The 144,179-nt window shown below is 45.9% G+C and overlaps 2 pseudogenes; both read left to right on the top strand.

Moving 5' to 3' along the window:
• The first annotated feature begins 22,260 nt into the window (after window positions 1–22,260).
• On the top strand, window positions 22,261–46,496 carry LOC149356506 (uncharacterized; annotated as a pseudogene).
• Window positions 46,497–75,753: 29,257 nt separating this feature from the next.
• On the top strand, window positions 75,754–127,108 carry LOC149356505 (uncharacterized; annotated as a pseudogene).
• The last annotated feature ends 17,071 nt before the right edge of the window (window positions 127,109–144,179 follow it).

The raw sequence follows: 144,179 nt of genomic DNA, 5'->3' as shown, positions 1-144,179 counted from the left end.
AATCTAACACTGAAGATGAGTGCTCAGTTTCTCGTGTAGGTTCAGTGACGTACTGATATAGGTCATTAGTAGTAATTAATTCATAAAAGGATGAAGATAATGAAGAATGATTCGTACGAAGAGGTTTGTAGTCTACCCATTTGAAATCAGGCATGTTGAAGTTCCCACCAAAAAGAAAGTCATTTTTTTAAGCTGAGTAGAAATTCAGACAGCGAACTGAAAGCGTCAGGGCTGGTAGCGGAAGCAGGACGGTAGACTGAGCCAATAGCCGAATTCTTTCCATTGTTTAGGCGAAGATTGCACCATACTGACTCATCGTGAAAGAGGGAACTGCCACCGCTGAGAGAAATATTATATAAGGGGGCGTTTATTTTAGAAAAATCACACTGTTACACTTATACACTTCTATACAACACGACAGTGTATGAGAATCTTTCCGGACTGGCTTCGTTGAAAAAAACTGTAGGTTATGTACCCAAGCACAAATTAAGTTTTCAAAGTATTAATCTTGCTCAGCAATCCACTCAGATCATCATCTCTGTCACTGCTAGAGCGCAGACTGGAAGTCATTTTGCGTAAGCACGTCCATAATCTTCAGGCATTCTCGGTGAATCGCATAAACAATGTGAAAACATCTGCCTCTGAGTTGCACCTTTATCCACACGGAAAACAAGAAGTAGCCAGGAACTAAATGAGGAGAGTAAGGCAGGTTTGGGAACAATAAAGTGTTGTGGTTGATCATAAACTTACGAACAGTGCGCTCACTGACAGGGCACACACTCTAAGACGTTGGTCCTTCAGGCATGGTTTCGCATTTTGGTAAACTTAGCAGTAACACGCCGCAGGTTGAATTCCGATTTCAGGAGTGCCTGCGCTGACCCGCACGACACACCAACAATATCTGCAATCTTCATGATAGCCCTGAGGCTGTCATAAAGCACAAGTCCCAGGCACGTTCTTCGATTTCTGGGGAGTTGCTAATAAGATGTTTTCCAGATCGATAGTGGTCTCAAAGGATGCTCTTCCACATCAGAAATGTTTGTCGGTTTGAACAATGCATACGACGTATTGCCGCTTCACCATGCGGTACTTCAAGGATATTTACCTTATCTGTGGCAGATTTGCCTATTTAACAGAAAATTTTATGTTGGCTCATTACCGAACTTTACCTCCCTCATGCAGTCCGAAAGTGCCAAAAAGAGGTATACTTACGAAATTGCCACCAGAACGACTACCTATCGAAGTTACCGCAGCGAACTGCGTTGAGCACTCCCTTATAAAGTTTTCCTGCGACTATCCCTGTGAATGGACCGCTGTGCTGGCATTTGTTGGCGCATTAATGGAAACTTTTGAAGCGAAATCTTCACTACCGGACCTCGGGCTTCTATCACGGGCTGTGCAAATTTGACCTTCAAATGACCTTGAGCTTCGAAAGCAAAGGAAAGGCGCAAAACTGGCCCCCTGGAACAGTCGACACCTTAGTCACGCTTTAGGCTGCGAAACCAATGGAATGGGAGCTTGGAAAGGAAAGCAAACGCGAATAACTGCCCTCTTTGAACGTTGGACACCTCAGTCAGGCTCTAAGCCGCCTAGTGGTAGAAGCGCGCTGCATGCGTTGAGAAAGTTTTACACTCCGATGATTTTAAGGAAAGGAAGTGCGCATAACTGGCTCATTGGGTCAGTGTATGCCTGAATGGCGCTTATAGGCACGTGGGGCGATGAGAGAGAGACGTGGACTGCTGAAAACATTGTCGCAGGCACGCGACACTTCTGCAATAGGCCGCAGCGTTCACTGGGTGAGCAAACTTTTCGCGATTAAACATGAATTGCCGCCTGTCACGGTGGAATGGTGGGTGCGTTGCATATGCAGAGTCCGGAACGCTGTCAACGTTACAGACGCCAAGCCGTTGATAGTTGCTCGATACGCCATAGATTTCGCGCTCTAAACAGGTTCAGCAGTAGTTGAACCCCACCATTTTTTGATATCCCCATTCCTTCGTTCTATTTCGAATCCATTCGCCATGAGACACTCCCGCCTGTGAGGGCGTTTCGACGACGCTGTATAGTTACCAACTACTCGCTTATCACATGACTACACTAAGCAGTGCGCTGCCAACTTAGACTACGAAGCAGTGGCAAGATTAGTGGAGCAAATAGCGCAGGTAGGTAGCCCGTGCCCCAGTCTTCGTGTGCGTTCTTTCTCTGCACGAAATACTAGGAAAGCAACGAAGAGCGATCTTTCAGTCGCCGCTGACTTCACAAATAACAGCGCTTTTTTCTACTAAATGTGAGTAAAGCTGCAGGTAAACATCTGCAGATGACCCAGGCAAAATTCAGCTGGACTCTCAATTTACTGCGATAAACCTTTGTGGAACAAAATATTGTAAATATGTGAAAATAATGGAAGATATATATCCTCCTGAGACCCGAAGTGAATTTGAGTTCACAAAAACTTTGTAGGGTTTCAGAATAAGCTGGTAGGAGTACAAAGGTGAAAAGTGAGAGATATTTTCTCAACAGAACTAATAGTTTCAGCTCAGCACGATGTCCAATATATTGGACACTAGGACTCTAGCCGTATTATCCCACCCAGTGGGCGTGCCACAAAATACTTCAGATAAAGCTGTGAAAGTTGTGCGAAAAAAATACTTTATTATGACAAAAGTCAAAGTAGCAAAATATACGTCAACTGAATAAAAAAGTTTCGCTGTGCTCACTTGCTGTGTGCCTTTTTGAAGCATCTTCTGTCTTTTGTTATGCAGAACTGCCGACATTTTGTGCAAAAAAACTTTGTTTTCATGGCGCACCCCTCAAACCTGCAGCACGCAGCGTTAGCTGCGTCAGACAGCCTTGGGAAGTGGTAGGCACTTTTGTTGGTCTCTCCTCGTCAAGCTTGCTTTGATGGTGGGCACCACTCAACTTCACTGTCACTCTCTGTTTCTTGTTGTTTTTTTTCCTTGACGTTTCTTGCTTCTTGACATTTCTTGGGTTTCTTGCTGTTTTTGGATCGACAATAGTGTCGTCGTCGCTGTCCGATAGGTCAATGTCTGATGTGTTGGAGGTCGCCGCGGTGGCTCAGTGGTTAAGGTGCTCGGCTGCTGACCCAAAAGACGCGGGTTCGATCCCGGCCGCGGCGGCTGGAATTTCTTTGGAGGAGAAATTCTAGAGGCCTGTGTACTGTGCGATGTCAGTGCACGTTAAAGAACCCCAGGTGGTCGAAATTTCCGGAGCTCTTCACTACGGCGTCTCTCATAGCCTTAGTTGCTTTGGGACGTTAAACCCCATAAACCAACCAACTGATGTGTTGACTTGTGCAATTCTTTGTAAAACTGCTTCGGCCGTCTCATCAGGAACGCGAGCCCTGTCCCCTACAACAAAAAAGACGTTATTTCGTCCCCAGCCGTTAAATACCAGCAGTATTCGTTTACAGTTATTGCGAAAGCCATCTCAAAAGCGCGGTCGAAATAACCGGGCTGAGTCCCAGCGTCCAACGTATTGGACACGTGAAATCAAATTGAAAGCACAGAAAAGTTAGGTCATGTAGAGTTACAATTATGATATCTACATGTTTTCTCTTCTATTTTTGTTGATATCCAACAAAATTTACGCGTTCAAAGTAGGTAAAAATATCAGAAACAACACTTACTTCTCCGGCAGGTGCCATAGAACGCCGCGCCGCTGAACGCCGCCGTTTTCAAAGTGTTTTGGCGGGAAAGTGAGCAGTTTAATTTCAAAAAAGGTGCACAGATGGCGCCACCAGTTGTCCAATGTATTGGACAAGTGGGTTTTATGAAGATGAATCTTTCGGCGCGGGAGTACTGGCTTAAAAGCTAATGTCCAATATATTGGACAAATTGCCATACACGGGTCTCAGGAGGATATAATGTTTGCACAGCTACCATAGGCAGGGAGACACGATCTCGCCTATTCTATTCACCGCCTGTTTACAGGAGGTAGTCCGGGGCTAGCACTGTAAACAGTTGGGGATAAGAGTTAATGGCGAATACCTAAGGAATCTGCGATTCGCTGATAACATTGTTTTGCTGAGTCACTGAGGACATCAACTGCAAAGCATAATCAATGAGTTAGACAGGCAGAGCAGAACGGTGGGGCTAAAACTTAACATGCAGAAAAACAAAGTAATATTCAACACTCTAGCTAGAGAACAGCAGTTCGCAATTGATGGCGAGGTGCCGGAAATAGTTAGAGAATATTTCTACCTAGGGCAGGTAGTGACCGCTGATCAGGATCATGAGAGGAAAATAACTAGAAGAATAAGAATGGGGTGGCAGGTTCTCAGATCATGAATGGCAGTTTGCCAATATCCCTCAAGAGAAAAGTATTCAACAGTTTTATCTTACCGGTACTCACCTATGCTACAGAAATGTGGAGGCTAACGAAGAGGGTTCAGCTTAAGGACTGCGCAGCGAGCTATGAAAAGAAAAATGATAAGTGTAACGTTAAGAGATCGGAAGCGGGCGGAGTGGGTGAGATAATAAACGTGGGCTAATGACATCCTAGTCGAAAGCAAGAGGAAGAAATGGGCTTGGGCAGGACATGTAATGCGAAGGCAAGATAACCGCTTGTTCTCAAGGGTAACGGAGTGGATTACAAGAGAAGGCAAGCGTAGCAGGGGGCGGCAGAAGGTTAGATGGGCGGATGAGATTAAGAAGTTGGCGGGGTTACGGTGGTCGCAACTGACGAAGGACAGGGTCAGTTGAAGAGACATGGGAGAGTCCTTTGCGTCGCAGTGGCCGTAGTCAGGCTGGTGATGATGATGATGTCGGAAGAAGAGCGGTAAGAAAAAGGCAAAATAAAATCGTTAAAATGGGAGAAGATGATATGCGTTCATTAAATGCGTAATAAGGTGCATAGGCGAGCAGTGACGAAACATATGAAATCTCGAAGTGCATAGTCTGACAGACGGGCTAACAAAGTTCATTGCGTGACGAAGGCATGAGGGTAACATGCGATGTGAAATTAAGCTTGTCAAGATATCCAATGTCATTTAAATATCGAAACAAAAAGTTCATTGCATGTCTCTGTTGGCAGGCTAAGGGGTTTAAAACACCGTTCATTATTAAAGGCAGTGGAGAGAGCTTCTCCATGCAATCTTCATAGTGCGCACGCTCGTCAACATACACAGGACACCAGCATGATATGCTCCACAGTTTCGATCGCGCCGCAGCGGAAAGAATCAACTGCTGGACCTTATAACTGTCTCAATATTTACACAAACTTAATGTTAACAGAACAAGATTTGTATACACTGCGTCATCTTGTTATGCCTTGTGGTCTTTGAACCGATGGAGCAGGCTCGCTTTATGACGCTAGATGGGGACGCTCAGCGTCGAGAACAATGATGCTTCGAGATACCGTCTTTGGCGTACGGCAGATTCCGGCAGCTAGCTCCTGAATGAACGGTTATTGCGTTTTCGATCTTTAGCTACCACGTGCTCCTTTCCACTTTGTTCCAAAAAGAAGTAGTGATCCCACCTCTTCCTTCGATGATTTCCTCATGAAACTTCTTTGATTCCACTGCAGTTAACCCTTTCGGCCCTGGCGGCGTCAATTGACACCACAACACAAATATTACGCTCACGCCTCAGTAACAGAAGAAAATACTATTAATTTTTAATACAGTAGTTCCTTAGGGATCCCTGCTGCTATCGACATCGCTGTTCACGAACTTTCATAGAGCTGTGTGGTCTGAGGAAGAAGAAGTAGCAGCATGAGAGGCATGGAGTGAAGAAGCCGAGGTGTAGCAAATTTGTGCATTTTTATCTCGCTAACCATTCGTTCTTCTGCGCTCAGATTTTTATATGTTGTGTGAAACGCCTATCCAAGCTCACATCCCCGTCGTAGATATTACTGAATGCGTAGACACTGCGTATGAGCGCATTTTTGACATGTGCGATTTTGACACCATCAGGGCTCAACGGTTGCCAGCGGTGGCCATTGAGTGATGATAGGTCATCTTTGTAGAATAGAGTCTGCTAGTATTTTACCAGATGAACCTATAATAACAGACTTTTTGGACTGCTGATATGAATGTTCATTATAGAAAATGGACAAAATCTTAAAATTTGCTTTTTGATGAATTGGAAAATAGAAATTTTCGCTATCATACATGGTGAATATTCCGATCGAGCCTGGAAATGATCATGTGGATGTAGGCGAACAGCAACCGGACCAAGCGAATAGCGAGAAGAAATGCACGCCTGACCTTGCGCTTTTATACCTTTTTTTTACCTCTCTCCTCCTCCTGTGAGCTGTGAGCATCGACACTGAGCTGCAAGAAACGACCGGGGTATTTACACTGAAACTCGCGCACCGCCGCTCGTGCAGCACGTGTCGCGCACCCTCGACGCTCGGATCAATGCAGCGTGTTTGGCTGTGTTTTCTTGAGGAAGCGTACTTGGTGTGCTGATAATCAGCTTCTGCTTTCTCCCCGACCGAGAGATATGCCGAACTCATAAGCCTATGGATGAGAGGGAATTTCCTGTCACCTGTAGGGAAGAGCATTCGGTCAGGACACAGACACGACAAGATTATGTTCCACTTTATGAATTCTTCTATAGCAAACAGCTGGTTTGAAAAGAACCGCAAGTGAGATGCAGTGTGCCGCGCGCCAGCTTAGAGATTTGCCGACCTTCGCGCTGGGCGTTACGGAAGTGCTTCGTGAAGCTCGATAGAGGAGGGCGTTACAGATTCGAGGAATGCCTTTATCTTCACCACAGACGCCTTCCAGGAAGGCTACGCAAGTTTTGAACATGTGAGCTGTTGACGTGACGTACACAAGCTAGAACACAAACCTGGCAGGAACAAGAACGCGGAGGTATGATACAAAACGCAAGGTAAACAGGAGCGAGCGGCGTCTTTTGTGGAAACTGCAAGTTTATCTATCCCTTACGAAGTAAAAAAGGCTTCTTTAGAGGTCTCCACACTGCAAAATAAGAAATTTTTTCGTTAATTTCTTTCTTGTCGGTTGCGGTTACCAAAACTGTCCCACTAGCATTTTACATCCATTGAGCCCTGATGTCCGATTTTGACACCATACCTGTAAATCGATTAATACTCGCACCACAAGCTTTAAAGTTTTACTGCGTTGTTATGGGGCCGTAGGCATTGTAAAAACGCGGAGCAAAAAAATCTACGGCCGAAATAAAAAATCCAGGGCCGAAAGGGTTAATTCAACCGTCTTCTCCCAGCTCCCACCTCCCCCTCCAATATCTTCTCTTCACAGCGTGAAACACCTCTTTCTTTTGCGCAGGGTGCACGGCGGATTTTACCCGACCACCCGCGGCGCTTGAGGTGGTCCCTTGCGGCCGCAGCGCGCTGCCAGTGTCGGCATCAATGATTTCCTTTGAGAAATTTTCAGTCAATTTTTATACGCTGATTAATAGAGCTTGCAGCAAACAAGACGCCTTTTGCCTTTTCACGACTTGATACTGCAATAAGCGGCCGTCGGTGCTTTTCGACATACGTCTCAGCGCCGCTAGAATTCATCGGACCCTTGAAGCTGCACAGAAGTTCACGTCTTCATCAACGGCGCTCAGGCAAGCCGTTCTCCAGTGCAGAGTAGGACGCCAGATATTCACTTTTCAGGCCAACCTCTCTGCCTTTCCCGTCAATAAACCCTCTTTCTTTCTCCACGTCTTGCTTTGGCTACCTTGCTAGTATGCCGTCTCGAGTGATGTTAATACTTCTGCAATAGCTCTCTGTTTCAGAAATTTGCAAATCCTAACGGCACCAACCTAATTAACTATCCATCTAAACTGACTTAAGCTGTCTTCTTTATCCGTACACGAAGAGCACCGCGACGGCTTCTTGAAAACAGGTTTCCACTGATCCAAAATTTCAAAGGTATTAAGTGACGAACAACTGTAAAGCTTGTTTTGAAAAGACACCTTGAAGAACCCTCCTTAGGTTAGGACTGTATTTGCGACTCGTAAAAGGCATTCGTAATGCTTTAGAGTGCAGCTAAGGCAAAGTGTACGCAAATCCCGAGGCTTATTTCAAGCAGCGTTATTTCATTACAAAGGAGGCCATCATTTCGTAGACGGCCCTTTGGCCAGATGATTTCAGCTGCGCAAAAAAATCGAGGCTTAATAGAGTAGCCTGAAAGCCCATCCAGCATATACTACGCAAGGAAGAAAAACTACAGGTAATGTTTACTACACTCGGATCAGAGCGAAAGAACGGATTCGTGCCACGTAGAAGACGACGGTGAGCAGGCCCTGCCGCGGTACAGAGCAGATGGAATTTGATGATGACTACGCTTTGCAATGCACAGCGCCAAAAGTGTGGTGCCATTTAACACGAGGAGTGTTGGCTGCGGCGATAATCTAGTGGTCTCGCTGAGCGGCACTTGAAGATTTGTTCGCGCCGCCGCGGGTACGACTACCAGTCATGGATATTGTTTTCCCCTTTTCCTTGGTTAGACCTCTAACTCAGCTGAAGCTGAAATTTACGAGGTCTGCAATTGAAGCCAGAGGTCCCGTCGTGAAAATTTTGCTTCAAAAACAAAGACGGAAATGATGGACAGGCGGGGAGCACCGCGACAAAGTGTTCTTCCCATGCCGCACACGCTCGATCGTCTTGAAGGGCACGAGCTCGCTTTGAGCTACATACATTTATTTGCCCGTTTTTCAACTGCGGCCGGGTTATTGCAGGGCGAGGCGTTCCCCTAACAAACCCAAAAGGCTTGTGAGATCAGAAACCGCTCATGCGGGTATTGAATGCACTCGTATATCGCAGCCAAAGGCGCAGAAAGAGACGGCGATACACTGTCTTCAACCTGTTGTTGGTGGACGTGAGTTCTGCGGAGTTGTTCTTCTAGACGGTGCGCAAAAGTCTCGCGACATTGAATTTGGCGAAGATGTCTCGCGAATTCAACGACTTCGGTGCGCCGACTTCTGGGTGGTATAGTTAATACCCTCCTTCTGTAGTGTCGCGTGTGTGATTGCTCAGCTTTTCTGATGTCACCGTCAAAGAAAACCAGCGGCACTACGAAGCAATCTTTTATAACGTGTTAAAGCCCTTATCCTAAGCGATAATATCACGCAGCACTGTCGAAACGGTGGACTGCTCCTTGTAGCAAGATCCGCCGGCCTGAATCGATCACCAGAGAGCAGCATAAAGCCTGCATTTAAAATGTTCTGTTTGACATTACAGCTCTTTGCAGCCAAGTGGCCCGTCTTAAATAGCACTGAAGTGCTTGTGCACTTTAAAGAAGTCTCCTGAAAATCGCCGTATTTCCTTCTCTGCTGTCGTTCTCTTCTTGTTTTAAAACTGCTTTCTTCGAAATGATTATGAATGCAATGTAGACGAGTAGCTATGTGTATGTGGCGCTACCCAAACAACTGCACAAATAGTAATGCTATAGTGACGAAAACTTAACACTGTACAAAATGTATATTTCCATACAAGGGTGTGGCGATCGCCTGTAGAGCGACAATCAAATCGGCAATTTGGTGTATACCGCCAAGTTAATTTTGTAATGTCCAATTTCGCCAGGATAACTGAGCTGGCTTTTCTCAGTTACCAGAAAATTAAACTGCTTTCTTTCGTTTTGCTGCTTGTTTGAGAGAAAAGAAGCAAATAAAAGCGTGAGCGCATTTTAATTCAAACATGTTTTTTATATGTTCATAAAATGACCTTATGTTACCAATTAAAAGCCTTCAGACGTCCCATAGCCAGATACGTCACTTTTAATCAAGTAGATTTCCATTTAAAACACGGCATTTTTAACAGAACACGAAAGCTTGCGAAAAATAAATACTCCAAAGTACAGCCTTCACCATACAGGCGGTACTCGGTGGCCCGGAATCCGGCGCGACCTGCGTAAAAAAAAAATAGAGAACTGCATGAGACGAAATCAAATGGTTTACAACCACTGCAAAATCTCTTTCTTGGAATTTGACTTTAAGACTTTCAGTTGTTTCACGGCTGTAGCTCCTTGGTTAACACGTTTCTGGCCTCCAGTGATAGTACAGCGATGATTGGTGGCCGCACATTTATACACATTCTGTAATGCGCCTCCCGTTGTCGTTCTGGGTCAGTGACTATGGTGCTCGGCTACTGACCCGAATGACGCGGGCGCAATCCTGGCCGCGGCGCTCGCATTCGACGGAGGCGAACTGCTACAGGCTCATGTACCATGGGATGTCAGGGCATGTTAAATAATCCCAGGGGGGCCAACTACCTGCAGCCCTGCACTATTCTGTCTCTCATAGCCTAAGTCGCACTGGGAGGCTAAATCCGATAAAGCTCAAACCGCGCCCAGGATATGTTACACCTACGTGTCTGTGTACTCGTCTCGTCCTTCCCCTTTGCGCTGTAACGATAATAATTGAGCGACAAGGGGAAACAAAGGCTCTTAACCCTTTCGACCTTGGATTTTTTATTTCGGCCGTAGATTTTTTTTCTCCGCGTCTTTACAATGCCTAAGGCCCCATAACCACGCAGTAAAAATTTAAAGCTTGTGGTGTGAGTATTAATCGATTTACAGGTATGGTGTCAAAATCGGACATCAAGGCTCAATGGGTGTGAAATGCGAAAGGGACCGTTTTGGTAACCGCAACCGACAAGAAAGAAATTAACGAAAAAATTTCTTATTTTGCAGTGTGGAGACCTCTAAAGAAGCTTTTTTTTACTTTGTAAGGAATAGATAATCTTGCAGTTTCCACAAAAGACGCTGCTCGCTCCTGTTTGCCTTGCGCTTTGTATCATACCTCCGCGTTCTTGTTGCTGCGAGGTTTGTGTCAACAGCTCGCATGTTCAAAACTTGCGTGGCCTTCCTGAAAGGCGACTGCGGTCAAGCTGAAGACTTTCCTCGAATCTGTAACGCCCTCCTCTATCGAGCTTCACGAAGCACTTCCGTAACGCCCAGCGCGAAGGTCGGAGAATCTAAGTTCTAAGCTTGCGCAGGGCACAGTGCATCTCACTTGCGCTTGTTTTCAAACCAGCTGTTTGCTATAGACCTTATGCAAAATTGCTGCCATCTATCGGAGAAAAGAAGAACCAGTGGAAATCCGCCATGTTGGAGGATGACAGAAGCTCGTTCCGCCTCTGCTGTCTGAATTTAGGCGTGCCCTGCGTTTGCTTCCTTACTGCTGTGCTGGCTCGAAAATCTTATTTACTATCACTTGAGCCTGTAAACATGACTGAATGGTCACTCGACGTGTTTCTGCTGCCCAAGCTTCTAAGTGACTTCGCAGACACTTACTACGCGTCCAAAACCACTTTCCGAACGCCACCGAGTACGGAGCTACAAGTTTTTCACGGAGTCCTACGTATGTTTGCCGACGCTGAACACCAAGAAATGTACGAAGCAAGTGTAATTTTCGTTTACGGCTAAAAATGTGCGCATTTCGGTCTAGTTTGAGTCAGTTTTTATTTGGTTCGATACTTTTTGCGGACGGGCGTGCTGCTTGAATTGCTGTTGTTGTGGTTGCGTTTTCTGTGCGTTGTGTCGGCGCCGAAAGCAAACGATAGTAAACTTCACGCTCATGTTGGTAGTGTCGAAATAAGTGGACTCTCAACATGCGACGCTTTTCATTTTCCTTGCAAAGTTCATACAGCATTTGTTTGTTTGCCTATATAGTGCTCTAGAGCCCCTAGTTTGCCCTAGTGCCCTAGACCGAGAGAGAAAACATTTTATTATTATTACCGGGCACATAGACCCCTGGGTCGCCGCACGACCCCACTACACAAGTGCTTACCATTCTTGGACTATCGCCGTTAAAAACACGTAGCCCGTGAATGCAGCACTGTCTATGGTTTTACCACGACGAGCAAACAGTTGTGCACTGATATTTTTGGAGGATTCTACGCGCGTTATGCATTCACGCTACTAGTTGGAAATATGGTACCGCTTGAGCGGCTGCCCTTACGGTCCTTTCTTTTTTTTTTTACACAACACACGGTTTCGTGGAAACCGGCCGGTTCAGTGAAATCGCTACACGCATACAAGCCGTCGCTCCACAAAATAGGCACCTTTCCCTGGTCCAACAGAAACGATTCACTGACTTGCAGAGCGCAAACGTTCTGTGCCACGGGCACTTGACCCTTGCTAGTGTTTCCGTCGAAACAAATATTCGCACTAAAAACTAACGCGTGCGACCGCTGCAGCGGATAACGCTAGGAGCGACGGTTCTCACAAAGCGCGACCCGTAGCACTGAACAGCTGATCACGATCACTCTCTTGCGAGGCCGATAATCGCAGCACTTCACGGGCAATCGCAGCAGAAAAACAAATTTTTTGTGATATTTTCTTCGTGCCTACAAAGCTTATTTCTAATTTCATTTGCTACATGGCGATAACGACATGTGTTGCGCGATGTCTCGACATGTAGGGACGGTTCTGCAACATGCATTTGTGCCGCGGATGTCGGGGATCGCAGTCCAAAAATAGAAATGCGCTCAAATCAAGCGCTCTTGAATTTTTTTCCTGGGCGTCTTTGTGACCCTTCTGCGTACAACAAGGCACTAAGCAATATGTGGGCACACTGAGGACGGTGACACTCGAGCGCGCGCGACGAGCGTGTACCAGTACGTGCTGTGAATCCGGCGGCTATCCTCCAACATGGCGGATCGCGCGCGGCGACCGCTAGATGGCAGTGCATTTCGCATAAGGTCTATAGAAGAATTCATAAAGTGGAACTTAATCTCGTCGTGTCTGTGTCTTGACCGAATGCTGTTCCCTACAGTTGACAGGAAATTCCCTCCCATCTATTGGCTTATGAGTTCGGGATATGTCTCGGCCGGGGAGAAAGCAGAAGCTAATTATGAGCAGACCAAATACGCTTTCTCAAGAAAACAAAGCCAAACCCGCTGCATTTAACGAGCGTCGAGGGCGCGCCACACGTGCTGCACGAGCGGCGGTGCGCGAGTTTCAGTGTAAATACGTCCCCGGTAGCTTCTTGCAGCTCAGTGTCGATGCTCAAAGCTCACAGGAGGAGGAAAGAGGTAAAAAAAGGAATAAAAGCGCAAGGTCAGGCGTGCATTTGTTCTCGCTATTCCTTTGGTCCGGTTGCTGTTCGCTAACATCCGCACGGTCATTTCCAGGCTCGATCCTAATATTCACCTTGTATGATAGCGAAAATTTCCATTTTCCAATTCATCAGAAAGCAACTTTTAAGATTTTGTCCATTTTCTGTAATGAACATTCATGTCAGCAGTCCAAAAAGGCCGTTAGTATAGGTGCATCGGCTAAAATACTAGCAGATTCTATACTACAAAGATGACCTATCATCACTCAAAGGCCACCGCTGGCAACCGTTGAGCCCTGATGGTGTCAAAATCGCAAGTGTAAAAAATGTGTTCAAACGCAGTGTCTACGCATTCAGTAATATTTACAACGGGGATGTGAGCTTGGATAGGCGTTTCACACAACATATAAAAATCTGAGCGCAGAAGAACGAAGTGTTAGTGAGATAAAAATGCACAAATCTGCTACACCTCAGCTTCTTCACTCCATACCTCCCATGCTGCTACTTCTTCCTTAGACCGTACAGCTGAATGGAAGTGCGTGAACAGCAATGTCGATAGAGGCAGGGATCCCTAAGGAACTATTGTATTAAAAATTAATAGTATTTTCTTCTGTTACTGAGGCGTGAGCGTAAAATTTGTGTTCTGGTGTCAATTGACACCGCCAGGGCCGAAACGGTTAAGCGGAAGAAAGTGCCATGACACAGATGTTCGTGAAGTCTTCTGCTCGTGAAGCTCTCATCAAGCCGCAGATAAATTCTCCCGTTACTTGGTGAAAACCACTACGTGTTCCGCCTAGATACGTACTCCTTTGTACTTCATCGAAAGTGCTGTAGTTTGCAAATGACACAGCTTTCTTTCAGACTTCAAGATTGTCACTACCGGAGGCATTGTACAAATCATCCGTAAACAACAAATTAATTCTGAATGATATAACTACAGCGGGTCTTTGGTCTAGGTCTTCATGTTTGAAGTTCTTGATGAATAGGACACGAGCAATTTCGAAATTCTGTGCTGTACTGAATACTAAAGATTGCATCTTTCTGCGCATGCAGTTCATGGAGGAACTTGCGAGTGGTTGCGGTTAAACTGAGAAACAAAAATTACAGTTAGAGCTGTGCCTGAATTAAGCTGCATAAAATTGGAGGGGACACTTAGGCTCCGCCTTAAGGGTATGACGCGGTAGCTTTAGTGGACCCATAAATGCTGAATTTCTCATTCGCTACTTAATATTGATAGATCCCCAGGAGTCTTCATGCCATTCCTGGCGCCCCTTCCCTATGATGGCAGGTGCTGCTTTGTGGTTGCGCTTCCCGAGCGACCTCTCAAGACCAACCATAAAACCCCCACTGGCCATGGTGCGCACTTTTCTCCCAATCCGGTGGGCAGAATGTATGGCGTCCCAAGGTTTCGTAACCTAGATGGCCCACCTGCCTCCTTGGTTGCTTCTCTTTGGTTGGTTGGTTTATGGGGTTTAACGTCCCAAAGCGACTAAGGCTATGAGAGACGCCGTAGTGAAGGGCTCCGGAAATTTCGACCACCTGGGGTTCTTTAACGTGTTTCTCTTTCGCGACGCCGACCACGCCGACGGCGACGCGGCATTTTCTGCGACACGAGGACCTTAAACACCACAGCGTTCAAACGTTTCCAGTGGGTCGTTAGTGCTTCTCAGTGTGGAGTTGTAGCCTGAATGTGATCTCCGCGGTTTCTGACTCAAGCATCCACCGTTTCTTTCTCCTTCTGGAGTTCTGATTTGCCAAAAGAGCTACTACTAATACATACATAGAGAGCTAATACATGCTTGAAGGAATTGGTGAGCGCTATAAAAACAGGGAAAAGGGACGAACACACAGGACGAAGAACTTCCTGTACGAAGGAGCCCCGCGACAGATGACAGGGTATTTGATCCAACACGCCAAAGCATGCGGTGACCAGCTATGGGAAACTAACTTTGCTAGTCTCCCAAAAAAATCGAAGAAATTTATGTGTAGTGATCACGGAGCAATCAATCTTTCGGGACGCGCGCTGCCTGAGGAAGTTAGCGACATGCTAGAGAAAGGACCAAAATTTGCACTTCATTATCGCTTCGCCGTGTGTGTTCGTCCCTTTTCCGTGTTCTTATAGCGCTTACCAATTCCTTCAAGTATGTATTTCCAACTAGTCCCAGTAGTAGCTCTTTTGACTTTAATTTCTAGTACATCGGGCCTGAATGTTCTTCATCTTCCTCCTCTACTAAATGTGCACTATTTCGCCAGAACCATCGCAGAAGAAATGTTTTGCACCCGTGCTCTGTCATACGCCCTCAGCCATGGAATTTCCAACCTAGTTTTGACAGCGATGCTTGGAAGCATGGCTCCTCCAGAAAACACTTCCAGACGGCTCTCCAAGATTCTTCAAGCAGAAAGCTGGAGAAAAATGAGGCCCTTAAGGATACACTTCAACGTGATATGCACTTCTTTCCTGGACGGAGGAGCCCCGCGACAGATGACAAGGTATTTCATCCAACACGCCGAAGCATGCGGCGAACAGCTATCGAAAACTAATTTTGCTAGTCTCCCAAAAAAATCAAAGAAATTTATGTCTAATGATCACGGAGCAATCAATCTTTCGGGACGTACGCTGCCTGAGAAAGTTAGCATCATGCGAGACAACGGACCAAAATTTGCACTTCAAGCGCTTCGTCCTGTGTGTTCGTCCCTTTCCGTGTTTTTATAGCGCTCACCAATTCTTTCAAGTATTCTGATTTGCACATGCTTGCGAATAGTGCGGATTACCGCCTGTATCGCAGAGTGTTGGGTATTAATAGATGCACCAGCCTTACACCTAACTATAAGGGGGCTCCGGAAGGAATATTCAACATTTGCTTGCGCTCGAACAACGTAATAATGTCGATATGCCAATGTGGTGATATGAGTTTTCGCAGGTTTTTGTTTTCAGTCACCTAAGCGAAGCGATAGTTCACTATAGGACCGTGTATGGTGCCCAATGATGTGTGTGAGCCAGGGGAACGAGTAGAGCGTAATATGAAATTGTCTTCATATCTTTTCCCCTCGTCATTCTTCTGCTATGCGCCTAACCTGAGCACGCAAAGTCCCAGTTACAAAAGCAACCAAACTGGACAGCTATGTGGCCAGTAGTAGTTAGCCTGCCTGCTATTTGTTGGCTGCAACTCTCCTGCGTCAGCATATCAACTGGCTTTCTATGTGCAACACAACGAGCACAGCACCAAAATAAGCATCGCCTAATTCAGTACTGAGAATTAATGGAACAGAAGCCGCGAACACTTTAAATCGAATCAACAATCTGCTTGCATAGTAAGTAACGTTTGCAGCTAAATCGCAGAAATTATTTCTTTACCACAGCCTAGATTTTGAGTAAGCCTCAGAGGCAGCCCAAATGCTCACCGCCAATCGGCAATTTTATTCGGCTTCAGGAGTAACCGGAATGCAAAATACCCAATCCCTTCGGTCCTGCAGCTTGTTTATCTTCACTTTATAACCTGGGCACCATCAACTCTCAGTTAATGTTAACTGTTGATTGCAGACCCGCTCACCTAGAAAACGGTGTCTGTGAGGATGACGCTACATAATGCTGTGATCCCCACATACTGATGCAGCAAACTTGGAGGATGCCCTCATCCCACAAAATCAAACGCCGTCTTGTTAATATGTTTACGTTAATTGCATTCGCCATAGCACATTTAATTTTTGAAAAGTAGCGCGAGCGATGACGTTCTGGCTGTTTACACACTGTTTGAGTAGTTAAACAACGCACTACCATACCCCCCCCACCCTCTTCAGGCCATTACAGGGACACATGTGACTCGGGTGTGAATGTAAACACTGCCGCATAGCTGAGATCATAAGACGGAATGTAACCGAGGATAGGACAAAAATGTGTTCCACATGGTTCATGTTATTCGCACTTCCTAACGTGTGAGATGGAAATACCTGCTTCATACTTGCTCTGCCCCTTTCCCGCATAGCTTCTGAAAAAATTTCCAGCCAGTGGTACTAAAGGGGCCGCTGGGATGAAAAGCGAGGAGCGCTCGCCAGAAAGCCACAAGCAGGACGAAGTACAAATAACACCCGCTACTGGAGACAAGGAACCAAGACAACCGCATCCTACGGAGACCCAGAGGTTCAAATATAAGTTAGTGTGTTTTACTTGTGCTAATTCTAATGATGTGAATAAAAACACCATCTTCAAGGTGGTTAACATCTTTGCTAAATTACGTACTAGTGTGCTAAATGTACTATAGCTCCTATAGCCAGAGAAAATGAACTCGGAAGCTTCGTCATCGGCTATTCAGTCGAAGAGAATACTAATAGGATGCACGAATCTGAGGGACACTACGTATCCGTGGAGCCGCCCAATGAAATCTTAGGTGCAATGTAGCAGAAGTGTTTCGCGCTCCTGAACCTGTTACCAAAATGTTAGGAAGTGACTGGCTCTCGTAGGCGGCCAGAATGCCAGGAGTGAAAGGGTTGTCATGTGTTCCTTGTCGCAATTTTGGGACAGCAAGTTTAAGGTCATTATCAGAAGTGTACAGGCGCCTGCGAGATGCCACTCACGCAAGTTGGCGGGGAAAAGCAGCCGAGATCACAGTGCGCCGAGTCCCGCGGGACCTCTCCACTGCGTTGTGCTCGTTGAAACACTGCCAGCACCTTGGCTGTGGTGGTGGTGGTGAGAGCGGCGGTGCACGGCCTTGCTGATAACGCCTTCCGCGTAGGGGAATACGCGGGAAGCCCAATACAGACGACGCTGTCCAAGTATGCTGCGAAGCCCAGCCCGGGCCGTTGACTGCGACAGACAAGTTCATAGACGGCGTCCATTAAGGCATTTCCGAAGAGAAATGCAAAGCAAGGCCAGTTTACCCAGCGCTCTTGTGCCAATCAGAGATTTGCCAGTAATTACGCACCGATAGAAAAACGAATCATGGAGTCATACTTTTATTCGTGAGGAATGTCCTGGTAAACATATATTAAAACTGGTTTTCTAGAGGCAAGTATAGCGATTAAAAGTTGTACAATACCCTAACCGTGCTAGCCGGATTCTCCTAAGCACGAACTCTTAATGATGGGTGTAGAAAAAAAAGGCGCTAATAACCTGTTGCTTTGGCCGTAACGAACGCAGCGGAGTGCCTAGGTTTAACACAGTTGCAACAAGAATCAGGACCCTACACGTACTGATCAGATTTTTGTTCTGAACCCAGCACCAGGAACCGAAAATTATTATTGCCAGTACACAGCAGTGCAGTTTTATCATCACTTTTAAATCATCGTTCTCCACTCGGAGCCATCGCTTTGTGCATTTGTGGCGACACATTCTGCGCATATTTCCGCGCAGCCTCCGATTTATTATCATCCGGCCCAGCGTAACACGGGTACACGCTGGACTGCATTACCGACAAAACACAGCGCCACTGCTGCTTCACACGAGGCATGCGTCGCCGAAAGTGCCTACAAAAACGGGCTGCCCGGCTGGGAAGGGCGCCCTTTTCCTTCCGCTACCAAGACGAGCGTAGCGCTGCTATGCTCGGCCGCTGCCACCACTTCGAATAAACAGTTGTTACGTTCTTACGTTGCAATTCGTACTTCAGCAGAAACGACATCCCGGACATCATTTGCAGTTGAACTCTCATCGGCTGTTGCTTATCACTTATTGGTTCTTGATTATCACTGATCGATTTTCATTGTCATCTTTTTTCTTCCAGATTCGAAAGTACTCCTCCTCGTGAATACTGCTGGACCATGTCAAGGTGTCCATACGCAAAATTTAGAACGTCAGGGTGGTCGGCGCTGTAGAAATGTTTTTCTGCTACTTTTAATTGGTACTTCTGACTTTCCTCTGCTCCACGCATTCCTAGTCCTTTTCTCTGACGGCATGCGCAGCGCTGGCTATATTTCTCCACCTTTTCAAACGCCAACGGCACCTCAGTGCGTTTCCTCTAATCTGTCCACAACTCATTGCTGCTGTCCCGGATCGGTTATTCATCGGGATGCATGTCGGCGGCATCCAGCATCACATTAGACTGGACAGAAGAAAATATGCATCTGCTAAAGTGCGTCGCATCCTGCGCCTTCAAGCATTCCGAGGTAGGCGATCAGAGCGCTCGTTGATGGGCACAAATAGAAGTGCGGGAGTTGTCTCGCGGTGAGGAAAGTATTGCAGCGCAGACTACGCGCACAAGCGGAAATTCACGGTTAAAAACACTGCCCATCAAACCGTCACGCAATTTCGAGTAGGCTGACTTGGATATTCCGTGCTCCAGGCAAGCCTTTAACGGGCGAAACGCCGTAACATCGGTTGTAGTGGCTATTCCATGTCCAGGGTCAGTCACCCTTAGAGGAAACACGGCTCCGCGTGGCTGCGCGCACGCGGAGCACTATTGCGACCAAGCCGGTGATAAACCCATGCAAAGGTTCAGATGACACGAAGCACCACGTCGAGGTCCCTCTTCTCGCGTGTCACTCTGCATTGATTCATGAACGGGTTAAATGCAATGGCACTCCGCAGGTACGTGGCCACACGGAGCCGTGTTACCTCTAAGTGTGATTGACCCTGTTCATTAGAGATTTTGGTTCCCGATACCAAGACGTGTACTTTCTCCGAGCTTGGCTAATCCAGCAAGTTGGTAATTTATGACAGCTAGGAATAAAACATGCCGCAAATTGAAGACACGGAGGTAGGAAAGACGTAACACCACCGCGCTAAGGGTGACTTCTGATTTACACGAGGAAGATTCATAATCCTATGCTAGCAGCGTCCTTCCGCCATGAGCCCACACAACTACTTTCACGAGTCATTGATCGTGCGCACAGCTCATGACTGGAATGGCTTTCCCAACCGTCTGGCGCTCACCGTTGATCCTTCCTAACTTTTACTGTGGAGATTAAGTGAATATTGATTTTAATATCTTGCACAACTCAAAATGCCAAACTGGCCGCGTCGACGGCGTGGTAGATGAGAGGAAACTTTTGACGTGCTGCTGAAGATGGTGTCAGGTGTTTCATTTCCCTTTCACGGAAGAATAATTTCAACCCATTAAAATACAGAAAACCCTTCTGTTCAGACTTGTCAAGTGTGGTAGACTTGAGACTTTCACTTGCACACTCCCCAAGTGTTATGGAACGCCCAGCTATAGTTCGCGATATTCACTGTGGCGTGCCTCGATACGTCAGGTATGTCAGAACCCTACGCCCACACTCTCTAGGGGCGCCTGCGAGCGCACTCGACAAGTGGCACAGTGGTGGCACTCGTGCACACCCGTGTGAATGCACAGGAGTTTTTAGTACTGTATAAGGTTGTCATAAGAGCAGAGATCGTACGAGTAATTCCAAAATTCCTGAATTAATTAAACCGAAAAGGAAGTATAGCCAACCAATTTCTCGACCTGATCTAAGCGAATACCTTCACTGCAAACACAGCACACCTTCTACGAGCACGCACACTCATTCCCACTTTCACCTGGGTAATATTCATTTTGGAGATCTGCTTGTTTTGGAAAAGCACAGGTGAAATAACAACTGAAGATACTCTGCGGCATTAGCACCCTCCGAATAGAGCAGGAGACAGGAACAAACCGAATATGTTACTTTTGAAACTATCGGTATACACCGAAAGACAAGATACGAATTCTGAAATTTGGGCAAGCGGGGGATTCAGCAAGAGTGTTGGCTGGGCGAGTTGAACTGCCAACGTTTTACAAATGAAGACAGTGCGAAGAAAATAGAGAAATAAGAAAAAGAACAAAAAACTATGTTTTGCGGAGATTTTCCTTTCTCCGGCAGGCTATTTTATCATCCAATAAGTCCTGGATGCAAGCGAAAGGGCATGTCTGAAGTGGAAATTTAGCGACATAGTCAAGGCTACTGAAACGTGTGTTCACTTCCAAGTGCCCCTCAATCCCGGACGTGGTACTGGAGCTCATTAGTGCAAGGCACGCCTTAGGCGACGCGGTGCAAGATGCTTACCGCATGATGGCGCAGGTGCCAGATCCGGATAATCAACCTAGTAGAAGGGCTGTGTCGTGGGGCCGCCGAGCAAGTACAACCCTCCCCGCATTCATGGTAGCCATGCCAGCGATGGCTGGGCCAGGCACTGCTCGCATCAGAAGAGCTATGGTTGCAGTCGCAGCGACGGGTGCAGCGCATGATAGACAGTTAGAATGGCACACGCCGATTGAGGCTTGGTCAGTACCTGCGCAAAGGGATAAAGCAGAACATAGCAGTACTTTATGAAGACAAAGACAAAAGTCACAACCTCATAAAGCCATTAACCTGACTCGAGGGGCTACGTATGTGACAAAGTATACGTCTTTTGACCACTAGAATTGAAAAGCATGCACTGGCAATGCACACTTGGCAACACATTGTTGGGGTGTTTAAGTTCGTAACTCATGATAGAAAAATTGGAGAGCACTGCAGTCTGCTGCACTGGAGAAATGTGAAAGCATTTGCGTTTGAACATCAGCCCCTTTTTATAAGTCATCGTTGTCACGTGACACTTATCACATGGCCCTTGGATGACGTCAGAAAATTTTTGGCAAGTCATCTTTGTCTAACATCAGTACATATCACCGGCACACTTTACCGTCGTACACAGCATAACGGGTTCACTTCGTGTCCCTCTAATAGGCTGGAACCAACGACCCTTTCTGGCATACACGTTGCGTGCCCGCCACGGACACAGTGGAGATTGGTTCACACCCTAATGCCATTGAATATCGTTTTTCGAATGAGTTCACTTGAGGCGACAAGCTCTGATGACAGACTCTGATGACATGTCCTGTACACGGCAATCATGAGGCAAGAAATGCTTCCGCATTAATAAATGTTGCAACTTCAACACTACCCACCCTGAGAGATAAAATGGAAATATTGGCGTCGAATGCTCCGAAGCGACATATATGCAGTTATGGAGGACGCTCCTGTAAAGGATCTGGATTAATTTCCTCTAGCTTGGGGCTCTTTAATTTCCCCCCTAATCGCAGAGCGCGCGAGCATTTTTACATTTACTCCCATCGATCCGGGATTGCTGGCGGAGTCGCTCCCAAAACCTTAACATCTGCATTTGAACGCTAAAATCGCTGGACCGCCACGGCGGCGTAAATCTCGTTAATTCTCGATGCTGTTGTTTGTTCTGAAAACTGACCACAGTGGCCTTCGATATCAACGCCCCATGGTAGTGGCTGGGAGGACGGGTGACGGCTCAGCCAGGCTTGATGCTCTCCGGTGCATGCAACCTTGTTGGCACGGAGCGCGAATGCAATGGCTTCCTTACCCGGCGTCACAGAAAGATGTAGAGGCCCTGGCTGCGCTGGATGGTGAGTAGCTGCCCAAGTGAGAACATCGGAGAGGCTGCATTGTGGCCCCAGTTCCCGCGGCTGGAGCCCAGTCCTTGTTCGGCAGTGCACTGGAGTCACGAGCTGCGGCGTTGCGGCAGACGTAGCGAGCGAAGGTAGATTCTGAGCGTCCTTGACAGACGAAGAGTCCATGGCCGCTCTTCGCAAAAGAAATAATCTTCCCCGAAGTGCGCCCTTTCGAATAATCAGTCGTTCTAGGAGGATGATGATGATGATGATGTCCTCAGGCTGAATGGAACATACCCACGGCGGGGGATTGGCCAGGGTGCATAGTGGATACAAAAAAGCAGAACGCAAGCGCACGAGCAATTCGTTTTCTTGTTCTTCCTCCTCGTCATCGTTTCGCTTGTGCTAAGAATGGTACTGAAATTATTTAGGAACCACCGCCACACGCAAACAGTTTTAAATTTCGACACGGCTGAGAAAATTGTGCCGAAAGGGAAATAATTTTCAGCAGTTGCACAGGACATCAGAAAATGAATTACAGCATGATACCCTCAGCATAGGACGTGTGATCAGCGCTGGCTGGTGGGCAAGTTCATCAACATAATGATGTCGCCACGCATGACTATCGCTGCCAAAGAATTCATTTGCCACTGCCACTGAACTGCACTTATTTCATCAAATAAATTATCCAGATGGCCTATGAATCCCTGATCGGTTTGCCGGTTTAGGGAAACTGATGGAAACGCGTGTAAGATTGCGGCGATTCGATTAGAGAAGACGAGTCGGCGTTAAGTTTGTGTAAGAGGGCACGAGGCACGAAACAGAGCAACTAGGTGTTACATTAGAGAGCTGGGCTAAAGGCGGGAACCCAGGAAGGCCGAACTGCGTTACGTTTCCTTAATTAAGGAAAAGAAGAGAGAAGATGCTAGATGAGGGCAGCTATGTTTGTCATATTCAAGAACTGCACTAGGTATTGAAGTGAACGATGTGCACTCCGCAGTTGCAATATGGAGATCGAGCTCTCCGCAGCATCGGCCGAGCGTAATACACTCACTGGACACACTGGAGAGGTATCGACAGGAGGACATCAAGTGTTGTGTAGTTTGTAAACCCTCCAGTGACTGCACAGACCATTGCTTTGGCCGCGAAGGCGGAGGCGACGTTCTGCTGTTCACCCCCATGCGAACTCACGGATGGCAGTCGAACGAGGCTATTTAGATTTTTGCGTCACGCGAGAGTATTGATGTCGGAGAGCGAGATTCAAGCCAAGACTTTATCGGTCGACGTCGTAGGCGGTCACTGCATTTATAACATACCCAGACGGTTTTTCTGTATCCTTGGCTGGTTCGTCTGAAGCCTCTTTACATGAGGGAAAATGTAAGAGACGACAAAGATAGCCTCGATACTCATCCAGAGAAAGGGTCCGAAAAACGGCCGGGAAGGCATAGGCCGCGATCATGGGTGTCTGTTACAGCTAAACTAAAAAAAGGTAATCGCCATAGATTGAAGGCACTTGAACGGGTCGTCTCTCTTGAATACAGATAGTCGGTTTTGTTAATGCACGACGCTTTGAACTCTCTCCCTTTGTGGAGGATACGACGAGGGGAAATGCTCGGTAGCACACCTTCACTACACCTCTGTCACTTTTACAGTTGCGAGCAGAAGGAAGTTAGGAAGCACAGTCTAGGTAGTATCGTCACTTGTTCTTAAAGGATAACCAATGACCTATGCATACAACTATTATTTTCATAAGTTCTTCTAAAACAATCGCCGAGGTCGACACAAAAGCGTCTTCACAGGCAGGTTATACAGCCCGGCAAGTGGGAATGGAGTGGAAAGTCGTCGCCGTCAATGTGGTAAATAAAAAAACAAAACTCAACTGCGCTGACACAGTACTTAATAGATAAAATACTTACCTTGAGCGCTCGATAATATGAAATTACACAGATGTCATCGTGCTTAGTGTTACCAGCTTCCTTAAGGGTAACGGAGTGGATTCCAAGAGAAGGCAAACATAGCAGGGGGCGGCAGAAAGTTAGTTGGGCGGATGAGAATAAGGAGTCTGCGCGGATACGGTGGCCGCAACTAGCAAAGAACAGGGTTAATTGGAGAGACATGGGAGAGGCCTTTGCTGTGCAGTGGGAGTAGTCAGGCCGATGATGATGATGATGATATATATAAATAAATTTACTGCTGTATTTTGTGTTCCACCTTCCGTATTGTAACCCATTATCCTCTGCAATGCCCTCGGGCCGTGAGGGCAATGAAATAAATGAATAAATAAATAAACAAACAAATAAATGTGAACACTGTGAACAGTGATCTCGTGGTGCCAGAAAACAAAATGTTACATTCTAACCGCTGATCATATTCACTTTCTGGAACTTACATATGTAAACTCAAGAACCACTTGACAGCCCTCCAGATTTAGGTGTACATGTAGCAACCTCTTGTGGTCAGGACGTGCCAGAATGTGCCAGCGTTTCTTTTTTACTTTTCTCCAGCAGTGGAATGGCCGTTTAAATTCTGGCAGGGCACTGAGATTGGAGGTACTGGAGCTGCCGTTTTTGTTATATGTTGCTTTTTATTATCATCATGATCATCATCATCATTTATTTTCCCTTAAAGGCTTCATTGGGGCATTACGTAAGGGGGGACGGGGGGGAACTAATGGTCGTAACGGGTCACAAAAGTATAACACAGATATAAATCGCAAGCACAAACAAATACAGTAAACACATTGAAATTAGCGAGGCAATAAATTTATTCAAGTTACCCCTAAAGGCCCTCCAGAAGAAGGTATTACATAGAGGGGCGTACAATCATAAGTAATCGCGATACATTTTGACAAATAAGTGTAACAAAAAATGTTAATTAAAACATAAGGCATCACAAAAAGAAAAAATGAACACTAACAAAAACAGCAAACATTTACACATTTCCGTCACAGCGAAGAAGCTCTTTGAATTTTTTATTGCCAGTTTCTGTGGCGATTACTGCTGGCAAACTATTCCATTCAGTGATAGTACGGGGAATGAATGAATTGGCCTAAGATGATGAATGACAGTTTATGCGTTTAACTTTGAAAGAATGATCACGGCGTTGAAAGATAGTATCAGGTGACTGATACAAATCACTGCGAAGGGATGGGTGGTGTAAATAATGTAAATAAGGATTTCTAGAGGGCGTGCAACAAGTGTTGGAAGGTATACATACAGGTGGAGTATAAGCACATGCACTAATTGCATCGTTAGGCTAATCATATGTTGTCATGCTGGTTTAGCAATAAGGCTTTGAGGCCTATAAACACTGTGACTACGGAGCACTAATTTCATTGAGCTGTTGTTGCTGATATGCTGTCGAGCATCAAAACATCATAAAATCAAATCCTTAATTGTGAGAATGAACCCACTAATTTGTGTGGGTTAGGCTTTCATTGATGAAACTGTCACCACAGCAGAGATCAAAGATGCATCAAGGTACAGGAAGTTGAGACTTTGGTGTGAAAAAAACTAAGCAAATTTGGCTACATTGCACCACAATGTAAGCGCTTTCGAAAAGCTTGCAGGCAAAGCAACTGCAGAGTTAACTGTTACTGTTAGCCTCCTCAATTATTCAGAGGCATGTAGCCCATCATAAGTAATTTCCATATCAGTTTTTCGAATTTTGAAAATGCGCTTCACCTCGGCGCTGTGGCCCAATAAATTTGGCTATGTCGCGCCAAAATATGTGTGCTCTAGAGATGCTTGCAGGTAAAGGAGCCTCTCCAGTGCACTTAACTCATCGAAATAGCCAAAATTTGTTGGGCCACAATGCGTGTTTTCGAAATTATAAAAATTGAAATGGATATTAATTACGGTGGGCTACACGCCTCTCAATAATTAAGGAGCCTAACGGCAATAGTTAAAAGTTAACTATTCAGTATTAGTTCACCAGCCTGCTAGTAAGCACGTCTTAACTGTATTCTGATGTACTACACTGCTGACATTACTATGCCGCAAAAGTGCTCTAACTCAAAAAGCCTATTTTTAATAATTGTGTATAGTCCTAGGCATAGTTGTATAGTTGGCAGACGAAACATCCTCAGTGTTAGTAGCCTTTTTAATTATTCGGTACAATAGCCTGATGAGAAATTCTGGAACAGTTTTTAGAAAAGCTTGATGTTTTCCGAGTTATCGAATAAAAAGGTTGTACTTCATTTTCATTACCACTGTTTTGAAAAATACAAAGCACAAAACAAAGGACCTTTGCTCTTTGCATAGATTTAATCACTTATCTACCCAAATAGCTGGAATACTCTTTCAGATGCTATGAAAGATTGCATAGTAGACGTAGCAATTAAATGAAAATACTTGCAGAATTTTGGCGTACAGTCTGAGAAATGCGTAGCAAAGCAAGCTTAAAGGAAAATTTAAATTGCAACTTGTTAAAAGTTGTTTAGAAAAAGATTCAAATTACTTGTAAATGCGTCACGATCATGTATGATTCAAATGCCGGCTGGTAGCTTATTATGGGATAGAATGCACAAAAAACTCTGAATGTAAAACATGGTGCTTTTACGAATGTATGAGAAAGGCGCAAAATCTGTGGGGGACACTTAATTACGTTATGCGTGGGGAGTGTGGTACCATTTGAATTGGTGAATTTTATGACCACAACACCGTTTTCTTTTATGATGGGGCTGTTTGCAGCGATGCGGGTAAAGAGAGGGGGAAGGCGGCGAAGGGGCGGGGGACAGGCTAGGACGCGTCGTATATGGTGCGTCATGTGACCTGATGTTGTCATAACTAGTTTAGTTTAGTTTAGTTTAGTTTATGGGGTTTAACGTCCCAAAGCGACTGAGGCTATGAGAGACGCCGTAGTGAAGGGCTCCGGAAATTTCGACCACCTGCGGTTCTTTAACGTGCACTGACATCGCACAGTACACGGGCCTCTAGAATTTCTCCTCCAAAGAAATTCCAGCCGCCGCGGCCGGGATCGAACCCGCGTCTTTCGGGTCAGCAGCCGAGCACCATAGCCACTGAGCCACCGCGGTTGCGCTCTTTTTTCACCCTATTCTTCTCCCTTCTCTCTTCACCCTTTTCACCCTATTGTTCTTTTTTCACCCTGGCGTGACCAATCAGTAAATTTTATGACGGACCACAATGCTGGGTTTTTTCCGTGCTGTGGCCTCTAAAGCTTTTGCATTAAAAACTGTGAACAGGGAAGAGTTGTGGAATATGTGGCAGGTCCGGATTAATTACTTCCCTATCTTTTGTTTTCTCCCAGTGGCTTGTCCATTCTTTGCGGCAAATGTCTAGTTACCCAGGCCTCGTTAGTCATCGGCATGGAAAGCTACACAAACTTCCGCTTTGGTATTTGAAGGTGACAGGTCTGAAAGGCTACTTATAGATAGTCGCCATTTGTGTTTATCGCACCCTTCCTCTGCTCTCTTTCCTTTCTCTAAACTGGACCTGAATAGGGTGAACATTCCTGTGCTTCCCTTAGCCACACTCATTATTTGTTCTTCATAGGAAGTATTGTTTGCAATCATTCTCCGTTAGTGTAGGGGCTATCGAGGGAACACCTTAGTGTCTAATTGGAGATGGTTTCAAGGGTTGGAGCCAGGGGTGGTTCATGCAAAATACATTTTTTTCTTTTTGAGGAACCATGTACCGGATTGCGTACTCAGCAAACCCGCCGCCTTTTCTAAGAGTGCCCTATAACTTGCTGTGATTCCTTTGTTTCAGATGAATTTGTTACTCATTGAATGATCTGTTGGGGTGCTTTTTTATGCCAGCTACCAAAACCTGTAAATAAAGTTTTTGAAATGGTCAGCTTGGTAAAACGTCTCTTGATACATTCATGTGGACATTTATTGGTAGCCCGTAATAATGTCATTGTATTCTGGGTTTCTTACATCATGTCCACCATCATCATAAACAAGATCTTACTATTCCTCAAGTGCTTGGTCGATAAGTTGACTGGAAACAGTGCAGCGCACTAGAATGAAGACAAAGAAGAGACGCAGAAAGGTGGTGACTTTAGAATGATGTTTAATGAAGACTCTGGTATCATCGCACAACAGCCGCACAGTCACTATACACCACACCATTACATCATTTTTGCATGTAATGGTGTTTCACTATTGCAACTTCTAACCATTTGGGGCTTTGTATAAATGTTTGCGCATGCTTTTGGAAAATTAAGATTTGGTGTCTTATATTGCAAGAGTAGGTAAACAGATCCTCTGAAGCATGCACAGACTGTCTAAATGTAAAAAAAAAATGTTTGCTCTTAGTAGGTAACCAGCATCTGAAAGAGACTTGTATGTGTGCTCTTTTGCTCAGGAGAGCCCCTCTTCGGTCTCCTCCCAAACCCCATCGAGGACGGAGCGGACTAACGCAGTGAGCTGCTGCAGTGTGTTGATGCTGCCCTGCGTCGAGTTCAGCAGGACATCGCTCAGGTGTCCTCGTATGGGTGAGTGCACTACAGCCACAGTATCCACCTCCCACCCATGGGTGTCAGTTCAGGTTTGTATCACGGTAGCCCGTCCAGTTATCCTTTTACGGGCACTCCTCAAGTAACCTTGTTCCATCGGACGTCGAGGAAGACTTGATGGAATTTTGTTATTGGAAAAAAATTGATTGTTGGGCTGTTTGTAGCCATTGCCACAATTGAATGGCAACTATGCAATAGTTAGTGCAGAAAATAAGCATTAGCTGACATGCGATGGTCATGACGAACAGAATGATGCAGCCCATGTGGGATGCCTGTGTGGGATGCCTGTGTGGGCCCTCCTTCCTATGGTGACGCTCATCTGCGTAGATGCGAAATGACTACGAACACAGACATTCCTTTTCAGGGAACCTTCGCTCTGTTTCTTTCGGGAAAGTTTGTGCTAGACGCGAGGCTTAGGTTATATAGACGGGGCGGTCGCATCATCACTCACGCCCCACCCCCCTTTCCAGTGACACATGGCTGCATGGGTGTTTTCTGACTACGACTACGATGGCAAATGTGCTTTGCCCAGGAATCTTCATCTTAATGGCTGACGCTGTAACAAGCTTGAGAGTTTCCCTTTTGTTTGTTGTGCTATCATTGCCTCTTCAGCGTAGTTGACATTTAATCATGTTGCATGGTGCAGGTATATGCCGACGCCCGTGGCACCACGGCCACCGGAGCCCCGGCCCAGGCGCTACATCCCGGCACAGAGCGTTCCCCAGTACCGGCCCACACCTCTGTCTGAGCTGCGGAAACGGCGGCCTCTTCCCGTGCGTGTGGCACCCCAGTTGAACCAGGCGAACACCGTGCCGAAAGGTGAGGCCAGACGTGTCTGTTATCTCTGTCCCCTGCAGCTAAGCCCGTTGTTTCAACCGACAGTGCGGGCAGGGCACGTTTCTTCTTTCTTTTTCTCGCCAATATATGTCCTGTGTAGCATAGGGGCTTTGGCATTCGACTGCGGAGCCGAAGGCCATGGGATCGAGTCCTGGTCGCAGCAGTGGCTTGTTTGCATATCACCTCAGTGTCAGAATTCAAATATGCTTGTGTGCTGTCTGGTGTATCTGCATGTTAAAAAAAGACCACGTGGTCAAACTTAGTGTGGAGCCCTTCGCTGTGCCGTCCGTCGCAGCGTACGTGCAGCTTTGAGATATACCACTTGTGTACTTTCCGCGTCAGGCACCTTCTTTGGCTTGCATTTTTTTTTGTTTCTGCTGCAGTTTGAACACTATTTTTTCAGAAGACTCTTGACCTTGCTAACTTTCGCTTCGTTTACCCCTTGCCTTTGTTCTGAATGCGGTTGCTAAGTCTTGATGCAATCACAATTTTCTGCATGCGCTTCGTTTTTGGAGTTACCAGTTATGACTTTTCAGTTAGCTGGTCAGATTTCTCGTGATAATCATTGGAGAATTTTTCACCATTCATACAGCGAAGCAGGCGACGACTCTTTGGCACTAAAGGGGTATGTGGAGCAAAAAATACCATTCTGAACAACCCCCCCCCCCCAAATTCATTTTTGGGTTTTGATTGTACAAAGTTCATAAGTTAATAAAGAACGCATCTGCCTGGTTTGGTTGTGATCTCAGCAGTGGAAGTGTTCAAAATGAAGTTCTTTAGATAAAGGTTTTGCGCTAAGTGTCTGCGGCAGTGCCCAGAAATGGCGCTGGCAGTGTGCAGCGTAGTGGCGAACAGGCATGTTGTAGTTTGTTTTGGAGCGCAGGTGTTAGGCGCCCGTTTCTGCATTCCGCGTCGGCATTGTTGGCGTAACCGGTTGTCCTAGTAATAGAGTGAAGCGCCACCTGGAAGGTGGCTGTCACGGCAAGATCCCGGAGGGGAGCTAGCGGCATAACACGCCACCTTCCAGTGGTGGCAGGTGACGTGTGAAAAGCTGCGCTCAAATCTTGCATTACTGGCTATCGTAATCGTTTGTCAAATATTTGCCCTTTCTGGCCTGTTCAGGCATTTTGTCAAGGCTGCAGGAGAACCGAATTGAAAATGCAAGTAACAATGGTAGACTCTTGGCCTTGCATGCAGTAATTGGGGGGCAAAAATGAATCTGAGTTGTTAGCATAAATGCCTCGGGCGACTTTTGACGCCAATTATGGGTTTTCAGTCTTCATAAAAAGTTGGTTTTATTGCAGCCTTCACCGCTCCTTTATATGTTAGGCTTACTTCCTGAGCACCCTCAGGTTCACTGCTCAATTCAAAAACAGAAAAATAACGGACAAATACTGCAAGGAGCTGCTAGTCAATGGTGTTGCATCAACGAAGAAACTCCTACTTGTGCAGCAAGGACTTTTGATTTGGAAGAAATGCCCGAGATGCAAAATTACAGCTTCCCAAATCTCTGAAGTCATTTTCCTCAAGTCGCGTAGTGGGTATAATGCACATCGAGGAAAGCTGTCGCTTTTGGGCTGCAGAGCCAGAGCTTATTTCCCAGTGTGCTTTCTGAGTAAAATATTACGGGGAACAAGATAAAGCACCTATCATGCTGAAATGTGTGAAGAAAGTTATGTTTAGAAAAGTCACATTTTAAAATGCAGTGACAGCAAGAAAATCAAAGTTGCTTTTGAGTGGCGTGATTTTCAGAAAACGTGGACACAGATTAACATTCCCTTCCCTTTACCCTGTACGAGGAGCTTTTTTGGGGCTATCTATGGAAAAAAGGTGAACAAATTACAAGTTTTCCGAAGCTTACGCACTCACTGCCTTGTTATGATGTGAACAGCTTTTTTCTCATTTTGGGATACAATATTGAAATGTTGGTTTTATTTTCTGATGACAAAAGTGTACATCATCCCTTAAAGTTGCATCAAAATCGGTGCAGCGGTTCAAAAAGTTTACCCTCTAGCCCCGCATCCCCCGTTAATGCTTATCATACAGCAGTGTACTGAACACAGTTTCTTGTTGGCATTGTTATTTCTCTGCGAATAGTGCTGGAATGACAGCATAGCTAGGCTGGTATGTTCTAGAAGAATGCAGCAAAAGCAAGAAGTGTAACAATGCAAACATAGTATATTTTCATTCTCGAAGTTGGCTGTGTGAAACAAAATTCATGGAAATACCAATGACAGGGTCCTTTAGCAAGAAATTTTCATTTGTATATATTTCTTCAAAACCTCTTCAGTCCCTGTTAAATGAGAGCGAGAATCAATCTTTTGTCCAAAAGATAGGAGACTTGGACTGGGAGGTCGGGCTGTCATTTAAAGTGTTTTTTTGGGGAGAACTAGCTGCACCTCATAGTGATATATGACCATAATTTTATTTTGAAACTTGGTACCTAATCGTTTCATAGCGAATGCAGTGCATTGCGAGATGATGATTTTGTTCAGTGCCCCCAGTTGAATAGTGTTATTACGTGTTTGTGGTGCTTTCGTGTTTCATATGTTTCCTTTATTTTCCAGCTGAGCCGGTCAAGCCAGCGGAGCCAGTCGAGCCGGATAGCAAATCGCCAGACGATGGGGGCAGCGTGGCAAATGGCAGCGCCGAAGCTGATGATGAGAACACAGACATGGTACAAGAAGAAGTTGATGCCATTGACGGCCCCAAGGACAGGCGTCCCGTCGCTCGGACGCAGCCGCGGCGAAGCCTGCCTCCGAAGCGGAAGCGGCTGCTCCTGCTACCAAGCGCGTAGAAGACAAGGCACCAGCAGAGCCTGTCGAGGAGGAGAAGGAAAACCAGGAAAAGGCAAGCGTTGCGGAAGAAGTAGATGAGAAGGTGGCTAATGGTGATAATGAACAGCCACCGAAAAAGAAGGAGCTCTGCGAACAGAATCTCTCAGGGGCATCAACCGACAAGGGGCTATCGTCAAGTAAGCACTAATCCTCCAAGCGTTCATCGTCGAAGAGCTCATCCAGCAAAACCTCATCATCTAAGCATTCATCATCGAAGCACTCGTCCAAGGTAGCTTCCTCTAAAGAGTCATCATCATCAAAGGAGTCCTCTGCCAAGAAATCGTCCAAGGGAACTTCCAAGGAGTCGTCGTCCAAAGGGTCATCAAAGGAATCCTCCTAGGTGTCCTCCAAGGAATCCTCCAAGGAGTCCTCTGAGGAACACTCATCTAAAGGATCTCTTAAGGATTCCTCTTCCAAGGACTCCTTGTCCAAAGATACCTCATCTAAGGACTCTCCATCTAAAGAGTGCCCATGTGAAAGGTTACCTGAGGATTCCTCAACCAAGGAGTCTTCTTCTGATGAGCCTTCATCAAAGGTGTCTTCATCTATAGGTTCATCTAAAGAGTCTCCTACAAAGGATTCCTTGTCTAAGGATTCCTCACCTAAGGATTCTCCAGAAAATTCCTTGCCCAAGGAAGCATCAAAGCCGTCGTCTAAGGAGTCGTCTACAACAAAGCATACATCATCGAAGCACTCGTCGTCAAAGCATTCTTCATCAAGGCATTCCTCATCAGAACGGTTACCCTCTCGGCATTCTTCATCGAAACACTCGTCAAATCACTCTTCTTATAAACACTCGTCTTCTAATCACTCTTCTTCAAAGCACTCTTCATCGAAGCACTCATCTTCAAATCACTCTTCTTCAAAGCCCTCATCTTCTACACATTCATCTTCCAACCACTCATCCTCAAAGCAGTCATCTTCAAAGCATTCACCCTCAAAGCACTGATCTTCGAAACACTCATCATCAAAACACACATCAGAGGTTTCATCATCGAGCCGTTCATCAAAGAAGACCTCGTCCGAGCGTTCGTGCTCCGAGAAGAAAAAAAGAGTCCGGTTCCGAATCTAGTCACACAGATCTACCAAACGGTCATCTGGCCGGAGGAACAGCAGCAGTTCGCCGCACAAGAAGGAAGCCAAAGTGGAGGAGGCCGACGGAGCGAAGCGCACAGCCAGCGAGTCGGAATCCTCGTCAGATGGCTCCTCCAGCCAGGGCAGGGCTCGGACGGAGGTAAAAAGAGCAACGGCCAGAAAGGGGAGGCCGGGAGGGAGGCACCCTCGTTTGAGCTCGAGTGGGAGCTCGACTCGGAGGATGAGGAATAAGAGGACCCGGTGGCGGAGTGCCTGCGGATATTCAACGAGGCTGCCCAGCCCAGCGTTGCTCCAGTGTTGCCAACTCAGGTATGCTATTGTGGAACAAACGCGGGTTAATGACATCCTGGTCGAAATCAAGAGGAAAAAATAGGCAGGGCATGTAATGAGAAGGCAGGATAACCGCTGGTCCTTAAGGGTAACGGAGTGGATTCCAAGAGAGCGCAAGCGTAGCAGGGGGCGGCAGAAAATGAGGCAGAAATGGGCTTCGGCAGGGCATGTGATGCAAAGGCAAGATAACCGCTGGTCCTTAAGGGTAACGGAGTGGATTCCGAGAGAGCGCAAGCGTAGCAGGGGGCGGCAGAAGATTAGCTGGGCGGATGAGATTAAAAATTTGCGGGGATGCGGTGGCTGCAACTGGCAAATGACAGGGTTAATTAAAGAGGCATTGGAGAGGCCTTTGCCCTGCAGTAGGCGTAGTCAGGCTGATGATGATGATGATGAGATTCTTTTGATCGGCTTCATTTTGTCAGCAGAGAAGCCGATGAATCAGGCATTTTATTGCACATTTGTATTGTGTCATGTGCCCTGTTTTGTTTAGCTGAACTAGTCCCGTGTGAAACTTTTGGCCCATTTTCTTTCTTCAACACTGGACGAGGGGCTTGAGCTCGAAAAACTATTTCATTGTATAGTTTGAAAGAGTGGTGCTGCGAGTGTGGCAAGCGAAGTTTTTGTGGGAAGTAAAGATCGGGGGTCATCTGCATTGAATAGAGCTCGGCCACACCGGGGACAAGTCCCATGGTCGTGACTCAGTGGCGTGGCATTTGGCTGCTGGGCCCAAGGTTGTGGGACCAAATCAAGGCCACGGCTGCTGCATTTCAGTGGAGACGAAATGAAAAAAAAAAAAAAACACGGGTGCTGTGCTCTGTTGGCACGTTTTAGCAAGCACCAGGTGGCTGGAATCAACCTGGAGCCCTCCACTGTGGTGTTCCTCACAGCCCACATGCAGCTTCGGGATGTTAACCTCGCAAACCACCAAGCCACCACATATGGGAGAAGTTTTCTAGCTCTGTTACTGGAAAACTCGAGGTGCAATGAAGCGAGGTGCAGTGAGAGAATGGGGGATACAGTATCTAACATGACACCTTATTCAGGGGCGAAACCAGTGCAGGCTTACTGCTTGCTCAAGAACATTGGGCGTTTTATCTTTGTAAGTTCTAGCAGAAACGGTGTCATGAAAGTCATGTGATTCCTTTGATGCTACACCATCAGAATGAGAACAGCTGGGCCGCTAGCGACTGTTCTTGGTGCTGAGGACCTGTTTGACTTGCTCAATGATTGACTGAGTCTACTCCATCGAATACTGCATGCTGTCATGACAGTGCTTTGGAAGTGCTGCTTTTGGTATCAAGAAATCATTGTTACCATGAAAGCTGAAGAGCGAAGAATGTGTGCTATATTCGTTACTATAGAAGAAGTCTCACTGCTGTGCTGTGCCTATGAAAGAGACCTTCGTCGGTTTTGAGTGTCCCAGCTTCTCATTTTGCAGGCTCATAATCACGCTTCCAATATCCCAGTGGCGATTTCCTGCGAGTGTAGCCAACTCTCAGTGATTTTAGCTCAAAAGGGGAGCGAAAATATGTCCCAAATAACCAGCTTATGCATTATGGCGAGGGTCCCACGCTTACACGAACACTGGCCATTTTGCACAATGTTTGGGCATTTGCTGTAGTTCTCTCGCTTATGATAGGAAAACAAGTTTAGCTCATTAGAAACTTAAATGTGTTTGCGTTTCAACGGTAAGCGTTGTTAACAGCAGTAATTGTTGGTACGAGTGGAGTGAGCAACAAATGTTGCTTATAAAACAGTACTTTTGTTTGCGTTGCCTGCTTGTGAGCTGCATTTGGCAAAAATTTCTGCGCCAAAAAGAGGATTGCTTTTGTAGAATTTAAATTAAATGTTAATCTCTTGGTACGTTCAGAGTGGTTTTTGGCTCCAGTGAGTAGTTATTGAAACTGATATGGCTATTGCTAACGACCGGCTACAAATCTCTAATTACACCTAGGCGCCTGATTCTACTAGTTGGAAAGTTAATTATTAAAAATTAGCTAACCAGCTTACTACCTAAGACGATTCACCGGTTTTCTGGTGTACGCCAACACTGGTAATACTGTGGCGCATAAGACATATTTTTACCCCAAACTGCCTATTTCAGAAAATTTTTGAAAGGGTTCGCTGAAACACTCAGTATATAGGAGCGTATGTACGCATGGGAGCAATCGAAATTGTTTTTGTTGCATTCGTGATAACAAAGTTATTTGTACATAACAGATAAGGAGAACTGAGCGCTTTATCTGCCACTGCACTCATCCATTTGCCCCTTTTTGCGATCAAAAAGGCACTACAAATCTCTCTTGCAGCCTATGCGTGGAACTGTGTGTTGATTGGCTGCACAGCTGTAATGATCCAGGCGGTTAAACACCGTGCATGATGGTCACCCAGACGCCCTCTTCCTTTGCGCGCAGGAGCGGGTGCAGCTGAAACGAGCTGCAGAGTCGACGGTGGAGCCTGCTGTGCCAGCCACGAAGCGTGTCGCCCACAACCCATAACTAGCTCGGGTGAGGCCAATGGGACGTTCGGGTGTCGGGCAGCTGTGCGAGCTTCTGAACTTAGGCTTAAATGAATCGACAACTTTATTTTAATGAGTCATTTTCTTTTCGCCGGAATGGAAAACTCTGCGTGCAAGGTGCCTCAATTCTGCAACGGTTTTGTTGTGATTACTATGGACGATTATTGCTGGAAATGTGTTTATTAGTGGTTGTTGCTATTTTTATTTGTCTCGATGCTGGAAACCGTGATCAATGAGTGCGATAGCTGTTGCACGGCGGCGAGAGTGATGACCTAAACAGTGACCGTGGTTAGACTTATTTATTTATTCAGGTACCTAGAGCACCTGTTGAGGGCATTTTTGTAGGGGGGATATAGTTGCAAAGCATACATTGTCATGCAGATGACACTGCGTAAAAAAACAGTAAAAATACAACACATTCCAATACTGAGCAAACTGATAACAAAAGAATCATGAAAGCAAGAAAGATGTAAAAAAGGTAACGCAGCAAAAGTCGCGACAGGTCATTTTCAGAAGAAGATTGCGGGGCTAAGACAACTTCTTCTGGTAATTTATTCCAATCATGCACCGTTCTGGGAAAAAATGAGTTTTTAAAGACATTTATATGGCACTGGTATTCTTGAACCTTTAAAGAATGATCTAAATGGGAGGATATATAACTGGGAGCTGTATAGCTATATATATATATATATATATATATATATAGCTGTAGTATAGCGCAGTGTCCATTTCAGTTTTCGCACCCAAAGCTGCTACGGTACCGTGTTTTATTGGACTGTTGCTACCACTACAACCACTAAAGGCAAAACACTGTGATGCCATCTGTTAGCAAAAGCTCAAAGCATTTTAATGCCAATTCGAAGGGAGCTTTTTTTTTTATTAAAGGGCATGCTGGAAAGAGTGAAAACTACAATAATATGAGACGAGCACTTTTCTAAGTGTGTGCAGTAAAGATGCGCTGTATTTTGCAACTGCTTTCCTTTTTTTTCGTTGTTTTTGCACGCACCAGGGGCTCCTTTGTGGCGATGACGACATTTACGTTCTTGAGCACGAGAGCTGCTTCGTTGGCCATAGCATTAGGAGAGCTACAACTGGCGCATGTATGTGGTGAGCCCACCTGCTCCTCATAGCTAGGCTGTGCAAAGGTTCTGACGTTGCGCCAACTCTGGCTCCCACCATCTCCTTTAAAGCGGAAGCCTTAAATGCCCCATCGTTGTTGACAGAAGGTTGTCAGCAGAGGTGTCACGCTTTTTGGTTGGTCGAAATGGTAATGACGTCAGTGTGCGCGGATTCGAAGTAATGAGGTCACCCACGGATACTTGACGCCCCCTTTTGGAACAGACGACAACTAATAAAAAAAAAAATAGTTGTCGTCCGCTCCGACAGGAGGCGTAAGGCGTCTGTGGGTGACCACATTACATACTTCATTACTGCGAACGGAGCCATGGATACAACCGAACTCATCGAAGCAGAGAGAGAGTCATTCCAAAGAAGTAGTGCCGCCGCGGTGGCTCAGTGGCTATGGTGCTCGGCTGCTGTCCCGAAAGACGCGGGTTCGATCCCGGCCGCGGCGGTTGAATTTCTTTGGAGGAGAAATTCGAGGCTCGTGTACTGTGCGATGTCAGTGCACGTTAAAGAACCCCAGGTGGTCGAAATTTCCGGAGCCCTCCACTACGGCGTCTCTCATAGCCTTAGTCGCTTTGGGACGTTAAACCCGATAAAACCAAACCAAACCAAAGAAGTAGTCAAAGTGTGCAGTCAGAGTGTGTAGTTGTAATGTGTAGTCAAAGTGTGTGGTAAAATAAAGCAGTAGTACAGCACAAACAGTCTCACAGTCAATGCCAAACAGTGGCCAGGTAAAGGATTTCGCCTTGCAGCACTTTAGAGAGCCAAAGTGTCCCCTGATTTTTTTTTTTCTTTAAGCTCTAGCATCAGGCTGGGCAAAAGCTATGGTATCTCTTCAAATCTGGCTTCCATCATCTGCTTCCCTTTAGTTCTCTATCATTTTTGCCGCCGCCTTCTTAGTTCTATCTTCACGGTGGCTCTGGCATCATGCTACCTGTGTCGTCGGATTACACTGAAGCCTGGTTCGGGGGGGGGGGGCTCCGTAAAACAGCTGTCGCCGTAAAAACATTGCCTAATAGTGTTGCAACAGAACTTATCTCCAATTAGCCCAGTGGCAAGCTGGCAGTGCAGTCCCACAATGCCTGTGTGTGTCCGCATGTGCAGCGTCCATCGGCGGCACCGCGAGGGCTCTTGGCGCACGTGTCCGCAGGCAATGCACAACCGCTTTGCCCAGATGCAGCAGCGATACCAGTCAGGACAGGTGAGTCCTCGGTCCCTTCTTGTTTGTTTGTTTGCTTTAGCTCAAGGTCCCGTGCTGTCTCGTGTACCATGTCGCACTAGTCCTCTGCCAGCAGAGGAGTGATGACTGGGCTTTCATCGGCTGCTCAGTTAGCTGTCAAGTGCCAACACCTGTTCAGGCTAGATCTTGAAGCCATCAGATTGTACTGTGTTCAGTATAGCTTTGCTTGATGCTTTGTGCTGCTGAGTTTTTTTTGAAAAGAGTTTATAAGGCTGAGTTTTACTGAAAAGGAGTAAAGAGAGTTCAAGTTTGATACTTATTTAAATTTGAGTTAGTTCCAAACACGGGGATGCTTGTACGACAGACGTTTTCATCATTCCACTTCCTCATTGGTTCAGTACCTTATTTACATATGTGCGAGGTTAACTGTAATAGCCAGCATGTGATACTGGATTGTCAAGAGTCATTGAACTTGGGAGACAGAAGTGGTGATATACTACAATGCAGCTTCCCTGCCAACGGCATAAGGTGAAAGCTTGTTTGTACGGAGTGTCATTGGTTTTTTGAGGCTAGGATCGGGAGACTTTTATTATGGCTAAGCCAACTTCGCTCCAACGGCGCTTGCCTACCAATACTTTACAACAGGAAGCTTTTTGATGCAGGAGGCATATTCGCAGTTGTGTTTTTTTGTGGTGGCAAATATCTGCATGGTTCGAGTAATGACTGCATGTGCACCTGTCAAAAAATCCACGTGTAATTGCTATTTCATCCTCGTCTCATTAAGCCAATGACTTATTAATTGGGCAGAGTGCCTTGTGGGGACACCAACATAAGAATTGAAGTCTTTTACGATGAAATGCGCATGGTGTCATCAAGCAACTTCACTTATGCAGGTTCTAACCAGGGTGATTTAGTGTGGCATCCAGCGAGTCCACTTTGCCTTGATCAGTATACTGTGCATGCACCTTGCCTCCTTGCCACCTTCCCCCTAAGGCAAAACCACCCAACCTGTTCGTGCACTACAAGCATTTCCCCGGCCAACGAACTGTGGGACAATTTATGTGCAGCGATAGCATTGACCAGGTTCCACCCAGTGGTGCAGGTAGTCCCTGCATCGGCCTGAATCTAGAGCGATGAAGTGGTCCTTTTCGCCAGCATCCTTGAGTCGGGGATCTGATGAAGGGCAGACATGTCAGTGGGATGCCTGACAGGTGTGACCACAGAAGGTGAAAGCACATCTGCTCAGGCTACACAATGCCAGCGCTGTTGCAAACTATTTTTCCCGAAGTAAGGCTCAGCTAGCATTGTACAGGAATTCTCACCGCACAGAGAAGCTGATTATGTACATGGACGGTGTCAAGAGCATTTAAGCTATGCGTGTAATGAGTTTGTTGAATGTGTTGTGCAACAAACGTCACGGAAGTTGATTGTGTGGCATATTGCATAGTGAATTTGGGACTGGAGAGATGTGCGCAGCCATGTGCCGACATTTTTACATTTGAACTGAAATGATGGGCCATGGCAGCGGCACAAATGAACACAATCTAGCACGTCAAGCTGATGATATTGTTATTATCAGCACATACTGGTACTGGAAGATATTTATAACGGACATCTGCCATAGTCCTCCATAAAGGCAGCTATAAAATTTGAATAAGGGAGAGCGTCAGGCAGGGAGACACAATCTTGCCAATGCTATTCACCGCCTGTTTACAGGAACAATTCCGGCGCTGAGATCGGGAACAGTTGGGGATAACAGTTGACGGAGAATACTTTGGTTATCTGCGATTCACTGATTACATTGCCTTGCTAAGTCACTCAGGAGATGACTTGCAAAGCATCATCAATGAGTTAGACAGGCAGAGCAGAACGGTTGGTCTTAAAATCAACGTGCAGAAAACCAAAGTAATGTTTAACAGTCTAGCATGGGAACAGCAGTTCACAATTGGTTGCGAGGTGCTGGAAGTGGTTAGGGAATCGTCTACTTAGGGCTGGTAGCGACCGCAGTTTCGAATCACGAGAGGGATGTAATTCGAAGAATAAGAATGGGGTGAAGCACATATGGCAGGTTCTCTCAGATCATGAATGGCAGTTTACCGATATCCCTCAAGCAAGAAAGTATATACCAAACTTTATCTTACGGGTAATCATCTATAGGGCAGAAACGGGGAGGATAGCGAACATTGCGAACCGACATTGCCATGAGGTGGCATATGCTCTCCTTCAAAGAACAAGATGCCAGCGAGAGGTCCCCCACGTTTCAGGGCCGGGTGGCCCCGGTGGCCAATGCGCCCCTGCTGGCAGCGGCGCGCCGCTCCGCCCTGGCCCAACTGCACCAGGGGACGAAGACCGGAGCACACGTGGTGGCCAACCAACCCAAGGGCCAGCCGCGGGTGGCACACGTACCAGCCGTGGTGAGTGTACTTTCGCAGTGCCTCAAAATTGCATTTGAGTCTCTTGATACCCGCCCACTGATGGAAACGAAGATTCTCGGCCACTGGCCGCGGCGGTCGTCGGCGGTGAAGTCCTCCAAGCCACTGCTTCGCTCCTCGCCAGCTTCTGGCATGCACGATAGGCTGTGACTTCAACGAACACTGACTTTTCAGAATGACTTCACTTTTATTCTACTCATTTTCTCTTTCACGTTTTATCCCCTCACTCCTGTCCCCCCATGTAGGGTAGCAAACCGAGCAGCCGGTTAACCTCCCTGCCTTTCCTCTTCTTCCTCCTCCTCCTCTTTGGGCAAGTGGCGCCATCTCTCTTTGTGGAAACGGCATTGCAGAGAAACGGAGGACAGAGAAGCGAGATAGAGGGGATGATTGAAGTCAAAACTCTCGCTAGAGCAATGCAGAGGGAGCTGTCGGTGCAAGCACATGAAATGAGCACTGAAGAGGAAGGGAAGATGAACGGAGAGATGGTGCAAAGTATATAGTTTGCAGGCAGTATATATACAGCACATGCAGTATATATGCAAAGTATGCAGGCAGTATGTATGCTGTATATATGCAGTATATGTGCAAAGTATGCAGGCAGTATATATGCAGTATATGTGTAAAGTATGCTGGCAGTATATATGCAGTATATGTGCAAAGTATGCAGGCAGTATATATGCAAAATATGCAGGCAGTATATATGCTGTATATAAGCAGTATATATGCAGTATATATGCAAAGTATGCAGGCAGTATATATGCAGTATATGTAGTATATATGCAGTATATATGCTGTATATATGTGGTATATATGCAATGTATGGAGGCAGTATATAAACTTGTTAAGGATGCAAATTTCGGGTGGTAATTTCAGGGTCTGACCGGGAAACAAATTGTGCTTTCAAGATTTCTGTCAAGGTTTGCTGAAAGACAAACAAGTGTGTGTTCATATCCTGAGAGGGTACTTTTGTGTTGTACAGGTCCTGTCCAAGCGACCCACCATCCCGGTTGAGTAATGCAGCCGAGCGCCCACTGTTGTCCGGCAGCGCTACCTCGACCTCTTCCTGAACGAATGTGCCAAGTGCTGCAGCACCGAAGACGAGGCCATCGAAAAGGTGCGTTGGGCGCCGGTCCAATGCTGTCCCCGGTCTGCTTGTGCCGTTCTCACCCGGGCAAGGGGCTCTCATTGCCTGTCAAACTATAATAGCTTTAGTCTTGCTGGGAGTGGTTGTGGTCCTTGCGGGGTTGTTGGCTGGTAAACATTTATTAAAACAGTCAAGGGGCCGAAGGCCCAGATCTAGGGGTCGGCCAGGACTCCTTGGAATCTGGCAGCCTCTACATCGAGACCGATGAGCGCTCGTTGGTCGCCTGCGGTAGAGCTGCGTAGACGATTCTCCCAGGTATGTTGTGTGGGTGTTGGCACGTTTTGTCGTGGACAAGTCCAGACCACATGAAGGAGGTCTGCTGGGATATTGCAGTGTTTACACATCGGCATATACCGTTCAGGAAACATATTTAGGAATCTTTTGGGATCGGGGAAGCTGTCCGTGTGGAGTTGGCGCCATATGACGGCCTCTGTCTTTGTAAGTTCTTGGTTGCGGACCTGGAGAGAGTTGGCGAGAAAGACGATAGTGTTAGAGCAGGTCTCGTGAAGTGATTATGGTGTCCTTCCTGAACAAGGCGGGCATGTTGGAGGCGGGATGATAAGCTGCTCGGAAACTGAGCCCTCGAGCTAGCTCATGTGCTCCCTCATAACCCTTCAGACCCATGTGGGCTGGAGCCCATGTCAGGAGGGTCAAGTGCTTGGGACTTCCTTGTGTCAATGTCCATGAATTCGCTGCAGCTTGATTGTGGATGTTTCGGTTTGATAATGGAGCTACCTTTTCTGCTTTTTTGGTTGTCTTGTTGTCCTCTCCGTGTGATGATTTCTTGCACTGTTTTCCCGTTGTCACTGTTGTCAGTTCACGGCAGTATTCGGCATAGGTTGGCCAGGGTACGGAAAAATTTGGGGACCCTCTGTGGTGTGTCACGCACTTACGAGAAGCATTAGGTTTGCATGACTATGTTTAAGAGGCTGAGTATGTTTACGAGTATGCGTATTTTTCCACAGAGTCGGTGTGCTTGTGTTTAAAATGTCATACAGTTTGGCAGCATCTCCTGGCAAAATGTCGCAGGTCAAGAATACCCCTCCATCACGCTATGTTGCCGGCACATAGCTTTTGTTCTTCCCGCTGTATAATGTGGTCCAGCGTTCATAGCAGTGCGTGTTGTTTATTTTAGCTTAAGTTGGTTCGTTAGCATGAGCTTGTTGTAATTCTCTCGTTGCTTTCCTTCTTCAGGGAGCTAGTAACCGGCTGCCAGTGTGCCTACGTCGGAGTGTTTCGAAGCACATTGTGTGAATTCATAATTTTCCTATTCCCTTTTACTCTTTTCTGTGAAGGGATTGCTTTGCTGTGGAAGAGGGCCTTAGGACAAAATTGAGGCTGTCTTGTATTGATTTATTACTGCTTTCTAGAGACAAAAATGCCACTTTCATGGAAAACTGAACCTCAAATTTAACGTAAATGCAGTGCTGTTTAGGGGTTTTTCACTGCGGATCACTGAGGGCAAACACTGCTAGCCAGTTCAAGTAGGGATCACGGAGTCCTAAGTGTACGCTGTGATGAGTTTTATTGGAATGGGGCCAAATATTACGACTACAGCTGTGAATCTGTCAGCAATAAATGCGTCTATTTCTGTAGAAGAAGTGCGAACAGAGGTGCAGAAAGCTGTGCTGTTGAATTTCACTAAGGACAAAAATATATTGAAATTGTCATCAGAGTCGCTTTAATGTCCACTGTCTGTGCAGCGGTGACATGGCTTGCACTGTGGCCCCTGACATGTCTTATGCATCGCAATCAGCTCCTGACATGTCTTATGTGTCGCAGGCGGCTCCTGACATGTCTTATGCTTCGCAGGCGGCTCCTGACATGTCTTATGCGTCGCAGGCAGCTCCTGACTTGTCTTATGTGTCGCAGGCGGCTCCTGACATGTCTTATGCGTCGCAGGCAGCTCCTGACTTGTCTTATGTGTCGCAGACGGGTCCTGACATGTCTTATGCGTCGCAATCAGCTCCTGACATGTCTTATGTGTCGCAGGTGGCTCCTGACATGTCTTATGTGTCGCAATCAGCTATTGACATGTCTTATGCGTCGCAGGCACTGTCGGGGGAGAAGCAGACCTACGACCGGAGCTCCAGCAAGACCGTCTACCTCAACGTGGCCGTGACTACGCTCAGGCGACTGCGAAGGGAGGCCCAAGAGGATGGCGGGTCTTCTGCTGACACTGCCTCCGCGGGACCCAGCACTGGCCCCGCACCTAGCCCTAGTCCCAACCCTCCCCCACCCGGCAACCGGGTGGTCTCGCACGAGATGCAGCTACACGGTGCTCGCGCAGCGCGCACCAGCTTCAGCAGCGAGAAGAACCGTTACCGCAAGCCACCTCAGGAACTGACGGGTGAGCGCAATAAAAGAAGGCGGCTTAGCACAAAGGCATGGCCGCACAAAGTGCATTTGAGCAACCTGTTCAGGTAAAGTTATCGGCAGGAGCCGACGGACCCACCGAGATGGATAAGTGGTTTTTGCATTTGGCTGCTCATGTCAAGGTTGCTGTGTCAAATCCCAACCGCAGCGGCCGCATTTCAGTAGAGGTGAAGTATAAACGGTCCCCATGTGCTGGACAATTTCAGTACGGGTTAAAGAACCCCACGCGGACTGAATTAATCTTGAGCCCTTCGCTATGGTGACCCTCATAGCCCATGTGTTGTTTCGGCCCATTAAACTCTGCAGCATAAAAAAAATGGCAGGGCTGAAAAATGATGTCACCCTGCTGCCCCTTCGATGACATGCTCCGACAGTTTCTCAGAAGTAAAGCACCCACAGCAGAGAACATTGTCTGCAGTATGTTTCGGATTCAGTCTGGATGAAAAACGTCCTGCAGAAACTGCAAAGAAAGCAAGGCCAGGGTAATACTGTGTTTTTTTTTCAATGTTTTCTTATTTTTATCTTATGCCACGCTGACTAGCTTTTACGGTGACAAGTGTATGGCATTTCATGGGCTGAGGGTGGAAATGTGAAGGTAACAAAATGGAAGTACAGTAGAATCTCGATGATACGATTATGGTCGATCCGAATTTCAAGATGATACGAATTTCGAAAGTGTCTTGGACGGTCTACATTGTAGAGAATGCTTTACGATTCGGGGGAATATACGAACAATTTTGCAAGCCGGCGCGAATGGTTGGAAAGCGCAACCAATCACCTGCGCACGCAAGCGAGCCCATGAGAGAGGGAGAGGGTACTGGCTGCTGCCGCTGGAACTCTCGACCCCCGCGTCCCTTTCGCTGGTCTTGATGGGCACGCGCTACAATGCATTGCCTGTAGCAACCCGACGAGTCTAGGTGAGTCACGTGCCCGACAGGGCTATGGCACCCACTTGCTGGCAGCTCATTGGGCTATCGAAAAAGTTGTTTCTCCAGCTGCTGGGAGCTGGCCGGGAGGCCGCTGCCGCTGGCTGCGCCCATTTTCCTCGTTCATCGCTGCCGCGTGCGTTTTGCCAAGTGCAACGTGGCCTGCCCAAACCTGACAAAGATACAAGCTGCGCAAGCGTTCGCTGTTGACATGTTGCGGAAGCGGAAGGCTCTTTCTTTTAAGGAGAAGCTTGATATACTCAATAAGGTCGATGAAAACCCAGCGAAGAAAAGTGTGGACCTGGCAAAAGAGTGAGGGCTGGCACCATTGACTCAAGCTCTGCACCATTGCTGGGCAGCGAGATGTTATTTTGAAGGAAGCTCGGAACTTCGGTGTCAACTTGAAGCAGGAGAAGACAGCGATGCATGTTAAGCTGGAAGAGATCCTGCTGACATGGTTTCGCGAAGTCACAGCGGCCAGTGTCAACGTGGACGGCAAGGTACTGTGAGAAAAAGCTGACAACATCGCACTTTCTCTTGGAACCGAAAGTTTCCAGGCTTCTGGAGGTTGGCTGCACCGATTTAAAGAGAGGCATGAACTTGTGCACAGAGTCATCTCTTGTGAAAGAAAAAAGTGGATGAGTCAGCTGTCGACGATTGACTGAACACGCTGCCGGCTCTGATTTTGGAGTACGCGCCGCACGACTTATTTAATGCTGACGAGGCGGGCCTCTTCTTCAATCTGCAACTGGAGTGGACTTTGTGCGTGAAAGGCCAGGCATGCCAGGGCGGCCAGAAAAGCAAGGAACAAGTGACAGTGGACGGTCACGACAGCCAGGAGGACGCAGCAGCCTGCATGGAGCTCATGCTCTGGAAAGTGCGTGAGGACCTCAAGAAAGGCATCCGATGACAGCGCGGACAACGGACTGGCAAAACCAGACGCAACTGCAAAACTGCCGGCACACTTACCTGGCTGGTGGAAGTGCACCCTGGATGCCCCAGAAGACCAGGGCTGCCTGCAGTGAAAACATTTGCCCATTATTATGCCACATGCCCTGCTACGAGCAAAAGCTGAGAGAACGTCAGGAAGGGCCCTTGTTGCGTTGCACGTTTTTTTTAATATATATTTCACGGCAGTCTGAGCTTGAGGCTGGGCCTGCTTAGAGCACAAGAATACCACCCATTCATCTGCTTCATCAGGGGGCTGGGTGATAGGTATCTTGTTTATTTAAAAGCCATTGAGGTACTCGGTGATATATCGAGAGAATGCCATGAGTTAAATGAGAGGAAATAGGGGGAGAACAAATGAGATTAGTTTGCAGGGAGAGGCAGACCGAATAGAAGACAAAAATTGTCATTTGTTAAAGAACGTTTTCAACTTGATGCTGATTGTGCGTGACTGATTTTGCAGCTTTATGTTCGAATGAAAACTGAAACAGAAGGAGCACAACTACAAGAAATTGAGCCACGACATTGGGCCATGGAAGACATTTCACACTAACACCCCGTAGGTAGGTAACAGATGGTACAGAAGGTCACAATCGAGAGGGGTGGATTCGACAAAACTGAGCTGTTTGTTGAGGATTCAGGATGCTTTGAGGAAGTATTTTCTCGCATCCTCCATATCGCTGGATGATTTGCAACGGTGTAAGAGATGTGCATTATCGTCAGAAGGCGTGACGAAAACTGGTTTCTTGCTGTGGTGTCGTCGGGCTTCTTTTAAGCCTGGCTGCTTTTAACGCACAGGTAAGGTGTGCTCTCCTCCAGCTTTGAGGAGGTGCAACCTTCCGCCACCATCCTCATTTCCCGGAAGCGTGTGTGCAAGTGCTGGTCGCATGTTCTTCACGCACCGTCAAACAGAGAGCCCCTCTCTCTATCACATGCACAACTGGGATTGTGCTTCACATTGTGTTCTCTCTGCATCTGAAGAAGGCCTCTGAAGATGGTTAACCTTTATTTTTGGATATACCACATGAATTCTTTTCCTCTCACCTGCTTTTTCTCCTCTTAACTGTGAGCAATACAAGAGCCACGTTCAATAAAAGTGTTGTTTCAAAGTGACTGGCCTCTTTTTGTGCGTTGAATGCATCTGAAAACTATGTTCGAGCTATAGAGGAGACCAGGGCTGTGGTTTTTTAGCTGCATGGGAAGTATGTGCGAGCATCAACTGCAATGCGCAGGGCGTTTCACAACCTTGCTTCCATCAAAATGTCTGTGCCATTGCTGAATATTTGTGGACGCCATGACCTTGCACTTCGTCATTTACCAGATTTTGAATTCAAACGAGATTGCCAAGCTTCTTCGTCATTTCTGCTCGAAACCAAGAGGAAGAAATGGGCTTGGGCAGGGCATGTAATGCGAAAATGTGAAATCAAGATAACCGCTGCTTTGTAACGGGGCCGCGAAACACATTCTCAGTGGATTGTTTTGCCTGTTGGTTGCATAGAATGAGTTATAGTAATGCTGTTAGAATCGGTCGTACCGTGTATATTCCGGTTTTTAATATTTTAATTAGCTCGAAAAAACAAATTCATGGTGCTTATGGTGTCACCACACAGTGGCGATTTTCAGCAGTGGATGGGACATCACCGGGGAGGAGCTTGATGATTGGACAAGCAGTAAATATATTGCAAACTGTGTTAATAAATAATATGTTTTGCTGTGTTTTTGGGTTTTGTATTAGATCAACAAAACCAACACGTTTGCCTTATGTAAAAGTGCTTCGAAGGAAGCAAAACAAAAAAAAAATGGCTGAGGCTTAGCTAAGGTTAAGCCTAGTCAGATGCGAAGCATATTGATGGCTAGGCTTGGTAATACATGGCTTTCCTTGGTTGAATACTTGGTCATTTTATTACAACCACTACAAGTGTGGCAAGGATTGCCGTGACAGCTATATACGGGATCATCGGTGAATTCAATGCAGAGTGTACAACCGCTGCCCCAGCACCGGCTACAACAGCATTCTTGGCACCCATGGAAAGTACATTGGAAACACCCTTAGTTATTCCACCACCTCCACCATTCCCTATAGACTGTATTGATGCACCCCCACCGCCGCGGCCGACCGCGCGAGCCGGCAGCCCATCTCTCCTCTGCTGTGACGTCATGTTGTCACGTGGTCACGCTAAAGGTCAATGGTAGCTCCACCGCCGCGTTCGACGGGCTGTAGTGTAGCTCTAGTAATATGCTTCGCATAAAAAAACACCACAGGCTCTGGCTGTTGTTCTGCATTGAAGGTCGTTGCACCTCTCTGTACACGTCTATGAAATATGCAACTGAAAACTGCTTGGCGAAATCAACCTGAGCGAGCCATTGCATTCTACAAGCATTCGTTTCGGTCCCAAAAAAGGACACAAAAAAATGGCAGTGGTTTAGCTCAGCTAGTCCAGGATATACTTAGCGAAAGCAGTTTCGTCTAATGACATTTCGGTAGCCATGTCGCGAAGTGAGCGGAGGCGAGTCAAGGGGTGTGGAGACGTGGAGACGATGGATGGATGGATGGATGGAAAAAAATTTATTGTTAATAAATTGGTGTTCTTGACCCTTACGGGTCACTGGGCGCCGTGATCGATCCTTGGTCCAGGATGCCGCACTTGACTGCTGCCATCGTGGCTCGGCGCACAAGGAATCGTTGCGCTTCCTCGTCCTCGCTGGTCAGCAAGTGCTCCCACTGCATCACACTCGGGTTGTTTATTCTTGGCTCTAAGTCTGCCTTAGGGCAGGTCCATGTGACATGTTCTAGTGTAGGTCTACCCTGACAGCCCGGACATTCGTCTGCATATTGCGTAGGGAAAAACTTGTGTACTTTGTGCAGGTGTGGGTAGGTACCGGTTTGTAGTCTGCGCCAGCCTACCGCTTTCTCTTTGGTGAGCCTTTTGTGTGGGGCTGGGTAGCGTTTCCGCTGACCCCTGTAATGATGGAGTATATCTGAGTACGTGGGGTTAACTGGGTCAAAGGTGCCTGTGGTGCAAAGTGCTGAGTCTGGTTGGTTGACGTACCATCGAGCTAATTCGTCTGCTGCCACATTGCCCCTCATCCGCTCATGTCCGGGAAGCGTTTTGGTGTCTTCTCGTCGTGTGTAGAATATGATTGGCGATGCTGTCGATCCTGCCTCTTGTGTAGTTTCTACATGCTTGTTTGGAGTCCGTCACTATAGTGAGGTTGTGTCCTGTTGCGTTGCCGTGCTATATTGCCAGAGCAATGGCGGCTTCTTCAGCTGCTTCTATGTTTGGGTTGTTTATCGTTGCGCTGGTTATTTCTTGCCCTCCTTCGTCTGTTACAACGGTTATCGTTTTGCGTTGGTATCGGTACTTTGCTTCGTCCTTGGGATTGTCACTGAGTTCCCTGGTGAGTGCTCGGACTCTGGCTTGTCGTCTTTCATGACGTAAACTCGGATTCATGTGTCGGGGTATTGGTCTTACCCGGATATTGTTTCTGTCTTCATTATTTATCTGTTCCTTGTCTCTTTGTGTACCTAGAGGTAGCCGTAATTTCTCCAGTAGGTGTCTTCCCGTTCTGGTTTGAGTGAGTCTGTCTAATTGAGCACTAAGTTGCGCTTCTCGTAGTTCGTCGAAGGTGTTCGATACTCCCAGGGCCATCAGTTTTTCGGCTGGTGTGGACATTGGAAGTTTGAGCGCCGTTTTGTACGCTTTGCGTAGTATGGTGTCGATTTGTAGAGTCTCTTGCTTGTTTAGTTCGTGGTAGGGGAGGCTGTACGTTACCCTGCTCGTGGCGAGGCTGTCTATGAGTCTTAGGGTGTCCTGTTCTCTCATCCCCTTCTTTCTACTGCTGATTCTTCGCACGATGCTGGCGACTTGCTCTGTTGTATTCTTAATAGAGGCAATGGTTTTGCTACATCGTCCTGTGTTTTGCAGCCACATTCCAAGTACCCTGACCTCCGTTTTCTCAGGTATTGTCTCGTTTCCGAGTTTCAGGGTGATTTTGGAGTCGTATTTTCGTGTACCTTTTTGATTCTTACGTATTCTGATTTTTCTGCTGAGCACGATAATCCTCCCCAAGCAGCACTGGCCGATGGCCTTTCATTGGACACGTCTTGGAATCCTCTTGGTGGCCATCATACTTGGCCAGCATTCTGTTTCCTTGATAGGAAATAACTTGGGCACCGTGCTGAATGCAGTTAAATAGGACGACCGTTGGTCATATTGCTTGGCAACTCTTTGGCCACCGTGCACGATCCGTTCTGAATTCGCTGAATATTCGTATAACACACCCAGGCTAAAAAAAATTCACGGGGCACTTTGACGATCTAAAGAGCGTTAGGCGAAAGGCTTTTCGTGACTGACTAGTCATGATTGTTTAATGACTAACCAGTTATGACTAATTATGACTGGTTAATGCATATAGTTATGACTAATTAGTTGTTACTAATTACCACTAATTATTTGGTGACTGGTTAATGACTAATTATATGGCTGATGACATATATGGTTAATGACTAGTTAGTCATGACTTGTAATGACTCGTCTTGGCCGGCAGTATGAGCTATTAAATGCTTTCGCCTTAATATTAATGTATGCTGTGAGGGCCTGCGCCTGTATGCATCGTTTTTATTTCGTCGCCACTTTCGCGCACGTCATTCCGGCGCACGACCGGCGTTCTCCGGCGCATGCTTCGTGTTGGTCGGACGGACGCGTGGCCTGCGAGAACGCCGATAAAAGAAATAGTTCTCCTAAAAAAAATTCAGTCGTAATGTGGAAACCATCTGTATCTGAGCGAATATTGCAAGTAAATAAAACATCCACTTATTTTCCACAGATAATTGCAATCTGTACATATAAACTTGGCCTGAAAAGCTTGGTGTCAGCATGATTTTGTATTCGTCCGCCGCGTGCGCCGCCCGTGATACTTCTGTCACCGCGGTACACCGGAATGCGCAGTGCCGTCTCTGCACCTGCTTCGTTGTCCCCTGTGTGATCTGCGAAGTTTTACGACAACGTTTTGCAACAGTCCTTTTGGGGTATTTGAGCTGAACGTGTCTCCTGCGATTGAAACATCCCGGATCACCATTTCGGGATAGATCTTCTTGTCTTCTGGAGTTGATAAATGTAAGCCTAAAATTTTTCCTAGTGCAAGCACGCCATGTGTCTTATTTTAAGCTTGGGGACAGTTCGAAGCTGCACCCAACTTATTTTTCATTGTGCCGGACTACTAGGGACCCGATCAACTAAGGCATTGTGGCTTTAATAAACGTTTTAATCATCATCATTCTCCTGGGCTGGCGGAGGTTTGCAATGGCCACTGTGCAGTTGGCGGGAATGGATTGTCATTCGAATTTGAAAGCACTCTTGAAAGAAAAAAAAAACGTGGTTGAGGCGCGGTCACCAGTTCTGTAGCACTTGCAGGTCGGTAGTCGCACAGTAACTTACGGGTAACGTTGCCGTGACATAGTACGATAGCCCTAAAAAAATTATGGCTGAAGCTTAGCTAAGGTTAAGCCTAGTCAGATGCGAAGCAAGTTGGTGGCTAGGCTTGGTAATACATGGCTTTCCTTGGTTGCATACTTGGTCATTTTAATACAACCACTAGAAGCCTTCGTCGTGGGGGAAGGCAACGGCATGGCTACAGCGGAACGCCGACTAACCCCGAGACGCGCGTTGGGTGAGCGCCTGGATTGACACGAAAGCCGCGTCTGCCTGCCCGGTGGAGCGAGCGTTTCACCTACACCGAGTGTGAACGCGCGTTCGAAATGCGCGAGAATGCCGCTCGAGGACATTCCGGCGTCTGTGCGATGGCATCGTCACGACGACGTCACGGTGTCACGTGGCGTGACGGCTAGGGGTCCCACGGCGGCGGCGCGAGGTGGAGGCCGCCTCTCTCATCCGATGTCACGTGGTGTGACGTCACGGCGTCACGTGGTGTGACGTCTAGGGGTCCCACGCCGACGGCGTTAATGGTAGCTCTAGCAATAAGCTTCGCATAAAAAATTACGTGTGCTGTAGTGTGACAAATGTTTTCGGATCAACACCAGCGCTTGAAATAAGCCAACTAGGTATAAAGAACTATTAATTAATATCACCGTGTGTGCCAGTGAACAAATTTGAAAGCTGGGCCTGCGCATTGGTTTTCTGGGCCTCTGCATTTACACTCCAGACTCGGAACACGTGCTTTTCGGATAGGCGCGCTGGACTACACGTGCTTTGCGGACTTAGGCGCGCATGTACTTTCATTCATTCTTTCTGCGAGTGCATGCAATACGCGCCGTCACTTCCCCCATATTTATGCGCCATATTTTAAAAAAAATCTTGCTATTGGCCTATTCGAGAGCAAACATCGCTGGCAAAAATGACGTTGTGATCTGCGTTCTTTAAGGTGAATAGAAGCATCTGTTATTGTATCCCGTGTTCTCTCAATTGCTTTGTGATGCAAGTGGAAACAGATATGCACCAAATGGCTATGTTATTGAAAATGACTAAACATACATTTACAGTTCTTGAAAGAAGCCAACAGCCACAGAAACCAAGGGGCACAGGGGATTTTTTTTAATTAATTTATTTATTTTGTGGTGTTGATGAATTTAGAATATTACTGAATATGTTATCGCTTAAAGCTAATCGATTAGAAAAGCAGAAGGAAAAGGAACCACATGTCGCCGGTGGGATCCGAACCCACGACCTCCGAATTACGCGTCCGGTGCTCTACCTCTGAGCTACGGCGACAGCTGTCAAATCTTCTGCTTTCTTCTTGTTAACAGTTCTTGTTATACCCATGCCACACGTTCGAATGAAATGCCACTGAGTGCTTAAGTTTTAGCGCCATTCGCGCGGTGCCACACGCATAAATATAATGGCATTAGCATCACTGCCATTTGCAGCCTACTGATCAGTACACCACAACTCATTCCCCGAGCTGTGTGTACTCTTGTCCCTATTACACTCGCAAAAAAGCACATGATTTTGTAGTAACAATTGAACTTTCTAACCAATAGCAAATAGTTAACTTAGTAGCAAATGTTTAATGGTTAATGAAGTAGCAAATGGTCAACTTTCAGTCAAATTAGACATACCTCTTCTGCATTTTTAATGAGAAGGGTGCCATTTTTACCAGCACTTCTGACAGATATCTCAGCTTGTATGCTAACATGCGAGTTTATGGAAGTTTGATTTGTCAAACAACAATAGCAGAATAATTTTTATATTGCATTTCAGCAACATTCCGAAAATCACTCATCAGTGTTTATATTCGGGTAAAATTTTTGACTGCCTTGCAAGCGTTTACTATCATTGTGACTTGTGTAAATTTATATTAAATGTGTACATGTAGCAGAAAATCTGAAAATAGCATTAGGGAACTTAAGGCCCTAAGCATTTACTGCTGCTGCTTCTGTACGTATGGCATGGATATTAAAATAGGGCCAGCGATGTAGCAAAACAGAATAAAACTGATTGCATATTGGCGGGTGCAGAAATTAGCAGTCAGCTTCTCTGCGAAGCAAAAACACCTCACTGTGGTGGTGTTGCTCTTCCTGCCGCTAGAAGTTAGGAGCCGCGCTAGAGATTTCCGTTGTGAGCCTCTTGTACATGCACTTCCCATGGCATGGAGACAGTCCGTCTCCCCTTACCTCCTAGCCTTGGCTGCAGAGCCACTGAATGCTGCACAGCTTTGTTTTATACCCCATTGCGAAGCAGTAGCTTGGGTGAACTGTGCTTAATACCTTAAATGCAATAGCTGTATAAAGCAGGAACGTGAAGGAGACTCAGCATTTCTCAGACTGTGGAACTCTTCACTGATGTACCTAATTTTTTACCCAAAAACCAGTGCCTATGGTGAAGGACTTTTCTGGTGCAAGGAAGCTGGCTTTCAGATTTCTGTAACTCTATTGCCTTGTCAGTCTTGCTGAAATGTTTTAATGCCAGAAGGAAGTCAACACTGATCTGGCCATGTCTTGGTCAGAATCGTGGTATGTTGTACACTATCTGAAGTGCAGTGTGTGCGTTATAATTGTGAGAATTGTGCGTTATAATTTTTTGTGGCACTTGTCTGTGTTTCCAGGATGAATCTCGATAACTGGAAGCCAGCTCCTCCTGAAAGGTGAATTTCGAGATTCAGTAGTGGTGCACAGCAGCTAGCTAATCGCATATAGCTAGTGTCGAGAAGCAATATGATTAGGTGTTCTGATGCAGAACTGTCACGGAAAAGGCAAAGGAGGGAAATTAATGCAGAAGCTGAAGCAAGCATATCTCGTACTGATAAGTTTGCCAACAACGGTCCTGCTAGCAAATCTCATGTACAGCCAGAAGAGCACTCAGAGGAAGCTCAGATTCTAGTATCAGAAGGTGTGTCGAATGAACTGCGGAACTTTCAAGATCAGGCACATAGTCCAGGTCACAGTCTGTCCTCATCTGATGATAACGGGGTAGCTGTCGACACTGACAGTCAACCTGATGAGGTAGCTGTCTACGCTGACAGTCAACCTGAAGAGGTAGCTGTCGACGCTGACAGTCAACCTGAAGATATTGTCTCTTCTCTGAGGAGGTGGGCTGTAGAGAACTACATAACGCATGCAAGCATTGACAGCCTGCTGCAAATTCTAAAATCTAAATTGCCACAGTTGCCAGGCTCTGCATGGGCACTTCTTGCTACGCGATCCGTTGTAGACATAGATCGTTTGAGCAATGGGCAGTACTTTCATTTCGGCTTGAAAAGGAGCATATCCACTCTACTCGACCGAATGCAGCCACTACCGAGTGTTTCTTGCCAAATCAGCTTTAATGTTGATGGCCTTCCACTGTCCACTGTTCAAAAGCAGTGGAAAGGAGTTTTGGTGCATTCTTGTGGAGTTGCATCATCAGCTACACCGCAGGGATGACAGCGTTTGTTTGGTTGGGGCATTTTGTGGCGTCAGTAAGCCTCTGCTAAATGAATTTGTCCAGCCATTCGTGGAGGAACTGTCCGAGGTCCTCAGCACAGGAATATGGCACAGCAGCATCCACTATAATGTCTCGCTGAGAGCATTTATATGTGATGCCCCTGCCAGAGCATTTCTGAAGGCAACTAAAGCTCACAATGCTAGGTCAGGGTGTGAGAAGTGCACGTCGGAAGGTGTTTTTCGTGGGCGCATGACGTTTCCAAACACTACGGCACCTCGTCGTACTGACTCTGCCTTTGCACAGCAGGAAGACGAAGACCACCGCAAAGGCCACTCTCCTTTTGTGGCACTTGAAGTGGGAATGGTGACAGCTTTTCCGCTTGATTATATGCATCTTGCATGTTTAGGTGTCACAAGAAGACTGATGCTAATTTGGCTGAAAGGAGACCTGTCTGTGCGATTGAATTCAGCTCGCGTGGGTAGGTTATCTGCTCACCTTCATGCACTGAGGTGTGAAATTCGAAAAGACTTCCCCAGAAAATGTCGAGGTGTAGATGAAGTTAACCGGTGGAAAGCTACAGAATTTCGTTTTTTTTTTGTTCTATATGCTGGCCCACTTGTGCTGAAGGACATTCTGCCTGCAGAGCTGTATGAGCACTTTTTGACCCTTCATGTAGCGGTGGCTCTCCTCGTGTGTCCCTCTCTACGGTGTCATACTCAGTATGCAGAACAGTTAATGCACTATTTTGTGGAATGTGGAATCTCACTGTATGGCAATGAGCTTCCTGTGTACAGTATTCACAACCTGGTCCATTTGCCTAGCGATAGCCTGCATTTTGGTCCACTGGACACATTTAGTGCCTTCCCTTTTGAAAATTACCTGCAAAAGGTAAAGCAACTTGTGCGGACAGGCAGAAAGCCCCTTGAACAGCTTGCCAAACGGGTTGAGGAAATTCACAGCCTCTCCCCTGCAAAGTTGCCAGCAGCCATCACAACCAAAACCTGCCGAATAGTTCTGTCATCTTGTCATTCTGATGGCCCGACTTGTGGAATTCACTGTCAAGCACAGTTCCGAAAGGCAAGCTTTGCTAATTCAGATTTAACGACTGCAGGGCCTGACAGATTTGCACTTTTGAAAGATGGTCGTATCATAGGCATCTGTAACGTTTTGCAGTGTGAATCTGAGGTTATTGTTATAGGTCAAGAGCTTGAGCATGTTGAAAGCCTGTACAACCATCCATGCAATTCTTCCACCGTTTCTTGTTATGCTGGTCGTGGGCTTTGTCAGCAGCTCTTGCCTTATGCGTCTTCTGACATAGCCTGCAAGGGTATGGTCCTCACATTTGGAAAGAGGCTAGCTTTCTTTCCACTTTTTCATATGTGTTGAGCCAGCTTGTGCCATATTTTCTACAGCTAAAGGAGGACCCTAGTCATTGAAAAAAAAAGTTTTTTATTAATGAAGTCAAAATTATGAAATTTTCAAGGGACATGTATTTCTGTGTGCTGATTCTAAATATGTAATTTAGTTTCATGTGAAAGAAGTCCTTGTGTGCTTGTGCAATATGTTATGCAAGTCATTGGAGAGACCATTTAAAAAAATTTCCCTGCAAGGAACTTGCTGAAATGCATGACATTGGTTTGTCTTCACATTAAGGAGTGCAGTGAGGGCAAAATTATCATCCTGTCTGTTATAGAAGTTGAGTTATGGAGATTTGAAGTTGCCGCTTCAGGAATGGCAACGAAAGTTGGTATACTGGTTTCTGGAGTGGCAACTTAGAAACCTTAACTCAAGTTCTATGATAGACAGCAGGATAATTTTACCCTTATTTCATTCCTTGATGTCAAGGCAAACCAATGGCGCACATTTAGCAAGCTCCCTGCTGCAAACTTTTTTGAAAGCTCCAAAAATTTACTTAACATATTGCATAAGTGCACAAGGGCTTGTTTTACATAGTTTACATATTTCGAATCAGCGTGGCAAAATATATGTTCCGTGAAGATTGCATACCTGACTTCATTAATCAAATTTTTTTTTAAAGACCAGGGTCTCCCTTTAAACGTCTGTTGTCAGTGTAATCACGAATTGTCTCCATGTTTCAGACTTCCGAGTAACGGGGGTATACTGTGAACATTTGCCGAGCCATTTCAACTAATCTTTTTGTTCCGGTTTTTCTTCTGCACAGTCCTTCCAAGATTTCACATGAAAACTGGATGTAACGAAAAATTGCTTGCAAAGGAAAATTGCAGCTTTTCTCAATTTTGTTATATCTAATATTAATTCTGTTTCCCCCAGGGATCATTTGGTTGAGTTTTTAAGTGACAAGAGCACATTTGTTTTTCCATCGTCATGGCTTTTGAATGATGCAACATCAGCATTTGCTTATTGGCCTCCGGCTAAAACAAAATTGGATGCCATCAAGGCAATGACCTCAAGGAAGCTGATTGATGAAAAATGGAGCCTCCATGAAGTTAGAGTCGTCGCCACAAAAGGTAATGTTTATTCTTAGCGAAATAATATTAACTGCTGACTGAGGTTTGCACGCCCGTTTAGATACCCTCAAGGAGGCACTGGACAGACTGACTGATGCCGAAAACACATCAAACCTCGACTCTGACACTGATCATGAGAGGCAATCTCGCACAGTTCGGAAGCGGCGCTTTCTGTCAAGCTCAGATGTAGAGGGCCTGGTGGTGGAGCCGCCACACCAGCTAAAAGGTACCCAACCCCTAGTAGAGTCTTCATTCTCAATGGTATATTCAAGAGCTGACTTGAACTGTTCACCACTTTTTGCCCATGTTATACTTGCAGTTTTCCTGCATGCATGTTTGCAGCGTTTATTGTTTAATTTTCAGAAATTCTCAGTATTTCACTCCCCTAGGCCTTCTTATATATGAAAAATAGTTCGCAGGCTGCCACCGCCGCCAACACCGCCACCTTCTGCGAGACCACAAGTGCGGCAGCCGTTGAGCCCAATGCCAACCCAGTCGCAGGCTCATTGTCGTGAACTGACAGGTAGGGAGGGCTACTAGAAATTGGCAACCTGATTTAAAATGCACTGTGAATATAACAAGTAAAAACTGTGCATTCAGTGGGTGAATCATACTTTAATTTAAACTGTAAGAATAGTTTTATGCCAAAGTTTACCTGTTGTTTCTGTACCGACTTTTAAAAGACATACATAGGTGCTATTAGGGGAACCATGAGAAGTCCATTCACTGCTTCCTTGACTGTGAGCTACGTATAGTACTTGAATATCAACACTTTAAATTCGTATGGAGCTGACAGGATTATTACGAGCAGCTGTCATGGAAAGCATTGCATGTAGTTGTACTTTGTAACAGCCTGCAGGGAACCAGAACTCCTCCCGGTTCCAGTGTCCAGGACAGAGACCAGCGAGGCTGCAATACCTCTGCTGTCAGCAACCCTAGGTCAGCAGCTGCCTGCGGTGTCTCCACCACCAGCAGCAGAAACAGCAGCACCACAGCAAAGTATGTTAGGCTACTGTTATTTTAAAGAATGACAAATTGCTTAATCTATAAAAAAATTATGTTCACTGTGATTAACCTGTTTGTCTTGGCACTCTAAAACCATACCTCAGTATTTATGAAATCTCTAGTTAGCAATCTCTATTCTAGTGAGCAACCAAGCAGACTTTGAGAAGCTTAACTTCAGTTGTACATAGAGAGGGCTGCTAGCAGACAAGGATACCGGGGTGTTTGAAACCAGCTGACAGTGTTTGAAACCGAGAGAAGCATAGGGGACCAATTTTATGATGGTTTCAATTGGTGAGAAATTATTAGCATAACCATATCAAAGATGGGAGATATATGGAGCAAAGAGCAGAAGAAAACCACATAATGCTGGTGAGATCTGAACCTATGACCTCAGCATATGTCGTACGGTGCTCTGCCTGTCGCTGCAGTAGTTGTCCAGATATGCATAAAAGTAGAAGGCTGGAGAAGTGATTGCCTTCTCCTCTGTTTTGTTGAAATCTTTTCTATGTAAAGGAAAATTGCACAACTAGTTGTAGACTGATGAACACAACAATGGAAAGACAAAACTTCCCGTATGCTTTACTTTGTTTCAGTGACCGTTGGCTTCTTTCATGGGCTGACAATGTGCGTATTCAACGGCAGGGCCGAGAAGTTGGGCAAATTTTGATGGGAGTGCATTCCTTGGGTGTTGCCTCGCAACAACCGTAGCATGACCAGATTTCGATGAGAAAGTGATCAAAGGGCCCTTTCATTATGTGAGGATTTTGTGGGACGAGAATAATGCTTACACTAGGATACTGTTTTATTTGCAGTGGAACCAAGCCAACCCGCGACATTGCAGGCAATTTTGGACGCAGTTCAAAACCTTCACCGACGTCAGATCTGTAAGAACAGCAAGCATATATTTCAATTTACAGTTAAATCATAATGTAAATGCATCTGTGTCGTGGTTTAATGGTTTCGATTTGTTTTGTGTTCCTGATAAAGATGACGTATCTCGAGTTCATTTTCCGAAGTTACAGGAAATGTTGTATCACCTAATACCTCTTCAGTCTTTCCAGAAAAAAAAAACTTCATGAATAGCCCTTTTTAACTGGAATAAATCATGTCGCAATGCTGTCAAAGATATATTGGCTGTACATTCAAAATGCGGTGATGACAACTCTGAGTAGCTTGCATGGCTTATTAAGAGGGTAGTAGTATGGCACAGCGTCTTTAGAAGTTCACAACTACACTGAGTGAAATTCAGTGGTAGCAATGCGAATCGCAGCAATGAAGATGCTCGAAATGTGAAGTGTCGACAGATTAGTTTTCTTTACTTACGTTGCTCACAGATGATCTTAAAAAGAGAAGTGCTTAAACATGTCTCTCCTTTACATTTTCTAGGCTTTGAAAAAGAAGTTATGAAAAAACTTGCAGACGTCCTCGTGACGGTAAATGACCTGCGTAAAGAGCAACGCAGCAGATCAGTTCAAGCTGCTGTAAGGCTGCCAGCAGACTGCCCTGGTTTGCCGGTAGTGTCGCTGGAGGCACTGATTTCTTTTGACACTTACCTGCAAGATGAGCAGCACATGCAGTCTTTGGCATGTAGTTAGTCCTTTAGAGCATTTTACTTGAGAGATCTAGCGTATATATATTCATGTAGGAACCCAACCCTTACAAAAATGTTTAGTAACATTCTTTAGAAAGTCTTTCGACAATTGTTAATAGAACCTATCAACATTGAATAGAAAGTCTTTTAAACGCCTTTGTACATTGTAGTAACAACCTATCAACCATCTTCCGACAATTGGCCACCGATATCCAAAAGACTCAAGTACATAGAAAGTCTTTATACTTCCTATCATCCCCTTATCGAGTTTGTATACACTTCCTACTGACCCCTTACCGACAATGTCTACCAACAACCTATAAACGGTCTTCCGACAATTGGCCACCGTTATCCAAAAGACTCAAGTACATAGAAATTCTTTACACTTCTTATCAACCACATACCGACAATGTCTACCAACACCCTATTGACGGTCTTCCGACAATTGGCCACCGTTATCCAAAAGACTCAAGTACATAGAAAGTCTTTACACTTCTTATCAACCACATACCGACAATGTCTACCAACACCCTATCAACGGTCTTCCGACAATTGGCCACCGTTATTCAAAAGACTCAAGTACGAAGAAAGTATAATTCCTACATCTACTTTTGGAAAAGTGTATGTTAACTACACAGTACAACACTTTTACCAACATAGTTTTATCACTTCAAAATCATTTTGTGAACACTATCCTGGAGTGCTTAAAGAATAATAGAAGCAAAATGCAAATTATTACATTTATTGTGCACAAGTGTACATACGCGCTACAACACATGCATGATGCATCAAAATATTTTATGGAGAACAATAGGGGAACAGAATATTGCCTTTGGCACACTTCTCCTCAGTTCCCTCTGAGTAACAATGACTGACACACAGCAATTGAAAAACATAACAGGTTTTAATTCACGATGTTTCGGCTGGAGGACCAGCCTTTTTCGAGTATAGTATAGCATTCGAAACAAAAGCTGTGTGCTTCAAATGCTGTAGTACACTTGAAAACGGCTGGCCCTCCAACCAAAACGTCGTCAATTAAATCCCGTTAGGTTTTTCTTACATATATACGAGGTGTTTCAGGGAAGACTAAGTAATTTTCAAAAAACAGGTATTTTGAGATGAATGTATGGCTTTTACAGCATAGTATTACCAGTGTTGGCAGGCACCAGAAAACTTGTGAAGAGTCTTACGTAGTAAGCTGGTTAGCTAATTTTTATTAATGAACCTTTTCACCATCAGAAACTTCGTTAAAACATTAAGTTGGGCTAGTTGGTAACGGCTTGAAGGAATCATAATCTTAGCGGTAAGAACACACACAACACCAAGACACACACACACAGGACACCCGCTAGACTTCAACTATCTTTACTGGCCACTTGTACGACATAAATATGTATCACTGAGCACACGCAGGTGCCTCGTCATCGGCATCAGGTCTAACTACACCCTCCCCTCTCCTCCAAGGCATACGGTTGCGCCGATAAACAATCCCTTTTTCTGCCAATGCCAGGGAGGGAGTGCTTACACACGTCACCCGCCTCTTGAATACGAAAGGCCTGGGAGCCGAGAAAAAAAGAAAGAGAAATTATCGAAGTCTTTCGTATTCAATAGGCGGGTGACGTGTGTAAGCACTCCCTCCCTGGCGTTGGCAGAAAAAGAAATTGTTTATCGGCGCAACCGTATGCCTTGGAGGAGAGGGGAGGGCGTAGTTAGACCTGTTGCGGATGACGAGGCACCTGCGTGTGCTCAGTGATACATATTTATGTCGTACAAGTGTCCAGTAAAGATAGTTGAAGTCTAGCGGGTCCCCTGTATGTGTAACTTGGTGTTGTGTCTGTTTCTTACCGCTAAGAATATGATTCCTTCACTATCAGAGTTAGGCGTCTAGTTGCCATTAGAGATTTGTAGCAGTTACATGCACTGGAGGGGTTTCTTTCCCTGTGTGCTTTCAAAAGCGCATGTATTTTCGCACGATGCAGCCAAATTTTGTCGAGCCACAGCGGCGAAAGTAATCATGTTTTGTACATTCCAGAAACTGATATGGCTACTGCGAAAAACTGGCTAAAAGTCTCTAACTGCAACCAGTTGCAAACCTGTGTCAGTTAAAAAGTTAATTATCAGAAATTAGTTAACCAGCTTACTAAATACACCTCACCGGCTTTCTGGTGTCTGCTAACACTGGTAATATTATGCAGCAAAAGCCATATTTTTGAAAACTACTTATTCTTTCCTGAAACACCTGGTGCATATAAATACTGCTCACTTTCCTGTACAACACAGAAACGAAATAATTTCTTCTGTAACATGAAAGTTCAATGAGCCACATAACAAACCCGTGGAAAAAAACTGCATGCATACACACACATCTGTCCAAAACAGCTAAAAAATCCCACACAGTGAAACAATGCTTACACTGTCTTAAGACCAACATTAAAGGCTGCAAACACTAGCGAATTAAAAGTCAAACAGATGCCAAACATATGCTAAATGTCCCCATGGATGTAGATATTAAGCTATGAGCTGATTTTAATAAAAATGCATCAGCACAGAAATGCTTAAGCGACTTTGTTGGTGCACTATCCTGACACTTGTCCTCAATATCAGGCAGCCTGCTTGTGGTTCATCATCATCATCAGCCTGCCTATGCCCACTGCAGGGCAAAGGCCTCTCCCATGCCTCTCCAATTAACCCTGTCGTTACTTGTCTGCATCACCAGCGGAAGAGGTAGCGTCCTAGTGATGAGACGTGCGCACGAACAGGTAGCCTCCTCCATGGCAGAATGCAGCAGCAAGAAAATTGCACAAGAAAACATTCAAAGTATACAGTTATAGTAACTTCTAATAGAACCAAACACGGAGAAGCAACAATCAGTTAAATGTGCACTAAAATGCAGCACTCCGAGCGAGTTTGATAAGGCTGCTGAGTAATAGCATAAGCAGCAGTCACAAGTCTAGAACTAAATGTAATGCGTCCTTGAACAAGAAAAAGCTATAACATGCTGTTGTGTTCAATTCTGCCCCCACATTCGAAGACTGAATGATATTCACAGGAACTGACATTAACGTGTTACACCTAATTAGGCTACCACGAAGAGATATTTAGCCATTCCAGTCATATGAAGATAACATGCAGGCCATTAAATATGAAAATTATTTTGTGTTTCTGATTTGTCTGCACAAAAATTCAGGCAGCTTTTGTTTTCAAAAGTGATGGCACAAAGACATTGCAATATAATGCACATGTTGCTGTAGATAATGTATCATTTGGAGCTATACCAGGTGTTAGGGGAAAATGTATGAACAAAGAGTACAAAGGTGAGCAAGTTCGTCAGGGCAAGAATGGCACACTCTAAAGCAAATGAATCAAAATATTAAGGCACACACTGCGTCAGATACAATACTTGTAAGTAAAGCTGCATAGAACTACAAGCGATAAAAGCCTCAGAAACGTGCCCCTAAGAGAGCAGCTGGACTGGTAGTTTTTTATTTGTCCCGCAGCACATCCCTCCAGTGCTGAGGCCTGCTCATATCTGTTTAAGTTAAGAATACAAGGGAAACAAGCAAACAAGTGTTCCAAAGAAGATAAAAATGTGCACTTAGGTTGTTCTTTAGGAAATTACCTGTCACTGATTGCAGCAATAAATACCTCGAGAAAGTAAATTAAGTTATTTACACAGCTTATTACAAACCTTGATGGCACGGGAGAAAGGCAACATCAAATTCATCGGTTCAAGTAAAGCCAGGGGTCTTGTTAAGGTCACAGCAATATTTGTTGACTTATGCTCAGCTAGTGTAATGCAATCAGTAACTGAACGTCGGCATGAATAAAGATAACAATGCACCAATACTCAATTCCAAATGCATTTCAACTGTACAGTGCAGTCAGTTGTGACAAAGGGAGTGTGAAAGAAAACCTCAGCAATGCTCATGACATATCGAATAAGCACCTTTCTTCTGTACAGCTAAAATACAAGTTTACAGGGTTTCATGTAATGCAAGGATAACCTGGTAAGGTATCAATTATTGATGCTGGCAACAAATATGCTTGTAAAGCAGAGTGCTCCACTTGAACGCCAATATTCAATTATGCATTGCCCGTTAGGCCATGCCTATCACATCACTGGTTCACTTCAAACATGCCATACCTTGTAAGAGGTAGGTACTGCTGAAGTAAACCTATAAAATTTATTTGCTGCTTTTAGACTGCTGTATAAAGGTCATGAAGCAGATAATTGTTTTAATTTGGTCTATACTGTGGTCAAGATATCCAAGCACGAGAGGCATGAGGGAAAAAACTATAAAAAGCATTTCACACTATAACACAATGCACTTGACTAGGGGAGTGCTTTCATGATGCCCGCAACATCTTTTCCCTTTCTCTTGGTCTTCTTTTAAAAGAAAAAAAAAAACGAAAGAGAGAGGGAGCCTGGACCAGATTTTTGGCAGGCTAAAAAAGACAAGGAAAATATACCCACTTGTCTACCTATCCTTTTACAAGTGGCACATGCTTAATATCCAGTGTCAATGGCTGATAGGCTGAACCAGCAGGTCTTGATGTCATTTGCCTCTGGTTGAGGTAGCATTGGCTCGATGACAGATGAAAGCTGGTGCAAAAGTAGCGTGATGATACCGGTGGAGCAGCTGTACAGGGCTTGACTGCGGGTGCATTTGAAGAAAGGCTGCATTAGAGCCATGCTTTTATAAACATCACAGAAGGCACATCCCATTACAACCTCTAGCTGTTCAGTCCAATGTGTTCATGAGTGGAGGCTAATGATTAATTACCTATGCCTCCAATAGTTAGCAAAAAAATGGTTTACAAAGCTTGTCATACTTTTCTTAAAGCTATTATTCGCGAATCACGTTATACTTTTATCGCTTCAGACTGAAAATGAGGGAATGACATAAATGTAGTGAACGTAAAAAAATAAAATGACAACAAACCTTCCATTGTGCGATTACCTCAGCTGCACTGCAATGGAATGGTTCTGCTATTTTTAATCGTCGTTTCGTTGACCAGAACTATCAAGAAACACAGCACTTGATGTGACTGCGACGTAGAACGGGCAATGCTCCTTATCCAGTAAACACTCAGGCAGCAGAATCAAAAGACGCACGCCGCTACAAGCACTTTTCGTTCTTATGGTCTCCTTTTCACGCGCTGCTCCTGTTCACTCGGAATAACGAATCAAGCAGCACCCCATAGTTCTCGGCGTGCAACCAAATTCTATCACATAACTCGTGCGCCGAGGAGCTGACGGGTTAAAAGGAGCGGCGGGTTAAAAGTTGCATAGTTGGCAAGCGAGCGTGTCAGAACACCTTCTCTCTGCAAACGATCGCGTGGTGCCCGCATTTTGCACCTCACTGCGAACAAGGCGTGAAGACCAACCCAAATGCATTCGCAGCCCTCAATCATACCCCCGACACATCGCAGAAGTCATTTTCCAGTTCTGTACTTACATTTGTCAACGTTCACGGCAAGCCGTTTCTTCTATCGGGCATCGGGCGCCGGCCGCTCTCGGCGTGGTTGCGTGCAGTACGTCAGGGCAGTTTTTGAGCACTGCGTGCGCGTAAGAACGTCTTCCGCAGCACTGGAGCCATCTGTCACCTTCCGAGTTCAGTCACACTACCACAACACTAACGAGGCCACACATTTAACACAAACAAACTGAAGAAACGCACCCAGAACTTCACAACCGTCGCACCCCGTCAACAAAGAGTCGTTTCAGCGTCCTGAAAAAGATAGTGTAGCGCGCGGCCAACATGAGACTCGCAATCCGCCGCCAGCGAGCGGAAAGGTGGCGCTAATGTCGCCTAACTTTACACGCGTTAAAAAAAGAATTGATAAAGCCCTTTTTGCCACAAACTTGTTGCATTAAACGACAAAATATTTTGTTTCAATTACAAAGTCAGCAACTTGGAATGATTGAGGTTAAAAAATGCGACTACTCACAACCATCTGTTTCTGGCGGCGCTGCTAACGAAACCTTGGAAAACCGTGCAGCATGCCGGGCAGCTACAGGCGACGCATCTGGGGCCAGGAAAGCCGCAGCCGCTGCACGGCTGCACTGTCTGCCTAGTTCTAAGGCTATAACTCAGCTCCCCGTAACTGCGTCGCAGAATAAGGAATGATGATGACGTTGCCAAACGCTACGTGTTTCGGTTTTTATTTTCGCATATTGTGTGGCTTAGCGTACTCTACACAGCTTGGCTCATGCGATTAAGTGTACGTGTGTGTGTGTACGACGCTCTAGCGTGACGCGCGAAACTTTCAAGGCTGCGCTGCAGCATCGCCTCTGTTTTGTGTGTGTTTATATCACGTCATTGGACACCTTGCACGCTCTTTGCTCGAGCGAGCCCCGCCGACAGTCGCGCTACCGTAGTCTTTTTGTGTGCTTCCTTGATTGCTTTTTGCCTCTGCCTTACGCGGTCCTCGGCTCGGCCTCACGTCCGCTGATGGCAGTAAGAAAAGGCGAAGAATGAACACATGCTTTCGCGCGTCTACTCCGTATGACTACGTTAAAACCCAACACTTTATTCCAGGATTCCTTAATCATTGCATTACGGGAAGATAGAAAATACAGCTATCACCACGTTTTCCCTCGCCACAGCTTCGTATCGTGTTTGCGTTGAAGGAGATGCAAGTGAAGATGCGGAATAGGCACTGCGCCTGTGCTTTAGCGGTGCTCAAAGTGGGGGCTGCTCTCACCCTAGCTTTTTCTATACTGGAAGCTCCTCTGTGGCTCAGTACTAGCGTAAAATGTAACAAGTCAAGAATGAGGGCTTATAGTGCTCCAATTGACGTGCACCTTCCTCATGCAAAGCCCTTGTTACCGCAGTTGAGTACAGCGGGCCGCGGTTACCTGTTTTGTTTCTCTATACTTCTCTTTATAGTATCGGCCGCCGAACATGAATAAAAATTAATATTGCCTTGCCTGAAATTTCGCATGTACAGTCGCCGAGGAACGAAGCAACTTGAGTTCTCGAAGCTGTAAGCCTGCACACGTTACACAGAATTTACTCAGAGCGCGAAGCGGTGCGGCCCTTTTCGCGCGGGGTTTTTCAGTCCCGTGCGATCAGCCATTGCTGGTCGCTCGAGGAGGAGGGTAGTGCGAGGGTTTAAATTGGGTGCTCCCACGTGGAGTGGCATAAAGTGTACCGGGCACTTTTGCATGGCGGGCAGTGTGCAGGGAAAGTGTGCTTGCGGTGCAGGTTCAGGAAGCTGGTGATATAATTTGGGCGCCATTTGGGCTAGCGAGAACGTGTCATTCAATGAGTGTGGAAACGCATCGGTGCAATGCTAAACTTGAATTTTTTTGTAGCTCGCAACAATAATCCCTCTGAAACCTCAGAGCGAAACGCTCTTAATGCTAGTGTGTTTTAGCACCGTCGTACGGTACATCACTGTTCAACTGCACGTTAAAATATGACCTATCAAGAATTACAACAATAGCAACACCAACGTGTTTCGAATTGGCAGAGTTGTTGTACAGCTCTGCTGAAATTCTTTGTTAGTTCTGAAATGTTAAATCTGTTTAATGACTGCCTGACTACAGAATTTAAGGACGAATACGCAGCAGAAAGCATTGTTTTCGTGTAGAATGAGCCATCAGCGAAACTGATTCGTTGTAACGAAGTCATCATTGCGCTTAGGTAACACAATCACTATCTCCTATTTTTTCTTAAAGTTCTTTTAATTTCCTTGAAGTGTGAGGCAATAATACTTGAGTATTCTATGAATTCATTCACTTTGTACCAAAATTATTTCGTTTGCTGGTAACTTTTTTCGTAGACTTCATACAATCAAAAATTGTCACTAAATGTCTTCAATTCAAGGCACGTTTCTGAATTTCGGGATAAATGTTCTCTTATGAACTTTGCCCTTTTCCCCGCACTCGAAAATGTGAAAGCAGTAAAGCTAGTATTGAGAAAATTGAACTGAAATTTCTAAAAATCCACAGCGTGCTCGGCTATGGGAATGTGATTGCAAATTTTTGTTTGTTTCGTCTTCAAGGTTAGTTAAGTTGCCGCTTTGAAGTTGTCGGCTACAGTACATTATTATTTTAGGCTTTTATTTGTTTATTCGCATCACCAAAATGCTTTCTCGGTTCGTAGTATATTTCTATTGACAGCAGTATATAAGCAGTAAGAAAATTGTATGAACTTTCTATCAACAAATGTTGATAAAATTGCCCTAAGAAAATGTGACTGCAAATGTTTGTTTCGTGTTCAAGGTTGCTTTAGTTGCATTGACATGTTACGCTAGAGTACGTAATTAATTTGGGCATTTATTCTCATTATAAAACGTTCTGTCGGTGTCTAGTATGTTTCTACTGACAGCAGTACATAGAAAGCAGTAAGGAAATTGTATGAACTTCCTATCAACGAATGTTAATAGAATATGCTCGGCTAAGGGAATGTGAGTGTAATGTTTGTTTCGTGTTCAAGGTTGTTTTAATAGCTTTGAAGTGTTCGCCTACAGTACATGATTTGAGGCATCTATTCGCATGACCGAAAATGTTTTGTCACTTTCTAGAGTATTTCTGCTCACAGCAGTCCGTAAAGAACATAAAGTATTAAAATGGAATATATCTTTTGTTTTAAAACGTTTTCCCATATCCTGATTACATTCCAAACGCATTTGCTGCGAATAATGTTGGTCGCTTTTCGATATAGTGAAATTGTTGACTAGCTGCAACGGATTCCACCATGTAATCAGGTAAGATGTCGTCACGATTATGCGAACAAAATAGTGTTAATCACCTCGAACGCCATGCAGTTTGTTCATTTACTTCTCTGAACGTGTCAAACTGCACCCAGAGTTTCTAGTAACTTTCTATTGACAGGAGTAAATACAAAGAAGTAACAGTCTACCAACTTTGTATTGACAAAGGTACATAGAATGTAAAAATTAGTTTCTAGTAACTTTCTATTGAGAGGAGTACATACAAAGAAGTAACTTCTACCAACGTTGTATGAACAATTGTTGATAGAATGTAAAAGTTGCTACAAGGTTACTAGAGTCAATAGAATGTTAATACAAATTCTAAAGAAAGTTGATATCCATTTTTGTAAGGGTTCTCCGCAAAGAGCTTTTATGTCGGAGGCAGTGTGAGCAACAACTAAATTTCAGAGAAAAAAATTGAAGCTAAGGAAAGCTTGTTCGCGGGTGTAGACACTTTATTATACAAACCTCAGCTATTTGTTTCAAGTATTGTTAAAAGACTATAGCCACCTCATTTTAGTTGCGTTTTCTTCTTTCAAATGATGCGTTAGACGTTAAAATACATGAATGGTGTATTTTGGTTTCTCATGCGCTCATGCTTTTTGGGTTTCATCAATTGAACGATGGCTGGGATGTGTGGTGGACTTTTAGGTTGCTCGAGGCATGAAGAAGAAACCTGCAATATTAACGCTGATACATAGTTTTAATTGACTACAACACCTAAACCAGTCTGCTTCAAGAGCTGGGACGACAACAAATGGCATATCAGTAGTTATATTGAAACTTTTTTCACACCACATGTGACCTGACGGCCAAATACATTTCACAGCCGTCATTTGGTTGTGAAACCAAAACATCATCCAGAAGAAATGCAATTACAATTTATATAATGGTCGTATATGTGAATACACGTGTTGATCCATGTATATTAAGGTCTAAGGTATCAGCTGAAAGAAAACACTCAAGCAAAAATTTGGTGTCTATAGTCCTTTAATTGGTATACCAGAGCTGTACCTGAAGATAGACTAAACACGCATACATTTCAACAGTGTGAACTTAGAAAAATCTATGCACATAACCCTTTCTGCGGTTGAGGCACTTGGCAGGGCCAGCACGTCTACATGAGCGTAATGTGCTTGAACTTCAGTGCAGCCTTTTTCTTTTTCCAGGTCTCATATTTTGCATTAAAAGGGGGCACAGATGCAAAGGCTGCTGTGCGGCGAATTTTGAAGGCAACAGTAAGCAAGCCTGTTGCCCTGCAGTGCAGCTGGGCAGGCTCGAGGGGCCTAAAGCATAGCTTTAAGAGCCTCAGCAACATTCTGAGCCTGCTTCTTGGTAAGTAATGCCGTCCATAAACTGGAATAGTGTGCAGTGGTGGGAGTGTACAGCCCAACTACTACTAAGTACTACTACCTTAAGAGCTATGTGCAGCATTCCTCAGTAAGGCTGCTCGGCTGCTGACCCGAAAGACGCGGGTTTGGTCCCGGCCGCAGCGGTTGAATTTCTTTGGAGGAGAAATTCTAGAGGCCCGTGTACTGTGCGATGTCAGTGCACGTTAAAGAACCCCAGGTGGTCGAAATTTCCGGAGCCCTCCACTACGGCGTCTCTCATAGCCTTAGTCGCTTTGGGACGTTAACCCCCATAAACCAAACCTCAGTTAGGCTTAGCCAGTCATCAACATTGAGCGTAGGCAAGGGATAGGCACAAAGGAAGGCGTGGAGAGAAGGTCAGGCATGTGCAAGTGTGAGCCTTTCCTTTTCTACCACTGGGAAAACCCTGCAGTGACTACTTAAGGCTCCATGCAGGTACGGGGCTCTCTAGACTATATGAGCATTTCGGTGAGCATAAGGTCACAAATGAAAGTGCTTAGTTCGCGAAGACTTAGCTCGTCACGTAGCCAAAACTGGAATCGAGCAGAAATATCACTCCCAGGCAGCAATGCATGCAGCAGAGAGGAAGTGTAGTGCTTGGGACGCTGCACGTCAATGTGAGGCCAGAGCCAGCTACTGTGTGGCGGGGGTGTAGAGGATGAATGCGCTTGAAACAAGATTATATACCTTGATCAAACTGTAGATGCTGCCAGTGTAGAGACAAAACGACATGCCTCAAACATGCAGCGCTGCATGCTGCCGATGGTATTGCTGAATTTTGCATTGAAAGTGAGCCTTAGAACTTTCGACCCAACAGCTGAGTCTGGAAGTAATGTAAATTTCATGCTTACTCTGATAAAATTTCTAAGAAAAATTTGGAAATGGGTTGCAATCAATATTATTTTTATTTCTAATTTTCATGGCAGGTGCATAATTGTGTTGTACTTCGACATAATGTTGACAGAAGAATGAAGTGGAAAAAGGCTCTGAAGATGTAGCAGTTGTGTGTTCAGGCTTTTCGAACTCTTCTTTCATTTCCATTTCTGCAACATGCTGGCTAACCTACCTCAGATATCTGTTTCAGTGTTGTGACAGCAAATGTATCTCCATGTTGAAATACCTGCTTATTGGTTTAGTGGCATTAATTAGTAAAAGACAAATCATTGTGTATGCAGAGCCTCCTAGCTTTACCAGAAATGTCGAAGTACATGGTGGTGCAGACATTTAGAGCGTGCATTGACAGCAAATTTTTCAGAATGTACAGCACATGCACTCATCCCTTGCGATAATGGCTGCAATGCTTAACGCGGTGGTAAAGGCACGGTGTGTATATATGGCATCAGCAAATCCAACCCCATGGAATTCTAATTACCATATGATCTCGTATAAGGGCTGCAGCCATAAATGGGGTGCCCCTCGTTTTGAACTACATAGTTAAAAACATGGTTATACGTTATTTTTTTAGAATTCATGTAAGGACCACACCTTCCAAATTCACAGCCCAAATTAAAAAAAAAGTGCACCCCTTTCATGAGTTTATACATTATCACAACTAAATTTTATGCAGAGGCCTGTACTTACACACTGATTTTAGAGCGCAGCTCTTTGGCGTCCGTTCCTGGGTTTCGCGTCGTCGTCGGCGTCGGCCTCGTAACCAGCTCCGCCCCCCTTTCATCCCCCCAGCGCTATCGGCGTCAGCGGCATCAGTCAGTCGCTTCTATCTCTTCCCTCCTCCCTTTATCGTGTTGTCCGCTTGCTGCGCGCGCTTCTACCCCCATCGTTTGCCGCTGGGTGTACACGCCGCCCCCCTTCCCCCTCTTCCTGCGAGTCTCCGGTTGTCAAAGCGCCGGCTCGAACTTAATTCCTTTCTTCGCTCCTCCTCCAATGCAACCCCTGTGCGGTGGCAATCAGAGAGCCAGATCGGTGGCGGCGGATCTGTATATGTGCACCGCCCGAGCCGAAATTGCGAATACGTGTGAAAAAAAAAATTCTGTGATAGCGCATACATGTGTTGCTCGATTTCTTTGCCTCAATCTATCGAAAAGGTGAAACAGCTTATTTGCTGCGCTCAAATTTCGCATTAGGAAGTAACGTAATCGTCGGTATTTTTTTTCTTTCAGTGCTTTACATGAACAATAACTGTTCAGCTTGTCCTGCAGCCACAGTTTGTGTTCTTAGCTTTTTCTTTAGTGAAGCATTTCATACAATTTGCAGTGTGTCTGTTTCTTCTGAAAGTTCATTTATTGCTGATTTGTTTTGGTGTGCGTATTTGTTAATTTTATGGCATTGGTGTGCATGTACTCTGTTTTGGCAGGTGCAACACGCAGATTGTTTGACACCACAGAAGCTTGTGTCGCAGATGCCACGAAGAGGTGGCTGATGTTCGCGGGGGACCAGGAAGGGGGCTTGGCTGCAAGGCGTCATGCAGCCTTAATGGCTGCATCCAGCACTTAAATATTCTGTGTATACAAATAAATGCATGAAGTAAACGTACTACCTGATTTTGGCTGTGTATTTAGTAGTGCTCATCTGTTGTCTGTAGAGTACAAAACAATATTCCGGATAGATGTGCAGAACGTAAAGCATGGGAACATTATTGCAGCTATACAAGCTAATCAATTGCAAATCTAGGAATAGGTGGTTATGCCTCACTCGTTCATGGAGCATTGCAGCGAGTCTGCTTGCTTCTGGAACGTCGATATCTACTGCCCGAGTACAGGGCTGTTCAATGAACAATGGTTTTTTTCTGCCTTTTGATGTTGTTAGTCCCATTTGAACCCAAGGTTTGTTAATTTTATATGGCAGAAATTTTTACTACAGCATTTTCCGGGCTCTTTTTTTCCAGTTTATCTGAAAAACATCCTTCATCGAGATGACCTCGTGATTTGTCTGTTGCTGTTTGTCCAAGTCGCTGCAGATTTATCTCATTCAGTGCAGCAGTAAGAATAAAATATGCAACTGTAGATAAGATTAACAGCATAACAAAATGCATTTGCAAAGTGTTCCAACAGTTATTGAATTCACGGTGCCTCACCACATTTGAATATTGCTGTAAATGTGGAGCAAAAAAGATGCGTACAGACTGGCAGATTTACAAAAATGTGCAATTGTTAGATGACTGGTCCAATATAGTACTTTGCACCTTTCTTTGCAGAAGCCTTTTGCAGCAATGCAATCAGCTGCTGTACTGTTGCATTTTACACCATGCTGCCAAGTGGCGATAATGGTGTTTTTTGAGACCATCAACTCCTAGAAGGGATTGTATATGTTTGAGATGTTTGGCAAGTGGTGGCCCCAAACTGCTTGCAGAATACCTCACAGAATGGACCAGGGAGGGCTAGAAGCAGCTGCAGGTACTGAAAAAACAAGGTGCTAGGAAAAAGCTAGAATATTAATTGGCCAATATGATTGGCCTACATGCAAAGAAACTGCTTGGATTCAACGTGGTGTTAGAGTACAGGCCCTATGATGGCCCAGGGCATTTCCAATGATTGTCCATGCTTGGCCTTCCTTACATTAGCCAATGGTTGGCTTGTCACTACATCCAAGCACGAATTTTGATTGGTGTCCAGTATTTTGCCAATCATGGAAGCATTGGCCACTGATGATTTGCCTTGCTTGGGCCAATAAAATTCTGCTGCTTGGGATATGTTATCTGGAGGGTATTGGAGAGTTTTTGTAAGATTTTGATGGCTGCTGAGTGGGCCCTTCCTTCTGCAAAATTTCGAATTGCTGTTTTGGAGTCACTTATGATGTATTTGGCAGTGGTGGAGGTAATGGCTCAAGCTATGGCAGCTTCTTCGGCCTCCTCCGGAAATTTTGTTTTATCTATTGTCGCCGATGCAAGGGGAAAACCTCGATGATGGACAACTGCCAGAGAAAAGGCGTCTCTGTCCGCATGTTCTGCCACGTCCACGTGCGCCGTGTCTTTCTGAACTGAAAATCTTTCGTGAAGTTTTTGTGCCCTAGCCTTTCTTCTGTCCGTACCGTAGTGTGGATGCATGTTTTTGGGCAGAAGAGGGACTGTTAGATGTTCGTGCAGGTGTCTTGGAATTGGCAAGGTGTGTGTACGGATTCCTTCATATTGTATTCCTGCTTTCTTTAGGATGAAACGTCCCGTTTCAGTGCCTGATAGTCTTTATTTCAGGCAAATCTGTTTTGGTTACTTTTTAAAAATTGATTATAAATATGTTGTCACTTTCATCTTACATTACATTACTGATAGTTAGAGTTATTTTATTTCAATAACAGCATAAGCACTTTTTAGTGCACTTGAGTGCTGCTCAAATGCATTTGAACCAGTGCAACCTGAACAAGCGCCACCTAGTTATGCATCAGCTCCAACATCAAACTGCTGAGAGTTTGCCCTTTTGTTAAGAGGTTAATTCACACATATCCCGTCGATATAGCTCATAACATGGTAATGATCGGCTGAATTGAATCTTAATTTGGTTTTCAGAACGTTTCAAACTACCGTAGCTTTAATCGTAGCTTTTATTGTGACTGCTTTTAATCGATTAGCATTGTGATTAACATCTTATAATCAGGTACGTCTATGGAAAAAGCCATTGCTGAGAGAGCAGCTAAGCCGATGAGGCCATAGAGCTAATATACCAACTGATGAGGCCGATGATACCAGAAATGATGCCTTTGTTATCATTGCTAAGCAGACAGTTTTACAATATGGGGTAATCCGGAACATTTTCCATTGCAAAATTTAATGTGCATGGCAAATGTGAGCAACGGACTTCGATGGTAAAACGATCATTTTCCTTCTGACGTACTGCTTCAGGTGTGAGTAAGAAAATGTTCAAGTAATTCAATTAATTTCATAGAAAACTACGTGCTGTAGACTAACGCTCAGTTTGTGTATAGTATGCGTTTCTCTCTCTCTCTCTCTTTCTTTCTTTCTATCTTCCGCTCAGCGACAGCGGCGGCAAGCCACACATCCAAACGGGCATCTAATTATTCAGCAACAACAATAAAAATCACCGATAACGTTTGCTGATTAGTAGCAATAATTACAGCAACTAAGCTGGGCCACTTTTGAGCGTTTTCTTTTTTTTACGATACTTCTACTGCTTCTACAGAGCGCTAAATTTCGCTCGGCACTACGGAGTTCGTCTGGCAACGCGGGTCCTCCTCACGATTGAGAGTTTTTCTCATGCGTGTGGTAACAGCGTCGCTTTCCGAAGGTGGAGATGTTTATGTTTCTGCTCAGGCGGAACGGCGACAATGTTACCTTCGTCCGGCTATTTTAGCCAGCTGCCCTGCCCTTTCTTCGCGTCGGGTGTCTGCGAGCGGCCGCACTGCCACTTCAGCCATGACAAAAAGGGTGAGCCCCACCGTCCGGCGACCCTGCGCGATTTTTCACTCGAGCAAATAAAAAAAAGCACTGTGTTTTGGCCGAGACGTCCCTTCTCAACGCCACTGATGCGCAAACCGCACCACGCGGGACGAGCACCGATGTCTCCCTGTGTTGAGGTGTGGTCTAGCTGAATTAGCTTCGGCCCAGGTTTCCCTCGAAGAACACGCCCGCAACAAGCCCGCAGCAACTGAAGGCGGGATCGGCGGGCCTGTTGTTTCGAGGACCGTTTCGCGAACAAACTCGAAAACAAACATTGCTTCTACAAGAAGCTTCTACAAGAAGCTTCTACACACACGTTTCCCTCAGCACGAACCTAAAGTGGAACCTGCAGAAACTCGGAAGCCTATAGCTCATTTGTGGACAGCGTCTCACCTGTTGTAAGATTTCGCTCGCGAGCCAAAAAATGCAGCGAGCCCGAAAGAAGCCCAGAGAGAGAATAAATGCGGCTGAAATATTACTAGCGCAGGCTCTAAACCTTTAGCGCCTCGGTTGGAGCGTACCGAGCGATCGAGTAGCGCTGTAGGGATGAACGTTTAGCTTAAGTGCAGCTAAAGCTGCCTTGGCTTTTGAGTGTTGGTGAAAAAGCGTCCTTTTACCGTCTTCTGGGGTTCTTAAGGCGCCGCTGAGGGTGTTGTCAGGTAGAGGCAGCCGGAAGAGTTAGTCAAACTCGATGGCTATACGGTCTCTGTACAGCTAGTTACGAAAGCGTCTCGGAAATGTGCATTTGGTGCGGTGGGCTCTGACATGCCAGCACGTGTTTGCGGCTTGGCCGTTCGAGGACAGCTTTTTGTGACACTTCCATTGATAAGGCCTGAGTATCATTTCGCGAGTTGCTGACGGGGTGCACATGCGTTTTTAGTACCAGTGCGGAGAGTTTTATTATTCTGCAGTACTGCCCATCTCATACTTGTAGTGGGCATAGATGAAGTGATGTGTAGTTCTGCATGTTTAACTTTCTAAAGCTTATGACTAAGCTCACAGAACTGTTTACCTTGCCTGTATGGTTTTCCCGTAGTCTTCCCATTCCCTTTAACTCGTGCGTGTTGTCACATGTAATTATTTCCTACTGCATAAAACCGATTGAATTAGTTTATGAGGAACAGACCATTGTCATGGTTAAACCTGAGTTATAATCAATTTTTTGGAGACTGCAGATTAGTTTGTGGAGTCTATAATTTAATTTATTCGTGAAAGTGCCCGACTTCAAGGCTGACTTCAGGTTAATCATGTCTTGTTTTCTAAACTGAAAAACAAATTCTCACTTCAGCTGTTTTGAATTTACCTTGTGTTTGACGTATCATAGCCTCAGTCGCTTATGTGCCAAAAAATCAAATATAACTTATAGTCGGAAACAACAGAATTCCTCCGTAACAGAAATGTAGTCCGTTGTTAAACTTTTCTTGTTACCTAAACAATAAGCTAATCGCTAGAAAAAAAATTATCAGGTAAAAATTTTTGATACCTGGCTTGTTGGCAAAGTCAAACATTAAAAAGCTGACTTCGTTTACTGTTGTTATTGGCTAGCACAGTAATACGCGACGCCTTGCACCGTCGTCCTGTGTTGCCAACTGCTGTTTTGTAAAGTTGTATCGTACTGTAGTAACCAGTAGTAACTAACTGAAAAGTTACTGAACCGAAGTGCTTCACTCGTTATATTGTCGTAAGTAAGTGCTACTACAAATGCTTGTTTCCAACCTGAATAAATGATGGACCTGCATTCAGTACTATTTTTTAAACTATCAGCATAAACCCACTGAAATTATAAAATTTTGCATGAAATTGCAATTTGCTTTAAATCACGTGAAATAATGAGAAACACTTAACAGTGCAGTTTCCTGTGCTACCAATAGAGTGACAAGAAAAAGTGGAAAGGGGTTAATGGAAAACATGAAGTGTAAGGTCTGCTCCACGCTCGGTGCTTACAAACAGAATGTGCCTACAGGTACTGAGTGTTTGTAAAAGGTGTTTCTGCTGTATGTTGGGTCAATTTTGTATGCTCCTTGCAAAGAGCTGAGAGAATTAAATGGTTGCAATGTCTTTCATACTCTGTATGCCTCGATCTATCCAGCTCGGGATAGCTTCTGAATTCCAGCTCTGTGATTGATAAGACTACTGATAACACATGGTGCCTTAAAAGAGATACTGAGGGCAAACTGAAGTTGGTCTTATCAATAGGGTGCCGTAATCTAATCACGAAGAGACACTTTAATAGGAAACAGAGCTTTTACAAGGCAGAAAAGATAGCAGAAAAATAAAAAAAACAGATGGCGCCACCATCGGCAGATTTCGCAACTAAAATGCATGTGCAACACTGATTTTTGGGCACAGATTCTCGAGGCTATGGTGCTTCGCCATTCATTTCAAAGCGATGATTCCGGAATCCCTTTCGGTGTAGACATCTCAAGTTTGAATCGACCGGCTGGAATAATATTTAAGTGCAATTTTTTCATCGATAAATGCGTCTTTTGCTACTGGACAAATGTCAACCTAGCCTGAAAAGCCAGAGAATCAATTTTTACTGGGAAAAATAATTGGATGGATCTTTCCTCAGTGTTGCTTTAAGGATTGCACTAAAGGAATTCGCTCTAAAAAGGTATAAATCCCTTTGTGCAAACCTTGAGGGCTTGTAGTGTTACCATAAATGTTAATTAAAGGAAGTTTAGTGAAAATTTATTTTTTAGATAGCACGAATAGTGCGGAAGCCTAAATGTGAACTTCACGTGGAGACACTCATGACTGGCTATTACGTTGCTGGCTTGGATTTGGTACACATAGACTTAAGGGCCTGTGAACAAGTTTTAGTCCTAAATTTCATGACATTGTGATGGCATTCAAGGAAAACTGTGTTTTAATAACCTTTTTAAAAGGCTGTGCGTAATTGTCTGGAGGTGTGAGTGAAAGGTCTAAGAAAGATGTGAAATGCTTACAGTGTTACAGTTGTGGCTACATTTTAGGACCTTGCAAAAAAAAACTATCGTGATGACAAATTCTGGTAACTTTTCTGTGATTACTTTTGTGAGTACTGGTAAATTCGGCTGAAGTAGACTCCAGCCTGCTTTTTTGTGTAGGTTGTGACTAGTTTTATTTGGGCCTAGCGGATTTCCTGGCTTCTTGTAGCATGTAGCAATATAAGTATATATATGGGTTTGGGCCGGGCATGTAATGCGAAGGCAGGATAACTGCTAGTCCTTAAGGGTAACGGAGTGGATTCCAAGAGAAGGCAAACGTAGCAGGGGGCGGCAGAAAGTTAGGTGGGCGGATGAGATTAAGGAGTGTGCGGGGATACGGTGGCCGCAACTGGCAAAGAACAGGGTTAATTGGAGAGACATGGGAGAGGCCTTTGCTGTGCAGTGGGAGTAGTCAGGCCGATGATGATGATGATGATATATATAAATAAATTTACTGCTGTATTTTGTGTTCCACCTTCCGTATTGTAACCCACTACCCTCTGCAATGCCCTCGGGCCGTGAGGGCAATGAAATAAATGAATAAATAAATAAACAAACAAATAAATGTGAACACTGTGAACAGTGATCTTGTGGTGCCAGAAAACAAAATGTTACATTCTAACCGCTGATCATATTCACTTTCTGGAACTTACATATGTAAACTCAAGAACCACTTGACAGCCCTCCAGATTTAGGTGTACATGTAGCCACCTCTTGTGGTCAGGACGTGCCAGAATGTGCCAGTGTTCCTTTTTTACTTTTCTCCAGCAGTGGAATGGCCGCTTAAATTCTGGCAGGGCACTGAGATTGGAGGTACTTGAGCTGCCGTTTTTGTTCTACGTTGCTTTTTTTATCATGATGATCATCATCATCATTTATTTTCCCTTAAAAGCTTCATTGGGGCATTACATAAGGGGGGACGGGGGGAACTAATGGTCGTAACGGGTCACAAAGGTAGAACACAGATATAAATGGCAAGCACAAACAAATACAGTAGACACATTGAAATTAGCGAGGCAAGAAATTTATTCAAGTTACCCCTAAAGGCCCTCCAGAAGAAGGTATTACATAGGGGGGCGTACAATCATAAGTAATCGCGATACATTTTGACAAATAAGTGTAACAAAAAATGTTAATTAAAACATAAGGCATCACACAAAGAAAAAATGAACACTAACAAAAACAGCAAACATTTACACATTTCCGTCACAGCGAAGAAGCTCTTTGACTTTTTTATTGCCAGTTTCTGTGGCGATTACTGCTGGCAAACTATTCCATTCAGTGATAATACGGGGAATGAATGAATTGGCATAAGATGATGAATGACAGTTTATGCGTTTAACTTTGAAAGAATGATCACGGCGTGGAAAGATAGTATCAGGTGACTGATACAAATCACTGCGAAGGGATGGGTGGTGTAAATAATGTAAATAAGGATTTCTAGAGGGCGTGCAACAAGTGTTGGAAGGTATACATACAGGTGGAGTATAGCACATGCACTAATTGCATCGTTAGGCTAATCATATGTTGTCATGCTGGTTTAGCAATAAGGCTTTGAGGCCTATAAACACTGTGACTACGGAGCACTGATTTCATTGAGCTGTTGTTGCTGATATGCTGTCGAGCATCAAAACATCATAAAATCAAATCCTTAATTGTGAGAATGAACCCACTAATTTGTGTGTGTTAGGCTTTCATTGATGAAACTGTCACCACAGCAGAGATCAAAGATGCATCAAGGTACAGGAAGTTGAGACTTTGGTGTGAAAAAAACTAAGCAAATTTGGCTACATTGCACCACAATGTAAGCGCTTTCGAAAAGCTTGCTGGCAAAGCAACTGCAGAGTTAACTGTTACTGTTAGCCTCCTCAATTATTCAGAGGCATGTAGCCCATCGTAAGTAATTTCCATATCAGTTTTTCGAATTTCGAAAATGCGCTTCACCTCGGCGCTGTGGCCCAATAAATTTGGCTATGTCGCGCCAAAATATGTGTGCTCTAGAGATGCTTGCAGGTAAAGCAGCCTCTCCAGTGCACTTAACTCATCGAAATAGCCAAAATTTGTTGGGCCACAATGCGTGTTTTCTAAATTATAAAAATTGATATGGATATTAATTACGGTGGGCTACACGCCTCTCAATAATTAAGGAGCCTAACGGCAATAGTTAAAAGTTAACTATTCAGTATTAGTTCACCAGCCTGCTAGTTAGCACGTCTTAACTGTATTCTGATGTACTACACTGCTGACATTACTATGCCGAAAAAGTGCTCTTTAACTCAAAAAGCCTATTTTTAATAATTGTGTATAGTCCTAGGCATAGTTGTAAGTTGGCAGACGAAACATCCTCAGTGTTAGTAGCCTTTTTAATTATTCGGTACAATAGCCTGATGAGAAATTCTGGAACAGTTTTTAGAAAAGCTTGATGTTTTCCGAGTTATCGAATAAAAAGGTTGTACTTCATTTTCATTACCACTGTTTTGAAAAATACAAAGCACAAAACAAAGGACCTTTGCTCTTTGCATAGATTTAATCGCTTATCTACCCAAATACCTTGAATACTCTTTCAGATGCTATGAAAGATTGCATAGTAGACGTAGCAATTAAATGAAAATACTTGCAGAATTTTGGCATACGGTCTGAGAAATGCGTAGCAAAGCAAGCTTAAAGGAAAATTTAAATTGCAACTTGTTAAAAGTTGTTTAGAAAAAGATTCACATTACTGGTAAATGCGTCACGGTCATGTATGATTCAAATGCCTGCTGGTAGCTTATTATGGGATAGAATGCACAAAAAACTCTGAATGTAAAAAATAGTGCTTTTACGAATGTATGAGAGAGGCGCAAAATCTGTGGGGGACACTTAATTACGTTATGCGTGGGGAGTGTGGTACCATTTGAATTGGTGAATTTTATGACCACAACACCGTTTTTTTTAATGATGGGGCTGTTTGCAGTGATGCGGGTGAAGAGAGGGGGAAGGCGGCGAAGGGGGGGGGCAGGCTAGCACGCGTCGTATATGGTGCGTCATGTGACCTGATGTTGTCATAACTGGCGTGACCAATCAGTAAATTTTATGACGGACCACAATGCTGGGTTTTTTCCGTGCTGTGGCCTCTAAAGCTTTTGCATTAAAAACTGTGAACAGGGAAGAGTTGTGGAATATGTGGCAGGTCCGGATTAATTACTTCCCTATCTTTTGTTTTCTCCCAGTGGCTTGTCCATTCTTTGCGGCAAATGTCTAGTTACCCAGGCCTCGTTAGTCATCGGCATGGAAAGCTACACAAACTTCCGCTTTGGTATTTGAAGGTGACAGGTCTGAAAGGCTACTTATAGATAGTCGCCATTTGTGTTTATCGCACCCTTCCTCTGCTCTCTTTCCTTTCTCTAAACTGGACCTGAATAGGGTGAACATTCCTGTGCTTCCCTTAGCTACACTCATTATTTGTTCGTCATAGGAAGTATTGTTTGCAATCATTTGCGTTAGTGTAGGGGCTATCGAGGGAACACCTTAGTGTCTAATTGGAGCTGGTTTCAAGGGTTGAAGCCAGGTGTGGTTCATGCAAAATACATTTTTTTCTTTTTCAAGAACCATGTACCAGATTGCGTACTCAGCAAACCCGCAGCCTTTTCTAAGAGTGCCCTATAACTTGCTGTGATTCTTTTGTTTCAGATGAATTCGTTACTCATTGAATCATCTGTTGGGGTGCTTTTTTATGCCAGCTACCAAAACCTGTAAATAAAGTTTTTGGAAATGGTCAGCTTGGTAAAACGTCTCTTGATAGATTCATGTTGACATTTATTGGTAGCCCGTAATAATGTCATTGTATTCTGGGTTTCTTACATCATGTCCACCATCATCATAAACAAGATCTTACTATTCCTCAAGTGCTTGGTCGATAAGTTGACTGGAAACAGTGCAGCGCACCAGAATGAAGACAAAGAAGAGACGCAGAAAGGTGGTGACTTTCGAATGATGTTTAATGAAGACTCTGGTATCATCGCACAACAGCCGCACTGTCACTATACACCACACCATTACATCATTTTTGCATGTAATGGTGTTTCACTATTGCAACTTCTAACCATTTGGGGCTTTGTATAGAATGTTTGCGCATGCTTTTGGAAAATTAACATTTGGTGTCTGATATAGCAAGAGTAGGTAAACAGATCCTCTGAAGCATGCACAGACTGTCTAACTGTAAAAAAAATGTTTGCTCTTAGTAGGTAACCAGCATCTGAAAGAGACTTGTATGTGTGCTCTTTTGCTCAGGAGAGCCCCCCTTCGGTCTCCTCCCAAACCCCATCGAGGACAGAGCGGACCAACGCAGTGAGCTGCTGCAGTGTGTTGATGCTGCCCTGCGTCGAGTTCAGCAGGGCATCGCTCAGGTGTCCTCGTATGGGTGAGTGCACTACAGCCACAGTATCCACCTCCCACCCATGGGTGTCAGTTCAGCTTTGTACCACGGTAGCCCGTCCAGTTATCCTTTTACGGGCACTCCTCAAGTAATCTTGTTCCATCGGACGTCGAGGAAGGCTTGATGGAATTTTGTTATTGGAAAAAAATTGATTGTCGGGCTGTTTGTAGCCATTGCCACAATTGAATGGCAACTATGCAATAGTTAGTGCAGAAAATAAGCATTAGCTGACATGCGATGGTCATGACGAACAGAATGATGCAGGCCTTGTGGGATGCCTGTGTGGGCCCTCCTTCCTATGGTGACGCTCCTCTGCGTAGATGCGAAATGACTACGAACACAGACATGCCTTTTCAGGGAACCTTCGCTCTGTTTCTTTCGGGAAAGTTTGTGCTAGACGCGAGGCTTAGGTTATATAGACGGGGCGGTCGCATGATCACTCACGCCCCACCCCCCTCTTTTCAGTGACACATGGCTGCATGGGTGTTTTCTGACTACGACTACGATGGCAAATGTGCTTTGCCCAGGAACCTTCACCTTAATGGCTGACGCTGTAACAAGCTTGAGAGTTTCCCTTTTGTTTGTTGTGCTATCATTGCCTCTTCAGCGTAGTTGACATTTAGTCATGTTGCATGGTGCAGGTATGTGCCGACGCCCGTGGCACCACAGCCACCGGAGCCCGGGCCCAGGCGCTACATCCCGGCACAGAGCGTTCCCCAGTACCGGCCCACACCTCTGTCTGAGCTGCGGAAACGGCGGCCTCTTCCCGTGCGTGTGGCACCCCAGTTGAACCAGGCGAACACCGTGCCGAAAGGTGATGCCAGACGTGTCCGTTATCTCTGTCCCCTGCAGCTAAGCCCGTTGTGTCAACCGGCAGTGTGGGTAGGGCACCTTTCTTCTTTCTTTTTCTCGCCAATATATGTCCTCTGTAGCTTAGGGGCTTTGGCATTCGACTGCGGAGCCGAAGGCCATGGGATCGAGTCCTGGCCGCAGCAGTGGCTTGTTTGCATATCACCTCAGTGTCCGAGTTCAAATATGCTTGTGTGCTGCGTGTTGTATGTGCATGTTAAAAAAAGACCACGTGGTCAAAGTTAGTGTGGAGCCCTCCGCTGTGCCGTCCGTCGCAGCGTACGTGCAGCTTTGAGATATACCACTCGTGTACTTTCCGCGTCAGGCACCTTCTTTAGCTTGCATTTTTTTGTTTCTGCAGCAGTTTGAACACTATTTTTTCAGAAGACTCATGACCTTGCTAACTTTCGCTTCGTTTACCCCTTGCCTTTGTTCTGAATGCGGTTGCTAAGTCTTGATGCAATCACAATTTTCTGCAGGCGCTTCGTTTTTGGAGTTACCAGTTATGACTTTTCAGTTAGCTTGTCAGATTTCTCGTGATAATCATTGGAGAATTTTTCACCATTCATACAGCGAAGCAGGCGACGAATCTTTGGCTCTAAAGGGGTATGTGGAGCAAAAAATACCATTCTGAACACCCCCCAACCCCCCCAAAAAAATTCATTTTTGGGTTCTGGTTGTACAAAGTTCATAAGTTAATAAAGAACGCATCTGCCTGGTTTGGTTGTGATCTCAGCAGTGGAAGTGTTCAATATGAACTTCTTTAGATAAAGGTGTTGCGGTAAGTGTCTGCGGCAGTGCCCAGAAATGGCGCTGGGAGTGTGCAGCGTAGTGGCGAACAGGCATGTTGTAGTTTGTTTTGGAGCGCAGATGTTAGGCGCCCGTTTCTGCATTCCGCGTCGGCATTGTTGGCGTAACCGGTTGTCCTAGTAACAGGGTGAAGCGCCACCTGGAAGGTGGCTGTCACGGCAAGATCCCGGAGGGGAGCTAGCGGCATAACACGCCACCTTCCAGTGGTGGCAGATAACGTGTGAAAAGCTGCGCTCAAATCTTGCATTTATTTATTTATTTATTTATTTACCCTCAAGGCCTAGGAGGCGTTACAGAGGGGGTGGGTACAGGGGTTGAACAAAATTTCAACAAAGCAATTTGGAAAAAAAAAGAGAAAGCACACGCGTACTGGCACTCCTGCTTGGGCAGCACTGCTGCCTGCAGTATTTGGAAATAAATAAAAACTGAAACATATGTTGCAGGGCTTAAGAAATTACTGGCTATCGTAATCGTTTATCAATTATTTGCCCTTTCTGGCCTGTTCAGGCATTTTGTCAAAGCTGCAGGAGAACCGAATTGAAAATGCAAGTAACAATGGTAGAGTCTTGGCCTTGCATGCAGTAATTGGGGGGCAAAAATGAATCTGAGTGGTTAGCATAAATGCCTCGGGCGACTTTTGAGGCCAATTTTGGGTTTTTAGTCTTCATAAAAAGTTGGTTTTATTGCAGCCTTCACCGCTCCTATATATGTTAGGCTTACTTCCTGAGCACCCTCAGATTCAGTGCTCAATTCAAAAACAGAAAAATAACGGACAAATACTGCAAGGAGCTGCTAGTCAATGGTGTTGCATCAAAGAAGAAACTCCTACCTGTGCAGCAATGACTTTTGATTGAGAAGAAAAGCCCGAGATGCAAAATTACAGCTTCCCAAATCTCTGAAGTCATTTTCCTCAAGTCGCGTAGTGGGTATAATGCACATCGAGGAAAGCTGTCGCTTTCGGGCTGCAGAGCCAGAGCTTATTTCCCAGAGTGCTTTCTGAGCAAAATATTACGGGGAACAAGATAAAGCACCTATCATGCTGAAGTGTGTGAAGAAAGTTATGTTTAGAAAAGTCACATTTTAAAATGCAGTGACAGCAAGAAAATCAAAGTTGCTTTTGAGTGGCGTGATTTTCAGAAAACGTGGACACAGATTAACATTCCCTTCCCTTTATCCTGTACGAGGAGCTTTTTTGGGGCTATCTATGGAAAAAAGGTGAACAAATTACAAGTTTTCCGAAGCTTGTTATGATGTGAACAGCTTACCTTGTTATGATGTGAACAGCTTTTTTTCTCATTTTGGGATACAATATTGAAATTTTGGTTTTATTTTCTGATGACAAAAGTGTACGTCATCCCTTACAGTTGCATCAAAATCGGTGCAGCGGTTCAAAAAGTTTACCCTCTAGCCCCGCATCCCCCGTTAATGCTTATCATACAGCAGTGTACTGAACACAGTTTCTTGTTGGCATTGTTATTTCTCTGCGAATAGTGCTGGAATGACAGCATAGCTAGGCTGGTATGTTCTAGAAGAATGAAGCAAAAGCAAGAAGTGTAACAATGCAAGCATAGTATATTTTCATTCTCGAAGTTGGCTGTGTGAAACAAAGTTCATGGAAATACGAATGACAGGGTCCTTTGGCAAGAAATTTTCATTTGTCTATATTTATTCAAAACCTCTTCAGTGCCTGTTAAATTAGAGCGAGAATCGATCTTTTGTCCAAAAGATAGGAGACTAGGACTGGGAGGTCGGGATGTCATTTAAAGTGTTTTTTCGGGAGAACTAGCTGCACCTCATAATGATATATCACCATAATTTTATTTTGAAACTTGGTACCTAATCGTTTCATAGCGAATGCAGTGCATTGCGAGATGATGATTTTGTTCAGTGCCCCCAGTTAGTTAGCAAGTCTTTAAAACAGCTGAATAGTGTTATCACGTGTTTGTGGTGCTTTCGTGTTTCATATGTTTCCTTTATTTTCCAGCTGAGCCGGTCAAGCCAGCGGAGCCAGTCGAGCCGGATAGCAAGTCGCCAGACGATGGGGGCAGCGTGGCAAATGGCAGCGCCGAAGCTGATGATGAGGACACAGACATGGTACAAGAAGAAGTGGATGCCATTGTCGGCCTCAAGGACAGGCGTCCCGGTCGCTCGGACGCAGCCGCGGCGAAGCCTGCCTCCGAAGTGGAAGCGGCTGCTCCTGCTACCAAGCGTGTAGAAGTCAAGGCACCAGCAGAGCCAGCCGAGGAGGAGAAGGAAAACCAGGAAAAGGCAAGCGTTGCGGAAGAAGTAGATGAGAAGGTGGCTAATGGTGATAATGAACAGCCACCGAAAAAGAAGGAGCTCTGCGAACAGAATCTCTCAGGGGCATCAACCGACAAGGGGCATTCGTCAAGTAAGCACTCATCCTCCAAGCGTTCATCGTCGAAGAGCTCATCCAGCAAAACCTCATCATCTAAGCATTCATCATCGAAGCACTCATCCAAGGTAGCTTCCTCCAAAGAGTCATCATCATCAAAGGAGTCCTCTGCCAAGAAATCGTCCAAGGGAACTTCCAAGGAGTCGTCGTCCAAAGGGTCATCCAAGGAATCCTCCAAGGTGTCCTCCAAGGAATCCTCCAAGGAGTCCTCTAAGGAACACTCATCTAAAGGATCTTTTAAGGATTCCTCTTCCAAGGACTCTTTGTCCAAGGATACCTCATCTAAGTGTGATAGCGTCAAGTGCATGACGCGTCACTTTGCCATGACGCGCACTGATAGCAGCAGCGGATAAGCAACCGCTGCCTATAAAAGAAGCGTCAGACGAATAAACGCTGATTTCTTGTCCTGCACCGGTCTTGGCTGGTTCTTCGGTGCGGCCGCTCGGCTGTCGCACGCTACTACATTTCACTGGCGACGAGGGTGGGACCGAGGTGGATTGCTAGTTTCTTCGGTTGCTGCTGAAGACGACTGCCTAGCGGATGCTGCAATGGCGAAGGTGGGAAAAATTGATACTTTTGACGAAAGGAACGACAGCTTCGAGTCCTACTTGGAAAGATTTGAGCTTTACGTCTTGGCAAATGATGTGGCTGAAGGCAAGAAGCTAGCCGTATTCCTGACTGTAGTAGGACCTCGAGTGTATGAAGTGTTGAAGAACCTGCTAGTTCCGCATTGCCCTGCCAGCAAAACGTATGGCGAGGTCACGGCGCTACTGAAAACCCACTACAGTCCCCGAAAGGCCGTGATATCGGAAAGATGCCGATTTAACCGAAGATTGCAGCTCGAGCAAGAGACTGTAGGCGAATTCATTGTTCAGCTGAAGCACCCGGCCAGAAGTTGCGAGTTTGGCGAATTTCTCGACGAAGCGCTTAGAGACAGGCTAGTCGCCGGGCTACGCTGCGTCGACACTCAGCGTGAGCTGTTTGCAGCTGAAAAGCTGTCGTTCGAAGAGGCGTGCAAAATTGCGTTAAATCGTGAACTAGCCACCACCCAGACTCAACAAGTAAAGCTAGAAGAGCTGCAAAGTGTACCACAAAGGCGCTCAGGACTAGAAGTTGATGTTCTCAACGAAGGCGACTGTGCTAAGGACAACTATCGTAGCAAGACTGAGTCTGTAGAGTGCTTCCGTTGCGGTAAACGCCATGCGGCCAGTAATTGCCGATATCGCAAGTACAAGTGTCATAACTGCGGAGAGCAAGGCCACTTGAAATCAAAGTGCAGGCAGCGCACAGGCAAACCGAAGGCACTGAATGCGATCGATAGCTCGGCCGATGAGTCAGGCGAAGAGCAAGAAATATACAGTATGACAACAAATAAGTCTGCATACTACGTCACAGTTCTCGTGGAAGGACAGGCCGTAAGGACGCAAATAGACACAGGGGCGTCAGTCACTGTCATGCCGAAGTCAGGTTTTCATCGCAAGTTTCCCCACTGGCAGTAACGACTGCTACGGTTCCTTTACGAACGTACACAGGAAAACTAGTGCCGGTCGTAGGATCGGCTGATGTGCGTGTTGAGCACGCTAATCAAACTGACGTTCTACCTGTTGTGATAGTAGATGACGGTGGGGAAGTGTTGCCGTGTCTGCTCGGCCGCAACTGCCTCAGGAAGCTGAAATTAAATTGGCAGGAAGTTCAAGCTAGACAGCAAGACGACTCCGTGGAGGAACTTAAGAAGAAGTTTCAGGCTTTGTTTTCACCGCAGATGGGGCTAATAAAGGGCTACAAAGCACAGGTCCTCTTGAAGCCAGACAGCAAGCCAGTATTTTGCAAGGCCCGTCCCGTGCCTTTTGCATTGAAGCAAGCTGTGTCCGAGGAGCTAGACGCCTTGGTACGGGCGGGGGTACTGAAAAGGGTCACCAGAAGCGATTGGGCGACTCCTTTGGTAGTGGTACCGAAAGATGGAGGAGCAAAAGTGCGGCTGTGCGGTGACTACAAGGTCCCAGTGAACCCTGTGCTGCTGACTGAACACTACCCTCTTCCTTTGCCAGAAGATTTGTTCACAATATTGGCAGGCTCAAAAGTATTCTGCGTCCTAGACCTTGCGGCCGCTTACCAGCAAGTGGAACTTGCCGAAGATGCAAAGGCCATTTTAACTCTAAACACCCACCAAGGCCTTTACCAGTATCAGCGGCTCCCATACGGCATCGCAAGTGCTCCTGCCATATTCCAGTCGCTTATGGACGGGCTTCTCAAGGGTATCCCTCAAGTAGGGTGTTATATTGATGATGTCATCATTGGAGGTTCAAGTGCGAATGAATGTCGGCAAAGGCAGGAAGAAGTTGTGACATGGTTGCAGGAGCACAATGTGACGCTTCGCATGGAAAAATGCAAGCTCTTTTGCAGTGAAGTCCGCTATCTGGTCCACAAAATTTCAGCGGATGGAATAAAGCCACTGAGGTCGAAAACAAGGGCAATAGAGCATGCACCGAAGCCTACAAATGGCACTGAACTGAAGTCTTTCCTGGGAATGGTAACATTTTACTGAAAGTTCCTATCGAACTTAGCGACTGTGGCTGCGCCGCTCTAAGAGCTCCCGAAGAAGGCCACGCGTTGGAAATGGACAGGCGAGTGTTCTCGCGGGTTTCGAAAAACAAATAACTTGCTCACGACCAGTCCTGTACTTGCTTACTACGATCCGAAGCAACCCTTGGCTCTAAGCTGTGATGCGTCGCAGTATGGGCTCGGCGCGGTTCTTTTTCACATACTTCCAAGTGGGCTGGAAAAGCCTGTTGCTTTTGCTTCCAGGACGTTATCGCAAGCTGAGCGTGGCTATGCCCAGATCGAGCGAGAAGCGCTGGCAATAATATTTGCTCTCAAGAAGTTTCATCGCTACCTATATGGGAGGGCATTCACGTTGTTCACGGATCATCAACCATTACTAGGCATCTTAGGCCCACGGAAGCAGGTCCCATCTTTGGCGGCTGCTCGAATGCAACGATGGGCGTTAATCCTGGCTTCTTATCGCTACGACTTGAGATATCGGAAAGGATCTCAAATGGAAGTGGCGGACACGCTGTCCAGACTGCCTGTTGCAACCGAAAACAGCGTTGATGAGACACATACGCTCGCTGTTTTCGAAACTACTCCACTGGCGGCTAAAGACGTTGCCAAAGCTAGCAAGTATGACGGCATTCTTAGCAAAGTTTACAGATATACGCTTGAAGGATGGCCAGCACAAATCAAAGATGCTGAACTTGTACCGTACTATAACAGACGTGCGGAGCTGTCGCTGGAAGCGGGATGCGTCACATGGGGCAGTCGTGTTATTGTGCCAACAAGGCTGAAAAATGTAGTGTTGAATCTATTGCACACGGAACACCCCGGTGCTTCACGCATGAAGATGCTCGCACGCAGCCTGCTCTGGTGGCCAGGGCTAGACGCAGACATCGAAAGCACGGTAAAAACGTGTAGCATTTGCCAACAAATGCAAAATAGCGCCCCCCGTTCTCCACTCGAGCCATGGCCGTTTCCCGCCCGCTGCTGGCAGCGAGTGCATGTGGACTTTTTTTACTTTGAAAAAACAACATTTCTTTTGTGCGTGGACTCGTTTTCAAAGTGGATCGAAGTATTTCCTATGCGCTCTACTACAGCCGCGAAGACTATCGAGCGCTTGCGGAGTCTGTTTGCTGCTTACGGATACCCTGAACAACTGCTTTCTGATAACGGCCCCCAGTTTTCATCGCAGGAGTTCCAGTACTTCCTCGATGCCTGTGGCATCCGACGCACGTACAGCCCGCCATACCATCTGCAGTCCAACGGGGCTGCCGAAAGGTCGGTGCAAACTGTAAAAAGGAGTCTTCGCAAACAACTTCTGCACGACAACAAGGGAGGTAACAGCAGATCATTGCGGGAGAGACTGGACCACTCCCTGCTGGCGTATAGGACAACCCCTCACACGGCAACAGGCAAGTCTCCGGCTGAACTGTTTCTTAAACGAACTCCGCGCGCTAAGCTGTCATTACTAAGGCCATCATTTCGGGATGACATGCAGAGTAAGCAAGAAGTGCTGAAACAGCAGCATGACCAACGGAGATCAACTTTTCGTTCGTTTAAGGAAGGAGATTGCGTGTACGTGAAGACTGTCCGGCAAGAGAAGGTGTCTTGGACGGAAGGGCGTATAGTGCAGCTAGTCAGCCCTGTGACCTATCTCGTAGAGACTCAGAACACAGTTCGACACGTTCATGTTGATCATTTGCGATCGCGCAGCTGTTTCCAGTATGCAGGACTGGACACCGGGGCGGAAGCCCCGAGACGACCCGACACCGACGACTTTGACCGTCACCAGGAGACGCTCCCCTCCCCACCCCAAGAGGCGCAGCATGAGGTGGACGTGGCAGTACCCCCTCTTCGCGATGATGCACCAACCCCGACCCCGCCACCACAAGACGGGCAAGAATTGCAACTGCTAGCTGCTCACAACGCACATCCTGAGGCGCAAGCTGAAGCGCCTTCCGACTCTCCACCACCAACACTGCACAGAAGCCAGCGCTCCCGGAAACCACCAGACCGATATACCTCCCACGATTTCCGTCACTGCAGCTAATGAATGGAGGCCATAATCTGGGAGGGAAGGAATGTGATAGCGTCAAGTGCATGACGCGTCACTTTGCCATGACGCGCACTGATAGCAGCAGCGGATAAGCAACCACTGCCTATAAAAGAAGCGGCAGACGAATAAACGCTGATTTCTTGTCCTGCACCGGTCTTGGCTGGTTCTTCGGTGCGGCCGCTCGGCTGTCGCACGCTACTACATTTCACTAAGGACTCTCCATCTCAAGAGTGCCCATGTGAAAGGTTACCTGAGGATTCCTCAACCAAGGAGTCTTCTTCTGATGAGCCTTCATCAAAGCTGTCTTCATCTAAAGGTTCATCTAAAGAGTCTCCTACAAAGGATTCCTTGTCTAAGGATTCCTCACCTAAGGATTCTGCAGAAAATTCCTTGCCCAAGGAAGCATCAAAGCCGTCGTCTAAGAAGTCGTCTACAACAAAGCATACATGATCGAACCACTCGTCGTGAAAGCATTCTTCATCAAGGCATTCCTCATCAAAACGGTCACCCTCTCGGCATTCTTCATCGAAACACTCGTCAAATCACTCTTCTTCTAAACACTCGTCTTCTAATCACTCTTCTTCAAAGCACTCTTCATCGAAGCACTCATCTTCAAATCACTATTCTTCAAAGCCCTCATCTTCTACACATTCATCTTCGAACCACCCATCCTCAAAACATTCGTCCTCAAAGCACTCATCTTCGAAACACTAATCATCAAAACACACATCAGAGGTTTCATCATCGAGCCGTTCATCAAAGAAGACCTCGTCCGAGCGTTCGTCCTCCGAGTAGAAAAAAGAGTCCGGTTCCGAATCTAGTCACCACAGATCTACCAAACGGTCATCTGGCCGGAGGAACAGCAGCAGTTCGCCGCACAAGAAGGAAGCCAAAGTGGAGGAGGCCGACGGAGCGAAGCGCACAGCCAGCGAGTCGGAATTCTCGTCAGATGGCTCCTCCAGCCAGGACAGGGCTTCGGACGCAGGTAAAAAGAGCAACGGCCAGAAAGGGGAGGCCGGGGGGGAGGCGCCCTCGCCTGAGCTCGAGCGGGAGCTCGACTCGGAGGATGAGGAGGAAGAGGACCCGGTGACGAGGTTGATTTGCTAACTCCTTTAAAAGTCTCGGAGTTTTTTTTTATTAATTATTGTCGGCAAAATGTTCTTTGTTATTTCACTTCAAATATTCTTCTGTCGTTTTTCATGAATACATTTTTCAAAATTCACGTTTGGCTCCGATATTTTCTCGTAATCCTATGAAATTTTCTTTATGTATACCACTATACCTTGGCCAATCCCCCCACGTGGGTATGTGCCATTATAAAGAGGCGAAGAAGAAGAAGAAGACTGCCTGCGGTGCCATTCAGCCCGAGGACATCATCATCTTATTCAACGAGGCTGCCCAGCCCAGCGTTGCTCCATAGTTTTCAACTCAGGTATGTTATTGTGGAACAAACGCGGGTTAATGACATCCTGGTCAAAATCAAGAGGAAGAAATGGGCAGGGCATGTAATGAGAAGGAAGGATAACCGCTGGTCCTTAAAGGTAACGGAGTGGATTCCAAGAGAGCGCAAGCGTAGCAGGGGACGGCAGAAAATGAGGAAGAAATGGGCTTGTGCAGGGCATGTGATGCAAAGGCAAGATAACCGCTGGTCCTTAAGGGTAACGGAGTGGATTCCAAGAGAGCGCAAGCGTAGCAGGGGGCGGCAGAAGATTAGCTGGGCGGATGAGATTAAAAAGTTTGCGGGGATGCGGTGGCTGCAACTGGCAAAGGACAGGGTTAATTAAAGAGGCATTGGAGAGGCCTTTGCCCTGCAGTAGGCGTAGTAAGGCTGATGATGATGATGATGATGAGATTATTTTGATCGGCTTCATTTTGTCAGCAGAGAAGCCGATGAATCAGGCATTTTATTGCGCATTTGTATTCTGTCATGTGCCCTGTTTTGTTTAGCTGAACTAGTCCCGTGTGAAACTTTTGGCCCATTTTCTTTCTTCAACACTGGACGAGGGGCTTGAGCTCGGAAAACTATTTCATTGTATAGTTTGAAAGAGTGGTGCTGCGAGTGTGGCAAGCGAAGTTTTTGTGGGAAGTAAAGTTCGGGGGTCATTTGCATTGAGTAGAGCTCGGCCACACCGGGTACAAGTCCCATTGTCGTGACTCAGTGGCGTGGCATTAGGCTGCTGGGCCCAAGGTTGTGGGACCAAATCAAGGCCACGGCTGCTGCATTTCAGTGGAGACGAAATAAAAAAAAAACACGGGTGCTGTGCTCTGTTGGCACGTTTTAGCAAGCACCAGGTGGCTGGAATCAACCTGGAGCCCTCCACTGTGGTGTTCCTCATAGCCCACATGCAGCTTCGGGATGTTAACCTCGCAAACCACCAAACCACCACGTATGGGAGAAGTTTTCTAGCTCTGTCACTGGAAAACTCGAGGTGCAATGAAGCGAGGTGCAGTGAGAGAATGGGGTATACATTATCTAACATGACACCTTATCTAGGGGCGAAACCAGGGCAGGCTTACTGCTTGCTCAAGAACATTGGGCGTTTCATCTTTGTAAGTTCTAGCAGAAACGGTGTCATGAAATTCATGTGATTTCTTTGATGCTACAACATCAGAATGAGAACAGCTGGGCCGCTTGCGACTGTTCTTGGTGCTGAGGACCTGTTTGACTTGCTCAATGATTGTCTGAGTCCACTCCATCGAATACTGCATGCTGTCATGACAGTGCTTTGGAAGTGCTGCTTTTGGTATCAAGAAATCATTGTTATCATGAAAGCTGAAGAGCGAAGAATGTGTGCTATATTCGTTACTTAGAAGAAGTCTCACTGCTGTGCTGTGCCTATGAAAGAGACCTTTGTCGGTTTTGAGTGTCCCAGCTTCTCATTTTGCAGGCTCATAATCACGCTTCCAATATCCCAGTGGCGATTTCCTGCGAGTGTAGCCAACTCTCAGTGATTTTAGCTCAAAAGAGGAGCAAAAAGTTGTCCCAAATAATCAGCTTATGCATTATGGCGAGGGTCCCACGCTTACACGACCACTGGCCATTTTGCACAATGTTTGGGCATTTGCTGTAGTTCTCTCGCTTATGATAGGAAAACAAGTTTAGCTCATTAGAAACTTAAATGTGTTTGCGTTTCAACGGTATGCATTGTTAATAGCAGTAATTGTTGGTACGAGTGGAGTGAGCAAGAAATGTTGCTTATAAAACAGTACTTTTGTTTGCCTTGCCTGCTTGTGAGCTGCATTTGGCAAAAATTTCTGCGTCAAAAAAAGGATTGCTTTTGTAGAATTTAAATTAAATGTTAATCTCTTGGTACGTTCAGAGTGGTTTTTGGCTCCAGTGGGTAGTTATTGAAACTGATATGGCTATTGCTAACGGCCGGCTACAAATCTCTAATTACACCTAGGCGCCTGACTCTACTAGTTAGAAAGTTAATTATTAAAAATTAGCTGACCAGCTTACTACCTAAGACGATTCCCCGGTTTTCTGGTCTACGCCAACACTGGTAATACTGTGCCGCACAAGACATATTTTTACCCCAAACTGCCCATTTCTGAAAATTTTTGAAAGGGTTCGCTGAAACACCTAGTATATAGGAGGGTATGCACGCATGGCAGCAATCGAAATTGTTTTTGTTGCATTTGTGATAACAAAGTTATTTGTACAGAACAGATAAGGAGAACTGAGCGCTTTATCTGCCACTGCACTCATCCATTTGCCCCTTTTTGTGATCAAAAAGGCACTACAAATCTCTCTTGCAGCCTATGCGTGGAACTGTGTGTTGATTGGCTGCACAGCTGTAATGATCCAGGCTGTTCAACACCGTGCATGATGGTCACCCAGACGCCCTCTTCCTTTGTGCGCAAGAGCGGGTGCAGCTGAAACGAGCTGCAGAGTGGACGGTGGAGCCTGCTGTGCCAGCCAAGAAGCGTGTCGCCCACAACCCAGAACTAGCTCGGGTGAGGCCAATGGGACGTTCGGGTGTCGGGCAGCTGTGCGAGCTTCTGAACTTAGGCTTAAATGAATCGACAACTTTATTTTAATGAGTCATTTTCTTTTCGCCGGAATGGAAAACTCTGTGTGCAAGGTGCCTCAATTCTGCAACGGTTTTGTTGTGAATACTATGGACGATTTTTGCTGGAAATGTGTTTATTAGTGGTTGTTGCTATTTTTATTTGTCTCGATGCTGGAAACCGTGATTAATGAGTGCGATAGCTGTAGCACGACGGCGAGAGTGATGACCTAAACAGTGACCGTAGTTAGACTTATTTATTTATTCAGGTACCTACAGGACCTGTTGAGGGCATTTTTGTAGGTGGGATACAGTTGCAAAGCATAGATCGTTATGCAGATGACACTGCGTAAAACAACAGTAAAAATACAACACATTCCAATACTGAGCAAACTGATAACAAAAGAATCATGAAAGCAAGAAAGATGTAAAAAAGGTAACTCAACAAAAGTCGCGACAGGTCATTTTCAGAAGAAGATTGCGGGGCTAACACAACTTCTTCTGGTAATTTATTCCAATCATGCACCGTTCTGGGAAAAAAATGAGTTTTTAAAGACATTTATATGGCACTGGTATTCTTGAACCTTTAAAGAATGATCTAAATGGGAGGATATATAACTGGGAGCTGTATAGCTATATATATATATATATATAGCTGTAGTATAGCGCAGTGTCCATTTCAGTTTTCGCACCCAAAGCTGCTACGGTACCGTGTTTTATTGGACTGTTGCTACCACTACAACCACTAAAGGCAAAACACTGTGATGCCATCTGTTAGCAAAAGCTCAAAGCATATCATTGCCAATTCGAAGGGAGCTTTTCTTTTTGTTAAAGGGCATGCTGGAAAGAGTGCCAACTACAATAATATGAGACGAGCACTTTTCTAAGTGTGTGCAGTAAAGATGGGCTGTATTTTGCAACTGCTTTCCTTCTTTTTCGTTGTTTTTGCACACACCAGGGGCTCCTTTGTGGCGATGACGACATTTACGTTCTTGAACACGGCTCCACACGAGAGCTGCTTCGTTGGCCATAGCATTAGGAGAGCTACAACTGGCGCATGTATGTGGTGCGTCCACCTGCTCCTCTTAGCTAGGCTGTGCAAAGGTTCTGACGTTGCGCCAACTCTGGCTCCCACCATCTCCTTTAAGGCGGAAGCCTTAAATGCCCCATCGTTGTCGACAGAAGGTTGCCAGGAGAGGTGTCATGCTTTTTGGTTGGTCGAAATGGTAATGACGTCAGAGTGCGCGGATTCGAAGTAATGAGGTCACCCACGGATACTTGACGCCCCTTTTTGGAACAGACGACAACTAATAAAAAATAGTTGTCGTCCGCTCCGACAGGAGGCGTAAGGTGTCTGTGGGTGACCACATTACATACCTCATTACTGCGAACGGAGCCATGGATACAACCGAACTCATCGAAGCAGAGAGAGAGTCATTCTAAAGAAGCAGTCAAAGTATGCAGTCAGAGTGCGTAGTTGTAATGTGTAGTCAAAGTGTGTAGTAAAATAAAGCACTAGTACAGCACAAACAGTCTCACAGTCAGTGCCAAACAGTGGCCAGGAAAGGCTTTCGCCTTGCAGCACTTTAGAGAGCCAAAGTGCCCCCTGAATTTTTTTTTCTTTAAGCTCCAGCATCAGGCTGGGCAACAGTATGGTATCTCTTCAAATCTGGCTTCCATCATCTGCTTCTCTTTAGTTCTCTATCATTTTTGCCGCCGCCTTCTTAGTTCTATCTTGACGGTGGCTCTGGCATCATGCTACGTGTGTCGTCGGATTACACTGGAGCCTGGTTCGGGGGGGGGGGGGGCTCCATAAAACAGCTGTGGCCGTAAAAACATGGCTTAATAGTGTTGCAAAAGAACTTATCTCCAATTAGCCCAGTGGCAAGCAGGCAGTGCAGTCCCACAATGCCTGTGTGTGTCCGCATGTGCAGCGTCCATCGGCGGCACCGCGAGGGCTCTTGGCGCACGTGTCCGCAGGCAATGCACAACCGCTTTGCCCAGCTGCAGCAGCAATACCAGTCGGGACAGGTGAGTCCCCGGTCCCTTCTTGTTTGTTTGTTTGCTTTAGCTCAAAGTCCCGTGCTGTCTCGTGTACCATGTCTCCCTATTCCTCTGCCAGCAGAGGAGCGATGACTGGGCTTTCATCGACTGCTCAGTTAGCTGTCAAGTGCCAACACCTGTTCAGGCTAGATCTTGAAGCCATCAGATTGTACTGTGTTCAGTAGAGCTTTCCTTGACGCTTTGTGCTGCTGAGTTTTTTTTTAAAAAGAGTTTATACGGCTGAGTTTTACTGAAAAGGAGTAAAGAGAGTTATAGTTTGATACTTATTTAAATTTGAGTTAGTTCCAAACACGGGGATGCTTGTACGACAGACGTTTTCATCATTCCACTTCCTCATTGGTTCAGTGCCATATTTACATAATATATGCGAGGTTAACTGTAATAGCCAGCAAGTGACACTGGATTGTCAAGAGTCATTGAACTTGGGAGACAGAAGTGGTGATATACTACAATGCAGCTTCCCTGCCAACGGCATAAGGTGAAAGCTTGTTTGAACGGAGTGTCATTGGTTTTTTGAGGCTAGGATCGAGAGACTTTTAATATGGCTAAGCCAACTTCGCTCCAACGGCGCTTGCCTACCAGTACTTTAGAACAGGAAGCTTTTTGATGCAGTAGGCATATTCGCAGTTGTGTTTTTTTGTGGTGGCAAATATCTGCATGGTTCAAATAATGACTGCATGTGCACCTGTTAAAAAATCCACGTGTAATTGCTATTTCATCCTCGTCTGATTAAGCCAATGACTTATTAATTGGGCAGAGTGCCTTGTGGGGACACCAACAAAAGAATTGAAGTCTTTTACGATGAAATGCGCATGGTGTCATCAAGCAACTTCACTTATGCAGGTTCTAACCAGGGTGATTTAGTGTGGCATCCAGCGAGTCCACTTTGCCTTGTGAAGCATTACTTTGTTTGTACAATGCTATACAGAAAAGAAAAAAGTAATTGAGAAGGGGCTTATTTGATCAGTATACTGTGCATGCACCTTGCCTCCTTGCCACCTTCCTCCTAAGGCAAAACCACCCAACCTGTTCGTGCACAACAGGCATTTCCCCGGCCAACGAACTGTGCGACAATTTATGTGCAGCGATAGCATTGACCAGGTTCCACCCAGAGGTGCAGGTAGTCCCTGCATCGGCCTGAATCTAGAGCGATGAAGTGGTCCTTTTCGCCAGCATCCCTGAGTCGGGGATCTGATGAAGGGCAGACATGTCAGTGGGATGCCTGACAGGTGTGACCACAGAATGTGAAAGCACATCTGCTCAGGCTGCACAATGCCAGCGCTGTTGGAAACTATTTTTCCCGAAGTAAGGCTCAGCTAGCATTGTACATGAATTCTCACCGCACAGAGAAGCTGATTATGTACATGGACGGTGTCAAGAGCATTTAAGCTATGCGTGGAATGAGTTTGTTGAATGTGTTGTGCAACAAACGTCACGGAAGATGATTGTGTGGCATATGGCATAGTGAATTTGGGACTGGAGAGATGTGCGCAGCCATGTGCCGACATTTTTACATTTGAACTGAAATGATGGGCCACGGCAGCGGCACAAATGAACACAATCTAGCACGTCAAGCTGATGATATTGTTATTATCAGCACATACTGATACTGGAAGATATTTATAACGGACATCTGCCATAGTCCTCCATAAAGGCAGCTATAAAATTTGAATAAGGGAGAGCGTCAGGCAGGGAGACACAATCTTGCCAATGCTATTCACCGCCTGTTTACAGGAAGTATTCCAGCGCTGAGATCGGGAACAGTTGGGGATAACAGTTGACGGAGAATACCTTGGTTATCTGCGATTCACTGATTACATTGCCTTGCTAAGTCACTCAGGAGATGACTTGCAAAGCATCGTCAATGAGTTAGACAGGCAGAGCATAACGGTTGGTCTTAAAATCAACGTGCAGAAAACCAAAGTAATGTTTAACAGTCTAGCAAGGGAACAGCAGTTCACAATTGGTTGCGAGGTGCTGGAAGTGGTTAGGGAATACGTCTACTTAGGGCTGGTAGCGACTGCAGTTTCGAATCACGAGAGGTATGTAATTCGAAGAATAAGAATGGGGTGAAGCACATATGGCAGGTTCTCTCAGATCATGAATGGCAGTTTACCGATATCCCTCAAGCAAGAAAGTATATACCAAACTTTATCTTACGGGTACTCATCTATAGGGCAGAAACGGGGAGGATAGCGAACATTGCGAACCGACATTGCCATGAGGTGGCATATGCTCTCCTTCAAAGAACAAGATGCCAGCGAGAGGTCCCCCACGTTTCAGGGCCGGGTGGCCCCGGTGGCCAATGCGCCCCTGCTGGCAGCGGCGCGCCGCTCCGCCCTGGCCCAACTGCCCCAGGAGACAAAGACCGGAGCAAACGTGGTGGCCAGCCAACCCAAGGGCCTGCCGCGGGTGGCACACGTACCAGCCGTGGTGAGTGTACTTTCGCAGTGCCTCAACATTGCATTTGAGTCTCTTGATACCCGCCCACTGATGGAAACGAAGATTCTCGGCCACTGGCCGCGGCGGTCGTTGGGGGTGAAGTCCTCCAAGGCACTGCTTCGCTTCTCGCGAGCTTCTGGCCTGCACGATAGGCTGTGACTTCAACGAACACTGACTTTTCAGAATGACTTCACTTTTATTCTACTCACTTTTCTCTTTCACGTTTTATCCCCTCACTCCTGTCCCCTCATGTAGGGTAGCAAACCGAGCAGCCGGTTAACCTCCCTGCCTTTCCTCTTCTTCCTCCTCCTCCTCTTTGGGCAAGTGGCGTCATCTCTCTTGGTGGAAACGGCATTGCAGAGAAACGGAGGACAGAAAAGCGAGATAGAGGGGATGATTGAAGTCAAAACTCTCGCTAGAGCAATGCAGAGGGAGCTGCCGGTGCAAGCACATGAAATGAGCACTGAAGAGGAAGGGAAGATGAATGGAGAGATGGTGCAAAGTATATAGTTTGCAGGCGGTATATATACAGTGTAGCAGTATATATGCAAAGTATGCAGGCAGTATATATGCAGTATATGTGTAAAGTATGCTGGCAGTATATATGCAGTATAAGTGCAAAGTATGCAGGCAGTATATATGCTGTATATATGTAGTATATATGCAATGTATGGAGGCAGTATATAAACTTCTTAAGGATGCGAATTTCGGGTGGTAATTTCAGGGTCTGACCATGAAAGAAATTGTGCTTTCAAGATTTCCGTCAAGGTTTGCTAAAAGACAAACAAGTGTGTTCATATCCTGAGAGGGTATTTTTGTGTTGTGCAGGCCCTGTCCAAGCGACCCACCATCCCGGCTGAGTACGGCAGCCGAGTGCCCACTGTTCTCCGGCAGCGCTACCTTGACCTCTTCCTGAACGAGTGTGCCAAGTGCTGCAGCACCAAAGACGAGGCCATCGAAAAGGTGCGTTGGGCGCCGTTCCAATGCTGTCCCCGGTCTGCTTGTGCCGTTCTCACCCGGGCAAGGGGCTCTCATTGCTTTGTCAAACGATAATAGCTTTAGTCTTGCTGGGAGTGGTTGTGGTCCTTGCGGGGTTGTTGGTTGGTAAACATTTATTAAAACAGTCAAGGGGCCGAAGGCCCAGATCTAGGGGTCGGCCAGGACTCCTTGGAATCTGGCAGCCTCTACAGCGAGACCAATGAGCGCTCGTTGGTAGCCTAGGGTAGAGCTGCCTTGACGATTCTCCCAGGTATGTTGTGTGGGTGTTGGCACGTGTTGTCGTGGACATGTCCAGACCCCATGAAGGAGGTCTGCTGGGATATTGCAGTGTTTACACATCGGCATATACCGTTCAGGAAACATATTTAGGAATCTTTTGGGATCGGGGAAGCTGTCCGTCTGGAGTTGGCGCCATATGACGGCCTCTGTCTTTGTATGTTCTTGGTTGCGCACCTGGATAGAGTTGGCGAGAAAGACGATAGTGTTGGAGCAGGTCGCGGGAAGTGATTATTGTGTCCTTCCTGGACAAGGCGGGCATGTTGAAGGCGGGATGATAACCTGCTCGGAAAGTGAGCCCTCGAGCTAGCTCATGTGCTCCCTCATTACCCTTCAGACCCATGTGGGCTGGAGCCCATGTCAGGAGGGTCAAGTGCTTGGGACTTCCTTGTGTCAATGTCCATGAATTCGCTGCAGCTTGATTGTGGATGGTTCGGTTTGATAATGGAGCTACCTTTTCTGCTTTTTGGTTGTCTTGTTGTCCTCTCCGTGTGATTTCTTGCACCGTTTTCCCGTTGTCACTCTTATCAGTTCACGGCAGTATTCGGCATAGGTTGGCCAGTGTACGGACAAAATTTGGCGACCCTCTGTGGTGTGTCACGCACTTACGAGAAGCATTAGGTTTTCATGAATATGTTTATCAGTATAAGTATGTTTACGAGTATGGGTATTTTTCCACAGAGTCGATGTGCTTGTGTTTAAAATGTCACAGAGTTTGGCAGCATCTCCTGGCAAAATGTCGCAGGTCCAGAATACCCCTTCATCACGCTATGTTGCCGGCACATAGCTTTTGTTCTTTCCGCTGTATAATGTGGTCCAGCGTTCATAGCAGTGCATGTTGTTTATTTTAGCTTAAGTTGGTTCGTTAGCATCAGCTTGTTGTAATTCTCTCGTTGCTTTCCTTCTTTAGGGATCTAGTAACCGGCTTCCAGTGTGCCTACGTCGGAATGTTTCGAAGCGCATTGTGTGCATTCATAATTTTGCTATTCCCTTTTACTCTTTTCTGTGAAGGGATTGCTTTGCTGTGGAAGAGGGCCTTAGGACAAAATTGAGGCTGTCTTGTATTGATTGATTACTGCTTTCTAGAGACAAAGATGCCACTTTCATGGAAAACTGAACCTTAAATTGAATGTAAATGCAGTGCTGTTTGGGGGTTTTCACTGCGGATCACTGAGGGCAAACACTGCTAGCCAGTTCAAGTTGGGGATCACGGAGTCCTCAGTGTACGCTGTGATGAGTTTTATTCGAATGGGGCCAAATATTAGGACTACAGCTATGAATCTGTCAGCAATAAATGCGTCTATTTCTGTAGAAGAAGTGCGAACAGAGGTGCAGAAAGCTGTGCAGTTGAATTTCACTAAGGACAAAAATATATTGAAATTGTCATCAGAGTCGCTTTAATTTCCACTGTCTGTGCAGCGGTGACATGGCTTGCACTGTGACCCCTGACATGTCTTATGCGTCGCAGGCAGCTGCTGACATGTCTTATGTGTCGCAGGCGGCTCCTGACATGTCTTATGCGTCGCAATCAGCTCCTGACATGTCTTATGTGTCGCAGGTGACTCCTGACATGTCTTATGTGTCGCAATCAGCTCCTGACATGTCTTATGCGTCGCAGGCACTGTCGGAGGAGAAGCAGGCCTACGAGCGGAGCTCCAGCACGACCGTCTACCTCAACGTGGCCGTGACGACGCTCAGGCGACTGGGAAGGGAGGCCCAAGAGAGTGGCGGGTCTTCTGCTGACACTGCCTCCGCGGGACCCAGCACTGGCCCCGCACCTAGCCCTAGTCCCAGCCCTCCCCCACCCGGCAACCGGGTGGTCTCGCACGAGATGCTGCTGCACGGAGCTCGCGCAGCTCGCACCAGCTTCAGCTTCGAGAAGAACCGTTACCACAAGCCACCTCAGGAACTGACGGGTGAGCGCAATAAAAGAATGCGGTTTAGCACAAAGACATGGCCGCACACATTGCATTTGAGCAACCTGTTCAGGAAAAGTTATCGGCAGGAGCCGTCGGACCCACCGAGATGGATAAGTGGTTTTTGCATTTGGCTGCTCATGTCAAGGTTGCTGTGTCAAATCCCAACCGCAGCGGCCGCATTTGAGTAGAGGTGAAGTACAAACGGTCCCCATGTCCTGGGCAATTTCAGTACGGGTTAAAGAACCCCACGCGGCCTGAATTAATCTTGAGCCCTTCGCTATGGTGACCCTCATAGCCCATGTGTTGCTTTGGCCCATTAAACTCTGCAGCATAAAAAAATGGCAGGGCTGAAAAATGATGTCACCCTGCTGCCCCTTAGATAACATGCTCAGAAACGTTCTCAGAAGTAGAGCACCCACAGCAGAGAACATTGTCTGCAGTATGTTTCGGATTCAGTCTGGATGAAAAACGTCCCGCAGAAACTGCAAAGAAAGCAAGGCGAGGGTAATACTGTGTTTTTTTTTTCAATGTTTTCTTATTTTTATCTTATGCCACGCTGACTAGCTTTTACGGTGACAAGTGTATGGCATTTCATGGGCTGAGGGTGGAAATGTGAAGGTAACAAAATGGAAGTACAGTAGAATCTCGATGATACGATTATGGTCGATCCGAATTTCAAGATGATACGAATTTCGAAATTGTCTTGGACGGTCTACATTGTAGAGAATGCTTTACGATTCGGGGGAATATACGAACAATTTTGCAAGCCGGCGCGAATGGTTGGAAAGCGCAACCAATCACCTGCGCACGCAAGCGAGCCCATGAGAGAGGGAGAGGGTACTGGCTGCTGCCGCTGGAACTCTCGACCCCCGCGTCCCTTTCGCTGGTCTTGATGGGCACGCGCTACAATGCATTGCCTGTAGCAACCCGACGAGTCTAGGTGAGTCACGTGCCCGACAGGGCTATGGCACCCACTTGCTGGCAGCTCATTGGGCTATCGAAAAAGTTGTTTCGCCAGCTGCTGGGAGCTGGCCGGGAGGCCGCTGCCGCTGGCTGCGCCCATTTTCCTCGTTCATCGCTGCCGTGTGCGTTTTGCCAAGTGCAACGTGGCCTGCCCAAACCTGACAAAGATTCAAGCTGCGCAAGCGTTCGCTGTTGACATGTTGCGGAAGCGGAAGGCTCTTTCTTTTAAGGAGAAGCTTGATATACTCAATAAGGTCGATGAAAACCCAGCGAAGAAAAGTGTCGACCTGGCAAAAGAGTGAGGGCTGGCACCGTTGACTCAAGCTCTGCACCATTGCTGGGCAGCGAGATGTTATTTTGAAGGAAGCTCAGAACTTCGGTGTCAACTTGAAGCAGGAGAAGACAGCGATGCATGTTAAGCTGGAAGAGATCCTGCTGACATGGTTTCGCGAAGTCACAGCGGCCAGTGTCAACGTGGACGGCAAGGTACTGTGAGAAAAAGCTGACAACATCGCACTTTCTCTTAGAACCGAAAGTTTCCAGGCTTCTGGAGGTTGGCTGCACCGATTTAAAGAGAGGCATGAACTTGTGTACAGAGTCATCTCTTGTGAAAGAAAAAAGTGGATGAGTCAGCTGTCGACGATTGACTGAACACGCTGCCGGCTCTGATTTTGGAGTACGCGCCGCACGACGTATTTAATGCTGACGAGGCGGGCCTCTTCTTCAATCTGCAACTGGAGTGGACTTTGTGCGTGAAAGGCCAGGCATGCCAGGGCGGCCAGAAAAGCAAGGAACGAGTGACAGTGTCCATCCCACAGCTGAGAATAGCCAATAGGATCTGGCAGCTTTCGTGACGCAGCCGCCACTGTGGCTCAGTGGTTATGGTGCTTGGCTGCTGACGCGAAAAATGTGGGTTTGATCCCAGCCACAGCGGTCTTACTTCGTTGGAGGTGAAATGCTAGAGGCCCGTGTACTGTGCAATGCCAGCGTGCGTTAGAGAAGCCCAGGTGGTTGAAATCATCCGGAGCCCTGCACTACGGCGTCCCTCATAGCCTGAGTCGCTTTGGGACTTTTAACCCCACAAACCAATCAAACCAAGCAGCTTATGCGGCCAGCTTTCGCAAACCAAGTGCTCATGAAGCCGTTCGCAGCCAGTTTTTCGCTCTCGGAGTCAGTCCCTGATGTTTTGCTGTCGGCATGTTGTAGTGCGCGCATCTGCGTGGCCCATGGTGCGGGCGTCTATAGCTAGGAAGCTTTTGTACTGTCAATTCGGCCCGCTGCCATAGTGGCTGGTACCCGCATGTGCGTGCAGTGGGGATATCACCACGCGCTATCACATGATGTGATCACTACAGTCGGATACAACTTGAGTCTGCAGTGAAGCTCCTCCCACATTCAACCTCCGCGCACAGAATTCTTCCACGAGGAAAAAGTAGTCCGCTGGTTAAATGTTTCTTGTTACCTAAATAAGAAGCTTATGACAAGAAAAAGATTACGAGCTCTAGAATTTTGATAGGTAGATTGTTTGATATAGTCAAGCATTATAAAGCTCATTTCGCTTACTGTTGCGATTGGCCAGCGGAGTAATACAGAACGTCGCGGCCCAGTGTTAGCAACTGCTTTTTTTTAAGTTGTATCTTACTATAGTGGGGACCGACACTCTTTTTTAATTTTTTTTAGAGCGAAGAAGCTTTGCTCCTCCCATGCTGAACCTGAAGGTGAACTGGCTCTTTGATTTGACCTCCAACGGGAGGCGCTCCGCATGGCAAAATCGCGCTTGTCAGATGCTTTGATCTTCATCATCGTCACCACAGCTGCACGCTTGGCAGTCACGTCCAACTGAGGAGGGAGCGTCCTGCGACAACCTTGAAGCCTAGTCTTAAGAAGTAAAGATATAGTAAAAAAAGAGTGTGTCCCCCCCATGATCACACCACGTGATAGCGTGCGGTAAAATCTAGCCCCGCTGCGCGCGCGCATGCGCGGATTAGCGCGGCAGACTGACTGTAGATCAGCCTCCTTGCTGTAGACGCCCGTGCCGCGGGTCGCACATAGGCGCGCACTAAAACAAACCAGAATCAAAACACAGGACTGACTCGGAGAGCGAAAACTGAGGGAGAAAACGGCTTCATAAACACTCGGCTTGCGAACGCTGGCCGCGTGACGTCACGCTCCCTCCTTGGTCACGTCTGCCGCTCTGGACGCTCGCTCTTGCAGTTGTGGAGCGCCTTGCATCACGTGATTTGCTCTCTCTGAAGCCTTGAACCAATAAAGATGAATCAAACCCAAACAGTGTTTAACCATGCTTAACAGAGCTTTCGCTGTGTATATCCTGGCTCAGCGGAAGTGAGCCACAGTCACTTTTTTTATGAACAGTCCTCGAGGTTGTCGCCGGTCGCGCCCTTCCGAGTATTCTTTTTTTTTCCTCCGTGGTAAAAATGCAGGTGGCGTATACTTCACTCCTTGGAGCTGCGGGACGACGGCGCGGGAAGTTCGAGCGGGGCTTTACTATTGGCCGCTGCAGCACTGTTCTATTAAATCAACCCATACTTGTTCCGTGTGCCTCATATTGTTGTTAGTGGAAGGTTTTTCTCACGCGCTACTACCGATTTCTTCCTTCCAAGTCACGCGCTGTCGCAAGGGCTAGTGGGAGTCTTTGGCCGACGGCACAGCCAATGATAACGCTGGGCGCTGCGGCGTCTTCTGCTGCAATGCCTGCCGCGCTTGCGCAAGCGCTCTGAGTCGGCGGCCTGCGACGTCGTCTGCTGCAATGCCTGCCGCGCTTGCGGAAGCGCTCTGATACGGCGGCCAAGTAGAGGGAAGAGCTGCCTTCAAAAAATATGACTTAATCATCTCTCTTAGTTCTTTCCTTCCTCCATGGGTAACAAGGAGCCACATCACGGCTGCCGCAGTGATGCCAAGACAGCTAGCAATGCATCAATGGCGGCAACACATGGGAGGGGAAACCGAAAACGAAAATTTGCGGTGGTCAGCCTAAGCTGCGGGGCGAAACCTAGTCACGTGACAACCATAAATGCTAGATGTAGCGGCGGGCTCACTAGGACCGGGTCTGAGCGGACTCCGGTGCCTGCGATCGGAGTGGCGGCCGGACAGCGGGTGTGGAGAGGGTACGTTGGTGTCCCTGGCGACAGAAGGGAGAGGGGAGCGCATTTTGCGCGGTCGCGGAGGTTCTTTAGACAGTTTTAGTATAGCGTACGCAAAACCTTTGCGTACGCAATAAAATAGCGCATGTAGACTGCGCATGCGCAGAACGCTAAAAGAAGCTTAGCGTTTAGCGTACGCACGCAATTTTCTGGAAATAGCGTAGCGTCTTTGCGGGGCTTGCGGAGACAACATGGCGGCGCCCTGCTTGCCCGCTTCGGTTCTAAAATACCTCGTCTTTGAGTTATTCGGGCGCTCAACTGGCAATAAATGGTGGTATTCGCTTCCGCTTTCTGTCGTTTCACTGGGACGCAATGCTATGTGCGATAACTTGCCGGTACTTTTGAGATAGCAGTCTGTTTTCAAGCCCGTAAGCCTAACGACAGGTTGTGTACACTGTCGTCATGGCAACGACCATTTTTAGCACTTCTCAGAAGTTTTTTTCGACGTGTGGTGGCGCTAGGTACTTACCCAAACGGGGCTGAACCTGGATGTTGTATGTCTACTTAGCGCCTATTGCGGAACGGTCCGCAAACGCTCACCTAAAAGTGTTGTTCGCGCTTTGAATTTAGCGTACGCAAACATCTTGCGTGTTGCGTACGCAAAAAACGCAAACGCTATACTAAAACTGTCTTTTCTCTTCGGGCTTGACGGCAGTTGGCGTGGGCGCCACGTGCTTGCGGCGGGTCGGTGTCAACGTTTCGCCGCGTTGTTGGGGGCCTCCTTGCGATGCGGCCCATACTCGTTGCTGCGCTACGAGATGCCCCCCTACGCGCTAACCGTACGCGCGCAAACCGGGACGTTCGCGATAAGCCGCGGGTATACGCACGCAGTGTACGATGTTTGATTAATGGAAGCAAGTCAGGGATTTCATGCTACTTAGACTCGGGGGAACTGCTGCACACCTTAACATGGTTTTGCCGCCGCGGTGGCTCAATGGTTACGGTGTTCGGCAGCTGACTCGAAAGACGCGGGTTCGATCCCGGCCGCGGCGGTCGCATTTCGATGAAGGCGAAATTCTAGAGGCTCATGTACTGTGCGATGTCAGTGCACGTTAAAGAACCCCAGGTGGTTGGAAATTTCCGGAGCCCTTCACTACGGCGTCTCTCACCGCGTAAGTCGCATTGGGACATTAAACCCCATAAACCAACCAACCAACCTTAACATGGTTTTTACTGTAAAGCATTGCATTACTATGCCTTTATGTAGCCGCATGATCAGAGCAAAGAATGGGCAGTTTGTGGACTTGTGAAGTCAAATCAGAGTTGGTCTGTCAGTGATAAAGTATCAGAGTGTAAGCAGTTGAAGAAGACTGGGGCGGCACTGCCGTTTATGGAAAAGTTTTGGGGAGGCAGAGCCCCCCCCCCCCTCGCGTTCCGGAATCCCTGTCTTTTTTTACTGGCTAGCTGAACCTAACTGGCAAGGTGCCGTTTGGGCATGTTGCAGCATCCCGCTTCTATGAGCTGTTGGATGCATACCGGCTCAGCACCGAGCAGCTGGTGGAGTACATGTATCCGCGGGCACATCCGACGGAGAGAGGCCGGGCCCTGTTTGGAGGAACTGATAGCCGGCAACACTCGAAGCCGAATGGTGAGCCCCCTTTTTTTTCTTGTTACTTCCAGGTTCCCAGATCACTGTTGGCAGCACCTGTTCTTGTATTGACCTACACTAGTCTTGAGCTGGATAAAAAAAAGAAGAAACGCAAATCTATTTCCTTTGTGCTGATTAGTGACAGGGGTTTGATTCCTGTTGGCAGTGTCATCAGAACAAGAGCAAGGAGCGGTGTTTGCAGTGTTCTGTGCTTTGGGACGTTGTTTCTGTAGGAGCAGTTTTTGACTTAAACTTGTGCCTCGAGTAGCAGCCTGGAACTTCTGGTTTGAACATCTAGTTTTAGTATATCTGCAACCTAACATTTATACACACACGCAGAAAAAAGATATTTAATGCAGGTTCTGTCTCAAGGCATACAATATTATTCCAGATGTGTCTTTTTCACATTTTTATGTGAACCTTGATGGACCATATGTATCAGCAGCGCGACCACAAAACAGGAAGAAGAAGAAGATTGTACAGAGCACTGAACTTCGAACTTTCTCTCTGTACTATCTTCTCCTTCTTCTTCCTGTTACGTGGTAGCGTTGTTGATACATATGCATTGTAACCAACTAGACCGGCAGATGGTGTTATTCTTGGTGGACCGTTTTATGAAGTGCTTTACTGTATTAATGCGTATGTGCTTTGTGTTTCTGTGTGATAATTTAGTTGAGAAAAATATGTGCAAAATGATGGTGCGGAGATCTGATTGACATTTAAACGTGTCTTTTTCATGCAATACAACTACTGCAGTTTGGCAAGTCATAAGCCTACGCCATAGTGTCATAGTGCTCTGTTACTGAAGATATATATATGTTCAGTACTACAGCAGCAGTGGCTCATAAGAGGGATCTGTTCATGATCTATACTCTATCCCATAACTGACTTGCAGCCCTGCCAAAAACAGAGACCTTCTCAGCCGATCAGGAGAGCGTGTTAAACGTGTTCCTCCCCACCTCGCCGTCTGTGTGTCGTCTGCTTGTGGAGTACACCGATATGGTTAGAAAAGAGTATAAATCGACGCCATCTACATTCTGTCTCCCTATGCATGCTTACATTCGCTAAATGCTAGCATTTTGCATGACGTTACACCATTTGTCACATTCGTACTTTTGGTTTAGCGCACGCAAACTGAGACAGAATGATAAGGTGAGCCGAGTGGCGCCATCTGTTGGTTAGAACAGGAAGCATTTTTGTCAACAAATCAACGCTTCCCTTTAGGACTAGAAGCAGCAGAATCGTTACTCTAAATAAAAAAGTGAGCAAATTTATTGCTCGTGCACTTTATTATAGGTGAGATCAGACAAAGTAAAAGCCCGGTGCCCAATTTATGGTCACTGAACGTACTGAAAAGAGCAGCAGCAACGATGAATTCAATCCAAGGCAAGAGGTCGTGCTTTGAAAGGGGCTACCATTTTGGAAACAGTGTTTTAGAGCGTGGAAGAGTCACGCGCACAAAACTCTGGAAATAGCGTACGTAACTCGAGCGTACATTAAAGCTCGGTGGGATATATCGTTTGGCGAATGTGCAATTCAGAGAAGGCTATCCCATATGCCCGTACGCATATCTTATGCTGGCACTACGTTCCGCAGCGTCAAAACGTTGCCTGTGCACTCATTGCAGCTTCGGTAGTGCTGCAAGGAACTACTCGAATGGAGTATAGCTGCTGCTGACTGTTTGGCTAAGTGAGCGGTATGAAGTGGGAGTGTAGCAGGAAGTGTGAGAATTAACCCTCCCTGCAGGTGAAGGCTTGTCAGGAGACTTCGCTGCTTCTGCCTGCATTTAGTGTTGGCGAACATAGCCACACACAGAAAAACAGGGACGCCCAATTCCATTATATATTGGCAATGTGATAGCATTTGTAGCTGTTGATGCCTTCACCGGAAGTGTCACCACTTCCTGTATGGTGATGTCACTTCCTGTCTGTTACCGGAAGTGACATCACTTCTTGCCTGGTGGTGTCACTTCCTGTCTTTTACCAGAAGTGACATCACTTCCTCTCTAGTGGTGTCACTTCCTGCCTGGTGACACTTCCTGTCAGGTGATGTCACTTCCTGTCTGGTGATGTAACTTCCTGTCTGTTATGGGAAGTGACATCACTTCTTGCCTGGTGGTGTCACTTCCTGTCTTTTGCCAGAAGTGACATCACTTCCTCTCTGGTGGTGCCTCTTCCTGCCTGGTGACACTTCCTGTCTCGTGATATAACTTCCTGTCTGTTGCGGGAAGTGACATCACTTCTTGCCTGGTGGTGTCACTTCCGGTCTTTTACCAGAAGTGACATCACTTCCTCTCTGGTGGTGTCACTTCCTGCCTGGTGACACTTCCTGTCTGGTTACGTCACTTCCTGTCTGTTACAGGAAGTGACATCACTTCTTGCCTGGTGGTGTCACTTCCTGTCTTTTACCAGAAGTGACATCACTTCATCTCTGGTGGTGTCACTTCCTGCCTGGTGACACTTCCTGTCTGCTGATGTCACTTCCCTCCAGCCAGTGGGCGAATGCTACGACCGACCATGCGTTTTGGTCCCATAAGGCTTCTAATACTGTCTTATTAAGAATGTGAATGGGCTGCTGTGTCGAGAAGAGTGGCCAGCTTGACCCTCTGTGCTGAGGTGTCCCCGTGCCCTACCTGCAGATTCAGTGCTGCGGTGCTCTCGGTGCGGAGCCACCTTTTCGCTGACCGAGGACGGCGACTACACACGCCCGGAAGAGTGCGTCCACCACTGGGGCCGACTCTGGAAGAAGAGGAGTGAGTGGGCGGCGACCTCTTTTCATGTGCCGGGCTTGCCACTTGCTTTGTCTTCGTGCGCCACTCTTTGGCAGCCACCATATTTGTTTCATTCTTCCCGTTATCGTGGAAAGTTGTTGATTCAAACCTCTTGATTCGAAGCTTTGTTTATTAGGTGCACTAGGTGTACTAGAAAGGCTTCCCCTAAATTGAACTCCATGAGATTGGAACAGATTTGCGGTCCCTTTTGAATCCGAACTGTCAGAGTTCGACTATTCCACTCTTGGATATCTTGGGTTGCACAGTAACTTCGGAAAGAAAAATGGTTGGTGTAACATTAAGAGATCGGAAGTAGGCGTAGCGAGTGAGAGAACAAACATGAGTTAATGACATCCTGGTCGGAACCAAGGAGGAATTGGCTTGTGCAGGGCATGTAATGCGGTGGCAAGGTAAACGCTGGTCCTTAAGGGTAACGGAGTGGATTCCAAAAGAAGGCAAGTGGTAGCAGGGGGCGCCAGAATTTTAGGTGGGCGGATGAAATTACGAAGTTTGCGGGGATAGGGTGGCCTCAACTGGCAAAGGGAAGGGCTAATTGGAGAGACTCGGGAGAGGTCTTTGCCTAGGCGTAGTCAGGCTGATGATGATGATGCTGATGACACAGTAACTGAATGAGGACAGTTGTGAGGATGTTCAACCACATCCTCTTTAAGCTACTTCTGTGGCTTTGTTTTACTTGGCCATTCTGGCTACTTGACCCAGAGGGTTTTCAGCATTCAGTCCGGTTTCCCTGTTGCTTGACACAGTTGTACCAGCAGTGGCTGGTGATACCCACGCTGGAGTTCTGGGTGTGAGGATGCCTTTCAGCTGTCGAACTGAATGTCAGGCATTGCAGTGAGTGATGTTTCAAAGCAGGTTGGTTGTTGGAAGGTGTTGTGCTTTGCAGTGACTTTAGCAGTGCTGTGCTTAAACAGCGTGCAAATCGACGGGTACCCTGTGCTGACTTTAAACACGGCAGTGAGTAGCCTGCGTGACCTTTCAAGACAAGGAACTTGTGCTCTTGGGATGGTTGGAGTGACAGCACCTAGAGGTGCAACGACATTACGAAGGGAAGGCCTGTCGTGGCTACTGTTGTTTTGTATGTGCTACTGCTGAGAGAACAGTAGACACTAGGACCATACCACGTGGCTCAGACAATATGGTCTGCAGCATTTTCTATGAAGAAATAATAATAAAGAACATTCTGATGTGTCGGGTGCATCCGGTACCAGTTGGTTTCCAACCAGGTTGCGGTTATACATTGGGAACTTCCAAAAATGTGGTCTCTTGTTTGACTGAGTTGGCATGGCTTCCATGTTGTAAGCACGTTACTTGTCGCGTCATACCCCATTTTGATTTGCAGTTGCTGGGGCTCTGGAGAGCCGCTACAGCTGCTGCGAAGGGGACGGAGAGTCGGACGGCTGCTGCGTTGCCAAGGTGAGGAGAGTGTGTCATACATCGACAGAGTGATTTTGCCACACCACTGCATTCGCATACAGTTTCTTAAGGGGACTGCAATGCTGGTAGCTCTCAGTGTCTTGCTCCTGTGCATGCATGTGCAGCAAGCAACCTTGAGTCTTGTGCTGAGACAAGCCACATATATTTTGCTGGCATCTTTTTAGTGTCACCTTTCCTTTGCGTCTGTTGACGAGGTAGAGAGGCCGAAAAGAGGTCAGAATTTGGCTGCTCGCTTCACCATCTGTTTCCATTAGCCCGAGGCAGGAGGTAGTGGGTGCCCTGATGTGGCATGTACTGTGGTCCCAGGTGCGTGCTGCGATAGACTATATAGAAAAGTGGGCGAATAGCAGCGCCCTGATGTGGACATGTACGGTGGTCCCAGGGGTACGATCTGATAGAATGTGTGTGTGTGTGTGTGTGTGTGTGTGTGTGTGCGTGTGCGTGTGCGTGTGCGTGTGCGTGTGCGTGTGTGTGTGTGTGTGTGTGCGTGTGCGTGTGCGTGTGCGTGTGCGTGTGTGTGTGTGTGTGTGTGTGTGTGTGTGTGTGTGTGTGTGTGTGTGTGTGTGGGTGAAGATCGGATGGATCCGGTAGAACGTAAACGTGATTCGGCTGACACACGGTAGAAAAACATCAACTTTATTCTAACGTTTCGACCAGGGTCTGGCCTTCGTCAGAGTGATGGGGTACAGGCAAAAGCCACAGTTTATAAGGGAACGTACACGGGGAGGGAACATTCTGATTGGCGCATCGCAGCCGCAAACACCTCAGTATGAATCGCCAGTGAATGATAAATGTAGTCAAGGAAGCACCGTCAAAAATTACTAAATCATCGTGGAGGATAACTGCAATCACATTGTGAAAAAAAATGTAAATGATACAAAAATGTTTTGGTCCTAGCTCAAATGCACAAGAAAAGGCGAACAACAACAACAAAAACAAAAACAAATAAATAAATAAAAAATAAAATCATCACACACGAGAACACAGGTGAATACTGCTTTTGATTAAACAAAGCCTCTTGTGAAAGGGTATGGTACTAAGATGCGGTGTTGTTTCAGAGATAAACAATTTACTAAGACAGAAAAAAGCGGCGCTAACAGTAAAAAGAGGACGAAAATGATCAGTGTAGATGAAACACGGCGTGATACTATGAAGTGTTGCGGTTATGACGATAGGCAAGTCAGCTTCCCAACATTTTCATTGAGACCACAAGAAACAGTATTAAATTTGTGTATAAAAAATGATTCACGAACTTCGCGTTCATGATGGGTCTTGAAGCATGATTCCAGTAACGTTACTTGGATTTTATCGAAAGGGTGCTTAGTGCTGTTCACATGTTTAGAGATAGGAAGGCTAGGCACTGTCTTGCAATGAGCTTTGTGATTATTAAAACTATATCTGAATGGTGTCTCTGTTTGGGCAATATACTGAATTTTGCAGACTGAGCATTCAAGCATGTAGATTACGTTGCTGGTATCACATGAGTAGTTTCCCCGAATTTTCACTTTAAAGTTCGATGCAGTGCTGGAAGCCGTTACTGCTGTCATCATCTGCGCGCAGACTTTGCAACGTGATTTATTACATGGATGACAGCCGATCGACACACTTGTGCTGGTTTTAGAAGAAGTGAGAATGTCACTGAGGTTTTTGCCACGGCGATAGACGACACGGGGAGCTTGTTGAAAAATGTTTTTGAGTCGATCACTTTGCATGAGAATGACATGGTGTTTTTTCAAAATGCCCGCGACGTTTGGAACCGATGCTGAGTGGGTTAGTACCAGGTTGATATGCGATTGATGGGATGGTTGGTGTTTTGCTCTGAGGAGTGCCTCACGGTCAAGAAGGCCTGCGCGTTCTACAGCGTCGTTTATTAATCGCGCAGAATATTTCCGTTTAGTCAGGGCGTTTCGGAGGTTAGTACAGTTTCTTTCGAAGTCGCGCTCGTCAGAACATATCCGTCTAAAGCGGACAGCTTGTCCATATGGGATGCTAGTCTTCCAGTGTTTAAGGTGGCTGCTTTCGAAATGTAAGTATTGTGGTCTGTCACTGGGTTTCCGGTATAAATCTGTGCTAAGTTTGCCATTCTTTATTGAAACTGTTACATCTAGAAAACTAATTGTGGTTGCCGAGTAAGAATGAGAGAAAGTAATGGCCTCATGCGCGTTATTAAAACTAGAGATGAATGATAGAAGTTCAGCTTCACCATGCTCCCAGATAAGAAAAATGTCGTCAATGAATCTTTTGTAGTAGAAGGGTTTTAATGGGTGCGTAGCAAGAAACTGGTCTTCCAATACACCCATAAATATGTTGGCGTAGTTGGGACCAATCCGTGTGCCCATCGATGTCCCGTTTATCTGGACATAATGTCTATTATCAAATTCGAAGTTGTTAAGTTGGAGTGTTAATTTCAAAAGTATGGCTAGCGTGGGACCATCAACGTTGGAACCAAAGTCTTGCTTCTCAAAAGCCTGCACAGCTGACCGGATGCCCTCGAAATGGGGAATGTTAGCATAAAGCGACGCAACATCAAGGGTTACAAGCAAAGCACCAAGGGGGATGCTGATGTCGGCTATCTCGGCTAGGAAGTGTGTTGTGTCATTTATGAAGGACTGAAATGTTGCAGGAATTTTGTTGATAAGGGTGTCAACGTAGCTTGACAGTCTTTCAGTCACGGTTCCTATTCCGGAAATGATTGGTCGGCCAGGGTTGTTGGGTTTGTGAATTTTGGGCAATAAGTAAAATCTGCCTGGTGCACGGCACAGTGGAATTATTGAATTGACTGTACTTTTATCCAGTTTGTTACTGAGAATGAGATTGGACAAGGTTTTTTCCAAATCAGTTTTAAACTAAGCAGTGAATTTCTGCCCCGCGTCCGGTGGGTTTAATGAGTTTCAACTGTTGAAAGACTTAGAAAATTTTGCCCGCAATATGAGACTTAAAGAATACTTCCATGACCGACCACAAGATCCGAAACGAGATGAAAATTTGCCGTCGCAAGATCACTGGACCCCCCCTACTCAGAGAGAAAACTGCCTTGACATCTACATTAAGGCAGTTCAAAAGGATGTGCTAGAAGCATACAACACTAAAAAGAATTTCCGCCGCAACCTTTCCGGAAAAGAAACCGCAGCAATAAAAAGACTAGCTTCTCAAACTGACATTGTTATCAAGCCGGCTGAAAAGGGTGGTGCCATCGTTGTCATGAACAAAACCGATTATGTGGCTGAAGCCGAAAGGCAGCTTGCGGCATTTTACCGTCTCCTAGACAGCGATCCAACAGCTCAGTTTAAAACTGATTTGGAAAAAACCTTGTCCAATCTCATTCTCAGTAACAAACTGGATAAAAGTACAGTCAATTCAATAATTCCACTGAGCCCTGCACCAGGCAGATTTTACTTATTGCCCAAAATTCACAAAACCAACAACCCTGGCCGACCAATCATTTCCGGAATAGGAACCGTGACTGAAAGCTTGTCAAGCTACGTTGACACCCTTATCAACAAAATTCCTGCAACATTTCAGTCCTTCATAAAGGACACAACACACTTCCTAGCCGAGATAGCCGACATCAGCATCCCCCTTGGTGCTTTGCTTGTAACCCTTGATGTTGCGTCGCTTTATGCTAACATTCCCCATTTCGACGGAGTCCGGTCAGCTGTGCAGGCTTTTGAGAAGCAAGACTTTAGTTCCAACGTTGATGGTCCCACGCTAGCCATACGTTTGAAATTAACACTCCAACTTAACAACTTCGAATTTGATAATAGACATTATGTCCAGATAAACGGGACATCGATGGGCACACGGATTGGTCCCAACTACGCCAACATATTTATGGGTGTATTGGAAGACCAGTTTCTTGGTACGCACCCATTAAAACCCTTCTACTACAAAAGATTCATTGACGACATTTTTCTTATCTGGGAGCATGGTGAAGCTGAACTTCTATCATTCATCTCTAGTTTTAATAACGCGCATGAGGCCATTACTTTCTCTCATTCTTACTCGGCAACCGCAATTAGTTTTCGAGATGTAACAGTTTCAATAAAGAATGGAAAACTTAGCACAGATTTATACCGGAAACCCAGTGACAGACCACAATACTTACATTTCGAAAGCAGCCACCTTAAACACTGGAAGACTAGCATCCCATATGGACAAGCTGTCCGCTTTAGATGGATATGTTCTGACGAGCGCGACTTCGAAAGAAACTGTACTAAACTCCGAAACGCCCTGACTAAACGGAAATATCCTGCGCGATTAATAAACGACGCTGTAGAACGCGCAGGCCTTCTTGACCGTGAGGCACTCCTCAGAGCAAAACACCAACCATCCCATCAATCGCATATCAACCTGGTACTCACCCACTCAGCATCGGTTCCAAACGTCGCGGGCATTTTGAAAAAACACCATGTCATTCTCATGCAAAGTGATCGACTCAAACACATTTTTCAACAAGCTCCCCGTGTCGTCTATCGCCGTGGCAAAAACCTCAGTGACATTCTCACTTCTTCTAAAACCAGCACAAGTGTGTCGATCGGCTGTCATCCATGTAATAAATCACGTTGCAAAGTCTGCGCGCAGATGATGACAGCAGTAACGGCTTCCAGCACTGCATCGAACTTTAAAGTGAAAATTCGGGGAAACTACTCATGTGATACCAGCAACGTAATCTACATGCTTGAATGCTCAGTCTGCAAAATTCAGTATATTGGCCAAACAGAGACAGCAATCAGATATCGTTTTAATAATCACAAAGCTCATTGCAAGACAGTGCCTAGCCTTCCTATCTCTAAACATGTGAACAGCACTAAGCACCCTTTCGATAAAATCCAAGTAACGTTACTGGAATCATGCTTCAAGACCCATCATGAACGCGAAGTTCGTGAATCATTTTTTATACACAAATTTAATACTGTTTCTTGTGGTCTCAATGAAAATGTTGGGAAGCTGACTTGCCTATCGTCATAACCGCAACACTTCATAGTATCACGCCGTGTTTCATCTACACTGATCATTTTCGTCCTCTTTCTACTGTTAGCGCCGCTTTTTTCTGTCTTAGTAAATTGTTTATCTCTGAAACAACACCGCATCTTAGTACCATACCCTTTCACAAGAGGCGTTGTTTAATCAAAAGCAGTATTCACCTGTGTTCTCGTGTGTGATGATTTTATTTTTTATTTATTTATTTGTTCTTGTTGTTGTTGTTCGCCTTTTCTTGTGCATTTGAGCTAGGACGAAAACATTTTTGTATTATTTACATTTTTTTTTCACAATGTGATTGCAGTTATCCTCCACGATGATTTAGTAATTTTTGACGGTGCTTCGTTGACTACATTTATCATTCACTGGCGATTCATACTGAGGTGTTTGCCGCTGCGATGCGCCAATCAGAATGTTCCCTCCCCGCGTACGTTCCCTTATAAACTGTGGCTTTTGCCTGTACCCCAGCACTCTGACGAAGGCCTGACCCTGGTCGAAACGTTAGAATAAAGTTGTTGTTTTTCTACCGTGTGTCAACCGAATTACGTTTATATATATATATCATGGATGGGAGCCAACATAGGTTGCAGAAGGTAAAGGCCGATTTTTACATTAGAATCCTGATGGCGCGAACCTCATCGGGCTGCAAAAAAATTCGTGTCATCTGAAATTTTTGTATCACCTGAAACAAATAAAGTTCATATGCAGAAGCGGGGGAAATGCATTCACGCATATTGGTTTCGTAGCTGAGGAGAATTATTTACGGCTGCTCGGCCACAGCTGACTACTCACAGTGAGTAGAGCATGACTGGTGATTGCGACGTTAGCGTATCAACTGTTATTCGTATCAACCGTGTTCGTATCACTGAGGCTCTATTGTATATTGTCTGCATTGGCATAAGATGCCTCAGTATTTGTTGCACAAATGGCTGTTTTTTAGTGCAGTGGCACTACTGGGCACATTTTCCAATTTCGGGCATACTTACTTGCCTGAAGCCTGCTTTGTGGCAGGTGACCTTATGTACTAAAGGCTTTTGACCTAAAGGCCTTTACCTGGAAGGCATTTTCCGTGATGGCCTTTGGGTAAAGGCCTTCATTTTGGTTAAAGGCCTTCAAGTGAAGGCCTTTTAGATGGCTATTACGGAAAATGCCTTCCAGGTAAAGGCCTTTAGGTCAAATACATAAGGACACCTGCTACAAAGCAGGCTTCAGACGATTACGTATGCCCGAAATCGGAAAATGTGCCCAGTAGTGCTACTGCACTAAAAAAACAGCCAAAGGCCATCACGGAAAATGCCTTCCAGGTAAAATGCCTTTAGGTCAAAAGCCTTTAGTACATAAGGAGCCTAAACGTCCACCGTAACTAGTGCTACCGCATGGTATTCCGTATTTAGCTATGCTAAACCGTCTGCTAAATTTTTTGATGAGCCTAGTGATGTGCTGTGTGGGGATGCAGTGTAGAACATGTCGAACATAGCTAAGTTGTTTCTTCATGTGTGTGTGTGGTTGTCACGAGACAGAGCCCTCCTGATTGCTGTGTAACTGCACTCTCCCGCTGTGCTGGCCAGGATTGGAGCACCCCACTCAGTTGTGTCTCTACCTGCCCCACCATTCCCCATTGCAGGGCCATGTACACGAAGGCCTAGAGCCAAGCCAGCTGACGGGCTTTGTGTCTACGCTCGCCAAGAGCCCACCCGCTGGAGGGCGTTCTCCTGGAGTTTACGCACTCGACTGTGAAATGGCAAGTGCCCCGAGCAACCTCACTGGCTTAGCGTGGACAGGACACTTTGTAAAGCAGCTTGAACACATTGCACCGCGCACCCTTAAGGGGGTCATGGGTCTTAGAGCATTTTTTTGTTTACCCACCAACTGCAATGAAACTGCACAGACTTATTCAGTTTTTTCTGCTGATTTCAAATATGCAATTTGTTTATTTCTAGGCCGTTTAGTTCATGAGATATTAATATATTTCTTGCCATTGTCTGCTCAAGCAATAGAAAAAAATGGGCCACCAGAAATTTAATTTTAATGTGTAGGTAGATACTACAATATGTGAGGAATGCAACGCTGGAAGCAGTTTTCAGTTTTTTGTCCGTGTGGGCAATGGGCTTCATTGTTAGTTTCATGTGTGCCATGTGTATTCTGGCACCGTATGTCTGGTTAACTCACTTGAAAATTAACTATTAAGCCCATTTGTTAGTTTCATGTGTGCCATGTGTATTCTGGCACCGTATGTCTGGTTAACTCACATGAAAATTAACTATTAAGCCCATTTGTCTACACAGACAAAAAACTGAAAACTGCTTCCAGCGTTGCATTCCTCACACATTGTAGTATCTACCCACATTTTAAAATTAAATTTCTGGTGGCCCATTTTTTTTCTATTGCTTGAGCAGAAAATGACATGATATATATTAATATCTGAGGAACTATTAGGGCTAGAAATAAACAAATTGCATATTTGAAATCAGCAGAAAAAACTGAACAAGTCTATGGCGTTTCATTACGTTTGGTCCGTAAATAAAAAAAAAATGCTCTAAGACCCATGTCTCCCCTTAATGCATTCGTCTGACATCTGGTGTCATTTCAATTATTAATAAGTCGGCCCTTTCTCTACCATCTTTTAACAGTTCTGGTTTGTTCTCCTGGGGCCTAGATGCTTGACTGTTACAGTGGCCGGAACATGCATGCGTGATGATGATGATGATGATGATGATGTCAGTTATCATGGGATCATCAAGGTGGCTGATGTGTGTAACTACATTGGCTATCAGCTGTTCTGATAGCGTAATAGTGTTAACGGCCTCATTGTCCTCAAAATCTGGAGCAGCAGTGTGTGCAAGTTTTTGAAAGCCTTCTTGATATATAGTATATGTAGTATATATGGAAAGCCTTCTTGATATGTAGGAGTATATATATATATTTATTTATTATTTATTTATTTATTTATTTATTTAATACTGAAAAGTCGCTCCACTCCAAGCAGGCATGAGCACGGGCATGAGCACAGATACAAATGAAAAAAGAAGATATGCACGAATTTCATACAAGAGCAAACGATGATGCGAAAAAAGAAACCGAAAAAGACAAGGGTTTCACATAGAAAGGCTCTCAAATAACTGTGATATGTAGTATATATGGTGCCAGCTGTACATATTGTGCTTCTCAGTTGCACATTATGGTTTCTACCACATAGGTTGTGTAGACACCACATAGAGATAAAGGATCATTTTCCCTAGACTCGCTTTCTGCTGGTTTGTTTTTGTCATCTGATTGCACTGGCTCTTGGAGAATGTGTTTGCATTATGTAACAAGCGTCACGCGTGAATTATGTCTGTTATGTACAGTGCTACACGTCTGAAGGTATCGAGCTAACAAGGGTGACGGTGGTTGGCTGGGACCTGCAGCCTGTGTACGAAACTCTCGTCAAGCCCAAAGGGAATATTCTCGACTACAACACAAGGTTAGTGCCCCCCCCCCCCCTCTGTCTCTTTTCCTGATCCTCAACTTTTTTTTGTGCTCCACTTGGCACTGTGTGTCTTGTGGTATGTGTGTGTGCTGTGGACTGCTGTGTGCTTTGCATTGCATATTATTGCAATGCAGTGCAATATGTCCACACCTCTGATGTCAAGAGACCCATTACTGACCCTGTCCCCTACGGCCCTCCTCACCCACACCCACAGGCTTTGAGCCCCTCTTGACGAACAGGTTTATTCATCAGTGTACATCACTACGTTTAACAGTGTTCTTAGCAGCTCTCAGAACCATAAGGGCTGTTCCCAGTGTTATTTTCGAAGCACAAATTCCATTTGCAAGCTTTACAGACGGTGAAAGTTACCGTGCTGAGGAAATTGAATAGGTTCTCGATAATCACGACCGGGCTGATTTGAACTTGTAGTTTATTCGAACCGGCACTTTGGTTCCACCAGCATCAGGTTTGTTAAAATGGCTCCTCCTTAATGCAAACAAATTTTCGGTTCTTCTTTGAGTTCAGGTTATTGAGAATTGACTGCATTGGAAAATATACTCGTCGTGCTAATAGCCTGGCCTTGGAGTGGCTACAGCTGCCATAAGAGGCCACAGTGACTTGTGAAGCCAACTGTGCTGAGATCTTCCCATCGTTACTCTGCTGAATGAGCTGCCCAATGAGCACCTGTCAGATTAGCCTGCAGTAGCCTTTGTACGGAATGTTTTGGGCACAATGCATCAACCATTGTCGTGCGAGAATGTTCTTTCCTTGCCACTGATGCTGTCAGGAGATCTGGCACAACAGCAATGAAGCCCGAGACAGAGCACGATAACAGTTGAGTGGAATTATGTTACTCTAATCAGCAACAATGATGATTCGGTGGTTTGAGCTTTTGCTGTGTGTGCAGTAGGCGCTGGGTTCAATCCTCAGTGCCACTGTTGTATGCAAGCTTTTCTCCTAGCCTGGTGTCTCTAGCCTGTCGCTCTGCCCACATTGGGCAGACTAAGCTTTGTTGGGCCAAGCTGCCTCTATGCCATTTAAATTCAAGCAATGATAATCTCATAATTCTGGTCCATCACGGCGTGAGGCAAGTGGTATAAAGCGGGCTCCTCTCAGGTGGTGTTGTTCGGTTACTGTCATCAGTTTAACCCTTTCAGACACGGACTTTATTCTGACATTGAGAAAAATCTGAAAATTTGCGTGTGTATATTGGAGGCCCCCTACTTCACAAAAATCACACCAATGGCTCAAAAACTTGAGAAATTCACGCACGCCAGGCAGCTCCGCGCTCATGGAATCGCAGCCCTCCTGTTCTTCATAAAATGCATAAATGCCCAATCATCTAAAGCTGTTTTTGCAATGAAAATTCGGCTACAGTGTCCTTTGGTAAAACAATCCATCACGTGAGAGAAGGAAAAAGCTGCAGTGGCAGACAATGCTTCCTAGGCAGACCATATAACTTTGCGTGCACCGTCTACCCGCCGCGGTGTCTCAGTGGTAACGGCGCTCGGCTGCTGTCCCGAAAGACGCGGGCTCGATCCCGGCTGCGCCGGTTGAATTTCGTTGGAGGCGAAATTCTATGGGCCCATGTACTGTGCGATGTCAGTGCAGGTTAAAAAACCCCAGGTAGTCGAAATTTCCTGAGCCCTTCACTAGGGCATCCCTCATAGCCTGAGTTACTTTGGGACGTTAAACCCCAATAAACCAAAACCAAGCTGTATTTGTTAAATGATCCCATTTTTGTTAAATGATCCCAGGGATTTCAAACGTTGCCTTGCTGGCATCTCCAACTTTGCGAAAACACCTTTGGGATCTTCAGTAGAAAGGTTGAAAAGTCGTGTGCACTATTGCAGGTACCGTGCTACAGAGGGTTAGTTTGGAAGGCAGCTGGAATTGGCACGTGGCCTCGGTCGCCCGTTCACTTGATGCACCTGGGGATGTTCCGGCAGTGAGAGGCGATGATGATTCTCGTGATAATGTCGCCGCCCGCCGTCACGTGTTGCTCTTTGGGGTTTGCAGGTTCAGCGGCCTGAAGGAGGAGGACATGGTGGGGGTCCAGACGAGCCTGCGGGACGTGCAGACGGTGTTGCTGGCGCTCTTCTCGGCGGAGACCCTCCTGCTGGGCCACAGCCTGGACTCGGACCTGCGCGCCCTCCGTCTGGTGCACGGCCGGGTGGTGGACACGGCCGCCGTGTTCCCCCACCGCTGGGGGCTGCCCTACAAACGCGCCCTGCGCACCCTCATGGCCGAGAATCTCAACAAGATCATCCAGAACGGGGGTGAGTCGAAATTATTCAGAGACCTCCATTACGGCACCTCATTCTCTCTTTCTTCTTTCACTCCTACCGTCCTCCCTTCCCTTACGTCCTCCCTTCCCTTACGGCACGGCACGGTTCAGGTGCCCGGCATGGTTCAGGTGTCCGGCGCGGTTCAGGTGTCCGCACAGTTTCAGGGTTCAGGTGTCCGCCGAGATTTGTGAGACAGATACTCCGCCATTTCCTTTCCTCAAAAATTAATTCACCCCCTCTCACTCTGGTGTACACGTGCGCTGGGGGCCTGTTTCCCCAGCATTGGCTTCTTGTCTGCCGGGGCCCCTGGTCATGCCATTTGTGGCATGACCAGTGTGGCATAGCAGTGTCTACTGTTTAAAGGTCCCCTGCAGCTCCTTTTGAGTGTAGTGTATAACTTCGGTCGCTGGACTGTGTTGTCATGAACATGTACACTGCTACTTGCAGCAGAGAACCCACAACTGAGCCCGGAAGCTGGCGAGCCCTTTTCAATACTCCTTTTTATACTCGAGGACCTCCTCCGTGTCACCCTCTGTGTATGTCGGTTAAGAGGTGGTGGTTGGTTAGATTCAGACATCACGCAGCTGCTATGGCCGCATGTCAGTCATTGCAGGGTGTTTAGGAGTTTCTAGGCACGAGAATTACGAAGCTTTGCAAATTCCGGAGAAGGGGGTTCCCCTTAGTACAAGTAAAACAGAAACAAAAAAAACCAAACAAATCGCAGGGAACGATGTACATCATTGCAACGAAAGATAAGGGGAAGCAACGTTCATTATTGAGGCAGGAATAGTGTAGCGCTCATTTGTTCATATGAAACAAGCAATCCGTAAACGTTTGAAATTTAAGCGTGGAACTGGTCCGTCATTTATGTCGTTCCATGCTTTGCTGTTTCGCACCCCAAAGCACCATAGTGCATCATGTGTTCCTAAAGTAATCTGATGCAGGCCTGTCATGCTAGAAATCGTGCACCATAGCAGTTTGTTTATGAGCATCTTTGGCTTGGATAGAATGCTTGTATGGCCATTCCTCTGTTTCGAAAAAGCTTGTCAGAATTCTGTTTAATTTCGGAATATCCATGAATGTCATCACTTTGGACTGCTTGCCATGGTCCTTGTGGCAGAGGACTATGTATAGGTCATAGTTTGACCTGAAATAAATTCCTCTCTTGCCCTGTCTTTCTTCAACTTGACATACTATTCAAGTAAAGTACACCACTGCAATTCATTTTTACAAGGACGCCAACTGGATTATGTGAGTGAGCCATCCTTAGGTTGATCTATCATGCACAGCATCTTTATTGTATGAAATGCACTTTGGTTCAGTGAACATGCAAGCTATCGCCCTCACATTGATTCTGAATGCCTCTGAAGCGGTGGATGTCCTTAAGCTTGGAAATGTTTCAGAATTTACTAAAAAATTACAGACAGTTTGTGCAGATTTGCTATTTTTTTGTTGTCACTAGGCTAGCAACTGCGAAAAAGCACCAGCGGTTTCATAATTATTGATTGGCCTTTGGAAGCGCCAAGTGAGTGGAGGGACTGTCTATGCGTGGCTTTGTTCATCTGCCTATCACTGATGTTGAATTATGAAGGGGGTGATAGGCTGCCCTCATTAGTTATTAGTGATTCATTGTTGTCTTGTGCAGGATCAATTTGATCCTCTAGTCTTTTGTCTTAATCACGAGTTTCTGTATAAGCTCATGGGTCTGCTCTAAGGCATGAGTGCTCATTTCCACACCTAAAGCATTTCTTGAGCAAGCAGTCTGGTTTAGAAATTTGTGGGGCTTGTATTATGGTATTGCACAACATGTATACGTGTGAAAGTGGCAGCTGCGGACAAATGCTGGGGATTGTCGTCACGAAATGATTGCAGAGTGAGTTCCTCATCGAGTGTCGTCACACGTCACAGCAGAAGCCCGTATTGGCTGCATATTAACATGCACAGAGTGGCAGGGCCGCAAACTTCTTCCTCCAACACATTCTTTCACACATGGGCCAATGGCTCAGTTGGTTGAGTGTTCCCTTATTGGAGCCTGAAGTTCAGTGGCAGCTCCTAATGTGGTGCATGCTCATCATCATCATGAGCCTGGCTACGCCCACTGCGGGGCCAAGGCCTCACCCATGTCTCTCCAATTAACCCCGTCCTTTGCCAGTTGCGGCCACCGTATCTCCGCAAACTTCTTAATGTCATCCGCCCACCTAGCTTTCTGCCGCCCCCTGCTATGCACTTGCCTTCTCTTGGAATCCACTCCGTTACCCTGAAGGACCAGCGGGTGTCTTGCCTTCGCATTACATGCCCTGCCCAACCCCATTTCTTCCTCTTTATTTCTAGTAGGATGTCATTAATCCGTGTTTGTTCCCTGACCCACTCCGCCCGCTTCCAATCTCTTAATGTTACACCTATCACGCTATCTGTACATTGTCTGGTAAGTGCTGATCAACTGGTTTTATTCGAGGCTGTACGAGAGCAGAGAGATTGTTTGGCCACTTGGCTAAAACGTGTACTTTATCCGCCAGCAAGTCTTGGATAAAGCGGTCTAGATTTCCTTCACTATGCTTTATGTTGGTTTCCAGAACTGACTGTGGCGCATTTCGCATATGCAGTGGACGGTCACGACAGCCAGGAGGACGCAGCAGCCTGCATGGAGCTCATGCTCTGGAAGGTGCGTGAGGACCTCAAGAAAGGCATCCGATGACAGCGCGGACAACGGACTGGCAAAACCAGACGCAATGTCAGGAAGGGCCCTTGTTGCGTTGCCCGTTTTTTTAAATATATATTTCACGGCAGTCTGAGCTTGAGGCTGGGCCTGCATAGAGCACAAGAATACCACCCATTCATCTGCTTCATCAGGGGGCTGGGTGATAGGTATCTTGTATATTTAAAAGCCATTGAGGTACTCGGTGATATATCGAGAGAATGCCATGAATTAAATGAGAGGAAATATGTTGAGAACAAATGAGATTAGTTTGCAGGGAGAGGCAGACCGAATAGAAGACAAAAATTGTCATTTGTTAGCTGATTGTGCGTGACTGATTTTGTAGCTTTATGTTCGAATGAAAACTGAAACAGAAGGAGCACAACTACAAGAAATTGAGCCACGACATTGGGCCATGGAAGACATTTCACACTAATACCCCGTAGGTAGGTAACAGATCGTACTGAAGGTCACAATCGAGAGGGGTGGATTCGACAAAACTGAGCTGTTTGTTGAGGATTCAGGATGCTTTGAGGAAGTATTTTCTCGCATCCTACATATCGCTGGATTATTTGCAACGGTGTAAGAGATGTGCACCATCGTCAGAAGGCTTGACGAAAACTGGTTTCTTGCTGTGGTGTCGTCGGGCTTCTTTTAAGCCTGGCTGCTTATAACGCACAGGTAAGGTGTGCTCTCCTCCAGCTTTGAGGAGGTGCAACCTTCCGCCACCATCCTCATTTCCCGGAAGCGTGTGTGCAAGTGCTGGTCGCATGTTCTTCACGCACCGTCAAACAGAGAGCCCCTCTCTCTATCACATGCACAACTGGGATTGTGCTTCACATTGTGTTCTCTCTGCATCTGAAGAAGGCCTCTGAAGATGGTTAACCTTTATTTTTGGATATACCACATGAATTCTTTTCCTCTCACCTGCTTTTTCTACCCTTAACTGTGAGCAATACAAGAGCCACGTTCAATAAAAGTGTTGTTTCAAAGTGACTGGCCTCTTTTTGTGCGTTGAATGCATCTGAAAACTATGTTCGAGCTATAGAGAAGACCCTAGTGCAGGGCTGTGGATTTTTAGCTGCATGGGAAGTATGTGCGAGCATCAACTGAATGCGCAGGGCGTTTCACAACCTTGCTTCCATCAAAATGTTTGTGTCATTGCTGAATATTTGTGGACGCCATGACCTTGCACTTCGTCATTTACCAGGTTTTGAATGCAAACGAGATTGCCAAGCTTCTTCGTCATTTCTGCTCGAAACCAAGAGAAAGAAATGGGCTTGGGCAGGGCGTGTAATGCGAAAATGTGAAATCAAGATAACCGCTGCTTTGTAAAGGGGCCGCGAAACACATTCTCAGTGGATTGTTTTGCCTGTTGGTTGCATAGAATGAGTTATAGTAATGCTGTTAGAATCGGTCGTACCGCGTATATTCCGGTTTTTAATATTTTAATTAGCTAGAAAAAACAAATTCATGGTGCTGATGGTGTCACCACACAGTGGCGATTTTCAGCAGTGGATGGGACATCACAGGGGAAGAGCTTGATGATTGGACAAGCAGTAAATATATTGCAAACTGTGTTAATAAATAATATGTTTTGCTGTGTTTTTGGGTTTTGTATTAGATCAACAAAACCAACACGTTTGCCTTATGTAAAAGTGCTTCGAAGGAAGCAAAACAAAAAAAATGGCTGAGGCTTAACTAAGGTTAAGCCTAGTCAGATGCGAAGCATATTGATGGCTAGGCTGGGTAATACATGGCTTTCCTTAGTTGAATACTTGGTCATTTTAATACAACCATTAGAAGTGTAGCAAGGATTGCCGTGGCAGCTATATACGGGATCATCGGTGAATTCAATACAGAGTGTACAACCGCTGCCCCAGCACCGGCTACAACAGCATTCTTGGCACCCATGGAAAGTACATTGGAAACACCCTTAGTTATTCCACCACCGCCACCATTCCCTACAGACTGTATTGATATACCCCCACCGCCGCGGCCGACCGCGCGAGCCGGCAGCCCATCTCTCCTCTGCTGTGACGTCATGTTGTCACGTGGTCAGCCGCCGCGCATCTGATGTGGAGCCTCCACCGCCGCGGCCGACCGCGCCAGCCGGCAGCCCATCTCTCCTCTGCTGTGACGTCATGTTGTCACGTGGTCACGCTAAAGGTCAATGGTAGCTCCACCGCCGCGCTCGACGGGCTGTAGTGTAGCTCTAGTAATATGCTTCGCATAAAAAAACACCACAGGCTCTGGCTATTGTTCTGCATTGAAGGACTTTGCACCTCTCTGTACACGTCTATGAAATATGTAACTGAAAACTGCTTGGCGAAATCAACCTGATCGAGCCATTGCATTCTACAAGCATTCGTTTCGGTCCGAAGAAAGGACACAAAAAAATGGCAGTGGTTTAGCTCAGCTAGTCCAGGATATACTTAGCGAAAGCAGTTTCGTCTAATGACATGTCGGTAGCGACGTCGCGAAGTGAGCGGAGGCGAGTCAAGGGGTGTGGAGACGTGGAGACGATGGATGGATGGATGGAAAAAAATTTATTGTTAATAAATTGGTGTTCTTGACCCTTACGGGTCACTGGGCGCTGTGATCGATCCTTGGTCCAGGATGCCGCACTTGACTGCTGCCATCGTGGCTCGGCGCACAAGGAATCGTTGCGCTTCCTCGTCCTCGCTGGCCAGCAAGTGCTCCCACTGCATCGCACTCGGGTTGTTTATTCTTGGCTCTAAGTCTGCCTTAGGGCAGGTCCATGTGACATGTTCTAGTGTAGGTCTACCCTGACACCACGGACATTCGTCTGCATATTGTGTAAGGAAAAACTTGTGTAGTTTGTGCTGGTGTGGGTAGGTACCGGTTTGTAGTCTGCGCCAGTCTACCGCCTCCTATTTGGTGAGCCTTTTGTGTGGGGCTTGGTAGCGTTTCCGCTGACCCCTGTAATGATCGAGTATATCTGAGTATGTGGGGTTAACTGGGTCAAAGGTGCCTGTGGTGAAAAGTGCTGAGTCTGGTTGGTTGACGTACCCTCGAGCTAACTCGTCTGCTGCCACGTTGCCCCTCATCCGCTCATGTCCGGGAACCGTTTTTGTGTCTTCTCGTCGAGTGTAGAATATAATTGGCGATGCTGTCGATCCTGCCTCTTGTGTAGTTTCTACATGCTTGTTTGGAGTCCGTCACTATAGTGAGGAAGTGCCCTGTTGCGTTGCCGTGCGATATTGCCAGAGCAATGGCGGCTTCTTCAGCTCCTTCTATGTTTGGGTTGTTTATCGTTGCGCTGGTTATTTCTTGCCCTCCTTCGTCTGTTACAACGGTGATCGTTTTGCGTTGGTATCGGTACTTGGCTGCGTCCTTGGGATTGTCGCTGAGTTCCCTGGTGAGTGCTCGGACTCTGGCTTGTCGTCTTTCATGACGTAAATTCGGATTCATGTGTCGGGGTATTGGTCTTACCCGGATGTTGTTTCTGTCTTCATTATTTATCTGTTCCTTGTCTCTTTGTATACCTAGAGGTCGCCGTAATTTCTCCAGTAGGTGTCTTCCCGTTCTGGTTTGAGTTAGTCTGTCTAATTGCGCACTACGTTGCGCTTCTCGTAGTTCGTCGAAGGTGTTCGATACTCCCAGGGCCATTAGTTTTTCGGCTGGTGTGGACATTGGAAGTTTGAGCGCCGTTTTGTACGCTTTGCGTAGTATGGTGTCGATTTGTAGAGTCTCTTGCTTGTTTAGTTCTTGGTAGGGGAAGCTGTACGTTACCCTGCTCGTGACGAGGCTGTCTATGAGTCTTAGGGTGTCCTGTTCTCTCATCCCCTTCTTTCTACTGCTGATTCTTCGCACGATTCTGGCGACTTGCTCTGTTGTATTCTTAATAGAGGCAATGGTTTTGCTACACGTCCTGTCTTTTGCAGCCACATTCCAAGTACCCTGACTTCCGTTTTCTCAGGTATTGTCTCGTTTCCGAGTTTCAGGGTGATTTGGGAGTCGTATTTTCTTGTACCTTTTTTGTTTCTTACGTATTCTGATTTTTCTGCTGAGCACGATAATCCTCCCCAAGCAGCACTGGCCGATGGCCTTTCATTGGACACGTCTTGGAATCCTCTTGGTGGCCATCATACTTGGCCAGCATTCTGTTTCCTTGATAGGAAATAATTTGGGCACCGTGCTGAATGCAATTAAATAGGACGACCATTTGTCATATTGCTTGGCAACTCTTTGGCCACCGTGCACGATCCGTTCTGAATTCGCTGAATATTCGTATAACTCACCCCGGCTAAAAAAAATTCATGGGGCACTTTGAAGATCTAAAGAGCGTGAGGCGAAAGGCTTTTCGTGACTGACTAGTCATGATTGTTTAATGACTAACCAGTTATAACTAATTATGACTGGTTAATGCATATAGGTATGACAAATTATTTGTTACTAATTACCACTAATTAGTCGGTTACTGGTTAATCACTAATTATATGGCTGATGACATATATGGTTAATGACTAGTTAGTCATGACTTGTAATGACTCGTCTTGGCCGGCAGTATGAGCTATTAAATGCTTTCGCCTTAATATTAATGTATGCTGTGAGGGCCTGCGCCTGTCTGCATCGTTTTTATTTCGTCGCCACTTTCGCGCACGTCATTCCGGCGCACGACCGGCGTTCTCCGGCGCATGCTTCGTGTTGGTCGGACGGACGCGTGGCCTGCGAGAACGCCGATAAAAGAAATAGTTCTCCTAAAAAAAATTCAGCCGTAATGTGGAAACCATCTGTATCTGAGCGAATATTGCTAGTAAATAAAACATCCACTTATTTTCCACAGATAATTGCAATCTGTACATATAAACTTGGCCAGAAAAGCTTGCTGTCAGCATGATTTTGTATTCGTCCGCCGGGTGCGCCGCCCCTGATACTTCTGTCACCGCGGTACACCGGAATGCGCAGTGCCGTCTCTGCACCTGCTTCGTTGTCGCCTGTGTGATCTGCGAAGTTTTACGACAACGTTTTGCTGCAGTCCTTTTGGGGTATTTGAGCTGAACGTGTCTCCGGCGATTGAAACATCCCGGATCACCATTTCGGGATAGATCTTCTTGTCTTCGGGAGTTGATAAAGGTAAGCCTAAAATTTTTCCTAGTGCAAGTACGCCATGTGTCTTATTTTAGGCTTGGGGACAGTTCAAAGCTGCACCCAACTTATTTTTCATTGTCCCGGACTACTAGGGACCCGATCAGCCGTCCCCGTCAACTAAGGCATTGTGGCTTTAATAAACGTTTTAATCATCATCATTCTCCTGGGCTGGCGGAGGTTTGCAATCGACACTGTGCAGTTGGCGGGAATGGATTGCCATTCGAAATTGAAAGCACTCTTGAAAGAAAAAAAAACCTGGTTGAGGCGCGGTCACAAGTTCTGTAGCAATTGCAGGTCGGTGGTCGCACAGTAACTTACGGGTAACGTTGTCGTGGCATAAAACGATAGCCCTAAAAAAATTATGGCTGAGGGTTAGCTAACGTTAAGCCTAGTCAGATGCGAAGCATATTGGAGGCTAGGCTTGGTAATACATGGCTTTCCTTGGTTGCATACTTGGTCATTTTAATACAACCACTAGAAGCCTTCGTCGTGGGGGAAGACAACGGCATGGCTACAGCGGAACGCCGACTAACCCCGAGACGCGCGTTGGGTCTGGATTGCCACGGAAGCCGCCTATGCCTGCCCGGTGGAGCGAGCGTTTCACCTACAGCGAGTGTGAACGCGCGTTCGAAATGCCCGCGAATGCCGCTCGAGGACATTCCGGCGTCTGTGCGATGGCATCGTCACGACGACGTCACGGTGTCACGTGGCGTGACGGCTAGGGGTCCCACGGCGACGGCGCGAGTGGAGGCCGCATCTCTCATCCGATGTCACGTGGTGTGACGTCACGGTGTCACGTGGTGTGACGTCATGGTGTCACGTGGCGTGACGTCACGGTGTCACGTGGTGTGACGTCACGGTGTCACGTGGTGTTACGTCACGGTGTCACGTGGTGTGACGTCTAGGGGTCCCACGCCGACGGCGTGAGTGGTCGCTCTAGCAATATGCGTCGCATAAAAAATTACGTGTGTTGGAGTGTGAAAAATGTTTTCAGATTAACACCAGCGCTTGAAATAAGCCAACGAGGTATACAGAACTATTAATTAATATCACCGTGTGTGCCAGTGAACAAATTTGAAAGCTGGGCCTGCGCATTGGTTTTCTGGGCCTCTGCATGTACACTCCGGATTCGGAACACGTGCTTTGCGGATAGGCGCGCTGGACTACACGTGCTTTGCGGACTTAGGCGCGCATGTACTTTCATTCATTCTTTCCGCGAGTGCATGCAATACGCGCCATCATTTCCCTCATATTTATCCGCCAGATTTAAAAAAAATCTTGCTATTGGCCGATTCGAGAGCAAACATCGCTGGCAAAAATGACGTTGTGGTCTGCGTTCTTTAAGATGAATAGAAGCATCTGTTATTGTATCTCGTGTTCTCTCAATTGCTTTGTGATGTAAGTGGAAACAGATATGCACCAAATGGCTATGTTATTGAAAATGACTAAACATACATTTACAGTTCTTGTTATACCCGTGCCACACGTTCAAATGAAATGCCACTGAGTGCTTAAGTTTTAGCGCCATTCGCGCGGTGCCACACGCATAAATATAATGGCATTAGCATTACTGCCATTTGCAGCCTACTGCTCAGTACACCACAACTCATTCGCCCGAGCTGTGTGTACTCTTGTCCCTATTACACTCGCATAAAAGCACATGATTTTGTAGTAACAATTGAACTTTCTAACCAATAGCAGATAGTTAACTTAGTAGCAAATGTTTAATGGTTAATGAAGTAGCAAATGGTCAACTTTCAGTCAAATTAGACATGCCTCTTCTGCATTTTAAATGAGAAGGGTGCCATTTTTACCAGCACTTCTGACATCTCAGCTTGTATGCTAACAAGCGAGTTTATGGCTGTTTGATTTGTCAAACAACAATAGCAGAATAATTTTTATATTGCATTTCAGCAACATTCCCAAAATCACTCATCAGTGTTTATATTCGGGTAAAATTTTTGACTGCCTTGCAAGCGTTTACTATCATTGTGACTTGTGTAAATTTGTATTAAATGTGGACATGTAGCAGCAAATCTGAAAATAGCATTAGGAAACTTAAGGCCCTGAGCATTTACTGCTGCTGCTTCTGTACGTATGGCATGGATATTAAAATGGGCCAGCGATGTAGCAAAACAGAATAAAACTGATTGCATATTGGGGGGTGCAGAAATTAGCAGTCAGCTTCTCTGCGAAGCAAAAGCACCTCACTGTGGTGGTGTTGCTCTTCGTGCAGCTAGAAGTTTGGAGCCGCGCTAGAGATTTCCGTTGTGAGCCTCATGCACATGCACTTCCCATGGCATGGAGACAGTCCGTCTCCCCTTACCTCCTAGCCTTGGCTGCAGAGCCACTGAATGCTGCACAGCTTTGTTTTATACCCCATTGCGAAGCAGTAGCTTGGGTGAACTGTGCTTAATACCTTAAATGCAATAGCTGTATAAAGCAGGAACGTGAAGGAGACTCAGCATTTCTCAGACTGTGGAACTCTTCACTGATGTACCTAATTTCTTCCCCAAAAACCAGTGCCTATGGTGAAGGACTTTTCTGGTGCAAGGAAGCTGGCTTTTAGATTTCTGTAACTCTATTGCCTTGTCAGTCTTGCTGAAATGTTTTAATGCCATAAGGATGTCAACACTGATCTGGCCATGTCTTGGTCAGAATCGTGGTATGTTGTACACTATCTGAAGTGCAGAGTGTGCGTTATAATTGTGAGAATTATGCGTTATAATTTTTTGTGGCACTTGTCTGTGTTTCCAGGATGAATCTCGATAACTGGAAGCCAGCTCCTCCTGAAAGGTGAATTTCGAGATTCAGTATTGGTGCATAGCAGCTAGCTAATCGCATATAGCTAATGTCGAGAAGAAATATGATTAGGTGTTCTGATGCAGAACTGTCACGGAAAAGGCAAAGGAGGGAAATTAATGCAGAAGCTGAAGCAAGCATATCTCGTACTGATAAGTTTGCCAACAACGGTCCTGCTAGCAAATCTCATGTACAGCCAGAAGAGCACTCAGAGGCAGCTCAAATTCTAGCATCAGAAGGTGTGTCGAATGAACTGCGGAACTTTCAAGATCAGGCACATAGTCCAGGTCACAGTTTGTCCTCATCTGATGATAACGGGTTAGCTGTCGACACTGACAGTCAACCTGATGAGGTAGCTGTCGACGCTGACAGTCAACCTGAAGAGGTAGCTGTCGACGCTGACAGTCAACCTCAAGATATTGTCTCTTCTCTGAGGAGGTGGGCTGTAGAGAACTACATAAGGCATGCAAGCATTGACAGCCTGCTGCAAATTCTAAAATCTAAATTGCCACAGTTGCCAGGCTCTGCACGCGCACTTCTTGCCACGCCATCCGTTGTAGACATAGATCGTTTGAGCAAAGGGCAGTACCTTCATTTCAGCTTGAAAAAGAGCATATCCACTCTACTCGACCGAATGCAGCCACTACCGAGTGCTGCTTGCGAAATCAGCTTTAATGTTGATGGCCTTCCACTGTTCAAAAGCAGTGGAAAGGAGTTTTGGTGCATTCTTGTGGAGTTGCATCATCCGCTACACCGCAGGGATGACAGCGTTTGTTTGGCTGGGGCATTTTGTGGCGTCAGTAAGCCTCTGCTAAATGAATTTGTCCAGCCATTCGTGGAGGAACTGTCCGAGGTCCTCAGCACAGGAATATGGCACAGCAGCATGCACTATAATGTCTCGCTGAGAGCATTTATGTGTGATGCCCCTGCCAGAGCATTTCTGAAGGCAACTAAAGCTCACAATGCTAGGTCAGGGTGTGAGAAGTGCACGTCGGAGGGTGTTTTTCTTGGGCGCATGACGTTTCCAGAGACTAGGGCACCTCGTCGTACTGCCTTTTCCTTTGCACAGCAGGAAGACGAAGACCACCACAAAGACCACTCTCCTTTTGTGGCACCTGAAGTGGGAATGGTCACAGCTTTTCCGCTTGATTATATGCATCTTGCATGTTTAGGTGTCACAAGAAGACTGATGCTAATTTGGCTGAAAGGAGACCTGTCTGTGCGATTGAATTCAGCTCGCGTGGGTAGGTTATCTGCTCACCTTCATGCACTGAGGTGTGAAATTCCAAAAGACTTCCCCAGAAAATGTCGAGGTGTAGATGAAGTTAACCGGTGGAAAGCTACAGAATTTCGTTTTTTTGTTCTCTATTCTGGCCCACTTGTGCTAAAAGACATTCTGCCTGCAGAGCTGTATGAGCACTTTTTGACCCTTCATGTAGCGGTGGCTCTCCTCGTGTGTCCCTCTCTACGGTGTCATACTCAGTATGCAGAACAGTTAAGGCACTATTTTGTGGAATGTGGAATCTCACTGAATGGCAATGAGCTTCCTGTGTACAGTATTCACAACCTGGTCCATTTGCCTAGCGATAGCCTGCATTTTGGTCCACTGGACACATTTAGTGCCTTCCCTTTTGAAAATTACCTGCAAAAGGTAAAGCGACTTGTGCGGACAGGCAGAAAGCCTCTTGAACAGCTTGCCAAACGGGTTGAGAAAATTCACAGCCTCTCCCCTACAAAGTTGCCAGCAGCCATCACAACCAAAACCTGCCAAATAGTTCTGTCATCTTGTCATTCTGATGGCCCGACTTGTGGAATTCAGTGTCAAGCACAGTTCCGAAAGGCAAGCTTTGCTAATTCAGATTTAACGACTGCAGGGCCTGAGAGATTTGCACTTTTGAAAGATGGTCGTATCATAGGCATCTGTAACTTTTTCCAGTGTGAATCTGAGGTTATTGTTATAGGTCAAGAGCTTGAGCATGTTGAAAGCCTGTACAACCATCCATGCAATTCTTCCACCGTTTCTTGTTATGCTGGTCCTGGGCTTTGTCAGCAGCTCTTGCCTTATGCGTCTTCTGACTTAGCCTGCAAGGGTATGGTCCTCACATTTGGAAAGAGGCTAGCTTTCTTTCCACTTTTTCATATGTTTTGAGCCAGCTTGTGCCATATTTTCTACAGCTAAAGGAGGACCCTAGTCTTTGAAAAAAAACATTTTGTTATTAATGAACTCAAAATTATGAAATTTTCAAGGGACATGTATTTTTGTGTCCTGATCCTAAATATAATTTAGTTTCATGTGAAAGAAGTCCTTGTGTGCTTGTGCAATATGTTATGCAAGTCATTTCGAGAGACCATTTAAAAACATTTCCCTGCAAGGAACTTGCTGAAATGCATGACACTGGTTTGTCTGGACATTAAGGAGTGCAGTAAGGGCAAAATTATCATCCTGTCTGTTATAGAAGTTGAGTTATAGAGATTTGAAGTTGCCGCTTCAGGAATGGCAAGGAAAGTTGGTATACTGGTTTCTGGAGTGGCAACTTAGAAACCTTAACTCAAGTTGTAAGATAGACAGCAGGATAATTTTACCCTTATTTCATTCCTTGACGTCAAGGCAAACCAATGGCGCACATTTAGCAAGCTCCCTGCTGCAAACATTTTTGAAAGGTCCAAAAATTTACTTAACATATTGCATAAGTGCACAAGGACTTGTTTGACATACTTTACATATTTCGAATCAGCGTGGCAAAATACATGTTCCGTGAAGATTGCATACCTGACTTCATTAATCAAATTTTTTTTTTAAAGACCAGGGTCTCCCTTTAAACGTCTGTTGTCAATGTAATCATGAATTGTCTCCATGTTTCAGACTTCCGAGTAACGGGGGTTTACTGTGAACATTTGCCGAGCCATTTCATCTAATCTTTTTGATGTGGTTTCTCTTCTGCACAGTCCTTCCAAGATTTCACATGAAAACTGGATGTAACGAAAACTTGCTTGCAAAGGAAAATTGCAGATTTTCTCAATTTTGTTATATCTAATATTAATTCTGTTTCCCCCCAGGTATCATTTCGTTGAGTTTTTAAGTGACAAGAGCACATACGTTGTTCCATCGTCATGGCTTTTGAATGATGCAACATCAGCATTTGCTTATTGGCCTCCGGCTAAAACAAAATTGGATGCCATCAAGGCAATGACCTCAAAGGAAGCTGATTGATGAAAAATGGAGCCTCCATGAAGTTAGAGCCGTCGCCACAAAAGGTAATGTTTATTCTTAGCGAAATAATATTAACTGCTGACTACGGTTTGCACGCGCGTTTAGATACCCTCAAGGAGGCACTGGACAGACTGACTGATACCGAAAACACATCAAGCCTCGACTCTGACACTGATCACGAGAGGCAATCTCGCAAAGTTCGGAAGCGGCGCTTGCTGTCAAGCTCAGATGAAGAGGGCCTGGTGGTGGAGCCGCCACACCAGCTAAAAGGTACCCAACCCCTAGTAGTGTCTTCATTCTAAATGGTATATTCAAGAGCTGACTTGAACTGTTCACTACTTTTTGCCCAGGTTATTTTTGCAGTTTTCCTGCATGCATGTTTGCAGGGTTTATTGTTTAATTTTCAGAAATTCTCAGTATTTCACTCCCCTAGGCCTTCTTATATATGAAAAACAGTTCGCAGGCTGCCACCGCCGCCAACACCGCCACCTTCTGCGAGACCACATGTGCGGCAGCCGTTGAGCCCAATGCCAACCCTGTCCAAGGCTCATTGCCGTGAACTGACAGGTAGGGAGGGCTACTAGAAATTGGCAACCAGATTTAAAATGCACTGTGAATATAACAAGTAAAAACTGTGCATTCAGTGGGTGAATCATACTTTAATTTAAACTGTAAGAATAGTTTTATGCCAAAGTTTACCTGTTGTTTCTGTACCGACTTTTAAAAGACATACATAGGTGCTATTAGGGGAACCATGAGAAGTCAATTCACTGCTTCCTTGACTGTGATCTATAGTACTTGAATATCAACACTTTAAATTCGTATGGAGCTGACAGGATTATTACGAGCAGCTCTCATGGAAAGCATTGCATGTAGTTGTATTTTGTAACAGCCTGCAGGGAACCAGAACTCCTCCCGGTTCCAGTGTCCAGGACAGAGACCAGCGAGGCTGCAATACCTCTGCTGTCAGCAACCCTAGGTCAGCAGCTGCCTGCGGTGTCTCCACCACCAGCAGCAGAAACAGCAGCACCACAGCAAAGTATGTTAGGCTACTGTTATTTTAAAGAATGACAAATTGGTTAATCTATAAAAAAATTATGTTCACTGTGATTAACCTGTTTGTCTTGGCACTCTAAAACCATACCTCAGTATTTATGAAATCTCTATTTAGCAATCTCTATTCCAGTGAGCATCCAAGCAGACTTTGAGAAGCTTAACTTGAGTTGTAAAGCCGCCGCGGTGGCTCAGCAGCTATGGGGCTCGGCTGCTGACCCAAAAGACGCGGGTTCGATCCCGGCCGCGGCGGCTAGAATTTCTTCGGAGGAGAAATTCTAGAGGCCCGTGTATTGTGCGATGTCAGTGCACGTTAAAGAACCCCAGGTGGTCGAAATTTCCGGAGCCCTCCACTACGGCGTCTCTCATAGCCTTAGTCACTTTGGGACGTTAAACCCCATAAACAAAACCAAACCTAACTTCAGTTGTACATAGAGAGGGCTGCTAGCAGACAAGTGTACCGGATGTTTGAAACCAGCTGACAGTGTTTGAAACCGAGAGAAGCATAGGGGACCAATTTTATGATGGTTTCAATTGGTGAGAAATTATTAGCATAACCATTTCAAAGATGGGAGATATATGGAGCAAAGAGCAGAAGAAAACCACATAATGCTGGTGAGATCTGAACCTATGACCTCAGCATATCTCGTACGGTGCTCTGCCTGTCGCTGCAGTATTTGTCCAGATATGCATAAAAGTAGAAGGCTGGAGAAGTGATTGCCTTCTCCTCTGTTTTGTTATAATCTTTTCTATGTAAAGGAAAATTGCACAACTAGTTGTAGACTGATGAACACAACAATGGAAAGACAAAACTTCCCGTATGCTTTACTTTGTTTCAATGACCATTGGCTTCTTTCATGGGCTGACAATGTGCGTATTCAACGGCGGGGCCGAGAAGTTTGGCAAATTTTGATGGGAGTGCATTCCTTGGGTGTTGCCTCGCAACAACCATAGCATGACAAGATTTCGATGAGAAAATGATCAAAGGGCCCTTTCATTTTGTGAGGATTTTGTGGGACGAGAATAATGCTTATACTAGGATACTGTTTTATTTGCAGTGGACGCAAGCCAACCCGCGACATTGCAGGCAATTTTGGACGCAGTTCAAAACCTTCACCGACGTCATATCTGTAAGAACAGCAAGCATATATTTCAATTTACAGTTAAATCATAATGTAAATGCGTCTGTGTCGTGGTTTAATGGTTTCGATTTGTTTTGTGTTCCTGATAAAGGTGTTGGATCTCGAGTTCATTTTTCAAAGTTACAGGAAATGTTGTATCACCTAATACCTCTTCAATCTTTCCAGAAAACAAAAACTTCATGAACAGCCCTTTTTAACTGGAATAAATCATGTCGCAATGCTGTCAAAGATATATTGGCTGTACATGCAAAATGCGGTGATGACAACTCTGAGTAGCTTGCATGGCTTATTGAGAGGGTAGCAGAATGGCACAGCGTCTTTAGAAGTTCACAACTACACTGAGTGAAATTCAGTGGTAGCAATGCGAATCGCAGCAATGAAGATGCTCGAGATGTGAAGTGTCGACAGATTAGTTTTCTTTACTTACGTTGCTCACAGATGATCTTAAAAAGAGAAGTGCTTAAACATGTCTCTCCTTTACACTTTCTAGGCTTTGAAAAAGAAGTTATGAAAAAACTTGCAGGCGTCCTCGTGACGGTAAATGACCTGCGTAAAGAGCAACGCAGCAGATCAGTTCAAGCTGCTGTAAGGCTGCCAGCAGACTGCCCTGGTTTGCCGGTAGTGTCGCTGGAGGCACTGATTTCTTTTGACGCTTATCTGCAAGATGAGCAGCACATGCAGTCTTTGGTATGTAGTTAGTCCTTTAGAGCATTTTACTTGAGAGATCTAGCGTATATATATTCATGTAGGAACCCAACTCCGCAAAGAGCTTTTATGTCGGAGGCAATGTGAGCACTAATTAAATTTCAGGGAAAAAAATTGAAGCTAAGGAAAGCTTGTTCGTGGCTGTAGACACTTTACTATACAAACCTCAGCTATTTGTTTCAAGTATTGTTAAAAGGCTATAGCCACCTCATTTTAGTTGCGTTTTCTTCTTTCAAATGATGCGTTAGACGTTAAAATACATGAATGGTGTATTTTGGTTTCTCATGCGCTCATGCTATTTTGGTTTCATCAATTGAACGATGGCTGTGATGTGTGGTGGACTTTTAGGTTGCTCGAGGCATGAAGAAGAAACCTGCAATATTAACGCTGATACATAGTTTTAATTGACTACAACACCTAAACCAGTCTGCTTCGAGAGCTGGGACGACAACAAATGGCATATCAGTAGTTATATTGCCACTTTTTTCACACCTCATGTGACCTGACGGCCAAATCCATTTCACAGCCGTCATTTAGTTGTGAAACCAAAACATCATCGAGAAGAAATGCAATTACAATTTATATAATGGTCGTATATGTGAATACACGGGCTGATCCATGTATATTAAGGTCTAAGGTATCAGCTGAAAGAAAACACTCAAGCAAAAATTTTGGTGTCTATAGTCCTTTAATTGGTATACCAGAGCTGTACCTGAAGATAGACTAAACACGCATGCATTTCAACAGTGTGGCCTTAGAAAAATCTATGCACATAACCCTTTCTGCGGTTGAGGCACTTGGCAGGGCCAGCACGTCTACATGAGCGTAATGTGCTTGAACTTCAGTGCAGCCTTTTTCTTTTTCCAGGTCTCATATTTTGCATTAAAAGGGGGCACAGATGCAAAGGATACTGTGCGGCGAATTTTGAAGGCAACAGTAAGCAAGCCTGTTGCCCTGTAGTGCAGCTGGGCAGGCTCAAGGGGCCTAAAGCATAGCTTTAAGAGCCTCATCAACATTCTGAGCCTGCTTCTTGGTAAGTAATGCCGTCCATAAACTGGAATAGTGTGCAGTGGTGGGAGTGTACAGCCCAACTACTACTAGGTACTACTACCTTAAGAGCTATGTGCAGCATTCCTCAGTTAGGCTGCTCGGCTGCTGACCCGAAAGACGCGGGTTTGGTCCCGGCCGCAGCGGTTGAAATTCTTTGGAGGAGAAATTCTAGAGGCCCGTGTACTGTGCGATGTCAGTGCACGTTAAAGAACCCCAGGTGATCGAAATTTCCGGAGCCCTCCACTACGGCGTCTCTCATAGCCTTAGTCGCTTTGGGACGTTAAACCCCATAAACCAAACCTCAGTTAGGCTTAGCCAGTCATCAACAGTGAGCGTAGGTAAGGGATAGACACAAAGGAAGGCGTGGAGAGAAGGTCAGGCATGTGCAAGTGTGAGCCTTTCCGTCTCTACCACTGGGAAAACCCTGCAGTGACTACTTAAGGCTCCATGCAGGTGCAGGGCTCTCTAGACTATATGAGCGTTTCGGTGAGCATAAGGTCACAAATGAAAGTGCTTAGTTCGCGAAGACTTAGCTCGTCACGTAGCCAAAACTGGAATCGAGCAGAAATATCACTCCCAGGCAGCAATGCATGCAGCAGAGGGGAAGTGTAGTGCTTGGGACGCTGCACGTCAATGTGAGGCCAGAGCCAGCTACTGTGTGGCGGGGGTGTAGAGGATGAATGCGCTTGAAACAAGGTTATATACCTTGATCAAAATGTAGATGCTGCCAGTGTAGAGACAAAACGAGATGTCTCAAACATGCAGCACTGCATGCTGCCGAAGGTATTGCTGAATTTTGCATTGAAAGTGAGCCTTAGAACTTTTGACCCAACAGCTGAGTCTGGAAATAATGTAAATTTCATGCATACTCTGATAAAATTTCTCAGAAAAATTTGGAAATGGGTTGCAGACAATATTATTTTTATTTCTAATATTCATTGCAGGAGCATAAATGTGTTGTACTTCCACATAATGTTGACAGAAGAATGAAGTGGAAAAAGGCTCTGAAGATGTAGCAGTTGTGTGTTCAGGCTTTTCGAACTCTTCTTTCATTTCCATTTCTGCAACATGCTGGCTAACCTACCCCAGATATCTGTTTCAGTGTTGTGACAGCAAATGTATCTCCATGTTGAAATACCTGCTTATTGGTTTCGTGGCATTAATTAGTAAAAGACAAATCATTGTGTGTGCAGAGGCTCCTAGCTTTACCAGAAATGTCGAAGTACATGGTGGTGCAGACATTTAGAGCGTGCATTGACAGCAAATTTTTCAGAATGTACAGCACATGCACTCATCCCTTGCGATAATGGCTGCAATGCTTAACGCGGTGGTAAAGGCACGGTGTGTATATATGGCATCAGCAAATCCAACCCCATGGAATTCTAATTACCATATGATCTCGTATAAGGGCTGCAGCCATAAATGGGGTGCCCCTCGTTTTGAACTGCATAGTTAAAAAACATGGTTATACGTTATTTTTTTAAAATTCATGTATGGACCACACCTTCCAAATTCACAGCCCAAATTAAAAAAAAAGTGCACCCCTTTCATGAGTTTATACAATATCACAACTAAATTTTATGCAGAGGCCTGTACTGACACACTGATTTTTCTTTCAGTGCTTTACATGAACAATAACAGTTCAGCTTGTCCTGCAGCCACAGTTTGTGTTCTTAGCTTTTTCCTTAGTGAAGCATTTCATACAATTTGCAGTGTGTCTGTTTCTTCTGAAAATTCATTTATCGCTGATTTGTTTTGGTGTGCGTATTTGTTAATTTTATGGCATTGGTGTGCATGTACTCTGTTTTGGCAGGTGCAACACGCCGATTGTTTGACACCACAGAAGCATGTGTCACAGATGCCACGAAGAGGTGGCTGATGTTCGCGGGGGACCAGGAAGGGGGCCGGACTGCAAGGCGTCATGCAGCCTTAATGGCTGCATCCAGCACTTAAATATTCTGTGTATACAAATAAATGCATGAAGTAAACGTACTACAGGATTTTGGCTGTGTATTT

This window comes from Amblyomma mixtum, chromosome 3, assembly GCF_055824585.1.
Source record: "Amblyomma mixtum isolate Tamu chromosome 3, ASM5582458v1, whole genome shotgun sequence".
Taxonomy (NCBI): Eukaryota; Metazoa; Arthropoda; class Arachnida; order Ixodida; family Ixodidae; genus Amblyomma; species Amblyomma mixtum.
This window is presented reverse-complemented; position numbering and strand designations above follow the sequence as displayed.